The following is a 144,179-nucleotide window of genomic DNA, read 5'->3' as shown; positions in this document are numbered from 1 at the left end:
CCAAGTCACCCTGCATCCTCTTAGCATCCTCCTCACAGCTAACACCGCCGCCCAGCTTCGTGTCATCCGCAAACTTGGAGATGCTGCATTTAAATCCCTCATCTAAATCATTAATATATATTGTAAACAACTGGGGTCCCAGCACTGAGCCTTGTGGTATCCCACTAGTCACTGCCTGCCATTCTGAAAAGTTCCCGTTTACTCCCACTCTTTGCTTCCTGTCTGCCAACCAATTCTCTATCCACATCAATACCATACCCCCAATACCATGTGCTTTAAGTTTGCACACTAATCTCCTATATGGGACCTTGTCAAAAGCCTTTTGAAAATCTAAATATACCACATCCACTGGCTCTCCCCTATCCACTATACTAGTTACATCTTCAAAAAATTCTATAAGATTCGTCAGACATGATTTTCCTTTCACAAATCCATGCTGACTTTGTTCGATGATTTCACCTCTTTCCAAATGTGCTGTTATCACATCTTTGCTAACCAACTCCAGCATTTTCCCCACCACCGATGTCAGACTAACTGGTCTATAATTCCCTGGTTTCTCTCTCCCTCCTTTTTTAAAAAGTGGGGTTACATTAGCCACCCTCCAATCCTCAGGAACTAATCCAGAATCTAAGGAGTTTTGAAAAATTATCACTAATGCATCCACTATTTCTTGGGCTACTTCCTTAAGCACTCTGGGATGCAGACCATCTAGCCCTGGGGATTTATCTGCCTTTAATCCCTTCAATTTACCTAACACCACTTCCCTACTAACATGTATTTCCCTCAGTTCCTCCATCTCACTAGACCCTCGGTCCCTTACTATTTCCGGAAGATTATTTATGTCCTCCTTAGTGAAGACAGAACCAAAGTAGTTATTCAATTGGTCTGACAGGTTTTTGTTCCCTATGATCAATTCACCTGTTTCTGACTGTAAAGGACCGACATTTGTCTTGACCAATCTTTTTCTTTTCACGTATTTATAAAAGCTTTTACAGTCAGTTTTTATGTTCCCTGCCAGCTTTTTCTCATAATTAGGGAAAGGGAAAAGGGAAAAAAGATTAAGCCCTTTGTCCTCCTCTGCCGGTCTCTGAATTTCTCCCAGTCCTCAGGTGTGCCGCTTTTTTTTGCTAATTTATATGTTTCTTCTTTGGACTTGATACTATCCCTAATTTCCCTTGTCAGCCACGGGTGCACTACATTCCCTGGTTTATTCTTTTGCCAAACTGGGATGAACAATTGTTGTAGTTCATCCATGCGATCTTTAAATGCTTGTCATTGCATATCCACCATCAACCCTTTAAGTATCATTTGCCAGTCTATCTTAGCTAATTCACGTCTCATACCTTCAAAGTTACCCTTCTTTAAGTTCAGAACCTTTGTTTCTGAATTAACTATGTCACTCTCCATCTTAATGAAGAATTCCACCATATTATGGTCACTCTTACCCAAGGGGCCTGGCACGACAAGATTGCTAACTAACCCTTCCTCATTGCTCAATACCCAATCTAGAATGGCTTGCTCTCCAGTTGGTTCCTCAACATGTTATTTCAGAAAACCATCCCGCATACATTCCTAGAAATCCTCTTCCTCAGCACCCTTACCAATTTGGTACACCCAATCTATATGTAGATTGAAGTCACCCATTATAACTACTGTTCCTTTATTGCACGCATTTCTAATTTCCTGTTTAATGCCATCCCCAACCTCACTACTACTGTTAGGTGGCCTGTACACAACTCCCACCAGCGTTTTCTGCCCCTTAGTGTTATGCAGCTCTACCCATATCGATTCCACATCCTCCAGGCTAATGTCCTTCCTTTCTATTGCGTTAATCTCCTCTCTAACCAGCAATGCTATCCCACCTCCTTTTCTTTCCTGTCTATCCCTCCTCTATATTGCATATCCCTGGATGTTGAGCTCTCATCCTTGGTCACCCTGGAGCCATGTCTCTGTGATCCCAACTATATCATATTCATTAATAACTATCTGCACATTCAATTCATCCACCTTGTTATGAATGTTACTCGCATTGACACACAAAGCCTTCAGGCTTGTTTTTACAACACTCTTAGCCCTTATACAATTATGTTGAGAAGTGGCTCTTTTTGCTTATTACCCTGGATTTGCCTGCCTGCCACTTTTACTTTTCACCTTACTACTTTTTGCTTCTACCCTCATTTTACACCCCTGTCTCTCTGCACTTGTTCCCATCCCCCTGCCACATTAGTTTAAATCCTCCTGAACAGCAGTAGCAAACACTCCCCCTAGGACATTGGTTCCAGTCCAGCCCAGGTGCAGACCGTCCTGCTTGTACCAGTCCCACCTCCCCCAGAACTGGTTCCAATGCCCCAGAAATTTGAATCCCTCCCCCTTGCACCATTTTCCAAGCCACGTATTCATCTGAAACATCCTCCTATTTCTACTCTGACTAGCATGTGGCACTGGTAGTAATCCAGAGATTATTACCTTTGTGGTCCTACTTTTTAGTTTATCTCCTAACTCCCTAAATTCACCTTGTAGGACCTCATCCCATTTTTTACCTATATCGTTGGTACCTATGTGCACCACGACCACTGGCTGTTCACCCTCCCATTCCAGAACGTCCTGCAGCTGCTCAGAGACATCCTTGACCCTTGCACCAGGGAGGCAACATACCATCCTGGAGTCTCGTTTGCGGCCCTCAATTGTAGGACTCTGTAGAGGGTGAGGACAGCCCAGCGCATCTGTGGATGTGATCTTCCCACTATTCAGGACATTTACAGCAACAGGTGTGTAAAAATGGCCTGAAGGATCATTAGATACCCGAGTCAGGTATGGGGAGATTTATGCCTATGATGGAGCTGGCTGAGTCTATAACTCTCTACTGTATTTTAGGATCTTGTACATTGGAGCTTCCATACCAGGCAGTGATGCAACCAGTCAGAATGCTCTCCACTGTACAGCTGTAGTGACATAATGAATCTCCTTTTTTCTTGTTGCTATTTTGGGAGATTTTGAATCGGAGCAGCCTGCAGATAATGACCACTAAGCTGAAATGAATATTGTTGGACTCTTTTGATCTTGTGTTTTATATTCTGTTATTTTTACTCATTTTTTGTTGCCATTTGCCCAATTTTTTTTTAAGTGATTGGTGGGGTTCTTCTTTGAACAGATTCCATGGTCTTTGTTTTGTGGTTGTTTGTGGGGAAGATAAATCTCAGGGTTGTACACTGCATGCAAACTTTGATAAATGTACTTTAAATCCTCAAAGGAGAAATGGAAAGGAATAATGAGAAGAGGATGAATGGAGAAAAAGTGAGTCAGAAGAAAAGGATGAAGGGGAAGAAGGAGGGGGGAGGGGGAGGGGGAGGGGGAGAAGCCATATAAATGTCAAATAATTGCCCTATGCATTTATTTGCTGTTGGTTTCCTGAGTGCTCCTTCACAGTGTAAGTCAACAGCTGCAGAATGATGCTTGGAAGGCTACTAACTTTTTGGGTCACAGTATTTCTCTACTATCATAGAAACTGTAGAAAACATAGAAAACCTACAGCACAATACAGACCCTTTGGCCCACAAAGTTGTGCTGAACATGACCCTGCCTTAGAAGTTACACGGCTTACCTATAGCCCTCTGTTTTACTAAGCTCCATGTATCAATCTAAAAGTCTCTTAAAAAACCCTATCATTTCTGTCTCCACCACCGTTGCTAGCAGCCCATTCCACGCACTCACCACTCTCGGAGTAAAAAACTTACCCCTGGCATCTCCTCTGTACCTACTCGCCAGCACCTTAAACCTGTGCCCTCTTGTAGCAACCATTTCAGCCCTGGGAAAAAGCCCCTGACTATCCACACAATCAATGCCTCTCATCATCTTATACACCTCTATCAGGTCATCTCTCATCCTCCATCACTCCAAGGAGAAAAGGCCAAGTTCACTCAACCTATTCTCATAAGACATGGTCCCCAATCCAGGCAACATCTTTGTAAATCTCCTCTGCACCCTTTCTATGGCTTCCACATCCTTCATGTAGTGAGGCGACCAGAACTGAGCACAGTACTCCAAGTGGAGTCTGACCAGGGTCCTATATAGCTGCAACATTACCTCTCGGCTCCTAAATTCAATTCCATGATTGATGAAGGCCAATTCACCATACACCTTCTTAACCACAGAGTCAACTTGCGCAGCTGCTTTGAGTGTTCTATGGACTCGGACCCCAAGATCTCTCTGATCCTCCACGTTGCCAAGAGTCTTACCATTAATACTATATTCTGCCATCATCTTTGACCTACCAAAATGAACCACTTCACACTTACCTGGGTTGAACTCCATCTTCCAATTCTTAGCCCATTTTTGCATCCTATCAATATCCCGCTGTAACCTCTGACAGCCCTCCACGCTCTCCACAACACCTCCAACCACTGTGTCATCAACAAACTTACTAACCCATCCCTCCACTTCCTCATCCAGGTCATTTATAAAAATCTTGAAGAGTAAAGGTCCCAGAACAGATCCCTGAGGCATCGACCTCCATGCAGAATATGACCTGTCTACAACCACTCTTTGCCTTCTGTGGGCAAACCAATTCTGGATCCACAAAGCAATGTCCCCTTGGATCCCATGCCTCCTTACTTTTTCAATAAGCCTTTCATGGGGTACCTTATCAAATGCCTTGCTGAAATCCATATACACTACATCTACTGCTCTTCCTTCATCAATGTGTTCAGTCACATCCTCAAAAAATTCAATCAGGCTCATAAGGTACAATCTGCCCTTGACAAAGCCATGCTGAATACTCCTAATCATATTACACCTTCCCAAATGTACATATATTCTGCCTCTCAGGAACTTTTCCATCAACTTACCAACCACTGAGGTAAGACTCAGTGGTCTATAATTTCCTGGGCTATCTGTATTCTCTTTCTTGAATAAAGGAACAATATCCACAACCCTCCAATCCTCCAAAAGCTCCCATGTTCCCATTGGTGATGCAAAGATCATCACCAGAGGTTCAGCAATCTCCTCCCTTGCCTCCCACTGTAGCCTAGGGTACATCCTGTCTGGTCCTGGCAACTTATCCAACTTGATGATTTCCAAAAGCTCCAGCACATCCTCTTTCTTAATATCTGCTGCAAGTCATCACTACAATCACTAAGATCCTTCTCCATTGTAAATACTGAAGTATTCATTAAGTACCTCTGCTATTTCCTCCGGTTCCCTACACACTTTCCCACTATCACACTTGATAGGTCCTATTCTTTCACATCTTATCATCTTGCTCTTCACATACTTGTAGAATGCCTTGGAGTTTTCCTTCATCCTGCCCGCCAAGGCCTTCTCATGGCCCCTTCTGGCTCTTCTAATTTCCTTCTTAAGCTGCTTCCTAGTAGCCTTATAATCTTGTAGATCTCTGACAATACCTAGCTCTCTGAACCTTTTGAAGCTTTTCTTTTCTTCTTGACTAGATTTATTACAGCCTTTGTACACCACTCTTCCTGTACCCTACCATAACTTCCCTGAATCATTGAAACATACCTTTACAGAACTCCATACAAATATCCCCTGAACATTTGCCACATTTCTTCTGTACTTTTTCCTGAGAACATCTGTTTCCAATTTAAGCTTCCAATTTCCTGCCTGATAGCCTCCTAATTGCCCTTACTCCAATTAAACACTTTTCTAACTTGTCTGTTCCTATCTCTCTCCAATACTATTGTAAAGGAGATGGAATTATGATCATTATCTCCTAAATGCTCTCCCACTGAGAGATATGACACCTGACCAGGTCCATTTCCCAATACCAAATCATGTACAGTCTCTTCTCTTGTAGGCTTATCTATATAGTTTGTCAAGAAACCTTCCTGAACACACCTAACAAACTCCACCCCATCTAAACCCCTTGCTCTAGGGAGATGCCAATCAATATTTGGGAAATTAAAATCTCCCATCATGACAACTCTGTTATTATTACATCTTTCCAGGATCTGTTTCCCTATCTGCTCATCAATATCCCTGTTACTATTGTTGGCCTATGAAAAACACCCAGTAAAGTTATTGGCCCCTTCCTGTTCCTAATCTCCACCCACTGAGACACTGTAGACAATCCCTCCATGGCTTTCACCTTTTCTGCAGCCATGACACTAGCTCTGATCAACAGTGCCAAGCCCCCACCTCTTTTGCCTCCCTTCCTGTCCTTTCTGAAACATCTAAAACCCGACACTTAAAGTAACTATTCCTGTCCCTAAGCCATCCAAGTCTCTGTAATGGCCACCACATCATATCTCCAAGAATTGATCCACATTTTAAGCTCATTCGCTTTGTTCACAACACACCTTGTGTTAAAATAGACACATCTCAAACCTTCGATCTGAGCGCGTCCCTTCTCTATCACCTGCCTGTCCTCCCTCTTGCACCATCTACAAGCTTTCTCTATTTGTGAGCCAACCTCCTCTTCCCCAGTCTCTTCAGTTTGGTTCCCACCCCCCAACAATTCCAGTTTAAACTCTCCCCAGTAACCTTAGCAAACTTCCCTACCAGGATATTGGTCCCCTTGTGATTCAAGTGCAACCCGTCCTTTTGGTACAGGTCACACCTGCCCCAAAAGAGGTCCCAATGATCCAGAAATCTGAATCCCTGCCCCCTGCTCCAATCCCTCAGCCACACATTTATCCTCCACTTCATTCTATTCCTATTCTCACTGTCGCATGGCACAAGCAGTAATCCCAAGATTACTACCTTTGCCGTCCTGCTTCTCAACTTCCTTCCTAACTCGTGTAGTCTTTTTACAGGATCTCTTCCCTTTTCCTAACTATGTCATTGGTACCAATATGTACCACAACCTCTGGCTGTTCTCCTGCCCACTGCAGGATATCTTGGACACGATCTGAAACATCCCAGACCCTGGCACTTGGGAGGCAAACTGCCATCCGAGCTTCTTTCCTGCGTCCACAGAATCACCTGTCTGACTCCCTAACTTTAGAGTCGCCTATCCCTACTGCCTTCCCCTTCCCTACCCTACCCTTCTGAGCCACAGGCCCAGACTCTGTGCCAGAGGCATGGCCACTGCTGCTTCCCCCAGCAGTTGGTTATTTTGAACACCTTGCAGAGTCAGCCAGCATCTTAGCAGTTGCTTCTTTAAAACACTTTTCTTCTGAAACATTCCTTATTAAACAATTTTGCAGCACTATCCCAAGGTTAGTCACATGTAATAATCCAAATAAGGTGATAACATCAAATGTTTTAGCCATTGACTAAAATTACATATGACAAAAATATAACACCCATCCTTGAATAAAGGCAAATAGAAAAATAGACACATTTAGATAGTTGTATAGTCCTCAAGCATTTGGGTTGTGGACTGTCCCTCACAACGTGGTGGTAGGTCTCCAGAGGACTCTTGCTAAGCTGTGATGTTCTCGCTCTGCAGGACTAGTGTGAATTTGCTATCATCTTAAGATCTGATTCAGTCTCTTAAACTATGATGCCTGCTGCTCCTTCAATATGGGACATCCTTTTCTATCATAAAAATGTGTGACCTTGAAGGTGGAATGCATATACCATCTATAATGCTTGATGTTGGTCTCACGTTCAATTTATCCTCACTGTCCCCATCTTTCAGAAGCAGCAGGACTTCAACAAACAAAAATCACAAGAAAATACTGATGCTAGAAGAACTTGGCAAGCTGGCAGCATCTGTGGAAAGAGAAGCAAAATTATTGCCTCAGATTCACTGTCAAATTTCAGGGTTTTTTTTTCTGGCATTCCTGCTGTAATGAAAAAGCCTGGCCATTGTCTGTGATCTTCTAACTTTTCTGCAGTGCTTTTTGCAATTGCTTCTCGGCCAGGAGAACATTTCTGGTTCATCTGCTCACAAGTCTCTGTCCAGCAATTTTCATTGTTGTTTGGGTTAGATCATCATGGAAAGCTAGGAGGGTTAAGAAGGAGTGTGCTGAGATGAGTTAGCTGCCTTCTGTATTTCCTCAGTTATCTTCATTGTATTCTCTGCCTTTCTGTTACTACAAAGTGACACTGATTAAATTGCTAGTCATTTGGAAGACTCATAAAGTTTCCGACTGTAAACTTTGGCCCATTATCTGTAATGAGCATCTCTGACCCTTTTGATCCTTGAGCTTGCAGGTGACCATCACTGAAATGATATCTTCTATGTTTCCTCTCTTCGAGCAATTTCAAGTGTCTTCAAATATATTTTTTTCAAAGTGAAATGGATCTGACCCATTTTTTGTTCAGTATCTTTCTAGGACTTGATGCTGCCAGGATGGTACTGAGCTGTGGTCCCTATTGATATTGTGGCCCAGACTTAGCTGTATTATTTTTAAGTTATCAATGGTCTTGAGGACAGAGAGGGAAGTTAGAGGTCAAGTTAGGGTTTAGGGACAGTGATGTAGGGAAGTTAGAAGTCAGATTAAGTTTTAGGAACAGGAATGTGGAGGATTTAGAGATCAGGTCTCTGCTTTGTGTTCCATATTCTACGCTTTGGAGCGTAGAAGGTTGAGGGGGGACTTGATAGAGGTATTTAAAATTATGAGGGGGATAGACAGAGTTGACGTGGATAGGCTTTTTCCATTGAGAGTAGGGGAGATTCAAACAAGAGGACATGAGTTGAGAGTTAAGGGGCAAAAGTTTAGGGGTAACATGAGGGGGTACTTCTTTACTCAGAGAGTGGTAGCTGTGTGGAATGAGCTTCCAATAGAAGTGGTAGAGGCAGGTTTGATTTTGTCATTTAAAAAAAAATGGATAGTTATATGGACGGGAAAGGAATGGAGGGTTATGGGCTGAATGCAGGTAGGTGGGACTATGCGAGAGTAAGCATTCAGTACGGACTAGAAGGGCCAAGATGGCCTGTTTCCGTACTGTAATTGTTATATGGTTATATGACAACATGCGGATGGGTGACATAGGACATCTGCAGTACAGGCCTCCACTCTGTACTTGAAAGCCAAATGAGCAGGAGGCATTGATACAAAAGATTGGGGCCCAAAAGTCAATAGGTGTTCCAGAAGTCAAAGCCTGATGAATGAAGCCTGAAGACAGGAGGCTGGAGGCCTGTCCTGGAGTTAGAGGACTGTCCATGTGTTGGGGTGTGTGGGAGGGAGAAAAGAGGTCTGTTTTGCTGCTGTTGTTTTGGCGCTTGTTGTGTTTTGTGTTCTGCTAAACATTATGGGCATGCTATTTTGGTGCCAGAATGTGTGCCCCAGCAGATCCCTAGATTGTGTTAGTTATTAACACAAACATTTCACTATATGTTTCAATATGTGGGACAAATAAATCTGAATCTGCATCTGATCATAGGAGCCATGAATATTGTGTTGCGCATTTGTTATGTTTATTGTGGTAACTAGTCACATGAGTGGGGGTGCAGTAAAAGTGAATTGAGTAAGTTACATATTCATGCTTATTTTGTGACAGTTTGTAACTTGGGGCCGGTGGAGGTCATATCTTTGCTGATCACTGAGATAAAATTTAATATTGCTCAATAGTGCGTAATTGGATATTTGCCAATTGCAAATAAGGAACCGAAATAAGGAATTCCGCTCTTTAGAAACAATCATTTCATTAGAGCTGAAGGTGCATCATGAAAGTAAAACAACCTTGTGGTGGTTGCAAACTAGCAGCAATTGTTTTGATTTTGAATTAGTTTTTGCACTATGCTGATGATAATGAAGTACTTCCTTTGGTTTCTTTCTAGACTTCTATAATTCTCTCATTTCTTAGCTTGGTGCTTGTTCCCTTGTGGTATTTTTACTTGGCAGAGGTAACCACTCCCTCCCAGCTGAGAAGAGGAAACGCATTTTATCATGCCATTCACTAATCTTCTGTAGCAAGACTTCCAGTGCAGAAACCACTGTTTTGAAGAGTATCACGAGCTGCATTCACCTCCACTATAACTTTCACCACCTGCTGCTGCCTCTCTGTGTCTGCCTTTTAAGAGGTTCAGGTTGATTACCGATTATATAGGCTAAACATGGCCCTAGTCACTCATCAAGTTAGGTCACCCCCAGAAGTGATTAGTGCCGACACTGGCTGAATGCAGAAATCAATATAAAGAGCAGTCAGCACAGAATGTCTGGTTGAATGAACATGGCTTAACCATACATTGTGATTCCCAGACTGTCTCAGAAGTATCCAATGTAGTCCCGAAGAATGCATATGCAGTTAGTCACTGTAATGGAAATGAATAGTTCCACTAACAAGAGAGCAACCAGATTTGGGCAGCAACTCTAAGGAGTAGGGCAGCACAGTAGCATTGTGGGTAGTGCGACACTATCACAGCTCAGGGCGTTTCGTAGTTCAGAATTCAATTCCGGCGCTGTTCCGTAAGGAGTCTCTTTTGTCCTCCCTGTGGAATGCATGCATTGTCCCTGGGTGCTCCAGTTTCCTCCCACAGTCCAAAGATATACTAGATGGGTTAATTGGTCATTGTAAATGTCCCATGGTTAGATTAAGGTTAATTGGGTTTGAGGGGTTGCCGGAACAACGTGGCTCAAAGGGCCAGAATGGCCTACTCCACACTCTATCACTGAATTAATAAATAAATACTGACCAGACAATATCTGATGGTCAAAGCAAATCGTTAATGCCTTTTGTGATTTTTCTTTCCCAACACTCACTAGGAGAGGCATTGGCAGCATGACCTTCATTCTCAGGGTTAATGCAACTTGGTTTAATGACTAATATCAATGAGATGGAGTTCCAAGACAAGCTTAAAGGATTTAAAACATGGTATTCCCATGGTTGAATTGTATTTATCTGAGTGTTCTTAGACACACAGGGAGCATTTCTCCCTGTCCGCTTAATTTCTGCAGACAAATATAATTAAAAGATGGCAAGAAAATCAGGAGGGAGTTGATGGCCATAAGGAAAAGATTAGGTTACGGGAAGGTAAATGTGGAAACGGGCTGATGAGAATGTTCCAAAAGCCATCATAGATTTGATGGGCACAATATTCTCTTTCATTGTTATAAGGGCATAAGGGAGAAATACTAGGAATGTGACCAAATGCTTTAAACTTCTTAATTAGAAGTGAAACGATGTACAAGGCAAGGACATGTAGAATGACTGGGATGAAACCTGGATGTTGTGAATGAAACAAAGGGGGTGAAATATTATATAGATTAATGCAATATTGTCCCTTGCAAATTAAGATTGGAAATGTATAAATGGTTTGAAAGAACTACCGGTGAAATTGAAGGATATCTGTGTGAGGACGTTAGATCCAGCATCCATGATATTCTTTCATGGTACAGCGGCAGTCAAAAGCAGCTAACAGCAAGCTGTAAAATCCATTTTATTTCATGGCGGAGAATATCATGTTAACCTGCAGGATGTATGGGTCTGACTATACTGCATCTCGTTTTGAGTGTAAGTCATTAGAGACATTAAGGTTTCAGAGGCAGTGCAGAAAAAAAAACAAGGCTGACCCCTTCTGATCTTCAGCTTCACAGGGATATAAGAACATCTATGTAATGCCTTTAACATAGAAACAACATCCCCAGACAATGAATCCCTCTGGATAAGGTGGAATCCAAGGCAGAGAGGATATATTAAGAATGACCAAAGGGTTAGGTTCTGCAGAATGTTTTAAAGAACAGTGGGAGAGGCAGAGGGTTTGACATGGTCTTAACAGGAGATATTATGAAGCTCTGGGAGTTGCACATTACTACGATTTATAGAGTTTGGCAGACTAAAGTTCATTTAAAGGTGAAAGTGAAAATTTTAAATTGGAAACACTGAGGGACAGAATGTCAACACGAGTAAGTACAAGTAAGTAACGTAAGTAACACAGGACGCCATGGTAACGTACCAGTTAGCATGACACTATTACAGCTCAGTATATCAGATTCCGAGTTCAATTCCAGCATCCTCTGTAATAAAGTTTGTACGTTCTTTCTGTGTGTGCATGGGATTCCTTCAGGTGTTCAGTTTCCTCCCACAGTCCAAAGATGTGTTGGTTGGTAGGTTAGTTGGTCATTGTAAATCGTCCTGTGATTAGGCTGGGGTTAAATAGGTGGGTTGTTGGGTGGTGCTGTTCAGTGGGCTGACATGCCTGTTCCACACTCTAAGAAAATGGAAAAAATGTAAGGTCACAATTGAGATGTGGGTAAGGCATCTTGTGTGATGAAACTAGGGCATTGGGTTTGGCTGTAGTTTCCAGAGCATGTAGACCATGAGGTAAGTCTAATAAGACCAAAGCAATATTTGAGGATTTCAACCACAGATGGAAACAATTTTGTGTGGGGGATCAGCATGTGATCAGCTTGGACAATGAAGCTTTAAAGCATTCCCTCAGCTTGAGAGGTAGTGGTGTGCTGAATTCTAATCTAGTGTCAAAGCCCTGATGACTGTTGTGAGATATACATCTTAGCTTTATTCAAACTTTTCATTACAACGATCAAGTACAAGTGCTCACAGCTGGCACTGTATACCATTCATCACAATGAAGCCTACCTACTGCCTGTTACACTGCTGGTGTTTAAGGTAGCAATGAAGGTCCTCTATCTCTGGCAGTGTTCAGGGCTTCCATCATCATTTCAGTAGCTTGGTTTTAACTACTGTCAGTCGTGCAAGTTCTGGGTGGAGACTCAAGAATACCATTGCTGTCAGATGTAGAAGGAATCTTCATTGCTGTTTCCATAAGTTTTGTTTTACGAGTTAGTCCCAATCTGAACCCCTGAACCTGGAGGTGTCATAATGGGGGCATTGGGAATGGACCCAAATGCAAGACACAGAACTACCTGGAACAGGACTAGGTGTGAAAAGAAAACAAGGAAAGTGGGGAAGAAAGGGCGCTGGACGTGACACAGGCCCGGGACGAGACAAAGATTTCGGGCCTTTACTAGGACTTGACAAGGATAGGGAACCAGGACAGGGAACTGGGGAATAGAAGCCTGACCTTGGACTCCGAGCCAGAGACTGGACAAGGACCCAGAACCTGGGTCTTGACTTGGGCTCGGACCCCAGAACCAGGCGAGGACATGACGAGGTTACAGGACTGGATGAGAGTCTCCTGGACAGGTCAGGGGGAACCTCAGCACAGGACAAGGGAACCCAGCACCAGGCTGGGCAAGGTACTCCTGTGCTGGGCGAGGCACAAGCACGTGACGAGAACACAGAGCTAAGGGAGAGTTAGGAACATGGAACACCGAGCTGGGACCCCTCCTTGGGTACAGGACGTAAGGCCAGGACTCATAACACAGAACGTTGAACACAATGAGACTGTTCCCTACGCTAGGGAGCAGCAAAATGGCTGGATCTACCTAGCGAAGGCATGAACACAAACAGACAGTTCCAACAGGGCGAGGCTCCTGACACAAGGCAAGGCGAGGCTGGGCTCCAGGCAGAGGCGAGGCGAGGCGAGGCTGGGCTCCAGGCAGAGGCGAGGCGAGGCGAGGCTGGGCTCCAGGCAGAGGCGAGGCGAGGCGAGGCTGGGCTCCAGGCAGAGGCGAGGCGAGGCGAGGCTGGGCTCCAGGCAGAGGCGAGGCGAGGCGAGGCTGGGCTCCAGGCAGAGGCGAGGCGAGGCGAGGCTGGGCTCCAGGCAGAGGCGAGGCGAGGCGAGGCTGGGCTGGGCTCCAGGCAGAGGCGAGGCGAGGCGAGGCTGGGCTGGGCTCCAGGCAGAGGCGAGGCGAGGCGAGGCTGGGCTGGGCTCCAGGCAGAGGCGAGGCGAGGCGAGGCTGGGCTGGGCTCCAGGCAGAGGCGAGGCGAGGCGAGGCTGGGCTGGGCTCCAGGCAGAGGCGAGGCGAGGCGAGGCTGGGCTGGGCTCCAGGCAGAGGCGAGGCGAGGCGAGGCTGGGCTGGGCTCCAGGCAGAGGCGAGGCGAGGCGAGGCTGGGCTGGGCTCCAGGCAGAGGCGAGGCGAGGCGAGGCTGGGCTGGGCTCCAGACAGAGGCGAGGCGAGGCGAGGCTGGGCTGGGCTCCAGGCAGAGGCGAGGCGAGGCGAGGCTGGGCTGGGCTCCAGGCAGAGGCGAGGCGAGGCGAGGCTGGGCTGGGCTCCAGGCAGAGGCGAGGCGAGGCGAGGCTGGGCTGGGCTCCAGGCAGAGGCGAGGCGAGGCGAGGCTGGGCTGGGCTCCAGGCAGAGGCGAGGCGAGGCGAGGCTGGGCTGGGCTCCAGGCAGAGGCGAGGCGAGGCGAGGCTGGGCTGGGCTCCAGGCAGAGGCGAGGCGAGGCGGGGCTGGGCTCCAGGCAGAGGCGAGGCGAGGCGAGGCTGGGCTCCAGGCAGAGGCGAGGCGAGGCGAGGCGAGGCTGGGCTCCAGGCAGAGGCGAGGCGAGGCGAGGCGAGGCTGGGCTCCAGGCAGAGGCGAGGCGAGGCGAGGCTGGGCTCCAGACAGAGGTGAGGCGAGGCTCCAGGAGGAAGATGAAGGAAAGGGATATAGACAGGGGGTTAGGGCAAGAACAATCCAGCAGTCAGAGGCTGAATCCTGAAGTTATTTATGAAGCCAGCCTGAACAAGAATCAGCTGACTCAACAGAAACTGGGGAAACCTGGAAAACCTGGAATAAGCAACATAGACCGGACCGTGAACCGGAATGCGGATTTCACGGACCGGACCATGACAGGAGGACCGGTTGACCACTCTTAGACTGTCCACTACCCTTTAACCTGTTTGGCATGGGTGACCTTCCAAGAGCCAGGGCATAAAGCCCTGACTCCAGCCAACATAGCTCTCTGGGTTATCGAGGTATGCAAGCCTCCAAACCCTACAGAAAGATTGTGGTCCTCTTGGAGAATCACGATGATAGGTCTTTGTAAAGATTGTGATACTCATTCAGTTCTGGACTCAGAGCCTTTTATGAGGATGTTGATACCACATTCTTGTGGTGTCCCAAAAGTCAGTAGAGAATCAGATTGTGTTTCAAAACCCATCTTCCCTCCTATTCCTTCTGTTCTACTCCAATGGAAGTATTCTGACTCGTGAGGATTCTAAAAAATTTTGGCTAGCACTGTGTCAGTTCCCTATTATGAATTCTTAGCTATTGACACTGAGCTAACTTGATACAGTGGAACATGAGTTTGATTGCTCCTTGGATCAATGATTCTGTGTGATCCTCTCAAACGAGCATGTTATGTTTTGATAATTCAAAATTACTCAAATATTATTGAAATATTAAATAGACAACACTCCTTCCTGCTTAGCTATAAACTCCAATTTAATATAGAACGCATCTGAACTATATATGCTATATTATATAATACAACTGCTGTACAGACATCCATAGCATAGCAAATTTTAACTTGTCCAATTCAGAACTAAAGATTTAATCACTTTGGAGGATTCTACCATGTGGGATAGCACCTTGCTGACAAGCGGATCACTCTGCTTGACAGGTGAGGCTTGTAGCTGTGAAATAATCTCAGGTTCTGGGGCCTCTTCCATGGTGATTGTAGGAGTTGACTCTGGTACTGTAGGAAGGGGTTCTGACAGCTCTGGCCACCTTTCTTTTCTAACAATTGACTCAAATGGTCAATGCATCAACTCAAGATGATATCAGACACAAATTCCACCGTGTAGGAGAACGGTCCAGTTCTGTCAATCTTTCCCAAGACCAACTTTTGAACACCTCTGTTGTCAAAGTTGCTTGTTCGAGAGTGACATGTCAAACCTACTTGTTTGAGGAGCTTTCAATTTGTCTCAGCTGCTTGTCCTACATAATCCTTCTGAGATTGGGTTTGAGGAGATCCAAGTGTGAGCGTAACTGATGACCCAGGAGCAGCATAGCTAGTGAGTAATTGGTTATGGAATGTGCTGCATTTTGCAATATTCAAGGAGGAAATCAGCAAGATTCTACTTCAGTGTTAGTGTAGTATATTCTGCTGATGTTACTTGCAGCGTGCTCTTTAGACTTCACACAAACCTTTCTGCCAAACTATTTGTGGCTAGATGGTGCAAGACAGATATAATATGTCTTATTCCATTCATTTTTAGGAATGACTGAAACTGTTCCCCCACAAACTGTGGCCCATTGTCACTGGCTAATTGTTCTGGGACACCAGTCCTTGCAAAGAGACTTCTCAGTACATCAACACAGTGTGAGGCTGTAGTGGAAGCTATTGGGAATGCTTCTGGCTGTTCTGTAGCTGCATCCACTACAACCAAGAAATTAGTGCTCATGAATGGTCCGTCAAAGTCCACATGAATCCACTGCCAGAGTACTGCAGGCCATTCCCAAGGATAGAGAGACATAGCTTTTGGCATCTTCTGGATGTGTTGGCATCTCATGCAGTACATGGCAAGCTGCTTGATCTGCTGATTTATTCCATTCCACTAGAAAAAAACTTCAAACCAACACTTTTATTTTAACCACACGAGGATGACTGCTATGTAGTTTCTCCAAGACTTTGTTCTCAGCCTGTGTTGTGGTAGTTAATAGTGGAATTTGTTTGTCATTCAGTTAGCCAGTCCCAGCTGGGAGGAGTTCATCTACTGTACAAGCAGCATTATCAATAAAGTTCAGTTGAATATCCTGTGTTCTCTGCTCTGTCTCTTATAATGAACACAACGTGATGTCAGAGGTGGTTGATAGTCAATGAATTGGTGCTAGAGACCAAGAGAGATCCCCAACAAGAAAGAATTTATAGTAATGTAGCGGTGTGCTACACGCAGCACTAAAATAATGACACGGAGTCGGTAAACTGCAGTCAAAGATAAAGTTTATTCCAACTTCACAGCCTTGCTTTAAAGCCTCTCTCCCCCGCCGGATGCCTCGAGAGGCACGTACTATAACCCCCTCAGGCTTTCTCCCTTTGTTGCCGACCTAGCCTTTGTGCCTGCACACTGGCTAATTGTCAGCCGGTTCGAGTGTGCTAGTAATTGGGTCGCCACAGTAAGACTGTTCTTGTTCACACACACACACACACACACATATATATATATATATATGCAAAATATCCAGACACTTAACAACCCAAACTGCCTATGCTATTTGCTAATTGTATACACCATGAGGCTGACAAAGAGGAGAATGGAGCAAATACCTGCAGTACCTACATCTACATAAAGCCCTCGAGGCATCTGAGTTCTCTAAACCAGAGGTCTTTGAGAGATGGCTCAGATGCTCTGAGAGATTTAGAGTTGCAAGCAATCTCACTCAGGCTTCAGAAGAGCATCAGATAAGCACACTGATATACTGGCATGGGGGATAAAGCAGATGGCAACATGGACGGATTAGGACTGACAGATGCACAGAAAAAAAGATTGCAGAACAAGTTCAAAGAATATTTCACAGGAAAGCAAAAGGTGATATATGAGAGGTAACAAGGTGCAGGCAGGACTACAGAAAGAGGAGACAGTAGAGCTCAGCTCAATCAAAACAGACAAGCAAAACAACAGCAGGTAAAATGTCTAACTACAAGAGATGCAGCAAGTTTCCATTCCACGTCAAAGAACTCTTTCCAACAAAAGAAGTGAAATGCCAGCAATACAATAGACTTGCCCATTATAAAAACCAGTGTCACTCAAAATCAGTTCTTCAGGAGGTCAAAAAAGACCATGATTCAGAATAAGAGAGAACTTTCCTTGGAGACTTGGATTCAAATAGAGAAGGGTGGTATACTACGGCTCAGTTGCAAAATGAGGCAGAGATGTTCAAAGTGAACACTGGGGCAAATGTCATAGCCATCCCTGATTGGTCACAAAACTGCAAAGAAAGCAGGTAATACGCTAAACCTAACAAAAAAGTGCCCATGAAAGGAATGTTTACGATTTCTATCCATAAAAATGAGAAACAGTTAAAAGAAAATGTTTATGTTGTTCAGAATCTCTCCTCACCACTACTGGCATGACATGCCATCAAGAAGCTGAACCTCATTGCAAGACTGGATTCTCTAAACTATGTTCAGTGGCAGGAAAAGTAACCAGTGTTTTTCACAGCACTGGGGTACTGAAAGAAGGGTAGCTTATCCAAATGAGGCCAGGTGATGCTCTCCACTCCGACCACAGTGAAGCGTATATCAGTCCCATTGATTAACAAAGTCAAAGCTGAACTTCAGAGAATGGAGGGAATAACTTGAAAAATCCAACTCTGGATTCATAGCAAAGGCCATCATGCAATAGTTAGAAAAGACAGTGTGACAAATTATAGACCCTGAAATTTAGGTACATTGCATTGATGATATATTTGTCATAGTAAAACACAGCAAAACTGAAAGAACTTATAAACTAATCAATGATATGTTCAATGATACTAAGTTCACAATAGAAACAGAAACTGAGAGGAAACTACCATTCTTGGCATGCTTGTCAGTAGAAACACAGTCGCACATAAGCCAACGTTGAGCAGAGTACTTTGCAGACCAAAAGAACAAACCAAAATATTGGACAAGACCAATGTGGTCTAAAAAATCCAATAGGGGGACTGCAGCAAACAGATTAGCTTAACTGGGAGAAAACTACCCACAGGGATCCATAAAGATCAACTGGCTCTCAAGTGGCACAACCAACTCTCACTCATCTTTACACATGAAAATCAAGAGGGGCACAAATTCGACTGGGCATCACTGAAAGTCATGGTGCAAGCAAACACAGTGCATGCTCTAGAATTCCTAGAACCATGGTTTCCCTTTACTTCACAATTCTGTAAACAGACATGTAGATCTTGATCCTACTTATGTGCCAATGTGGGCAAAATCCCTGACTGCATCACACAGAGTTTACCACATGAACAGTCAGCGCCGAGACTTCCTCTTTATATCACAATTGAGATTCTGTAATGATGACCAATCAGCTGATTAATAAATATATTGTGGCGAGCATTTGGTCCATAATGACAGACGAGTAAGCCCTTTAACTCAACAACAGTTTTATTTTGATAGACACAAACAGACCAGGCACCATGACCCAGAAAGTGAATCCAACCAGTCTCACACCGATGGGGGAGGTGACCATCACACACCCCGGTTACAGTTAAGGTGACTCACAAATCCATGAGCAAATAATTATATAATCCAAGCTAAAATGTAACAATAACTGAAATGGAACTTCCCACCTTAATCCCATAAAAGCATTTGAACACAAGAACAATAAACAGAACTGGTCATTAGAAATGAGGGGCGGACTGTTGACCATGCCCCCACCCAGAACGTCACAATATAAAGGCCAAGTATTCAGAGAGCACCACAATTAATATTGCATGGTGAGGGAACATTTTCAAGTAAATTGCCAAGATCGGAGAACAACTCATCCCAACCAGAAGTGAGGCACTTGACATCAAACTAGAGTGAATGGATCTACTGACTGTGTGCGGACATAGTTCTTGTTCCCAAGCCAGATGTCACAGTGAGGATATGTGTTGATCTAACAAAATTGAATAATGCAATAAGGTGGGAGAAGTTCATTGCGTCCTCTGTTGAGCACACATTGAGTATGCAGGTTGGAGCAAGTGCTTCATCAAACTAGATGCAAACTCAGGGTTCTGGCAGATTTGTTTAGCTCCTGAGTCACAGAACCTCACAACCTTAATCACACCAAATGGACACTATGCCTCCAATAGATTCCCTATTAGCATCTTTACAGCCCCTGAACCCTTTAAGATGAGAATTAATCAAATTGTGGAGGAACTGGAAGTAATCTGCCTCATGGACGATCTGCTCATCTTCAGAGGCTCAAGTGAGGTATATGGCAGAAGAGTGGAAACTGCTTTGGAGAAAATGTAACTGGCTGTAATCACCAGGAACAAAAAGAAGTGTGAATTTACACAGTTGGGGGGGAAGTTCTTAGGCCACCAACTGTCCTCGGAGGGGTTCACCCAGCTTCAGACAAACCGGCAGGGGTTCAGAACATGGAACAGAATTATCAGAGATCTGGCATCTCCTTAGCATGGTAAACTGGCTGGGAAAGTTAATTCCAGATTTGGCAGTAAGCAACAAAGCCACTATGATACCTCATCACTCTGAAAAATGTTTGGACCTGGGATGCACCACAGGAGAAGTCATTCTCATCAACTAAAGCACAGCTTATCTTTCCTCCAACATTAGCATTCCTAATAATGCAACCAAGGACCCAGCAGATGTCTCTTCCTTTGGCCAAGGGGTAGAGCTCATGAAAAACTGCAGTGGTGTATGGAAACCAGTGGCATATGAATCAAAAACATTGACTCCTATTGAACAGTGTAATGCCCAAATTGAAAAGGAGATGCAGTCTCTCATGTGGTTTTGTGCACACTTCAGATGCTACTTGATAGGCACTAAATTTATACTTCAAACAGATCACAAGCCACCTGTCAGCCTCCTCAGCTCAAAACACCTGGATGACTTTCCTCCATGTCTGCAAAGATTCAGAATGAAGCTTATGTGATACTGTTAAGACTCATAGAAACATAGAAAACCTACAGCACAATACAGTCCCTTCAGCCCACAAAGCTGTGCTGAGCACACCCCTACCTTAGAACTACGTTGGCTTTACCCATAGCCCTCTATTTTTCTAAGCTCCATGTAGCCATCCAGGAGACTCTTAAAAGACCCTATCATATCCACCTCCACCACTGCTGCCGGCAGCCCATTCCATGCACTCACCACTCTCTGTGTAAAAAAACTTACCCCTGGAATCACTGTACCTACTTCCAGGCACCTTAAAGCTATGCCCTTTCATGCTAGCCATTTTATCCCTGGGGAAAAGCCTCTGATTATCCCCATGATCAATGCCTCTTATTATCTTGTACACCTCTATCAGGTCACCTCTCATCCTCTGTCGCTCCAAGGAGAAAAGGCTGAGTTAACTCAACCTGTTCTCATAAGGCATGCTCCCCATTCCTGGCAACATCCTTGTAAATCTCCTCTGCACCCTTTCTATGGTTTCCACGTCCTTCCTATAGTGAGGTGACCAGAACTGAGAACAGTTCTCCAAGTGGAGTCTGACCAGGGTCCTATATAGCTGTAACATTACCTCTCGGCTCTTAAACACAATCCCATGTTTGATAAAGGCCAATGCACTGTATGCCTTCTTAACTGCAGAGTCAACCTACATAGCAGCTTTGAGTGTCCTATGGACTCGGACCCCAAGATCCCTCTCATCCTCCACACTGCCAAGAGTCTTACCATTAATACTATATTCTGCTATCATATTTGACCTGCCAAAATGAACCACCTTACACTTATCTGGGTTGAACTCCATCTGCCACTTCTCAGCCCAGACTCTGAAAATATTCCCAGCAAATCTCCACATCACCTGACATCTGTCAAGGATGCCATACAAAAGTGAGTGCACAGAAGCTGACTCTGTCCTTATGGACGATACCAACATCTACTTAGCTCAGGTACACAAAAGCTTTTCTGCATCACAGAGTAAACTGGATGTAATTTGTGCTGAGTTGAAAAAGGACCAAATCTTCAGCAAGGTCATGCACAGATGGCTAGCTGTTCCAAAAGGAGATCATGGACTCTGACCTTACTGGCTTGAAAGAGACACACTCACCATTATTGGTGGTTTGCTGCTAAAAGGCTCCAGACTCATCATTTTTGCTTCTACGCATGCCAAAATCATCAGTCAAATCCACCAAGGGAACAATAGTATGGCAGCATGCACCACGATTGTTTGTGATCAGAACAGAACAAGGTGAAATTAGGTGGACAGGCATGTATTCATGCATCTTCAAAGTCCATGAAAGGTAGACTAAGAAATAAAGTGACCTGATCTTTATGATGAGGACCAATTACCTGAGGTGGACACATTTTTTCAAGAACCTCCATCTGCTCCAACAATTCCAGGAACCTATACCAGATCTGGTTGTTTATCTGTCCCACCATAGATATCTCCTGCATAGCCTAATAGCTTAGGGCAAGTGACTAAAGAGACAGAATAATCCTTTCACTTTGCTGGAGTGTTCGGGTAGTCTACCCTGAACTCCATTAGATTTAGTGTCTTTGAAAAAGAGTCCTAATATTGAAAACATTTCACAAAATGAGACTGTTCTTAAAGATGGAACTTGCAGTGAAAAGAAGGGGGAAAACAAAGAGAGTGGAAAAGCAAAGAGAAAGACAACTATAATGTTGGCAAATCTTTTTTATGTTTATGTAAGGAGCATACGTTAAAGTGAACTGAATCGCTCAATTTCAGTGACTATAATTTCAGTGCAGTTCTATGGACAAGAAGTACCTGTACATACCTAGTTTTTCATTTTTTCAGGAAGGGGGAGATTCTGTGGTAGTTGATAGTGTTATTCCTATGTCATTCAGTTAGCCAATCACACATGGGAGGAGTTCACGTACATAAATAGTAAAGTTCAGTTGAATATCCAGCAGCAGGCCTCCTGGTGTGCACTGTGCATTATCACTCATAATGAATACAACAGTTTTGATGGTACAACAGCTCTCAATTTGCTCATAAGGCAACCACCGTTAAGGGCAGGTTTATCTCAGTGGTGGTAAAAATGGGGGAACTGGAATGTCTGCTGTACATTCCAGCCATTTTGGGTGGCCAAATAGACCTGAGACAGTGCTGTTCGTGGATTAAAATTGGACACTAGTGGTTGATGATCAGTAAAGAAGGTAAACTCTCTTTCATACAAGTCCTGTTTGAATCATTTTACACCCCAAACCAGACTTAGGCCTCTCTGTCAATCTGTCTGTAATTCTTCTCTGCAATGGTAAGGGAACGTGATGTAAAGGCTATGGAACATTCACTTCTATCATGCAAAATGTGACATGACTGCATCTATACCATAAGGCGAAGCATCACAGGCAAGCCTTACTAGACGATGTGGATCATAATGTGTGAATAAAGTGTCTGATGTCACTACTTCCTTTGCCTTTTTGAAAGCTACTTCACACTACTTTGCCCATTGCCATTTCTTTCCGATCTGTGGTAGTGAGTTCCAGGGTGGAGCAGAGTAGCTAGGTTTGGAAGGAACCTGTTACAGTAATTGACAAATCGTAAGTAGGATCACTACTGTGACATGCCCTTTGGTCTTGGGCCATCTACCACTGTTTCAATTTTCTTTGCACACTTGTGTAATCCTTGCATGTCAATAGTGTTAACAGTAAGTGATGCCTGGCTTAAATAATTCACACTTGTTGCATTGTGCTCGGAGCCCCTGTTCTTCTAATCTTTTTAACACTGTCTTTGGAGATGCTCCTTGTCATCCATACTGGCAACAATGACCAGAGTGCCTGAGCAGCCTTGCAGATCCTGGTCTATAGCTTTCTGCCAGAGTGCAGGAACAGATACTACTCCAAGGATAAGCCTGTTGTAGCAATAAAGTCCATCCACTCCATAATGTACTGGTTAGGCACAGGAGTACATTCAGCCAGAGACTCATTCCACCGAGATGTAACACTGAGCATCATAGGAAGTCATTCCTACCTGTGGCCATCAAACTTTACAACTCCTCCCTCGGAGTGTCAGACACCCTGAGCCAATAGGCTGGTCCTGGACTTATTTCCACTTGGCATGATTAACTCATTATTATTTAATTAATTATGGTTTTATATTGCTATATTTCTACACTATTCTTGGTTGGTGTGGCTGTAACGAAACCTAATTTCCCTCGGGATCAATAAAGTATGTCTGTCTGTCTGTTTGTCTGTGAGTGTTTATGGTGAGAAACACTTTAGACTCTTCTCCCTGCAAGTAGTCCTCAGCTAAGTCCATTTTGCTGAAGTGTTTTCCTCCAGAAAGATTTGCAAAGACATCCTCTATCCTGAGCAGAGGTTATTGATCTACTTTCAGTACTGGGTTGAAGGAGAACTTAATATCACCACAGATCCTGACAAACCCACCCTTCTTGTCTATGGGACCACTGGCATTGTTCCTGGGGTCTACTCAACCTTCAAAAGAATTCCTTCAGCCTCCATGCAATCTAGCTCGGTGGCTACTATACCATAGATGGTATAAAGAACCAGGTGGGCTTTGTAAAACTTGGGTGTGGCATTTTCATTTGACAATATGAAAATAGGGAGATAGGGAGACAGATTCTGGAACAGTGCAATAATAACAGGGTTTTCGTGATGGGAGATCTTAAATTCCCCAATATTGATTGGCATCTCCCTAGAGCAAGGGGTTTAGATGGAGTAGAGTTTGTTAGGTGTGCTCAGAAAGGTATTCTGACACAATATGTAGATAAGCCTATAAAGGGTGAGGCTGTACTTGATCTGGTATTGGGAAATGAATCTGGTCAGGTTTCAAAGGTACATTTAATGTCAAAGAAATGTGTGCAATATACATCCTGAAATGCTTCTTCCTTGCAACCATCCATGAAAACAGAGGAGTGCTCCAAAGAATGAATGACAGTTAAATGTTAGAACCCCAAAGTCACCCCCAGCTCCCTTCCCTCCTGCATGCAAGCAGCAGCAAGCAACAATCCCCCCTCCCCCCACTGGCAAAAAAAGCATCAGCACCCGCCACCAAGCATTCAAGCGCAAGCGTTCACCCGGTATTCAACATACCGCAGGTTCTCACTCTCCCTAATAAGGGAGAAAGAAATGTTTCTGTTTCACAGCGAGACAGTAGACATAACAAACAACTCGCTGGTTTTCGATGTTGAAAGTTCGTTGCGTCACTTTTTCTGAGCTGTGTGCCCAACGATCTCAGGTGTCTGGGCATACAGGCAAAGATCTTCCAGCTTCCACAACACACCAGTCTGTTGGGACGCCGACCTTCAATTCACCCATCTCCAGAGCCCCAAGATCCTAGGCCTCCAAAGGCGAGCCGAACTCTTAGGCTGCGCCCCTGGCATGTCAGGTAATGATTAATTGTGAAACCCTGGAACGGGTCCCATTTCCACAAAGGACCAAAGTCAGCGTGTAATTCCAGGTCAGGGTCTTCAAAAGAACCCTGAAAGGGGAACATAGGTGTCAGGTCTCTCAGTGGAGAGCATTTTGGAGATAGTGATCACAATTCTATCTCCTTTAGCATCGCATGGGAGAGGGATAGGAGCAGGCAAGTTAGGAAAATGTTCAATTGGAATAAGGGGAAATATGAAGCTATCAGGCAGGAACTTGGAAGTATAAATTGGGAACAGATGTTCTCGGGAAATGTACGGAAGAAATGTGGCAAATGTTCAGGGGATATATGTGTGGAATTCTACTTAGGTATGTTCCAATGAGACAGGGAAGGGGTGGTAGGGTACAGGAACCATAGAGTAACAAAGACCATTGAAAATCTAGTCAAGAAAAAAAGAAAAGCTTACAAAAGGTTCAAAAAACTAGGTAATAATTGAGATCTATAAAATTATAAAGCTGGCAGGAAGGAGCTTAAGAATGAAATTAGGAGAGCCAGAAGGGGCCATGAGAAGGCCTTGGTGAGCAGGATTAAGGAAAACCTCAAGGCATTCTACAAGTATGTGAAGAGCAAGAGGATAAGATGTGTGAGAATAAGACCAATCGAGTGTGAAAGTGGAAAAGTGTGTATGGAACTGGAAGAAATAGAAGCGGTACTTATGGAATAATTTGCTTCAGTATTCACTACAGAAAAGGACCTTGGCAATTGTAGGGATGACTTAGATCAGACTGAAAAGCTTGAGTTATAGACATTAAGAATGAGGATGGGCTGGAGCTTTTGGAAAGCATCAAGTTGGATAAGTCATCGGGACTAGATGAGATGTACCCCAGGCTACTGTGGGAGGTGAGGGAGGTGTTTGATGAGTCTCTGGAAATTATCTTTGCATCATCAATGAGGACGGGAGAGGTTCTGGAAGATTGGAGAGTTGCAGATGTTGTTTCCTTATTCAAGAAAGGAAGTAGAGATAGCCCAAGAAATTATAGACCAGTGTGTCTTACTTAAGTGTTTGGTAAGTTGATGGAAAAGATCCTGAGAGGCAGGATTTATGATCATTTGGAGAGGCTAATATGATTAGGAATCGTCGGCATGGCTTTGTCAAAGGCAGGTCGTGCCTTACGAGCATGTTTGAATTTTTTAAGGATGTAACTAAACTTATTCATGAAGATAGAGTAGTAGATGTAGCATCTATGGATTTCAGCGAAGTATTTGATCAGGTACCCCATCCCAGGTTTATTGAGAAAGTAAAGAGGCATGTGATCAAAGGGAACCTTGTTTTGTGGATCCAGAATTGACTTGCTTACAGAAAGCAAACAGTGGTTGTAGATGGGTCATATTCTGCATGGAGGTCAGTGACCAGTGGTGTGCCACAGGGATCTGTTCAGGGACCCTTTCTCTTTCTCTACATAACCTGGATGAGGAAATGGAGGGATGGGTTAGTAAATTTGCTGATGACATGAAAGTTGGAGATGTTGTGGACAGTGTGGAGGTCTGATAGAGTTTACAGTGGGATATCGATAGGATGCAAAACTGGGCTGAGAAATGGCAGATGGAGTTCAACCCAGATAAGTACGCGGTGATGGAAGAATATTGTATTAATGGTAAGAATCTTGGCAGTGTGAAGAACAGAGGGATCTTGGGGTCCAAGTCCATAACACACTCAAAGCTGCTGCACAGATTGACTCTGTGGTTAATAAGGCATAGAGTCCATTGGCCTTCATCAACCGTGGGATTGAGAGGTAATGTTACAGCTATATAGGACACTGGTCAGACCCCACTTGGAGAACTGTTCTCAGTTCTGGTCACTTCACTACAGGAAGGATGTGGAAACTATAGAGAGGATGCAGAGGAGATTTATAGTGATGTTGTCTGCATTGGGGAGCATGCCTTACGAGAAAAGGTTGAGAGAACTTGGCCTTTTCTCCTCGGTGCGACGGAAGATGAGAGGTGACCTGATAGAGGTGCATAGGATGATGAGAGGCATTGATCATATGGATAGTCAGAGGCTTTTCCCAGGGCTGATATGGCTAACACGAGAGGGCACAGTTTTAAGGTTCTTGGAAATAGGTACAGAGGAGATGTCAGCGGTAAGTTTTTTATGCAGAGAGTGGTGAGTGTGTGGAATGGGCTGCCAGCAATGGTGATGGAGGTGGATACAATTGGTACATGGAGCTTAGAAAAATAGAGGGCTATAGGTAACCCTAGGCAATTTCTGAAGTAAGTATGCAAAACACACCGGAGGAACTCAACTTGTCGGGCAGCATCCGTGGAAATGAGCAGTCAATGTTTCAGGTTGAGACCTTTCATCAGGACTGAAGACGGAGGGGGCAGGGGCCCTATAAAGAAGGTGGGGGGGGAGGGTAGGAAGGAGAAGGCTGGTAGGTGCCAGGTGAAAAACTAATAAGAGGAAAGATCAAGGGGTGGGGCAGGGGAAGCAGGGAGGGGATAGGCAGGAAAGGTGAAAAAGGAATATAAGGGGAAAGCACTATGTGTAGTAGAAGAAGACAGAATCATGAGAGAGGTGATAGGCAGCTGGATGAGGAGGCAGCATGAAACTGGGATAGGGGAAGGGAGAGGGAGGGAATTACCGGAAGTTGGAATATTCAATATTCATGCCAAGGGGCTGGAGACTACCCAGATGGTATATGAGGTGTTGCTCCTCCAACCTGAGTTTGGCCTCATCATGGCAGTAGAGGAGGCCATGTATGGACATATCTGAATGGGAATGGGAAGCAGAGTTGAAATGGGTGGCAACCGGGAGATCCTGTCTGTTGTGACTGACGGAGTGGAGGTGCTCGACAAAGTGGTCCCCCAATCAGCTCAGCGTCGAGTCTCACCGATGTAGAGAAGGCCGCACTGGGAGCACGGGATGCAATAGATGATCTCAACAGATTCACAGGTGAAGTGTTGTCTCACCTGGAAGGACTGTTTTGGTCTCTGAATGGTGGTAAGAGAGGAGGTGTAGGGACAGGTGTAGCACTTACGCTTGCAGGGATAAGTGCCAGGTGGGAGATCTGTGGGGAGGGACATGTGGACCAAGCAGTCGCGGAGGGAACGATCTCTGCGGAAGGCAGAGAGGGGTAGAGAGGGAAGGATGTGCTTAGTGGTGGGGTCCTGTTGAAAGTGGCAGAAGTTGCTGAGGATAATATTCTGGATCCAGAGGCTGGTGGGAAGGTAGGTGAGGACAAGGGGAACACAGTCCCTGTTGTGGTGACGGGAGGATGGGGTGAGGGCCGAAGTGCGGGAAATGGAGGAGATGCGGGTGAGGGCATCATTGATGACGGCAGAAGGGAAACCATGATCTTTAAAGAAAGAGGATGTTTGAGATATCCTGGAACGGAAAGCCTCATCCTGGGAGCAGATGTGGCGGAGATGGAGGAACTGGGAATAGGGAATAGCATTTTTGCATTTGGTAGGGTGGGAAGAGGTATAGTCAAGGTAGTTATGAGATTCAGTGGATTTATAGAAGATGTCAGTGGACAGTCTGTCTGCTGAGATGGAGACTGAGAGATAGAGAAAGGCGAGAGAAGCGTTTGAGATGGACCGAGTGAATTTGAGGGCTGGGTGGAAGTTAGAGGCAAAGTCGATGAAATTGATGAGCTCAGCATGGGTGCAGGAAGCAGCAACAATGTAGCTGTCAATGTAGCAAAGAAAAAGTTGGGGAGCAGTACCAGTATAGATTTGGAGCATAGACTGTTCCACATAACCAACAAAGAGGCAGGCATAGCTGGGCACATGTGAGTGCCCATAGCTACACCCTTGGTCTGAAGAAAGTGGGAAGAGCCAAAAGAGAAGTTATTAAGTGTGTGTACCAGTTCTGCCAACCGGAGGAGTGATATGGTGTTGGGGAACTGGTGAGGTCTATTGTCAAGAAAGTAGCGGAGGGCTTTGAGGCCTTCTTGATGGGGAATGTAAGTGTATAAGGATTGGACATCCACAGTGAAAATGAAGTGGTCGGGATCGGGGAACGGGAAGTTATTGAAGAGGTGGAGGGCATGGGATGTATCCTGGATGTAGGTGGGGAGGAACTGAACTATGGGTGACAAAATGTTGGTCAAACTATGGGTGCATATTGCTTTGACCCCAGCATCTGCAGAGTATTTTGTGCTTTCTAAAGTAAGTACATGTTTGGCACTGCATTGTGGGCCGAAGGGCCTGTATGTTTCTGTAAGTTTCCTATGTTTCTATGCAATATTTTACCCTTGTTATGCTTACATTTTACAATGACATTTTTGAACACTGATCTGGCATCATTCAGTACCTTTTTAAATTTGCTTTCATGTGGCTTCAATGCACGGTATGTGACATGCAAATTGTGCAATCATCTTCAATCAATTTGTAGTTGTCTCAGCCAATCATGTCCCCACAATGCTGGTTCTTCTGTTTTTATGACAAACAAGTCCAATGTGGTTTGGTGCTTGGAAGAAAGAAATTTATGGCTGTCTTCCACTTGAAAAAATTACTTATAATTTAAGAGATAAATATGAAACATGTTTGAAAATGTGGCACCCTTATTTACAAAAGATAGGATTAAATATATAGGTGCTCCGAAGATGAAATAATTGGTTATTTGGGGAAAGAAATAAGTATATATACTAAAGTTATTACGAACTCCATGGAGCATGTGGGGATCCTCCAATATCCAAGCATTCTTTCTTTTTTTTTTCTTTCTTTCTTTCTTCTTTTTTTTTCTATAGGGATGTTAGGGGGGAGGGGTTAAGGGGAGGGGGGATGGGTAATATACATTTTTTTCATACACTTTTATTCTGTAATTACTTGAAAACACAATAAAAAATCTTTAAAAATAAAAGAATGTCTTTTCCATAGGAGTTATCTTTACTCCTGTATAAGTTCTTATTTGAATATCTACAGACTTGATTTTAGTGTCTTTGAAATGCCTCTCAAACTCATTTTGTGGAATGACAGAAACAGCTGAAATGTTGTTTGATTCCCATTTCAATTAATTTGCCTTTCACTTCTGGTGTAACCCATTTTGATTGAATATTGCTAGTTTTTACATTTTAAATCAAAAGGCTACTCAGTCCTGTGTCACTCTCTTTATTATCAGGATTGTTATCAACAACAAGCAGATTAGTGCTCTTTTTGAAACTGCAACTTAGTATTTTATCTTTTTCTCTTCTCTGTGCAGTCCACTTATTTTTGTCTGCCTTGCATGCTCTTTGTATATGTCCTCCTTTGTTGCATTTTCTACATATTTTGCCTTTGAATCTGTATTGGTCTCGCATATATGAGCACATGCCACAATGGCAAAATATTTTATCTGGCCAGGCAGTCCTCCGTCTAGACACACTGCAATTTTTTTTCATACTCATTTTCATTCCTGACTGCAGCTCCACTGCTTCTCTGCATTCTGTTTCCATTGATACAACAATTTCAATTGTAAGTTATTCTTCACTTTAAATCAAGCCAATAAAGCCGTTCTTTATTGCTTTCTTGTAATTTTCCTCAAACTAAATGATTTCTCAGTGCATCATTAAGTCCATCATCGAACTAACAATGCTCATAAAATCTCTTTAATTCAGCCGGATGCACTGAAATGGACTCCCCTTCCTTTTGATTCCACGTATGAAACCAGACGTATTCTGCAATCAACAATGGTTTTGGTTCTAAGTGTTCCTGCATTACTTTCACAATATCAGTAAAGTTCATTTCTGATAGTTTGGCTAGAGAGTTAAACTTCAAAACAATCTGTATTCCTTTAAACCCAACACACTCAGCTTAATTGGTATATGTTTCTTATTGGATATTTCATTTGCTTCATACTGTCAAATTATCTCAATGTACATGAGCCATTTACCCGTGGAGCAATGAAACGCTTCAATCTTTCTGATGCAGCCAGCCACTTCTTTCTTTTTATTACTATCTCCTGGTCCTCATTGTTTATGAACCCCATATTCTTCTATTTTCTGCCTTTTTTATAAAACTTAATTGTGTCTTCCCTTCCAAATAACACATTCGACACTGTGCTTTTAAAAACTCAAATGTATCACTGCATTTCAACTGTTTGGTAGCCTTTTTGGGTACATTTATGTTATGTTTTGTAACTTCAAAATATTAAACCAATTAAAAGGAAGATATGCGAGTCTGAAATGTGGGTCTAACTTCATGTTTACTTTAAATGAGATACTCACGTATCACATCGTAGTGTGATGACATATGCAGTTCATGTATTTATATAACAACCCAGAATGAATTATTGAAACAAACAAGAATGCTTAATCAACCAATGTATGTATATACAAGGTTACTCAAATATTTTTGAAATATCAACTACACAACAAAGGACATAATTTTCTTTCTGGGCCTAATATTCTTTTGACCAGGCATCTTTATTAAGCAGTTTGTTTTGGCCAGGGTCTCTGGTTAACTATGGCCATTAGAGCTAATGAGGCCCTGAATAAGACTTGAGAGGTTCTTAACAAGCCATATCATCTTACCTCATGAAAGTTTATTTACTCTAGCTTCATCCCTATGTGTTTTACTGTACATGGTCTGAATTGCCACTGATGGCTCTTTAGAACAATTTCTGATTCAGGAATCAATGATCAATCAATGTTAAGTAACTTATTTCTCCTTAGATTGAGACTATGCTTGTATTTTCGGAGAACTTCGCAGGCAATTAACTACCACTAAGCATGGCTTCCTCCAGATGTCTTTCAACATGTGGCACTGTCTTCTATTCCATGATGTTTTATTTAACTTTCTGAACAAGCATGATGGGAGTCAGGAAAAGTTGGAATTAATGAAACAGATGGAGATTGTAGAGAGGATGTCAGGCAATTGCCTTGGTCTTTTCAAAATTAGAACCATTCTGTTTATGGGGGATTATGCCAGGATTATGGGGGAAAATTAACTGACGTTGATTTGCTGGATATGGTAATTTTAGTAAAAATTAGCAGGTCAGGCAATGGCTGTCTAAAGAAAAGTAGGTAGCATTTCAGGTTTGGGACCCTTCCTGCTGAAAATCTGAAATATTGAACAGGAAATGCTAGAAACATTCAACAGGTCAGGCAGCATATATTAAAGCAAATTGGTAAATTGGTTTGTTACTGTCACATATACCGAGCTAAAAGGAAAAGCTTGTGTTCCATACTGTTCTGTACCATTTATACTGTTTAATTCATTACAACAGGGAATTAAGGTAGAACAGGGTAAGAAAATCACAGAATGCAGAATGAAGTGTTAAAGTTACTTGAAAAGTTTAGTGCAGGTAGACAATAGGGCACAATGTCATAACAAGGTAGACTATGAGGTCAAGAGTCTATCTTATCCTACTAGGGTATTACAATAAGATAATAGTATAATAGTCTTATAATAGTTGGGTAGTAGCTGGCCTTGAGCCTGGTGGTAAATGATGTGGTAGGTTCTACCCAATGAGAGGGCAGAGAAGAGAGAATGTCTGGGGTGGGTGAGCTCTTTGAGAAACCCAGCTGCTTTACTGAGGCAGCAAGAAGTGTAAATGGAGTCCATGGATGGGAGTTTGTTTTCTGTGATGTGCTGAATTGTGTCCACTCTCCCTGGGTTTTATTGCAGCATGGACCGAGCAGTTGCCATGGAGAATCCAGATAGCGTACTTTCTGTGGTGCATCAATAAAAAATGATGAGGGTTAAAAGAGGCAGACTGTGATGGATATTCACTTTCCAGGTCCCAAAAAGCTTAGTATTAACCTTAGTTGTCTGGTACAGCAGCATAACCTTTCAAAAGGGTCAAAGTTGTTTGTGACAAAGTTAATCATCTAACCAATAATTCTTGCTTTGCTCTTGTTGAAAGCAAGAATGAGTCTTCAGTTCTTAATGTAAAGTGGAAGCAGTAATCTGTCTGAAGTTAAAAGGACAACTTTGCAAACAGTGTTACAGAACATAGGCTGCTGGCTGACATTAGTGTAAGATGAGGGTGATGGTAGCTGGCTGCCAAGAGATGTGGTTTGCAAAATGAAGTGACCATGAAACTTCTTGTGTGCAGTAGCCAAACTCAAGGCAATAGGGATTTGTCACTTACCACATCAAACATAGTCTCAGGTATGATTGATCAATAGTTGGGATAGTTATGTATTCAGAGAGTCTGCCCTCACAGCATTAAATGTGATATCTGGGATTCTATCCCAGAAGCTTTGAGACCATCTGTGTGAATTGCTTTGTCACAGCAAAGGTGTCTGAGAAACATCAAATTCAACTAATAGTATAAATAGTAGAAAGCATTGGAGATGACAAGGAGAATGACAGAGATATGGCTTGACAGGAAGCAGAACTAGAATTCATTTCTCAGCCCTTGCTTTCTACGATGGACAACTTGTTCACCTGCAATCCATTGATATGCTCTTTTAGTTCATAACAATTTTACCTGTGTTTGGAAAACCTTTAGTAGTTTTAAATCTTTTGTAATTCAGAAATCTTTTAAAATTTAGAAATCATCTGTAAATGCCAAATGTGTGGTATGATCTATTTGTCTAAATTTAAATATGTGTCATTAAAAATAAAATAAACTTTGTTCAAGTTACTTTGTTAGATGGCAATATCTCCTCATGGTAAGTGGGGGCAACCATCACTCTAGCAATGGGTACTGGCAGCTAGACCTCACCACAGAGACTAGACAAGGCAGTAAGCTAGGTCTTGAAGAGTCGGTGAATACAGTATACATAGTGGGTGGATGCACTACATACTCTGTCTATCGTAGCCAAAGACACTTGGTGTGTATTGGATAAGGCTTAAAATCTTCTTTGAGTTTAGGGCTTTGTTGACAGTGAATCTAGAAGAACTTATGAGCATTCTTGGGTCAATGTGGCAGGAGCAGGGCAGGGGATTGCTGATATTTAAACATAAGAATCTGAAGCTCTGAGTTCTCTTGACATCAACTCCATTAATGTAAAGAGGATCATGTGCACTGCACTAACTTTCTGAGGTCACTGTCCACAAGAGAAATTGAGTTACCCTATCAAGTTTTCACTTTTGGATCTCATTAACATACCATTGAAGAGGAACTCATTGGGTTGGACAGCATCTATGGAGAGAAATGGACAGTCAACATTTTGGGCTTTACTCTTTATCAGGATTAGAAAGAAAGTAGGGAGATAGTGAATCTAGGGTGGGGGGGGGGTTCAAAGGCTAGTAGATGATACTGGCTATTTTCCCTATTTTTCCCAATCCTAATGAAGGCTCTTAACTTGAAAAGTTGACTGTCTATTTACCTTCATAGATGCCACCAGACCTGTTGAGTTTCTTCAACTTCCAGAGTTCCAGCATTTGCAGTCTCTTGTGGCTGCCTCTGAAAAACTTTCCCCGAGTTAGGTCGGTGGAATAATCTAGGGTGTGAAAATCTCAGCATCAGTAGTTTAAATATTAAGGTTCCAGGTGAGTCTACAAGGTGCAGAAAGGAGGAAAGTTCAAAGCAGGGTTGGTCTAAGCATTAATTTTCTTTAGTCTATAAAAATGACCAAGCTTCTTGGTAAGATGTGAATTTGCTCTACTGATGATTCACCTTTGGCTGAGGCAGAAACTAACTGTGCTTAGTATTCCCAGCAAATATTCTATTTATGTCTCCTTTAACCAGACCTTCATCGATCTTAGAACTTGCCACCTAGCATTATTCTTCAATCTATGATGAAAGACTTAATAATCTTCCAAGGTTTTCCATCACTGAAGAGCTAATGAAGAGTCTATAATTAATGTCCTTTTCATAAACTTCTCTTTAACAGGCAGAATGAAAACATGTATTTTCTTTGGTAAGTTTTATTCTGTGATTGCACCTAAGGTAATTGGTACTTTGTTTTGTTATTGGACCTTGGTTTGCATGCTTTTCATGTTGTAAAAGACTTCAAGTTCAAGTTCAAGTTTAATTATCATTAAATCATACATGAATACAGCCAAATGAAACAGCATTCCTCTGGGGCCAAGGTACAAAGTACTCTACCAGCAGCACACAGCAAATAGAGGGCTATGGGTAACCCTAGGTAATTTCTAAAGTAAGTACATGTTCGGAACAGTATTGTGGGCCAAAGGGCCTGTATTGTGCTGTAGGTTTTCTATGTTTCTATGTTTCTAAATAGCACATATAGTTACAATAGCAGAAAAACACAGTCATGAAAAAAATAGCCCAAATTGATGATTGGCATGGCCTATAGATTGATGGTGCATGGGATGTTGTCCAACTTGTTCTTTCATCAAGTGAACATTGGAGATCAACACTGACAGGAGAGGCCAGCCCCAAACTTAATACAGGTTCCAGTATGAACCTTTGTACTAGTCCGTACTGCTTTGGTGTCTCCTCTCCTGGGCAACTTCAACAGGAGACCCTATGGCATGAGGGCCTAGTCCATACCACAACAGAGGCAATGCAGCTCCCTGTGGTCAGTCTCGCCAATGTACCAGTGAACTGATCTGCTGTATTTTGCATTATCAATGTCCAACAGGGTCTTGGGATCACAAAAAAGATGTCCAAGATTTATCTCATTCGTTAGATCGCAACAAGTTCAGGCAACAATACAACAATGGTACTCAATGTCCACTACAGTGCTATCGAGCAGCTTGCTGATGTAGTATGCCTGCAAGACTTGATGCCCTTAATATCCTACAGTGTCTCGTGATCATAAAAAAAGACAAAAAGGGCGAACAATTAAGCTGTATATTTGAGCAATGTTATAAATATGCATATTATTTAATTAAGCTTTCTTTGTTGGTTACATAATGCATGACGGGTTATGTGTAAAAGTACGTGGATGACATACATCATCCCACCGCCCTGTTTGCGTCTTGTTTAAGGTAAAGAAGAAGTTAGACTCAGATTGCTGGCTCCCTTGTTTCCTTTCAATTAGCTTTAATGTTTTGGAGTTAAAAAAACTTAACAAATTACACCTTCTGATGGATCCAGTGCATTTAAGTGCACTGCCATCTACCTACAGGAATTAATTCCGTGCCTGAATGGCATAAACTAATGCATGAATCCCTTCACGTGCCACAGACACTTATATAAATAGAATATAGAGTCAGTTAAACCAGTGGACTGAATCAAGACTGAGTTTACTTAAGCCTGGGCTCCTAGTTTGTATCCCTTGTTTAATTGCATTTGCTTGGATCAATGCTGAGATACTCTTTACACTAAGTAGGAACCCAGCAAGGCATTGCCTGGCCTTTGTGACAGTGGGCAATTTAGTGCTGAGACCCTGTCTTACATCAGTCTTGACAGCCTTTGACAGGATGAAAGGCTGGAGTTGAGCTTCAGTCTGTCAAAGCCTGTCATCACATTGTAACAGATTTTCAATAACTTTACTATGAAAATTACCGGAAGCGTAACACATAATAATTAAAAAATGATTAAAATGTAATAATAAAATTGAAACCACACAAAAAGCTTAGGATAATTTAAAAATGGAAATAAAGTATGATTTTACTTAACATAATCTGGACCTCAAAATCTGTTGAAATAATGTGATCTCCTTCCCAATGCCAAGTCTGATTGACCTGGGGTTCAAAAATCCAGCCCCCACCATCCAACAATGTTATATCATCTCTGTATGTCAATACTATTAATTATTGACCATTCCTAATTACCTGCAAACACTTGACAGAACTTTGCCAAGTCTGGAGTCACAGGTAGGTTCAGATCAACTAGAATGGTAGATTCCCCCCTCTGATCCAGCAAATACCACCTTTATAACAGTCCAACAGCTTCATTATGTGATGCCCTGATTCACATGGTTCATATCTTTTCTCTGTTATGCTTTTCTGTTCTCTGTGTAGGCTGCTTGTTTGGGTTACTGTTGAAGAGAGAGGAGATATATGTGCCATCCAATGGGGGTGAACGGATTCAGGGGAGGTATCTCTGGTTTCAGAGACTAAGGTTGGGCTTGGGGCTTTTGAGAGGGGAGAAAGGGGGAAGACACCGGAGAGAGGAGGTCGGAGGAGTTGACCCAGAGTGGGGCCGGGATTCGATGAAGCCTGGGGAGATCGAAGGAGGATTGGCGAAGGGGTAACTGTGAGCTTCAACCTGTGCATGTTAGACTGTTTCATGTAAAATGGGCCCTTTTCTTTTTTTTTGCTTTTTCTTTACTGTCCCTTTAATCAAATTAAGAATTGTAAAGCTAAACCTTTTAATCGTATGCGGTGTACTGTCTGTTATTTCGTGGTACTTATTATTAACAGGGTAATGAATCATGCAGCATCCACGCAGACAGGGGGATTTGGGATGCTTGCACACTTAAGTGGGGCCGGAGGGTGTCTTCCCTAGACTTGCACAGCCGATGGAACCAGAGTGTTACAATTGTTACTATTACAAAGTCTGATATTCTTCTGTTTCATGTTTATTTAGTTATTTGAGTTTAATTGTTATCTTTGGATCTACTCTCTATAACTCTGGTAGTTAATTCAGTAACCTAATCAGTAGGCTGTGGGGGAAGCCCAACATGAGTGGGTTCTTCATTGTGATCCAGTGATGGGGTGGAATGACTTTGTCTCCTTGTAGGTTTGCAAAAGGCCAGTCCGTATATTCATTGGAGCAGCCGAAATTGCTGGCCGCACCTGGGTTTATTTAGTTCATAATTTGACAGGGCGTCACATTGATTTGAGAAGTATGTGGGAAGCAGATTTATGTCAACAGTTATTTTGTCAGGTTCTTATCCAGGTAGTGTAATGAATCTATGGTTTTAGACAAATGATTCCTGGTCATTCAAGCTGCTTTCACAAGTGTTATTTATTAATATACCTGTCAGATTGTTCTCTTCAGGTTTCTGTGATACTTGTGTTGACTTTGAAATATTTGCCTTAAACTCAGATTATTTTTAGCCTGCTTTGTTTACTATATCCTTCCATTCAGACAATTTTCATGGTGCTTTACATCAGGAAAGCGACTGGTATTGTCAGGGATGCTTGCCGCCCTAGCCATTCCCTTTTCCGCTTTCTACCTTCTAGGAGAAGAATCAAGAGTTTGAAAGCCTGGACATCTGTATTCAAGAGTAACTTCTTCCCCACTGCACTGAAACTTCTGAGCCAATTATTTCTTGCACGTTCCTTTTCCAGAGATGCTGCCAGATTCTTATACTCTTTAAATCATTCTCATATTGTAAAGGAACAGAGGAGAAAAATACAGTAGCATTGTTTATGTTAAGTAGGTGACTAGTGCTAAGGAGCGGCCTGAATTAAGACTGTAATTGGAGCAATCTCACTAAAGTTGAAGTAATAGTTTTCCAGCCGTGTCCATTGATGCAATACCCGACTTTGATAACTCTGTCACCTTTTGGCTGTAGCCTGTGCATTAGTCTGGAAACTATTTGGTTCTGATTCTATACAATCCATGAACCTAAAAATCTCAAAATTGTTACCAACTTTGACAATCTATGACAGGTAATACAAACAAAATACTGGAGGAACTCAGCCCATCTGAAGGGTCTCGGCCCAAAACGTCAACTATACTCTTTTCCATAGATGCTGATTTCCTCCAGTATTTTGTGTGTGTTGCTTGGACTTCAGGCATCTGCAGATGTTCTCTAATCTGTGAGAGGTTCCAGCTTTAAGAATTTGAAGGGCTAGTGCCAATTTAAGGAGTGTAGCTGTCTTTAAACAGTGCTTTAGACATATTATCTTCTGGCCTTGAGTACATGAGGTGTCAATGAACATTTTGCATAATTTTGATTATTTTCCTATTCACTTTTAATGAGTCATAGGGACCATTATTTTTAGTTCAGGCTTTGTGCTTAGTGTCAGCTTCATTCCAAAGTAAGGATGGAGTCTACTGCTCTTGTTTGACAAAACTGTTCCATAGCAGGTAATCTAACATTGTTCTAAACACACAATATTGCAAAATACCTTCTCAGTAAGTTATTGGTTTTCACGTTGGTGATCATAACTGTAACTTAGCTTAGATTTATCCTTTAAGCAACTTAAGTCAACGTTCAAAGTACATTTATTATCAAAGTATATATAACATATACAACCTTGAGGTTCAGCTTCTTGCAGGCAGTCACAACACAAAGAAACACACCACAAAAACACTCATACATCCAATGTGTGAAAAAGAAAGAACAAATAGCACAAACAATCCATGGGCATGAATCACAGAGACCCCAAAAGTAAGTCTACAGCCATGGTCCAGCAGCCCGGTGGCTGCGTGCAGGCCACAGCCTCAGAGCTAGGTTCAGCACTGAGCCAGGGGCCGCAGCTGCTTAATAGTTCAGTGCTGAAGCCAATAAAGCTTCTCAGTGTAATGATGTAGTGAGCTGAGCACTAGATAGCCCTCCATCCTTGACCTCAAAGCCTGAATCTTTTAAATCTGGCTTGGTGCTCAAATTGGGCAGAAAACTGTTCATTATCCACTCTCGGGCTGAACTCTGCTGTTTTGGTTCAGACTGGTTTCAAGTCCACTTCAGCAATGGCTACCACAATTGTACCTGCATTCTCAAGAGTCCAGTGCACTGAATATTTCAGGATACTTCAAAAATATCAGGTCGTACAGACAGTTGAAAAGCACATCTCCCAGCAGGAGATTACAGGTTGTGCATTGCAGTGATCCTACTCCTGATATACATATATCATAATAATATTATGAAGAATACATAAAATAATAAATAATATATGAGCAATATATTGTCATAGCATATATTTCTAAAAATGCCATAATTGTAGTTTCAGATCCATTTTAATCCCAAATAAGTGAAACATCTGTGTTTTCTCAAGCATTAACCATGTCTTAATTAAACTCATTAAACTTACATTATCATTCAATACGTAACCTTCAAGCCTCGATACCAAGTTCTTCATGCTGCTTAATTTAGCTTAAAATACTAAATTGGTTTATATTTTAAATATCCGTAGTCAGGCAGTCAGTTATCCAGTATTACTTCTGGACTTATTTATATCTCAGTTCTATTAAGATATCTGTTCTTATATATATTGAATCTTATGCTCTTATTTTTTGCAATTCTAATTTAAGCATTTCTTAATTACTTTCAACAAGTTCCGTTTCAAATCCTATTTAGTCAGAACACATCAATTTCAAGCAAGTCATAACTTCTCAAAAACGTTTCTAATCTCTGTGAATTGTTATTTGATATTCTTCCATATGATCTATTCAACCCAAGCAATTAATTTACAGCATTCTTTGTTGACCTATATTATCTAAAAATGCTTACGTCTTTACTTTCAAGGTTTAATAATGCAGATTCAAAATGACTTCTCTAGACGTAGGTATTAGCTCTCTAAATAATTTTTGCATATACCATTAATACCAGTCTATACTGTCTGTTCCTCCAGCTTATACAGAGAAAACAACATTTTAACCAATGATTTAAAGCAGTATTTGACATTAAGATTATAACTCTAGATAATCTTAATTTAATTTACTTCTGATTTATAATCATCAGCTTTCTTAATGGTTCATAGACCATGAACACAACTTCACTATTTTGATCATATTTTGCACTGTTTATTTATTTTTTGATACTTACTGGTAACCCATCGTAATTTTCAATTGCACTCTGCCGCTGCTCCAAAACAACAAATTTCATGATGTATGTCAGGGATATAAACTTAATTCTGATTCTTCTATTTTACACCATCATACATACGTGAATCATGTTGGTGTGTAACCAAGTGGTTAAGGTGTTGGTCTAGTGATCTGAAGGTCGCTAGTTCGAGCCTCAGCTGAGGTAGTGTGTTGTATCCTTGAGCAAGGCACTTAACCACACATTGCTCTGTGATGACATCAGTGCCAAGCTGTATCAGCCTAGTGCCCTTCCCTTGGACAACATTGGTGGCGTGGAGAGGGGAGACTTGCAGCATGGGCAACTGTTGGTCTTCCATACCACCTCGCCCAGGCCTCAGTCAACATCAAAGTCGATGGATAGCCGAAGAAGAAGAAGACAATAGCAACAGCATTCAAGCTACATACACATTTTAGCTAGTTATTGTAAAATAAAATAAGCGATTATATTTATATTGATAATTACACCCCCCCCCACCATTTTGTAGATCTCTTAATGGCAGATGCAATGAGACCTGTTGATTTGCATCTCGGATAACAAACTTAGCTGAATTGAATTGCATTGACTTAATTATTTACAACCTTCATATACATGAGGAATAAAAATCTTTATGTTACAACTCCATCTAACTGTACAATGTACAATTTATAGTAATTTATAATAAATATTGTGTACAACAGGACATAGAAATACAGCTGTATCAAAGTAAGTTAAGCAGTCTGTTGGCCTGGTGGAAAAAGCTGTCCTGGAGCCTGTTGATCCTGGATTTTATGCTATAGTACTATTTCTCAGACAGTAGCAGCTGGAACAGTTTGTGGTTGGGGTAACTCAGATCCCCAATGATCCATCGGCCCTTTTCACCCACCTGTCACTGTAAATGTCCTGAATAGTGGTAAGTTCACATCTATAAATGAGCTGGGCTGTCTGCACCACTCTCTGCAGAGTCCTTTAATTGGAAGTACAGTTCCTATACCAGGCAGTGATGCAGCCAATCAGGATGCTGTCAATTATACCCCTGTAGAAAGTTCTTAGGATTTGGTGCTCCATACCAAACTTCTTCAACCATCTCAGGTGAAAGAGTTGCTGTACAGACTATGTGAGATCCTCGGTGATGTTTATGCCGAGGAATTTAAAGCTGTTCACCCTCTCAGTCCCAGATCCATTGATGTCAAGAGGGGTTAGTCTGTCTCCATTCCTCCTGTAGACCACAACCAGCTCCTTTGTTTTTGCGCCATTGAGGGAGAAGTTGTTTTCTTGACACCACTGCGTCTGGGTGACTTCTACTCTGTAGGCTGCCTCATTATTATTTGAGATTAGGCCTATCAGTGTAGTGTAATCAACAAATTTAATTACATAAATTTCCACACAAATCTTGATTGATTCAATCTTACAACTTTATCCATCAACTTTATTGTATCATATGCAGGTATTCATGTAAATGGCCCTGGGTCAACAATTCCTTAATTTTATTTTCCATTTTGGACCAAAACCTATTATTTTTCTCACACCAAACAGGGGATCTTCCATTCGTCAAGCAATTGAACCTTCTCTCTGCCCCAGGAATGGGGTCTTTGTCATAGCTAGTCTCCTGCTATGCAATAGGGGTATAGAATCAGAATGGGGATGAAGGGGTGGAAGGGTCTAAAGTATTTCATCTACATTCTGGTGTCCTGTTCCAGCACTGTTGTCCCTGGATGATCTGATGACAGCCACCCAAGTATAATGTAGTTTTAGTCCTCTGTCAGCACTCACAGAGGATTGACTGACAGAGATCAGTGATCATCATGAAGGTCGTTAATGGAAACATTTTATCTGGTTCACAAAGGTGACTCAGGAATTGTCCACAAGCTTTCAGAATATTAATCAACCAGAAATGGTTGTTATTGTGTTTTGCTCATAAACAATTGATTTTCAATTGCCTAACATGAGCAAAAATTCATAGTGACATTGAATTTCCAAACTGGAACATTAACTCTTTTTCTGCATTCCATTGACATTGTCTTGATAGCTGTTTCTAACACACTTGTTTTTATTTTAGATTTTGATTGTTAGCAGTTTTGTTTTCATTTTGTTTTATACAGTATGTTGCGAAGATCACTTTAAAAAGCATATAATCACAAACATGTGGTTTACTGTATGCATTATTAATTCTGTTGATCACTTGTAAATATATCATGTTGAATAAGGGCATAATGAAGTATGCTTACCAAGCTTCCTTTCATTTTGAAATTTCTGTGTTATGAGAAACATGTTATTATTTCATTTTTTAAAATTAATATTGTTTATTTGTGTTCATGATCCAAGAGGCAGAAAGCAGTTGGATCATTTTGCTGCAGCGAGTGACTAAATTTATCCATTGTGCAATATTAAAAGTTTGGGATGTCCTAAGCAAACAGTTAAATGTTGCTCAGTACAAAATGCATGTTGCTAGAAAAATGCAAAGTGAATTGCGTCTGTTAATCAACTGCTTCAAAAGAATATGTCTTAATAATGTCTCTGAGGTATCTTTGAATTAGGTATATGCAATGGATTTTAAATACTATATTTCAATTTTAGTCATAGAGTCATAGAGCACTACAGAACAGAAACAGGCCCTTCAGCCCATTTAGTCCATGCTAGACTGTATTTATGCCTAATCCCAGTGGCAAGCACCTGGTTCATAGATGTCCATACCCTTCCCATCCATCGACTTATCCAAATTTCTCTTAAATATTGAAATCAAACCCACACCCATCATTTTTGCTGGTAGCTCATTCCACACTTTCAACACCCTCTGAGTGAAGAAGTTCACCCTTAGTTTCCCTCTAAATATTTTACCTTTCCCCTTTAACTTCTGATCTCTAGTTCTAGTCTCACCCGAACTTGGTGGAAAATTCCTGCTTGTATTCACTATATTTATACCCTCATAATTTTGTATTGTAAAGTCATTTATCAATGCATTGCACATTAGCAATCTGATTAAAATATAAAATTCTGCAAATAGTATATGGAGTTGGTAGCAATGGAGAAGAAAGTGGATTTAGTGTTTCAGACCTATAAGCTTCCTTAAGATCTTTTCCTGGTAATGCCATCTTTTCCCACTTTCACTTGATGTTTTTTGTACTAATCACCACCTTAATCCCCCACTTCAGCTCACCTCAATATGTACCACACCCTCTACTCTGTATTTGTGTGTCTATGATGATCCTTACTGCTTTACCTTCCTTATTGTATTTTCAATCAGCAAACACTCCAAAATATTCCTTCCTAATTAGGCTATTGACATTTTATGCATGTGATTTCTATATAAATATGATTTCCATGCAAATAATTAGTCGTAGTGTAAAGATATTGGCATGACTGGTTACCTGGATATAGGAAAGATGTCATTAGGCCAGAAGGTGGTGCAGAGACGAACCACAAGGGTGTCTCTATGTGTCTTGCTCATTCTGAGTGTCTGGTGCATGAGATTTACAGGGGTGCAGAGCAAATAATTCAATGATGTTCTTAAATGCTGCTTGAAATAATGCAGCAGCCTCACAGATCAGTGTTCATAGAGCACAGAAACAGGCCCTTTGGCCCATCTAGTCCATGCTGAGCCATTTAAACTGCCCACTCCCATTGACCTGCACTTGGACCATAGCCCTGCATACCCCTGCTATCCATTTACCTATACAAATTTCTCTAAAACATTGAAATTGAGGTTGCATGCACATCTACTCTGAGAGCTCGCGCCACACCTTCATGACCCTCTGAGTGAAAAGTTTCCCCTCATTTTCCCCTTGAACTTTTCACCATTTACCCTTAACTCAGTACCTCTAGTTGTAGTCCCACCCAATCTCAGTGCAAAAATCCTGTTTGGATTTACCCTATCTATACTCTTCATAATTTTGTATATCTCTGTCAAATCAGCTCTCAATCTTCTATGCTTCAAGGAATAAAGTCCTAACCTATTCAATTTTTCCATATAATTCAGGTCCTCCAGACTTAGAAACATCATTGTAAATTTTCTCTGTACTCTTCCAACTTTATTTACTTCTTTCCTGCAGGTAGGTAATCAAAACTGCAGACAGCACTACAAATTAGGCCTCAGCTATGTCTTATACAGCTTCAACATAACATCCCATCTCCAGTACTCAATACTTTGATTTATGAAAACCAATATGCCAAATACTTCCTCTATGACCCAGTCAAACTGTGATGCCGCTTTCAGTGAATTATGGGCCTGTATTCCCAGATCCCATTGTTCTACCACACTCCTCTGATGTATATTTAATATTTTAATAATATTTAAGAATATTTTGTGAAATATTGATTGATTAAGCTTTCTTGTTCATTTTAATTAATTATGGGTTATATGCAATGTTCCCTCTAAGGTGTGCACGTGTGCGTGTGCACACATCTTTTGCTACTAACGCAGAAAGGAATTTACACTGCAGTCAAAAGGTTGTCACTCTCCACCTTGTTAGCATGTTAAGTATATTTCACGATCGTCCACAACCACATTTCATTTTCCAGTTTCTGATGCGGACGGTGTTGACAAAGTGGAGTTTGTGATGATTTGCCTGCAGATTGTAGAACTGGCAAATTTGTACTGTTTTTATTGAAGTAACTATTCAGTGCACAATGTCGTCACTGGCAAAAAAAATGCACAGCACAAGATTTTTGTGTACAATGGTCATTACAAATTGGAAGGAACATTGGTTATATTTGAAAGTTTGTTAACTGCATATGACATCATGCAACCACATAAGTTCATGGCTCCTTTAAGTAAACTCGAACTAGACTGGACTCTTGCATCTTCTTTAGAATTAGCTTAGTGTTTTGAAGTTACAAAACATAAATCCACAGTGCCTACCATTCACTGAGTAAGACCTAGCCCATTGGTCTTACTGAAGAGCAACATCTCACACTAATCTGCATTAAATTCCATCTGCCATTGTTCTGTTGAAATACCTTCCTATAACTTACCTATTACTCATATCAGGCTTACCAGCCTACAGTCTCCTAGTTTATTTTTAGAGCCTTTCTTAAACAATGTAACAAACTGTCTATCCTCCAATCCTCTGGCATCTCACCCATCGCTAAGGATGATTTAAACATCTCTGCCAAAGCCCCAGAAATTTCTGCACTTGACTCCTGCAGAGTCTGAGGGAACTCTTTGTCAGGCCCTGGTGATTTAGCCACTCAAATTTGGTTCAAGACAGCAAACACCTCTTCCTCTGTAACCTCTATTGAGTCCGTGAAGTTGGTGTTGTTTTGCCTCACTTCTGTAGACTATGTTTGTCTCATGAGTAAATACATATACAAAATTGCATTTAAGAATGCCCCATCTCGTTTGACTCCACATGTGGATTCCCATTCTGATGTTCCACAGGACTGATTTTGTCCCTTGCAATCCTTTCACTCTTAACATATCTCTTGAATCTCTTAGGATTCTCCTTCATTTTGCCTGCTAGTGCAAACTCTTGCCTTTTTATTAGCTTTCCTGATTTCTTTCTTAAGTGTTCTCTTGCATTTCTTAAGCACTCATTTGTTCCTACCTGCCTGTAGTTGCTGTACACCTCCATTTGTTTCTTAACAGAGCATCATTATTTCTTGAAAACCAATGTTCCCTAAAACTGCTATCCTTGCCTTTTAATCTGACAGGCACATACAAGCTTTGTTCTCTCAAAATTTCATTGTTGAAGACCTCCCACTTACCAAGTACTCCTTTGCCAGAAAACAGCCTGTCCCAATCCACACTTGTCAGATCCTTTCTGATACCATCAACATAGGCATTTCTCCAAGTTAGAATCTCAACCACGCACCAGACCTATCTCTTTACATATTTATTTTGAAACTAATGGCATTGTTATCACTAGATGCAAAGTGTTCACCTTCACAAACTTCTATCACCTGCTCTGGTTCATTCCCTAATAGCAGATCAAATATCTGCAGATCAACTCCAGCTCATGAAAGACAGCACTAAGGAGATGGAGCTGGAGCTGGAATTGAATGAACTTTGGATAATCCGGGAGGCAGAGCAATTAATAGATATGACTTTTGAGCAGGTGGTTATACCCAGCCTGCAGAATTTGGAGAGTAGATGGGTGAACACAGAGAGAAGAAAGGGAGAAAGAAGTCAATGCAGAACCTCCGTGTGGCCATTTCCCTCAGCAACAGGTATACCCCTTCGGATACTGCTGAGGGGGATGACCAAACTGGCAAGGCAGCAGCAGCCAGTCCAATAACACTGTGATCAGCTCTGAGCCTCAAAAGGGTAGGGTGGTCAGGTGGAGCAATAGTCATAGGGGACTCAATAGTTAGAGGGACAGACAGGAGATTCTGCAGCAGCAAAAGAGATACCAGGATAGTGTGCTGCCTCCTGGGTGCTAAGGCCCAGGATGCCTCTGAGCGGTTGCAGAATATTCTTGAAGAGGGAGGGTGAGGAGCCAGAGGTCATGGTACATGTTGGTACTAATGACATAGGTAGGAGAGGGGTAGAGGTCCTGTGCAGTAAGTTTAGGGAGTTAGGAAGGAAACTGATGATCAGGACCTTCTAGCTGGTAATCTCTGGATTACTCCCACTACCACGAGCTAATGGACGTCAGAACAGGAAGCTAGCACAGATGGATGAGTGGCTGAGGAGATGGTGCAGGGGGCAGGATCTTGGATCATTGGAACCTTTTCTGGGGAAGGGCTGTCTTGCACCAGTGGGACAGTTTGTACCTGGACTGTAGGGGAACCATATCCTGGGAGGGAGGTTTGATAATGCTATTGGGGTGGGTTTAAACTGGATTTGCAGGGGGGAGGGAACTGAAGTGAAGAGACAGAGGATGGAGTGGTTGATGCACAAGTAGAGACAGCTTGTAGGGAGTTTGTAGGAAGGATACGCAAATGATAGAGCAAAGATGCACTCATCCAGATGGATTGAGATGTGTCTATTTTAATGCAAGGAGTATCATAAGCAAGGTGGATGAACTTAGAACATGGATCACCATGTGGAGCAATGACATTGTGGCCATTACAGACACTTGGATGTCTCAGGAGCAGGAACATCTGCTGAGTGTGCCAGGCTTTAGATCAGGGAGGGAGGTGAAAGAGGTGGGGGAGTGACTTTGCTAATCAGGGATAGTGTCACGGCTGCAGAAATGGAGGAAGTCATGAAGGGATTGTGTACTGAATCATTGTGGGTGGAAGTCAGAAACAGGAAGGGGGCAATAATCCTACTGGGTGTTTTTTATAGAGCCCCCATTAGTAACAGAGACATCGAGAATCATATAGTGTTAAGTTACAACACAGAAGGTATTGAACTGCCTCTGGCACCTTTGCTAGGCCATGGGTCCAGAAGTGTTCTAGATTTTCCCTCCCTTTTTTTATTGGTCATAATTCAGGAGGCTTCAGTGAGGAAAGGCTTAAGTGAGAAAAGACAAAAAAGCTGCAGGTAGAATTATTTTTCCTCCCCCCCCCCCCCCCCCAGTTTATTGTTTTTCCTTATTTATGATTGCTCAGTTAGGAATAGTAGAGATGCCAGGCAGGATAGTTGAATGCTCCTCTTACAGGATGTAGGAAGGCAGGGAGACCTCCAGTGCCTCTGATAACTACAACTGTGAGTCTTATAACAGTGGGGTGGAAGCTGTCATTGTGACTCGTGGTATGTGCTTTCAGGCTTTTTTGTCTTCTTTGCAAAGGAAGAGGGGAGACTGCGGCTTTTGATTATGCTGGCGGTTTCACTGAGGTGGTGAAGATTATAGGGAGTCCAAAGAGGGGAGCTCTGTTCACAACTCTGTGCAGTTTCTTGTAGTCATGTGCAGAGTAGTCACCATACAAAGTTGCTATGCATCCAAATAGGATGCTTTCTAAGGTGCATTGATTAAAGTTGCTAAGCGTTGACAGGAACGTATCAAATTTCTTTAGACTCCTCAGGAAGTAGAGAAGTTGGTGAGTTTTCTTGTTCATGGCATCTACATGGTTGGATCAGGGCAGGCTATTAGTGATGTTCTCTCTTCAGAACTTGAAACTCTCACCCCTCTCAAGCTCAACATCACTGATGTAGACAAGAGCATGTGCACCAACCCCATCTTCAATGACCGGCTCTTTAATTTTGCTGACAAGGTTGTTGTCTTGGTACCATCTAACTAAGCTCTCTATCACCTTCCTGCATGCGTTGGTGTTTGAGACATGGCTCACTATAGTGTTGTCATCTGCAAACGTGTAGGTGGAGTTGAGCAAAATCTGGCCACACAGTGATGAGTGTACAAGGAGTTGAGAAGAGGTCTATGAAGGTAATCTTCTGGAGAACCTGTATTTGGAATAGTCATGGCAGAGCTGTTGCTGCCCAATTTTACTGATTTCAATCTGTTAGTCAAGAATACTAATCTTGCTATGTCGAAAAGTATTCAGAACCAGAATCAGAATCAGGTTTATTATCACCAGCATGTGTCGTGAAATTTGTTAACTTAGCAGCAGCAGTTCAAAGCAATACATAATATAGAAGAAGAAAAAGTAAATAAATAAACAAACAAACAAATAAATAAATAAATCGATTACTGTATACATATATTGAATAGATTAAAAATCATGCAAAAACAGAAATAATATATATTACAAAAGTGAAGTAGTGCAAAAGTACAAAAGAGAAAAGTGAAGAGTTCAATGTCCATTTAGGAATCAAATGCCAGAGGCAAAAAAACTGTTCCTGAATCACTGAGTGTGTGCCTTCAGGCTTCTGTACCTCCTACCTGATGGTAACAGTGAGAAAAGGGCATGCCCTGGGTGGTAAACTATGTATATCTGTCTGGACATACCCCTCTGCTGACTGCTCCTGTGGCTTCTCCCAGAGACCCCTGTATAAAGGCGATTGGAGGCACTGCTCCTCCCTCAGTCTCCGAGATGCCGTGCTCCATTTTGCCTCTAATATAAGCCTATCGTTCACCTCCTGTCTCTGAGAGTTATTGATGGTGCATCACCCTGGGTACTGGGGCTCCTTAATAATGAACACCACCTTTCTGAGACACTCCTCTTTGAAGATGTCCTGGGTAGTTTGTAGGTTCATACCCATGATGGATCTGACTAAATTTACTACCCTCTGCAGCTTCTTTTGATCCTGTGTTGTAGCCACCACCGTCCCCCCCCCCCCCCCATACCAGACAGCCTGTCAGAATGTTCTCCATAGTACATATATAGAAGTTCTTGAGCGTTCTTGTTGACGTACCAAAACTCTTCAAACTGCTAATTAAGTATAGTTGCTGTCTTGCCTTCTTTATAGCTGCATTGATATGTTGGGACCAGGTTAGTTCCTTAGAGATTTTGACACCCAGGAACTTGAAACTGCTCAGTCTCTCCACTTCTGATCTCTCTATGAGGATTGGTATGTGTTCCTTCATCTTACCCTTCCTGAAGTCCACAATCAGCTCTTTTGTCTTACTGACGTTGAGTGCAAGGTTGCTGCTGAGGTTTAAGAAGAATTCCGGAGCCTACAATTTGGGTACTTGAAAGCACTTCCACCAAGGATAATCAAATCAAATAAAGGGATGATCAGCAATCTAGCACTGGAGACAGAAGGAATAAATGCTTGTGCAAGGACAACTATTCAGGCTCACAGACACTGGAAATTCTGATTCTGCAAATGCTGGAAATTTTGAGCAATACAAACAAAATGCTGGAGCAACTCAATGGGCCAGACAGCACCTTTAAGAGAACTTCTGAGTTGAAACAGTGGGTTTTAGCAAAGGTTCCTTGGGTGAAAGTGACATTAGTCAGGATAGTGAACTACAATAAGGGAATGTGACATCAATTCAGACAGAGACAGCAGAATTTTGTAAGGTTGTAGGTTTATTGGGCTGGAGCTGGAGGGATTACTCATTCTTTTGTAGTTCACATATTTAAGCATGGGATTGTGGACCTGATTCAGCTGAGACAGAGATGTAGATGTACCAATCTCATAAAGTTCACAGTTAACTCATGAATAAATCAAGAATGACAACTAAATACTTGCAAGAGACTTGACTATACTGAACTAACCACCATTGAAGCCTGCCTCTTTAGATATCTTTTCCCATTAATTTCAGGATTCACTCATGCTATCTACCAAAGTTATAGAGACATAGGGAAAAACAGCACACTTCTGGTACACTGGTCCTTGAGAAGGGTCTTCTCAGTACATCAACAGTGTGTGAGGCTGTAGTGGAGGCTATTGGGAACACTACTGGCCACTTTATGACTGCATCAACTACTACCATGGACTTTGTTCCTTTGAGTGGGGTAGCAAAATTCACATGGATCCTCTGCCGAGGCAAAAGCAGGTCATTCCTAGGGATGGAGAGGCATTGTTCTTGGCATCTTCTGGATGTGCTGGCATCCGAATAGTGTATGGCAAGCTGCTCAAACAGCTGATCTATATCAGGCCACCAGACACAGCTTCGAGCCAATGCTTTCACTTTGACCAAGCCTAGATGACCGGCATGTAGCTCCTCCAACACTTTAGCTCTCAGCTTGAACGGCACAACTCCTCTCAAACCCTACATAGAACAATCTCCATCAAGGGCAAGTTCATCCTGGCCCTGGTAAAAATGGTGAAACCCAGAGCGTCTGCTGCACATTCCAAACATTTTGGGTAGTCAGGTAGACCTGCAACAGTGTGAGGTCTTATCTGGTTTCCCTTTGAATCAAATCTGTCATAATAGGGATACCTTGAATTTGCATTTGGAAGAATACGTCAAGAGGAGTGTCCTCTTCTGTAAGTTTTTCAGGTACTTCCTTTTAGAAGGGTTAATGAGGCAATCCATCAGTATTTCCATCATTATTTGTCCTCTTGAATTTGAACTTATTATTGTGTCCTCCAAGAAACAGAGCCCATTTCTGCATTTGTGCTGCTGTTGTTAGTGGAACATCCTTCTGTGGATTGAAAATGGACACGAGTGGTTGATGATAAGTAATGGGAGTGAACTCTTTCCCATATAAATACTGTTTGAAATGTTTTACAACACAAACCAGATTCATGTCCTCTCTGTCAATCTGTGCATAATGTTTGTTCTGTAGCTGTAAGGGACAGTGATGCAAAACTATGGAGAGTTCACTTCTACCACTCATAACATGTGACATAACTGCACCTATACCATAAGGCAAGTTAGCACAGGTAAGTTTTACTGGATGATGTGGATCATTATATGTGAGGACAGTGTGCGACATCACCATTTCCACCTCACACTGCTTTGTCCATTGCAATTCTTCTCAATCTATAGAAATGAGTTCAAGGGGTGGAGGGACATTAGCCAGGTTTGACAGGAACCTGTTACAGTAACTGACAACTTAGTAAAAGAGTCACAACTGCAACATGTCCTTTAATGTGAAAGCATCCAACAGTGCTTGAATTCTCTAAACGCACTTATGTAATTCTTGCGCATCAGTGGCGTGACTACAGTAAATGATACTTGGTTTAAAGAATTCACACTTGTTGGTTATGCTTCGAGCCCATTTTTGTCCAATCTTTATAATACTGTTTTGTGGTTTTGGAGATTTTCTGTGTCATCCTTGCCAGTAACAATGATATCACCTAGGTAATGCTAAGTGCCTGTACTGCCTTGCAGCACCTGGTCTATAGTTTTCTGCCAGACTGCAAGTGCACATGCTACTCCAAATATAAGCCTATTATAGTGATAAAGCCCTTTGTAAGTTTTTATGGTTGTAAACACTTCAGATTCTTCTTCGATCTCCATCTGTAGGTACACCTCAGCTAAATCCACTTTGTTGAAGGGTTTTCCTCCAGAAAGGCTTGCAAAGATATTCTATCCTGGAAATAGGGTATTGATCTACTTTCATTACTGGGTTAATGGTGACCTTAGATTCAACAAAGATCCTGACAGATCCATTTTTCTTGGCTACTGGGAACACTGGGCTCCACTCAACTTTGGAAAAAGCTCTATCAGCCTCCATGTGATCTAGGTTATCGGCTACTTTACCATAGATGGTATAAGGAACTGGACGGGCTTTGTAAATCTTGGGTGTGGCATTTTCATTTAATGCTGTTTTATTGTTGATATGTTTCAGTTTTCCAATGCCCTTTTGAAAACTGCTGTAGCATCATCCAGTACCTTACTTAACACGCTTTCAATTGACTTTTTAAAACCGCAACTTTTCAGTTTAGCTTGACCCTGTGCAGTCCCTTTGTTTCTGTCTGTCCAACATGATCTTTGTAGGTGTTTGACTTTGTTGCATTTTCTGCAATTTTTTCCTTTAAACCTGCATTGGTTTGGGGTATATTACTCCCTGGCAGAATGGGATAAGAAATTGTTCAGCCAGGCTGGTTTCTGATTAGTTGCCCCAACTTTGTTGATGGTTACTTTCATTCCTGACTGCAACATAATTGTGTCTCCTCAATTTCCACCTCTCTTTTATAAGTGAGTTGTTCCTCAATTAGGAGCTGTTTTTGAACATTTTATTGTAAATTCCACAAACTAAACAATCTCTCAGACAATGCTCAGGCACTCACTTCACTTCAGCCACATGCAGTGTAATTGTTTTGATTCCACTTATGAATCAATCTGCAATCAGCAGTGTTTTTGGTCCTAAACATTCCTGCATTACTTTCACTATATCAGCAAAGCTCATTGTGGCCAGTTTGGTTGGAACAGTCAAACTTCTAAGCAAACTGAATGCCTTTATATGCAACACACCCAGCAAAACTGGCAATTGCTTTGAATTGAATATTTCATTTGCTTACAATATCCAGTTATCTCTTGTGCAATCAAATGTGTCTATCTTTCTGATAGCTAGCCATTTCTGATTTTTGAAAATTTATCATTATTATTATTACTCTGTACTCACTGCTTATGAACTCATGAATTTCATCTGTTTTCTGCCTTTTTTCAAACTTAACCGTTTCTCTCCTCATGCAAAGAATAAAACATGCTACGGTTAAATATGTATGTAGTCATCTCAGTTTCGTTTAAATTCTTACTTGTTGTGACAGTTAAGTTTTACAACTCTAAAGCAAAAATCTAATTGGAATAAAGAACAAAGAGCTGGGAATAACATGCACCTTGCTTTTACTTCTGGTGAGGCATGCACTTATGACATAGTGGCATAATGACATAGAACATTCACTTACTTTTAAATATAACTCATAATGGATTATGTAAACAGCAAGGAATTCTTAATTAAACAATATATTTAAATATTACTGAAATATTAAATACACAGCAATTGTGACCATATCCTCAGTTCTGTGGAGGAAGATTCTAGGTTGTTGAAACTTAGTCAAAAAACAGTTTGTACTCTTCATTTTATATGTCAATTGCCAAAGTTTAACAAATGGCTTGTCTCAAGTTTGCTCTAATTTGAATGGTTCACTCCTGAGCAACTCATGATTTATCCTTTGTTATCAGTTGACAGACAATTTAGTGTCTCCATTTCTTAGCTTAACTGATGATGGTAACAATCAGCCTGATGTGATTCAATCATTATTAAAGTTCTTCTCACATAACTGTCACGATTCTAGAATTCACAGTATTTCACTTTGGATAGAAATTATTCTTTTTGTAGCAATGATTAAAAAGATTCTTCCTTCAGTAAGATTATGGTGATCATGCAGAATGTGTGTAATAGTCAACATCATTATTAAGTAACCAGTAGTAAATAAGGACTTTAATTGTACTTGAACAGAAGCAGGGTAGGCTTGGGTAACTTTACCAAGGTGGAAATGAGGGTCAAAATGAAATCATGTCTGCAAACTGTCTGATTCAGTTTCAGGCAGAAACCAAGGAGAAGAATGGAGTAAACTGTTAGGAAACAAAATTTACCATAAGTACAGATGTTACATTTTTCCCAAAATTTATTGGAAGAAGTTTCTATTCATCCAATGCTCCATGTTGGTTAAACAATTTAACAAATTAGAAACAGAAATGAAGCCAACAAAATGAAGGTGCAATGGACCTGTTATAATCAGTATCTAAGTGATGATTTTCCTCAAAGAGTTTAATACAGACAAGGAATTGAAATTGGAGCTGGTAATAGAATTGGAATTAGTTTATTATTGTCACATGTCACATGTGTGGACAAGGGCACTCACAGGAACTTGTAGATCTCTACTTTGACACCATTGATGCAGGCAGGATCATGTTCATTGTCCCCTTCCTGAAGTTAATGACTACTTCTTTGGTTTCTCTGACAGTAGGGGAAAGGTTGTCATGAGACCATCCTACTAAGTTTTTATTCTCCTTCCAATACTCCGACTCATCATTATTTAAGGTATGTCTCACTACAGAGGTATCATCCGCAAACTTGTAGAAGGAGTTTGAGCAGAATCTGGCCACACAGTCATGAGTGCACAAGGAGTAGAGTCGGGTGTTGAGGACACAATTTCATGGAGCACACCTTATGGAGTAATCTTGTTGTCACAGATACCAAGATACAGTGAAAAAACTTGTCTTGCACACTTTTCATTGCATATCAAATCATTATAGAGTGCATTGAGCTAGAACAATGTAAAACAATAACATTGCAGAATGAAAGTGTAATAGCCACAGAAAAGTGCAATGCAATGAAGTGCAAGATTTTGAGGCCAATATTTCATCTTATTGTAGCAAAGAACCACTTAATAGTTTTATAACAGCATAGTAGAAGCCCTCCTTGAGCCTGGTGGTGCATGTTTTCAGAGTTTTATATCTTCTGCTGAATGGAAAAGGGGAGACAAGAGAATGTTTGGGGTGGATAGGGTCTTTGATACTGTTGGATGTTTTACTGAGGCAGTAAGAAGTATGGAGAAGAGTTCATAGCTGACTCCATGTTTCTATGATGTGTTTGAACTGCATCTACAACTTTCTGTAGTTTATTGCAGTCACATGCAAAGCAGTTGTCATACTAACCCATCATGCACACATGATGGGTGCTTTCTATGGTCCATTAATAAAAATTGGTAAGGTTCAACAGAGACATGCCAAATTCCTTTAGCTTCTGAGGAAGCAGGGGCTATGATGAGCGTATTTGGTCATGGTATCTATGTGGTAGGGTCAGGACAGGGTATTGGTGATGTTCACTCATGGAAGCTTGAAGCTCTCAATACTCTCAACCTCAGTACCGTTCATGTAGATAGGAGAAGTTCACTACCCCCTTACTGAACTCAATAACCAGCTCTCTTGATTTGCTGAGGGAAAACTGTTGTCATAACACCATCTTACTAAGCTCTCTATCTCCTTTCTTCACTCCAGCTCATCTGGAGATATGAGCTTGAGATATGGCTTGAGATATGGCTTGAGATATGGCTTGAGATATGGCCCACTGATTTGCTGAGGGAAAACTGTTGTCATAACACCATCTTACTAAGCTCTCTATCTCCTTTCTTCACTCCAGCTCATCTGGAGATATGAGCTTGAGATATGGCTTGAGATATGGCTTGAGATATGGCTTGAGATATGGCCCACTGAAGTAGTATGATCTGCAAACTTCTAGATGGAGTTCGAGCAGCATAAGGCCATGTAGTCAAGAGATTAGAGGGAGCAGAGTGAGAGCAGCTGAGAATGCAACCTTGTGGAGCACCAGTGTTTAGAATAATTGTGGCAGAGGCATTGTTGCCTGTCTTTACTGATTGCGGTCTGTTGGGCAAGAAATCAAAGATCCATTTGCAGAAAGAAGTATTGACTCCTAAGGTTATGAGCTTGGTAATGAGTTTGTTTGGAATTATAGTATTGAAGGTTACTGTTCATGTGCTCCACAGATGAGTGCATCCATCATAGAGCTTTTTCAGCAGTAGGCAAGTTTCAGAGGTCAATGGTGTCTGAAAGGCTGGAGTTAATGTGGGCTATAATGAGCCTTTTGAAGCACTTCATGATTGTAGAAATCAGAACCATTGGGCATTAGTCGTTAAAGTATGTTATGTTTCTTTTCTTAGGTACCACGATGATAAATGAACACAGGTAGAAGCAACAGACAGAAGCAGGGAAAGGGGGAAAAAAATGCCTGTTAATACTCTTGCCAACTGATCTGCACAGGATCAAAGAAATGGATAGGAACACCAGCTGGGCCAAATGCTGTTTGGGAAAACACGTTGCCAGGAATAATTTGCTGGGGAATCCAAGATTTGCTTCTCTTTTTCCTTGTGACATTGAAGAAGACTATTCAGATCATTAAGTTGTGCTATTTTCTACTATGTACCCACATAGTAGCTTGTTGTAAACTACTTTTTAATGTATTTCATTGTGCTGATTCATTTAGTAAGATTTATTTCATTGTTTAAACCTGAGCAGTTAGAGGCAATTGTATCACAAATCTCATCAATCCCACATTTCCATTCATTTCCTGTAACTTCCTATTTATTACATAATTCTTTAGTCAACTGCTTACTCTGGGTGATACTTACAGTCAATGGCCAACTTGTCAAGTAGCAGTTCTTTGCAATGTGGGTGGAAACAGGTACATCCAGGGAAAGCTCGTGTGGCCACAGACTCTAGAGGTTATTTACATTTTTTTTCAGTATGTGCTCTCAATGCAGAAGTGAGAACTAAGAAATAGAAATAGATTCGATTTGGTGCCTAACAGCAAAGAAGTTTTTGAAAGAGGATACTGTGCAGGGAGGTTGAGAAAGATGAGAAGTGCTATTTTATCTTAACTATCACACAGAATGTCAGTAATCATTTTGTAAGTGATTTTAATTGCTGGACTAGGGGCATAAATGTGAGAAAAGGGTTCTATTAAGGATTTTGAAAACATGGGAATTTGGGAAATTTCTTTTCCTCCCCAGTTACTCCACCAAGTTAATTTACCATTCTGTACACCTTTATAAGGTCACTAATTTGTTATGTCCTCTGATCTTCTATTTATCCATCTTTCCTGAAAAATAATTTAGTTTTGGATCCATATATGCTACATCTTAGAAGGTCTTGACTTCATTTCCCAGTGGAGATTTTTTATTTAGTTCCCCAGTGAAGACCTAACTAATTTTCCCCAGTGATCCTTAAATCTATAATTATCTCCAATGAAGGCCTGCTAATTAATTAATTTCTACAGAAATATTCAAATCCTTAATTATCTTTCCCTTGGCATTTTGATATTTAATTAATTTCCCCCCCAGTGAAGATCAAATGATTAATTAATTTTCCAATAGGAAAATTCTATCCTTAATTTATTTTCCCCAGTGAAATGCATATCTTTATTTCTTACAGTGAAGATTTGCCTTTTAATTAATTTTCCCCAGTGAAGCTTAAAGTTTTTAATTAACTTCCCCAGTGAAAATTGGATGCATCCAATTTAAGTAATATTTCATTGCTAATGTCAAGTTTCATTTATTTATTTTATGCTTTCCTGTATGAGATGTCAGTTTATTTATTATTCATGTTGATTTGTCCATTCTCTTTGCCCATTCTCAAATGGGTGATACTTTAGATTTATCTATGTTGTTCTGCACCTTTCCTTCTCCTTCCTTTCCACTCTTTTTGTAGTCAAGGTTGTACAGCATAGAAACAAACTTTGTGGCCCTTCATGCCCTTACCATCTATTGTACTTATCTACTCTAGCTCTACACTTATCTGCTCTGTTCCCATCCCAGGACTTCTTCATCAGTTGTCATTTCAGCCAGCTTCTGGATGATCTTCCATCACTCTCCTCCCACCCCTATGCCTCTATACATTCCTTACCCTGTATCTGTTGTCCCAAAGGTGTATCCATTTCATTCGACCTCCGTACAACTTTGAAATTGTCTTACCTGTTCAATTGCCAGTACCTCACAAATCTTGTCCCTTTGGCCTCTGGCAGACAACTAATTTTTGCTTAGTTTATTCAATAATAATTTGCTGCAGTCTAGTTGAATAGTACCACCTGTTTGAAGCATCCAATCCAGTTAATGGGAAAATCACATTAACACTTACACAGGAACTGTTTAAGATGGTGCTGTACAACTTGATTTGAACATACCAAATGAGATCACTTATCAGCTGTTTGGCTCTGACAGATGGAATCTATTTTCTATAGCTCAATAACAAGGTTTTCGCTTTATACGTTCAGAGAAAATAATAGTTATCTACTTTGCAGGAATAGGCAGGGGTCAGGCATTTCAGTTAATAAGGTCTGAAAATAGATTTTTTCATTATGGTTGAAGTAAGTTTGGTTTTATTCATATGTAAGAGTGCAAATCAATTTTGATTTCTGGATGGGAGGGAAGGGGTTACAACCCCTACACCATCTAAGATTTAAGCATTTAATACTCAAATCCCCTATGCCTCCGGCCTTTGTGTTTAAAAGTTAATGGGAAAAGCACACAGATAGACCATACGACCACAAGGCATAGGAGCTGACCTTGGCCTTTTGGTCCATAGAGTCTGCTCTGCCATTCTATTATGACTGATTTATTATCCCTCCCAACCCTATTCTCCTGCTTTCTCCCTTAATGATTGACTTCCTAACTAATCAATAACCTATCAAATTCTACTTTAAATATGCCCAGTGACTTGGCTTCCACAGCCATCCGTGGCAATGACCTTCACAGATTCACTTCTCATCTCGGTGGTAAAAGGGCATCCTTTTATTCTAAGCCTGTGGCCTCTGGTCCTAGGCTCCCCCACTATAGGAAACATCCTCTCCACATCCACTCTATTTAGGTATTCGAACATTTGATCGTTTCCGGGAGATTCAGCCTCATTCTTCTAAACTCCAGCAAGTACAGGCCCAGTACAGGTAGGTCCCGAGGTCCTCAGAGTAGAGTGAAAGTGAATTCAATACTGTTAATTCCTTTCAAAGATTGTTCTTTTGTAGCTAAGATAAATTATCAACACAAGAAGATAATGAAAAATAATTACATTGCAACATAAATGGAGGACTACTCCTAGCAGAGCAAGTAAAACAGAAATAATTAAATTTGCGAAGCATTTGTGTTCCCATTGTAACAATGAAAGATTTTGTTCATGTTGCCCAGTTTCCAATTTATTTAACAGTCAATTTTTCTGAAAAATAGAAGTCACTGAAAGGAATCTATATATATTCTACATTCCCATTAATGGTAATTTCAAAAACGTGCAATGGAATTAGCTGCTTCTATTGCTTTTAATTAAAGGAACAACCTACGTATTTTGTGCTGTAGGGAAAAGCAAGGCTTTGAAATTCATCTAGGGTTGAAAGTATTAATCATGCCATATGGTAATATCACTTTGATGTATACTGTCTCTGAAATTCATTCCAATCAGTTCAAAGAAATATTTCAAAACCATCATATTATGTAGTTGAAGAGCTGTGACCTGCAAGGCAGGAGATCCAGTGCTGGAAAGTCAGGGTTAGACACGACAATTCTTTATAGACAGTCAACACCACAATGGGCTAAATAGCATTTGTCTGTGGTGTAGATATTCTATGATTCTTTGATATCTGGACGAAGAGTACAATATTCCCATTCAACCTTGCATATGGCATGTCCATTTTCAAGGTACTTAACTCAAAGGCCAAAGAGAGATTTGCAAATATCAGAAACATCGAATATGTCAGCCAGGAGTTTTTGGAGAGGATCAGAAATAATGTTTCAGGATAGTGACAACTTTCATTTGATTTGAAAAAAATCACTGACCTGAAATGTTTTTTGTTCTCCACAGACTCTGGCTGATCTTTCTAAAATTTATGATATTTATTCATGAAAAGCTGTTGTGCTGTCTTATGTTCATGCTATATTCATATCTGGCAAACCCTCTATGTCTTTGTTCAGAATCAAAATCAGGTTTATTATCACCGGCATGTGATGTGAAATTTGTTAACTTAGCAGCAGCAGTTCAATGCAATACATACTCGAGCAGAGAGAGAAAAAATAATAATAATAAATAAAATAAAACTTGATAATAAATAAACAAGTCAATTACATATATTGAATAGATTTTTAAAAATGTGCAAAAACAGAAATACTGTATATTAAAAAAAGTGAGATAATGTCCAAAGCTTCAATGTCCATTTAGGAATCGGATGGCAGAGGGGAAGATGCTGTTCCTGAATCATTGAGTGTGTGCCTTCAGGCTCCTGTATCTCCTACCTGATGGTAAAAGTGAGAAAAGGGCATGCCCTGGGTGCTGGACAATCGGAGATGGTGTGTAGTTCTGTGGGTTATAGGAGACCCATGGCAACTGAAATACAACAGTAGGTTCCTAATTACTCAAGTATGTTTTGAATCAAGTTATAGCCATTGACATGAGTGTAGTGTACAGATCTATTTCTTTTAGTGCAATGACTCCACTTAGCACTAATCATTGACTGATAACTTACCCATGCACATTGATCTATTGCTCTCTCTGCAAAGTGAATATACAAGTTTACTTCACTTCTGAGTATGTGCCTTTATTTATGTGATATGCAGTTGTACAGTCATGACAAACTGGTGATGATTACAAACCTGAATGTCGGAATACCATCTAATACACCGGCAGTTATGAGAGGACAGAACTCGGAAGAAGGGAAGGAGACAGTGACAGGATAGAGTGGATCAGAATGGAGAAGGCAGTCACGGATGCTAGCACAGGGACGCATGAGTGACAGTGAGAAATGTACAACTAGAAAAGCTAGTGAAAACGCGACGTTAGCCTTTATCAGGAAAGTTGACAAATTTGATAGTGCTAATGAGGACTGGGATTCATATATCAAGAGGGCTGAACGGTATTGTAATGCTAATGATGCAGATGAAGAAAAGAAAGTCTCCACACTTCTTAGCTTAATGGGGGCTGGATTGGGGAGCATGCTTTATGAGAATAGGCTGAGTGAACTCGGCCTTTTTCCCTTGGAGCGACGGAGAAGGAGAGGTGACCTGATAGAGGTGTATAAGATGATGAGAGGCATTGATCATGTGGATAGTCAGGGGCTTTTTTGCAGGGCTGAAATGGCTGGCATGAGAAAGCACAGTTTTAAGTTGCTTGGAAGCAGGTACAGAGGAGATACCAGGGCTAAGATTTTTTACGCAGAGAGTGATGAGTGTGTGGAATGGACTGCCGGCAACAGTGGTGGAGACAGATATGATAGGGTCTATTAAGAGACTCCTGGACAGATATATGGAGCTCAGAAAAATAGAGGGCTATGGGTAACCCTAGGTAATTTTTCAGGTAAGGACATGTTCAGCACAGGTTTGTGGGCCAAAGGGCCTGTATTGTGCTGTAGGTTTTCTATGTTTCAATGTTCTATATTCCTATGTTTTAAATGATGAAAGCATTTAAAAATACATTGCAGAACTACACAAACTTTCCCAAAACTGTGACTTTGGAGATGGGCTTTCTGATGCATTAAGGGACAGGCTTGTATGTGGCACACATAGTCAAACACTCAAAAGGGGCTACTATCAGAATGAGACCTAACCTTAGAATGGGTATTTACCCCTGAAGTATCAATAAAGACAGCAGCAGAGGATGCATCAGAACTAGAGAAAGAGAGTTTAGAATGTCAAACACAAAAACTGTCCCTGAATGGTGCAAAAAAGTCAAAAGTGTTGTTGATGTGGCAAATCCTCCCATAATGCAAATGACTCTTGGTTTAATATAAAAGTTTACAGAAAGTGTCATCGATAAGGCCACATACAGAGAGTGTGTAAGTGAGACAACCGATGAGAAAGAACATACCCAGTGAAAAATTTCAAACACAAAACTAAACATATGCATAAAGTGACTGAAAGTGAACCTGAATCAGACAAAACAGAATCTGACAAAGGTGAGCTGTCATCCGTAGAAATGTATAGCATTACTGAAGCAGATTGCAAAATCATATGGATCACAACAGATGTGTTTGGGATCAAAGTGGAAATGGTGCTGGATACAGGGTCAGCTTTGTCCGTAATTTCAGAGGCTGACTACAACAGATTGTTTTCCAAGCTTCCATTAAAAAAGAGCTCAGTAGTGCTAAAGAACTACACAGGAGAAGAAGTTTCTCCCAAAGGCAAACTGAAAGTGAATGTAATGTACAGAGGCAAGGAACAGCAGTTAGAACTTTATGTCTGGAAAATTGGAGGGCCAGCACTTTTTGGATGTGAATGGTTGGGAAAACTCCAACTAGACTGACACATAGTCAAAGCTCCCAATATGTCATCAACAGGCAACTGCAGCCCAAATGGTTGCACTAACCAGAGATTATCATAGCTGAATAATGCTGATGAGAAGGTGTTTAAGAAGGGGACTGGTAAACTCAAAGTCACGAAGGCCAGAATTGAACTGGATGAGGCAGTAACGTCAAGATTCCATAAAAGGTGTCAAGAGCCTTACTCGCTATGTCCTAAAGTGGATGCTGAACTTTAGAACATGGAGGCATCTAGCATTCTCTCCAAGGAACCCTTCAGCCGAAACATCGACTGTACTTTTTTCCATAGATGCTGCCTGGCCTGCTAAGTTCCTCCAGCATTTTGTGTATGTTACTGTGAAAGCATATTTATTTGAACATGGTCTGTTACAAGGAAATCGAATGCTTTCTTAAATATACAGTTTTATGTTACACTAATCAAAAGGGAAGTGTAATGTATGGATCTATTTTAGTGCAATGACCCCCCTTAGCACTAATTATTGACTGATAGCTTACTCATGCATGTTGATTTGTAGCTTTTTCTGCAAAATGACTATAGAAGTTAACCTCTCCTCCATGTGCATGCCTTTTTTTAGTGTAGTTGTACAGACACAACAATGAGAATAAATAATCATATATATCATTTATAGTGAAGGACAAGGCCTCATACCTGCATTAGGGACAGAATTGAAAAAAAAAGCTCAGCTCTTCACAGAATATTGCCCATCCTTTAGTCTTGTCTTACAATTTGAATGAAGAATTGGAATGGTCATCTACCATTTATCTATGTCCTTTGATGGACACTGGTTGACTTTGCTCCATCAGCATTTCACTGTCATTAATTTTTGTATTGTAGAAATTTATTTTAACTTGTCCTTTGCAGATTTGCATTATCTGTTACAGAAGCATAAACACTCATTTATTTCTTCTATTTACCTTTTGAGAAAATATTATTCTCACTTATTTGAGTGATTTTAAAAGACATTTCCTTCACTTCACCTTTTATTCCAGATTAATGGTATTTGCTGAAAGTGCTCGTTCAATCAAAGTGTTTTCTCTCTCTATAAATTTTCAATAACTGTGCTCCTCGGTGGAGAATTATTTAGCACTATGTGGGCATGCTTTTCCCGGACTATACTCTGTAGGTTTGAGATCAGCTATCTTGTAAACAGATCTTGCAAGTTTCAGTTCAAATTTCACTCCCTTCATTGACTGGGCTATGGATAAGTCACTCCAAGCAATATCTGTTGCTCAGACATTTCTATAACTTATTCAGTTATTCAGTCAAGGTTTGGTTCCCCATCATTTGCAATTCAAAATTTTTTCAAGCCTTTCTTCCTTGCTGCCACAGTTTATTAAAAAGAAATAAGTTGCATTTATACAAGACCTTTGCAAAGTACTTTGCAAGTTTTTCAGGCCATTCCAAAGCACTTCACTGTCAATGAAGTACATCCACTTTTGCACACAGTGAGGTTGCACATGTCAGGTCACAGGGGTACAAGATGAGGCAGAGGTATGACTATTGATCTGAAGATTATATCCTTCCAGATAAGATGGCAGATGTGGATACACTCTTACGTTTTTTATTTCCTCTCTGTAGTACCAGCCTTGTATAGGATCATAAATACTGAAACTCTGTCTTGCATAAAACATATTAAAAATATTTCCATTATCAAAATATGTTTACTGGTTTGTGAGATACTATGAAAGTTATTTGGACAGTTACCTGCAGAACATATTGTAGATAATGCAGACATTGCCCTGTGACAACCTTCTGCACAATCTGTAACACCACCAACCTTCATGTCATTTGCAAACATACTAAAACACCCTTCGAGTTCCTCATCCAAGTTATTTTTAGAAGTCACAAATTGCAGGGACCCCAGAACAGATCCCATTAGTCATCGACCTCCAGGCAGAATACATTCCATAATATATGTATGAAGAGTGGAAAATTTGACAGCTGGGTTTTTTGATGTAAGTGAGTTGGAAGAAGGTTTTTTAAGGAACAGACACAGGTGGTGATGGAACAATACAGGTGAAGAGGGCTGTGATGGGTGTCAAATGCACGTAACTGATTAGTGGTGGCCTTCTGTGTGACTGACACAATGACTGCAGCAAGGCAACATTTCATGGAAAAGTCAAAGAGGATGGCAAGTATGTGGTAAGTAAATTAAATGGAGGTAAACCTGAGGGAGAATAGAAAGGCAACTAAGAATATAATAACCTGAATTGAAGGTTGAAACTGCTACAAGTAGGAAGTTACCTGAGGTATAACTGGAGAAGAATGTATGTCCCATCAAGAATTCTTTGTGGTCTTTGGATGAATGATAGAAAACAAAACACGTAATTGTAAGAGTGGCATAAAGTGAGATTACCAAGGGAGGAGAGGGCTGCACAGAAACAGCAATAGATCAGGCTGTGATATAGTGAGACAAATCGTATATTTTATACGACTGCCTACAGCAGAGGATAGAGGGAAAGGCCATGTGAGCAGTATTAATGGAAGCACAGGATGAAACAATAAATAATTGCTGTTTTGAAAGTGACAACAGTATGTTGCTCACTGAATCCATTGGTAAATACCACACAAAGGATGCCGTTAGATTTATCCAAGAGTATTTGAGTTCATAAAGAACAGTAGGAGTATAAATGTCAATTGGAGTCAATGGGTTGTAATCGATTTGGGAGGAATGTGGACCTAGGGAGAAAAATGGAAAATAGATTGACTACTGGCTGTAGATTGTCAGGAGGAATGAAAACAAATTGAGAAAGGAGATATAAAAGAGAGAAATGAAATGATGGGCTTGAGTAGCAGTCTGGATATGAATGGACAGCATGGACATCTTCATTGGCAAATGTTCAGGGGATAGTTGAGTGGCGTTCTGCCATATTTGGTTGGCTGGTGGCGCAATGACATCAGTGGCGGGCTCCAGAACGGAGGTTCCCAGGTTCGAATCCAGTCGAATCCAGTTCCTGAGTACGCTTTCCTTCGGTGCCAGGTTTAGTGTTGAGCTTGCAACTTGACCTCATAAAATAAAGAAAAATAAAGAAATGTCTGTGTGAGGAGTGGTGTGCCACACAATCTTTTGTTCAGCGCCTTGTAAGGCAAGAAAATGCCCGACGCTGGCCTCTCAGGCCTGAGTCGACATCATCATCAGTATCATCATTCTGCATAGGTACATTCCAATGAGACAGGGAAAGGATGGTAGGGTCCAGGAACCGTGGTGTACAAAGGCTGTTGTAAATCTAGTCAAGAAGAAAAGAAAAACTTACGAAAAGTTCAAAACTCTAGGTAATGATAGAGATCTAGAAGATTATAAGGCTAGCAGAAATGACTTAAAAATGAAATTAGGAGAGCTAGAAGGGGTCATGAGAAGGCCTTGGCAGACAGGATTAAGGAAAACTTCAAGGCATTCTACAAATATGTGAAGAGAATGGGAATAAGACGTGAGAGAATAGGACAAATCAAGAGTTACAGTGGAAAATTATATATGGAACCAGAGGAGATACTTTGCTTTGCTTCAGCATTCACTACAGAAAAGGATCTTGGCGACTGGAGAGATGACTTACAGCGGATGAAAAAACTTGAGCTTATAGACATTAAGAAAGAAGATTTGCTGAAGCTTTTGGAAAGCATCAAGTTGGTTAAGTCTCTGGGACCAGATGAGATATACCCCAGGCTACTGTGGGAGGTGAGGGAGGAGATTGTTGAGCTTCTGGCGATGATCTTTACATCATCAATGAGGATGGGAAAGGTTCCAGAGGATTGGAGGGTTGCCGATGTTGTTCCTTTATTCAAGAAAGGGAGTAGAGATAGCCCAGGAAATTATACACCAGTGAGTCTTACTTCAGTGGTTGGTAAGTTGATGGAAAAGATTATGAGAAGGAGGAATTTATGAACATTTGGAGAGGCATAATATGATTAAGAATAGTCAGCATGGCTTTGTCAAAGGCAGGTTATGCCTTACAAGCCTGTTTGAATTTTTTGAATATGTGCTTGATGAAGGTGGAGCAGTAGATGTAGTGTATGTGGATTTCAGCAAGGCATTTGATAAGGTACCCCATGCAAAGTTTATTGAGAAAGTAAGGAGGCATGGGATCCAAGTGGACCTTGCTTTGTGGATCCAGAATTGGCTTACCCACAGAAGGCAAAGTGTGGTTGTAGATGGGTCATATTCTGCATGGAGGTCCGTGACCAATGATGACCCTCAGGGATCTGTTCTGGGACCCTTTATCTTAGTGATTTTTATAAATGACCTGGATGAGGAAGTGGAGGGATGGGTTAGTAAATTTGATGATTATACAAAGGTTGGGGGTGTTGTGGACAGTGTGGAGGGCTGTCAGAGGTTACAGCGGGACATTGATAGGATGCAAAACTGGGCTGAGAAGTGGCAGATGGAGTTCAATCCAGGTAAGTGTGAAATGGTTCATTTTGGTAGGTAAAGCATGATGGCAGATCACTTTTGGCAGTGTGAAGGATCAGAGAGGGTCTGTGTCCATAGGACACTCAAAGCTGCTGCACAATTTGACTCTGTGGTTAAGAAGGCAGATGGTGTATTGGCCTTCATCAACCGTGGGATTGAGTTTAAGAGCAGAGAGGTAATGTTGCAGCTATATAGGACCCTAGTCAGATCCCACTTGGAGTAGTGTGCTCAGTTCTGGTCACCTCAGTATAGGAAAGATGTAGAAACTATAGAAAGTGTGCAGAGGGGTCTTACAAGGATGTTGCCTGGATTGGGAAGCATGCTTTATGAGAATAGGTTGAGTGAACTTAGCCTTTTCTCCTTGGAGAAACAAAGAATGAGAGGTGACCTGATAGAGAGGTATAAGATGATGAAAGGCATTGATCATGTGGATAGTCAGAGGCTTTTTCCAAGGGCTGAAATGGCTAACAGGAGAGGGCACAGTTTTAAGGTGCTTGGAAGTAGGTACATAGGAGGTGTCTAGCATAAGTTTTTTACGCAGAGAGTGGTGAGTGCGTGGAATGGACTGCCGGCAATGGTGGTGGAGGCAGATACGATAGAGTCTTTTAAGAGTCTCCTGAATAGGTACATGGAGCTTAGAAAAATAGAGGGCTATGGGTAACCCTAGGTAATTTCTAAAGTTTCAGTGAAAATAGAAGATGGTTGTTGAACAACTGTGAAAATGTAGACAGACAATGTAGACTAAGAGTAGGCAGAAACTAGAGGAGAGTTGTTTGACGAGATCCAGTGTAATAGTGGTGTAGTAGTGGGGAGGGGGTGAAATAAAATTAGTCCTTTTGGAAAAAATAGCAGAAATTACCCATTAACAGTCATTTCAGTTTCAAAATATGTGCAAGATTTGAGTTGTTTGAAAGACAGGGAACCAGAAAGAAAACTCTGATAAAAAAAAATGTTACCATGGCAATGAAGATCAAGAATTTATGCAGAGTAGGTCCTCTGGCAGAAATAAAATGTGGTACTCTAGGATTTTACCGTAATGTGCTGGAGAACAATAATAATCCTGCCAAGGATCAATCTCCAGCCCAAGGTGATAGGCCACATACAAGCACTCTGTTGGAGAAAGACCTGATAGTTCATCAAAGTTACTTTATAATTTAAGTAATTGAGCACCAGTAAGCAACACAGCAGCTAAAGTTTTTGTTTTTTGTTTGGTATTGAGGCTAATACTTGTTGTGCAGGGAATTCAAGGAAGGTGGACACAAATCTGAAAGATAGGTTCGTTGTCTAGTGGCAGAGTAACTGAACAGACGTAGTCAAAGGATTGGCAGTGGTCTCACACACACACACACACCTTGGATCATCTTTACCCTAACTTTCTCTACCAACCTACATTCCAGGTCTTTGTGGAAAGCCTTGTTTGAGTATGTGTATATCACAGCTATCAACTTGCTTTCAATAGTTTTCTTCCCAAGCTCCTCAGAAATTCAATTGGATCGTAAATCCTATCACTAAGAATGTTTTTCCAGTAGTTTCCCTGCTAGGTTGATCAGTTTCCAGTTTCCCTGCTTATCTACCTTTCTCAAAAATAGGAACTGTATTAGCAACACTCCAGACTTCACTCAGCAATAAAGTTAATGCCATCACCACCACTCTATCAGCAATCTTCTTCCTAGCTTCCCATTACATCCTGGGATAGTTTGCATCAAACTACGGAGATTTGTCCACCTAAATGCATGTCAATATCTGACACACTTCCTCCTTCCTGGCCATCCAGACCGTCAGCACATACCTTCCCAACACTCCTTGCTCTCCTTCTCCTTGGTGAACACTTAGATACATCAGCAATTAAAGACACTAGCTGTCTGTGGGAAGATGAATCTCTTGGGTTGTAGACTGCATATGTACTTTGATAATAAATGAATCTTTATATCATTGAAACTTTTCCCAGATCAAACGCTCAAATTTCCTTTGAAATAAGGTTACATAATCTTACAGTAACTTTTCTTAACTTTACAGTGACATGCTGACTCTAAATTCTTAGTATTTTCCTTTTATAGACCTCCAAGTTAGCAGATGTTTTTCATTCTGTCAACTGCTACAAGTTACATTCATCAGGTCTTGTCTTATGTTTTTGAATTCAGCTCTCCTTCAAACTGACCTCAAATCTATGTCCAACTTTATCCTCTGATATGGCTACTAAATTTTGATTACTGTTTGTAGTTTGCGGAGGGTTTCTCTACATACATTCCACAACTTGTTCATTCACATTCCTTCAAACAAGGGTCAGTACAGATCCCTCCCTAAAAAGACTCTCTACATGCTGCTTTAAAAACTCTCCCTGGTTCATTTTATCAAATTCACACCATCTAGGCCCCTTACACTAAAACAATCCCAGCCAATATTGTCATAGTTAAAATCACTCACTACTCCAACCTCATTTCTTTTTACCTCCTCTTGCTATTTGTCTATTTATTTCTTCATTCCAATTCCACTGACTATTTGAAGACCTAATATATAATCCAATCAGAGTTCTCACTTCTTTCTTCTATCTGAGTTCTACACATTTATCTTAATTTGGCAATCCTTCAAGGAGAAAGGAGCTCCTGAGTACTAATCTAATGCTCTTCCTGATCAGCCACACAATACCTCCTCCCCTTTTGGAAAACCGTCTCCCACCATGCCTGAAAATGCTATACCATGGAAAATTGACCATTCCATCCTTCCCTTAGCCATGTCTCCCTCATTATTCCATGTGCTGGTGCATGCTCTCAGCTCAAATGTATTACCTCAGAATCAGAATCAGAATTAGAATCACATTTATTATCACATATGCCAGCTAATTTTTTCCCACTAACAGTACCATGCAAAACATAAAAACTAACATAAGTAAAAAAATAAATAAATCATGTAAAAGATGAATAATGAGTTAGTGTACATGGTTGCCACCTTGTTAGGAGATTCAGAAATCTGATGGCGGAGGGGAAGAAGTTCTTAAACTATTGAATGTGGGTCTTCAGACTATACCTCCTCCCCGATAGTAGTAATGCAAAAGGGCATGTTGTGGACGGTGATGGTCTTTGATGATGGATGCTGCCTTCTTGAGGCATTGCCCATTGAAAATGTCCTTGATGGCAGAGAGGGTTGTGAGGGTTGTGCCTTTGTTGGAGCTAGTTGAGTACAAAACCCTCTGCAGACTCTTCTGATCCTGTGCATTGGAGGGTCTAATTAGAATCCTCTCTACCGTACATCTGCAGGTATTTGCAAGAGTCTTTGGAGACATAATACATTTCTTCAAACTTTTTCAAGATTTCATGCATTCAGATAAAAGCTGTTAAGACTTTCGCACCCTCCAGTGCTCCCTTGCCCTTTTGTGGCTCGCCTGTTTGCTTCTCTAACTCTTTCTGTGTACTGCCACTTTGGTTCTCACCCTCCGCTTCACTAGCTAAACCATCCTGAGCAGCAGTGGCAAACCTCTCTAGTCCCTTCCAGTTCAGATGAAACCTATGTCTCTTTTACAGGTTGTTGCTGACTCAGAAATGATTCGAGGTATCGAAATATCTGACATTCTGCACCCTGCACCAGCTCCTAAGCACCACATTCAGCTGTTCTACCTTTTTTAAACTCACTACCTTGTGGTACTATTTTGTTAGCACCAACATGGACCATGACTTCTGGCTGCCTCAGTCCTGCCCTTTCAAGAATGTGGTGCACCCACTCACCAATATCATTGACCCTTGCACCAGGGAGGCCATGCATCATCCTGGAGTCATGCTCATGGCTACAGAAACAGCTGCCAGCTCCCTGGTACACTGAGTCTCCTATCATTGCCGCTTGCCAAGACTTTAACATTCCTTCTGTATAACAGAGCCACTTGTGGTGTCACTGGAACTGACTGCTGTTGTTGCTTTCTCCTGAGAGGCTTTCCCTCTAACATGATCCAAAGCAGTAGACTTGTCAGAGAAGAAGATAGCCACGGGGGCTCCTCCACCACCTGGCAGCTCCAGCTGGCTGTCACTGATCTGTCTGGTTGAACCCACAATGTAACACCTCCCAAAACTCCTCCCTTAACATTTTCTTCCTCCTGTTAGCTCCTCGGTGAGTCCAGCTGCTGCTCCTACCGATACATACTATCTGACAGGAGTAGCAACTGGACATGCTTCATGTAAGTGTAGATAGTAGGAGCACCTGACTTCCCCCGATCTCCCACATTTCACAGGAGGATTACTCCACTCCCCAACAGTTATTTCAACTTCCTAACTAAATATCGGGTTAACAAAAAAGGAGGAAAGGTTCTTGACTTTACTGTGCCCGGTTACTGGTCAGTCTTGCTTGTCCAAGCCTCTGCACTTAGACCTCAGGCTCAGCACTTTAATCCCTCTTAAAATGGCTGTTCCCAGGCAGGCACTCTGCCTGTTTTCCAGTCTCTCAAGGTGAGTCAGTCTCAAATTAACAAGCTCCCTACCTTGTCTGCATAGCCTTTTTCACTTAGTTGTGTATTTAAATTCAGCAACTGTGATGGGATTGGAACTCAAGGACATTAATTCAGTAACTTAACCATTATGCTATTGTGCCCTGAGCAGTGAATTAAGAGTTTTGCAGAACCAAATAGTCCACTGTGTGTTTCTTCTGTTACCTGCTTCTATTTCAGATTTCCAGTACTTAAGAGTCTTAAGCTTCTTAGTGTTGAATCTGAATGTTTAGTTCATTCTGTCAACTCATATCTCAGCACGTTACTGGAAAAAGATATCTGATCATCCATATTACTGAAGAGAATGCCCTCCTAAATCAAAAGAGCAGGGCAATAAGATTTTATGCCATTGTGAAAATACACAGCAAGCATTCATTTATTAACCCCAGAGCTCCTTGCCTCATTCATATGATCGTTTAGTAACTCAGTGGTATAGCTGCTTTCCACAGCCTGGAAAGCAATACATTAATACCTCACATCTGCTAGGCTTCTTTTCTAAACACTAGTGTGCATTTCCTTTGGAGTTCCCAGTAAATACTACCTGGGAGACATCCCAAAGCAGGAGTAAATATTCTTTGGCACTAGGAGTATGAGCTTGTGGAGACACTGTTGGCTGAAGCATGTCACATAAAATAGAGCAAATAGATGTTTGAACGAGAAGCATAAGACAAATTTCTGTTCTCTTGAGTCTTGAGAAGGGAGCTGTCGCAAGATCACTGGCATTTCCTAATATATTCAGAGAGTTTGTAAAATATTGCAAAGGTTTTCAGTGAATGCATAGCAGCTTGTTGCTGGGGGAAGTGGAGATGTACAGACTTGTAGCATGTGACAACTTCACGACCAACTTTGGCACTTTGGACAGAAACTCAACACTTTGTATGAAAATAAGGCTCAAAACCAGCTTAAAAGAATTTCAACACTGGAATCAACAGATTTATCTGAAAGGCTAAAATATCACTGAGGCCAATGGTAATGCTAATTGAGTGACCTGAGGGGGGACTGGAGAGCAGAAAGCTAATTTTACTCAATAGGTCACATTGCTCCTTATAGACAGTCAAAATTACGAACATTGAGAAGGAAACTGGTCTCTACAGCAGCCATGGGCAGGGCCAAGGAATGTATAATCACAAAGTCAAGAACCAGGAGGATGTACCCAAAATATATACTGTACATGTGTGGGTAAAAGCATAATGACAGTGGAATGTGTGAGAGTGTATGGCCCAGGGAGTGTGGTATGGTACCTTGGAACTACTGGGACTATCAGTAATGAGGAGAAATATTGTTTATTTAAGGGGGAGGTGGGCAGCGACTGGGAGGGAGGTGAGAGTAATTGAGGAATGATAATGTCAGTAGTTCAGAGAGCTAATAAGCATCTGAGGGGTATTCAGGGTTGGATAATCCAGGGAGGGATGATCCATTTTTCCTGAAAATGCTGAATGAAGCCCGGAGTAGAGCCCAGCAGGAAGTATTAGATTTGGCAATAGCAGCAGGGTCAACCAATCCCGTGATGGTATCATGGGCCAGAGAGATAGACCAGAGGAGGGGGAAGAGAAGTCATAAAGTGGTCGTAGTGGATGTAGCTGCTGTGAAGACAGAGAAGATTTGTTTTGTCTGCCAAAAACCAGGGCACCTAGCACGGAACTGTTGGACTGGACATTACATGGTAGAGGAGATGTTACGCTACAGCTGTGCCCTATTGGGCCAGAGCTAGAGGTAGTGTTCTAAAAAAGGAGGAAGGAGTAAAAAATCACTCTCTATAATGGGTGATTTGACTGCTGATCAGATTATAGAGCTAGTGAGGTCAGAATCCAGATCATAGAAATTTCTACTGGTAGCCTCCATTGCCAGTACTGGTGAAGCATGAATGGACATAAATGGTTTATCAGGGAGCTAGTGTTATGCTTTGTAATTCCAAAACATAAAGCTAATAGCAAGAAATAGATGGGAAATCAGAAGTCTAAGTTCATTTTTACTTTAAGTGAGGTGTATATGTATAATGCAATGGCACAATGACATATGCATTTGTATACTTTTACATATAACCTACATGCATTATCCAAACAACAAAGAATGCTTAATCAAACAATATTACTCAAAATATTACTGATACTTCTCCTTGCTTAGCTTTAAACTCCAACTCAATATAGGATGCATCTCAACTATATACACAGTACCTTATATCATACAACTAACATACTGACATCCACAGCATAGTAAATTTTAAATTGTACCATTCAGGCCCAAGTAATTAGTCTCTTGATGCACCATCAATAACTCACGCTGAGACTTAGGAAGTGAGATATCGGCTTTTATTGACTGAAGAACAACACTACATCCTGGGAAAATGAGGGAGAGCAGCAGGCCACAGTCGCCTTTATACAGGGGTCTGTGGGAGGAGCCACAGGGGCAGTCAGCAGGGTCTTGGGAGGAGCCACAGGAGCAGTCAGACAGGTATATCTAGTTCACCACATTCACCCCCCCTTTGTTTAAAAAAATTCCCAAGCATATTTACAGGTTAAGTCGATCAGGTGGTCGAATCGTTCGCTGCGATCTACGTAGCTCCGGCTGCAATTGCACAGGAGCCGGAGGTGATGACGGCACAGGTGCCGGAGGTGGTGTGTGCTCCGGAGGCGGAGAGTGGGTTAATTCGGTCCCAACAGGAGGTGTCAGGGATCCCTCGCGTGTGAGCGAGGTCCCTGGAACAGACGCATACGGAGTCTGTGTGGGGCACGGTGCGCGCGGAGTCACCTCGGGTACAGGGTGCATAGTTACCGTGGAGTGCTCGGGGTAGTGGTCTGCTGCTCCGGCGGGCGCCAGGTCGCGGACAGAGACCGTGTCCTCCCGCCCATCAGGCAAGACCACGTAGGCATACTGGGGATTAGCATGCAGGAGGTGAACCTTCTCGACCAGTGGTGAGTACTTATTACTCCTCGCATGTTTACGCAGCAGCACTGGCCCCGGGGACGTCAGACAAACTGGCAGGGTGGTCCCAGTGACAGACTTCCTGGGAAAAGAGAATAAGCGTTCGTGAGGGGTGGCATTAGTGGACGTACACAACAGGGAGCAGATAGAGTGGAGTGCCTCAGGGAGGACCTCCTGCCATCGGGAGACCAGCAACCCTTGTGACTTAAGGGCTAAAAGTATGGCCTTCCACACTGTGGCATTCTCCCTCTCCACCTGGCCATTCCGTCGGGGATTATAACTCGTGGTGCGACTAGTAGCTATGCCCCTAGCAAGCAGGAACCGGCGCAACTCGTCACTCATAAAGGAGGACCCTCTATCACTGTGGACATAGCAGGGATATCCGAACAGAGTGAAGAGCTGGCGCAGGACTTTTATGACCGACGTGGTAGTAGTGTCGGGGCAGGGAACGGCAAAGGGGAATCGCAAGTACTCGTCAATAATACTGAGAAAGTAGACATTGCGGTCGGTGGAGGGAAGGGGGCCCTTAAAGTCAATACTCAGTCGCTCAAAAGGGCGGGTGGCCTTGACAAGCTGCGCAGTGTCAGGACGGTAGAAGTGCGGTTTGCACTCAGCGCAGATCTGGCAGTCCCTGGTTATCGTCCTGATGTCCTCCAGGGAGTACGGCAGGTTCCGGGCTTTAATGAAATGATAAAACCGGGTGACCCCCGGGTGGCAAAGTTGGGCATGAAGGGCATACAGCTGGTCGAGCTGGGCACTAGCACACGGTCCCTGGGATAGGGCATCAGACGGTTCATTGAGCCTGCCAGGCCGGTACAGGATATCGTAAGTATAGGTGGAGAGTTCTATTCTCCATCGCAAAATTTTATCATTTTTGATTTTGCCCCGCTGTTGGCTGCTGAACATGAACGCAACCGAGCGCTGGTCGGTCAGCAAGGTGAACCTTCTGCCGGCGAGATAGTGCCTCCAGTGCCGAATAGCTTCCACTATGGCTTGGGCTTCTTTCTCCACCGTGGAGTGCCAAAGTTCAGAGCCTTGAAGGGTACGAGAAAAAAACGCCACTGGCCTGCCTTCCTGATTGAGGGTAGCAGCCAGCGCGACGTCAGAGGCGTCACTCTCTACTTGGAAGGGAATGGTCTCGTCTACCGCATGCATCGTTGCTTTGGCAATGTCCCCTTTAATGCAGCTGAAGGCCGCGCGGGCCTCGGCAGAGAGGGGAAAGGTGGTAGACTTGACCAGGGGGCGGGCCTTGTCTGCGTAATGGGGAACCCATTGGGCGTAATAGGAAAAAAAACCCAGGCACCGCCGGAGGGCCTTGAGAGTAGTGGGAAGAGGGAGTTCTAACAGGGGGCGCATACGGTCGGGGTCAGGGCCAATGACCCCGTTCTCCACGACATACCCAAGGATAGCGAGTCGTGTGGTTCTGAACACACACTTGTCCTTGTTATAAGTGAGGTTCAAAGCATTGGCCACCTGGAAAAAACGTTGGAGGTTGGCGTCATGGTCCGACCAGTCGCGACCACAGATGGTGATGTTATCTAGATAGGGAAATGTGGCCGTCAGTTTGTACTGGTCCACCATCCGGTCCATCTCCCTCTGGAAGACTGAGACCCCATTTGTGACACCAAATGGGACGCGCAGAAAGTGATAGAGCCTGCCACCCGCCTCGAAGGCGGTGTAGGGGCGGTCCTCTGGGCGGATGGGGAGCTGGTGATAAGCGGATTTCAGATCAATTGTCGAGTACACCTTGTACTGAGCTATCTGGTTGACCATATCCGCGATGCGGGGTAGGGGGTACGCGTCAAGCTGCGTGAATCTATTGATGGTCTGGCTGTAGTCCACAACCATCCTATTTTTCTGCCCAGTCCGAACAACGACCACCTGGGACCGCCATGGGCTTGTGCTTGGCTCAATGATCCCCTCCCTGAGCAGCCGCTGCACCTCTGAATGAATAAAGGCCCTGTCCCCCGCACTGTACCTCCTACTTTTAGTTGCCACAGGTTTACAGTCAGGGGTCAGGTTGGTGAACAGCGATGGGGGAGGGATCTTGAGGGTGGAGAGGTTGCAAATAGTGTCAGCAGCACAGCTATCGGCATGGTGCTGGGCGGGATGTGGGGTTCGGGGTGTATGTGCGTGTGGTAACGGAGTATATGGCGAAGTCCCACCAAACTGAGGATTCCTGACAGTGAGTGGTGGGTGGGGCCCGTCATATGCCATAGTCACACTTTCGAGATGGCTCTGGAAGTCCAGCCCCAATAGCACAGGTGCGCACAGCCGAGGCATGACCAGGAACGCAAAGTTCTGATATTCTGTGCCCTGCACCACCAATGTCGCTACACAACCCACCCGGATGTCTGTGGAATGCGACCCTGAAGCCAAGGTGATCTTCTGACGTACCGGCCGTGTCACGAGTCCGCAGCGTTTCACTGTGGCCGGGTCAATAAAACTCTCAGTGCTGCCCGTGTCAAACAGGCAGCTAGTCCTGTGCCCCTCCACCAGGATGTCCATCATCGACCTTGCGAGCTGGTGCGGAGCGCTTTGATCGAGGGTCACGGAAGCCAGTGTTGAACGGGGCGTGTCGGGGGCGGGGCCTGGTGACGCCGGCAAAGTTGGCCGCTCACATCCGGGCATGCAAGATGGCGAGGCGGGGCGGGGCCTGGTGACGCCGGCAAAGATGGTTGTCCACATCCGGTCATGCAAAATGGCGGCCCCCAGGTCTCAGACGCAGCGCTGCTCGACCCCGGGCGCGGTTTAGACTTACATACTTTGGCGAAATGGCCCTTCTTCCCACAGCTGGAACAAGTCGCTTCGCGCGCCGGGCAGCTGTTTCTGGCATGTTTCAGAAGCCCACAAAAGTAACAGAGTTTCATACCTGGCGAATTCGTGGGGTTTGAGATACCGCGACTGGCAGCGGCGTTGGCGAATTCGCTCGGAACCGGGGAATCGCGCGGCTGGACCTCTTCGGCGTACAGCTGCGCAGCCTCTATCGAATCGGCCGTCTCTATCGCGGAGCGTAAGGTAAGATCAGCTTTTTCCAGCAGCCGCTGGCGGATACACACTGACCGGACCCCAGTCACAAAAGCGTCTCGGACCAAGAGTTCCTTATGCTGTTCTGCTGTGAGCGCTTGGCAGTCACAAGCCCGCGCGAGTGCCTGTAGTTCACGGAGAAATTCAGCAGTCGATTCCGTAGGCCGCTGTTTTCGTGTTGCCAAGCGGTGCCGTGCATAAACTGGATTTACTGGCCGCAGGTACTGTCTTCGGAGGGCGGCAAGCGCCTCCTCATAGGTGGATATGTCCCTGATGAACGAATAAACTTTTGGGGCGACCCTCGAGAAGAGAAGTTTGTGCCGAACAGCCGAGTCGGTGGCACGAACCTCCTCTAAGTACGATTGGAAGCACACCAGCCAGTGTTCAAAGGCAAGAGCTGCTCCAGGGTCTTGGGGGTCCAAGTCTGGGCGTTCTGGGCGTAAAGCGGTTTCCATGTTGTAACTTTCAGTCAATAAAATTGATGCACCATCAATAACTCACACCGAGACTTAGGAAGTGAGATATCGGCTTTTATTGACTGAAGAACAACACTACATCCTGGGAAAATGAGGGAGAGCAGCAGGCCACAGTCGCCTTTATACAGGGGTCTGTGGGAGGAGCCACAGGGGCAGTCAGCAGGGTCTTGGGAGGAGCCACAGGAGCAGTCAGACAGGTATATCTAGTTCACCACATCTCTGTGGAGTCTTTCTTATTCCTGTGGGATAATATGTCTTTCCTGACAAGGGAGGTCACCTGCTTGACATGTGAGACATGTGTCTGTGAAACAATCTCAGGTTCTGGGGCCCCTTCTGTGGTGGTTGTAGGAGTTGATTCTAGGACTGCAGGAAGTGGTTCTGACAGCTTTGGACACCATTCTTCTCTAGCAATTCACTCAGCTTTCCCCAACTGATAGATGTGTCATCTGCAGATGATATTTGGACAGAAGACTTCAGATGCATTCTCCACCGTGCAGGAGATCAGTTCAGTTCTGTCCATAATCTTATTGAGCACCAGTGTTTGATTACCTGTGTAGTCCCTCACCAGGACTGCTTGTCCAGGAGTAAAACATCCAACTTCTATACTTGAGGAGCCTTTATTTTATCTCAGTTATTAGACAACATCCATCAATGGTAAGTTCATCCTGGCACCAGTAAAATTTGGGGAACTGGGATTTCTGCTGCACATTTCAGCCATTTTGGGTGGCCAGGTAGACCTGAGACAGTGTGGGGTCTTTTCTGCTTTCCCTTTGGATTATCCCTACTGTAACAGGAAGATATCTGGTTTGCGTTAGAGAGAATACATCGGGAGGAGTATCCCCTTCAGTAAGTTCTTCAGCTATTTTACTTTCCAAAATCAATCCATCAGTGTTTCCATGATTAGTTGTCACTTGAATTTGATCTTGTAATTGTGTCCTTCAGGAAACGGAGCCCATCTCTGCAGTCAAGTGGTTGCTGTTAGTGGAACATTACTCTCTAGATGGACTTTGTTGGTTGTGATCAGAAATGAGGGTAAACTCTCACCCATTCAAACACTGGCTGAAATGTCTTACAGCCCAGACCAGACTCAAGGCCTCTCTGTCATTCAGTGCGTATTTTTCTTTGTAGTGGTAGGGGAAATTGATGCAAAGGCTGTGGGACTTCCATCACTCATAATTTGTGACATGACTGTACCTATACCATAAATCGAGGTGTCACAGGCAAGCTTCGCTGGATCATAGTGTATGAGTACACTGTCTGATGTCACTATTTCCTTTGTCTTTGGTTAGCCACTCCACACTGCTTTTTCCATTGCCATTTCTTCCCAGTCTGTAGTAATGAGTTCAAGGAGTTGAGCAGAATAGCCATGTTTGGCAGGAACTTGTTATAGTAATTGACAAATCCTAAAAAGGACTGCAACTGTGACAGATCCTTTGGCCTCGGGGCATCTGCCTCTGTTTGAATTTTCTCTGCAGACTTGTCTAATGTTTGTGCGTCAATAGTCTAACACAGTAAGTGATGCTTGGTTTAAAAAAATCAAACTTGTTGCATCTTGCTATGAGCCCATAATATTCTAATCCTTTTAACACGGTCTTGAGATTTTGGCGATGTTCTTTGTCATCCAGATAACATTGACTACATGAGCAGCCTCACAGCATGCAGTCCATAACTTTCTGCCAGAATGCAAGTGCAGATGCTAGTTCAAAAATAAGCCTGTTATAACAATAAAGCCTCTGTGAGTGATTGTGGTGAGAAACACTTTGGATTCTTCTTCCATCTCCATCTGTAGATAGGCTTCAGCTAGACCCATTTTGTTGAAGTGTTTTCCTCCAAAAAGGCTTGCAACAATATTCTCTTTTCTGGACAGAGGTATTGATCTGCTTGTAGTACTGGATTGATGGTGACTTTAAAAACACCACAGATCCTGACACACCCATGCCTCTTGGCTACTGGAGCCATTGGCATTGCCTATGGGCTCCACTCAATCTTGGAAAGAACCCCTTCATCCCCCATGTGATCTAGCTCACTGGCTGCTTTTTCATGGATCGCATAAGTAACCAAACCAGCTTTGTAAATCTTGGGTGTGGCATTTTCATTTCACACTATTTTCCCCTTGATATGTTTGAGTTTGCCAATGCCATCTTTCAACGCTGCTGTTGCATCACCCAATACCTTTCTTAGTTTGCTTTCAGTTGGCTCTCTTGCGGGGGTGAAAACATGAAAATTTAGATGGACCTTCAATCAAATTGTAGTTGTATCAGTCAATCATGACTCCACAATGTTTGTGCTCCTGTTTTTACCACATACAAGCCCAATGTAACTTGTTGGCCACTGTATTTCACTGTTATAAATGCCATTCCCACAGGAGTTATCTTTTCCCCAGTACATATTCTTAGTTGGATATCTGCAGGCTTCAGTTCAGTATCTTTGAAATGCTGTTCAAGTTCATTTTGTGGAATGACTGAAACAGGCAAACATATGTCCAGTTTAATTTGAATTAATATGCTTCTGTTGTAAACCACATGCTTGCCTATTGTTAGTTTTCACATTGTAAATCTCAAGGCTATGTAGTTCTATGATCACTCTCATCATTATCAGATTTTTCATCAACAGCATACATGTTTGTTTTCTGCAAGTTTCATTATTAAATCTGCATTGTCCTAATGAATGTAAGCCCCTGTCACAGTGGTGATAAAATTTGTTTGGCCAGGCACTTATCTGTTTAGACTTTGCAATTTTGTTCATTCCTGGCTGCAATGCAATTGCATGTCTTTCTGCTGTTTTCACTTCAATGTAATACAACATATTTAAATGCCAGTTGTGCTTCAGTTAGGAGTTGCTTTGAATGCTTTCTTGTAAGATTTGACAAATGAAACAAACTCTCAGTGCATCATTAAGCCCTTTGAAGAACTAACAATACTTAGGCAACTTTTTCAATCAGCCATCTATGCGGAATTGGACACCCCTTCCTTTTGATCCTGCTTATGAAACTTAAAGTGTTCTGCAATTAGCAATGTTTTTGATGTTAAATGTTTCTGCATTATTTTCATGATATCAGCAAAGATCACTTCAGATAGTTTAATTGGAACAGTTAGACTTCTAAGCAAACTGTCTGCCTTTAAATCCAATGCACTCAGCAAAATTCCACGTGTTTGTCATTGTATATTCCATTTACTTTGTAATATCTCTCTATCTGCTGTAAACACAATCCAGTTATCTGTTGTGTAATTAAGCGCATCAGTCTTTCCGATGTAGTTAGTTATTTCTGTTCTTATTTTATGATTGCTATACGCTGGTACTCACTGCTTAAGAACCTGTGAATTCTTTCATGTTCTTCCTTTACTTGACTCGATCGCCTTTGTCTCCTTTTCTGCAGAGACATGTGGTGTACTGCTTTTCTTTTGCTCAACAGTTTGGCACATTTTTTTAAACTTGAGCAACTCAGTGCACTTTAACAGGTAGATAGTCCCCTTGGTTGCATTTTGAAAATACCTCGTTGCCACTGTTATACTTTGTAACTCTGAAATGTAAAGCTAATTATAAGAAAAAGGCAGGAGCTCAAGAGAAGCAAGTATCACATGACAGTGGAATGACATATGTCATTTATGTACTTTTGCCTATAACCCACAATGCATTATATAAACAACAAAGAATGCTTAAACAGACAATATATTACTCAAATATTACTGAAATATTAAATATACAACACTTCAGCTAAGTGATATTTTAGTGGACAAAGGGTGTTCAGTACTAATAACTGATCTACCCTTGCCTACAACTGGAGAGCAATTTACATTACCATACAAGTCTGGAGAGGTCCAAGTATAATTTTAAGAAAGCCATCTCACATGTGATTTCCAGACTAAACACTCCAATTTGCCTACCGGCACAACAGGTCCACAGCGGAAACCATTTCATTGTCTCTTCACTTAACCCTAGAAATTCTGGACAGCAAAAATGCACACATCAGGATGCCCTTTATCAACTACAACTCAATATCCAATACTGGCATCCCCTCAAAACTAATCACTAAGCTTCAAGACCTTGGCCTCAGTCCGTCCTCGAGCAATTGTGTCCTCGATATCTTCAGTTACAGATCCTAGTTCAGAATGGCAACAATGTCTCCATCAGCAGTGTGTGCTTAGTCCCCTGCACTACTCACTCTACACTTTTGTCTATGTGGTTAAACACAGCTCCAATGCTATACTTAAGTTTGATGATGGCACCATTGTCATTGGCTGACTTAAGGTTGGTGATAAATCAGCATATAGGATGAAGATTGAAATCTTGGCTGTGGTATCACAACAACACCCTTTTACTCAGCAAAACCAAGAAGCTGATTATAAACTTCATGAAGAGGAAACCAGAGTTCCATGAACCAGTCCTCATTGCAGAATCAGAGGTGGAGAGGATCAGCAACTTTAAATTCCTCAATGTTATCATTTCTCAGGACCTGTCCTGGGCCTAACACGTAAGTGCAATAATGAGAAAAAACCACAGCAGTGCCTTTACTTCCTTAGGAGTTTGCAAGATTCAGCATGACATCTAAAACTTTGTTAAATCTCTATAGATGGGTAGTGGAGTGTCTATTGACTGGCCCCATTGCAATCTGGTATGGAAACACCAATGCCCTTGACCGGAAAATCCTACAAAATGTACCGGATTCATCCCAGCCCATCATGGGTAAAGCCCTCCCTACCATTAAGACCATCTACCATTCCTGCTGCCTATGGACTCACTTTCAAGAACTCCTCATCTCATGTAATTAATATTTATTGCTTATTTATTTATTATGATTTCTTTTTTTTATTTTGTATTTGCACAGTTTGCTATCTCCTGTACACTGGTTGCCCGCTCTGTTGGGCATGGGCTTCCACTGATTTTATTATGGTTATTGGATTTGCTGAGTAGACCTTTAAGACAGTGAATCTCAGGGTTGTATATCATGACATATGTACCTTGATAATAAATTTCCTGTGAACTGTGAACATTGCCAGTGCAAGGGGTAAAACTATGAGTGCAGAGAGAGAAGTGAGCCGCAGATACTTGAGATTGAGGAAATGCAGCTTCCTGCAGATTTTGTGGTGTCTCCAATGAATGAGGGAATTCTCCTTGGGATAGACACATTATAAGGCAGGAAAGGGAGAAATCACATGCACAGGACAGGGGCAGCAACACTGTGTGATCCCCAGAGCAGACAATATGGCCCACTGAAAGACAGCAGACTAAGCAGGGACAGGAGATGGACGCTGTATGTGAATCATGTCAGGAGATCAAACACAGTCAAGAACCATTTGTAGCAGTCCAGCTGCCTGTAGGCATCAAACACACACCAGAAAGGAGAGAGAAAGGTGAGGAAAGGGAATGGGTGTGCAGATTATGTGACAAAGAGAGAAAAGAAGCATGAGTTGACAGGAATTGAATGTGTAGAGAAATAAACTATTAGAGTCAATTTAGTAAGAATGTATTGAAAATTGTAGAACCATTGTATCCAGATTAACATGATGCAGCATAGAGCAAAACAACAGCAACATATTGCTGATCAGAGAGAGCCAGAGGGGAAGAAGAAAATCCTCCCACAGTTGGGTAACCAAGTCATGGTCATGAAGCTGTCCGAAAAGGCAGGGCTCACTCGGAGGTGGCTAGGACCACAGATGATGGTTTTTGTCAAATGACACCTTTGTCTGTGTGCAGACCAGGCGAGGCAGCCAGGTTAAACAGCATGACTCACCTTCCTGTCACCCTCACAGTCAGAATAAGGGATCATTTCTACGCAGTAACCATGTTATTACAGGCAATTTAAGTGATGAGCACCAGCCTGTTGCTTCACATCTGAGCACTCCTGATGAAGCGGGTCTGCAGATAAAAGAGAATGGGAAAGTGAATGCAGACACAGAGAGATCATGTCAGCAAACCATGAACAGCATATTACAGTGTAACGGTAACTGTGTGATGAAAACTGGTTCTGGGAGGTAGATGACTGGTTATATATATAAAAATAGAAAGGTACTGGAAAAATAGATGGGAAGGAATCTGAGATATGGCACACTTCAAGTTCCACAACTTGGATGGCAAGGCAGATTGAGAAAGAGAATTGCACAATGTGTCTGAAGATAACCACCCCAGCCTGAATGGGAGTGAACACATATGAGCTGGGCTCTTTCAGTGGTTGGGCTAGCAATGGACAGAACACTACAGGAAGGTGTGCCACCAAGGTGAAGTTCTTGCAGCCATTCAAATAAAGACCGCCCCAAACCCTCTTGCACATCAACCAAATGGACTAAGAGACTGCTTATCGGATTATTCTGACAATCACCTGTCATGGCATGGAATGTGAACTGTTGCCTATGAACCTGAAACAAAGTTATCTTGCTGATACCTCTTGGCCACAGATCGTTTCAGTTATTAGAGACTGACGTGGCGAAGATAAGGATATGATAACTGCAATGGGCCAATAAGGAAGAAGATTACAAGCACATGAATGACAAAAAACAGTTAGTATTAAGAGGACAGAGGTGTCCAAGAAGAAAATGTGATCAAATTTCTGGAATGTTTGGCATCTCTGCTTACTCTGTAGATAGCCAATTAGGGATGACAGTTGGTGTAGATGTAGGTATACATTGGGATATGATAGGTTAGTAGTTGGGGAAGTGATCTGAAATGAAGGGCATTTTTGTTGCTCCACTTAATCAGATCCTCCCTAAAGTTTGTCCTTCCTGAGACATATTTACATCCGGGGCTAAGAGGGAGTGTTATGAATACAGCAGATGTTAATTCAAACAAGAACCAGTCTTCAGTTCTTAATGTGATTTATAAATTGCAAGCAATAATTTGTAGTAAAACTGGCCCACAGACTAAGAGATTGCATATGCATCAGCCAAACATCAAAACAATGGGGACATGTACATTGCCCTGCATCAACTATGGGTTTAAGGAATTTGTACCATTGTAAATATAAATAAGTTCAGAAAGCTTGCAATTAGTTTGTCCCAGCAAAGTTACTTGAACATTCAGAGGAGTTTCCCAATGTAGATATATAATTCAATGGAAACATTCTCAACCCAAAATATATTGAAGTAAATGATGTTATTGTGACAATTGAAACTGCATTGAATCATCTTTGATCTTAACAGTATAAAACTGTGATGTAGGAGTGTCTCCTCAGAGATACCTGCTTGTTGTGATGGATAGAGTCTTCTATATCATCAGCTTTAGTGTCTCTCTGGTGACTTTGTTCACAGTCACAACAAGAAGAACCACATTACTACCATGTAATGAGAAAAATGAGCCCACATTCAAAATAGGCTTTTCCACACTATTTATCATTGTCCTATGACTAACACATCTATCACAGGGTTTAACCTTCGGATGTTACACAACCTTTATGAAGGTCCTTGGGTCCCCAGAACATGGGTAGTAGTTGGTCTGACTTTTGAATGGATAAACATTCAGATCCTGACATTCTGGAGGACTCTGAAAAGACAAACTCACTTTCTTAAATGTGGTTTCCTTTTTCAAGACAGAGTATTTGACTGTATACACACGGACGTACACTTCTATATACTATTCGCATCAGTTTGCAGATGACTAAAAGGAGTGAAATCAGTTCTTGGTGCAACAGAAGCTCTTGGAGACGATAGTGCAGAGTCATGTCAGCATCCAGGGATACTGCAAAGTGGCTTTGGAAATGCAGGTGCTGGGGAAGGATCCATCTTTTTCCATGTATGTGGGGTCAGGTCTATGACAAGTTCCTCTAATGAACCATTTTTGGCAGTCTGTTACTGAAAAGATTCAGTGCCTAACTGAGGGTGTAGTTCTGCTTTAAATAGACCTTGAGTGGCTCAATAGAGATTACATAGAAAATATAGGGGCATTGCCTGATTCCTGGACATATTAAAATAGAGACCGGAATTTTAATCTGTCATGGCTCAAGCTGCTGATTGATTGACTCACTATCCAACAACTGCCTGAGGTAAAAATGAGTCCATAGTTCTGTACTTGAAGTGCAAGTTCTGTTTGGTTACCTTGGGCTGAATTAGCAGGGGGTCATCGCCATTCTCCTGTTGGAATTCAGCTGACTTAAAGTTGTTTTCTAGAGACACATACTGTAGCTCTCCTTATTGCAGATAGGTAAACTATCAGATTTAAACTGTGATGGAGAAAGATACAACTCTGAAAGCGCAGGAGACTTTGGTTCCATTTCCATGGCCAACTTGTCCGACCCCACTCACACCTTATTCATATTCACTGCAGAATGCTGATCTTTCAGAATAATATTAACTGGCCATGAAAGGCCCATTAGAAGCACTTGGCAAAGCATAGTTTGACATCAGCATAAAACATTAGTTAAAACAACTCTGCTTTCAGATATTATTAAAAGCACTTCTTACTGTCAAATGCTGTACAGTATGAGCAGTTCCTCTCAAAAAATTGATTTCTTCTTAGTCAACTTTGCTGTAGCAATTGAATTTTGAGCTTAATTGTATTTTGTTCTTAACCCCATCAATAATGCACAAGTCCATTGGAAACATAGTTTAGACTTCCTGCTAATCCAATAATCCAATTCCAGCAATGTTAATATATATCAGCTGACTAGTCACTGATAGTCACAGATACCAAATGTTCTGTAAGATTGCCAAGATTAAATAACATGGTATTTAATTTATTGCTTTGTTTTCCTTATTAAAACATAATTTAGCATGTGTAAATCCCTTCAATGTAACAAGAAAATATGTCTTTGGGGAAAAAATTCAAGATCATTCATTTTATTTATTTGAAAGGACCCTGAAGCAAATCCAGGCCAACACTAAACCTGACTACGTGGAGCTCAGAAAGCTTGCAATAGAGATCAGAAGTGAGGAATAATCTATCTCTCAATTAACATCTTCTCAAATTGTGCCCAATTTGACAACGATACATGGCAGGTTATGGGAGTATTACGCAAACTATGGACTAAGTTAACCTTTATGAAGCGTGAAAGAGATGTTCTACATTTGACATCAAGAGAGACAAATCAGCTCCTTGGAATAAAAACACAAACACGAGGAAATCTGCAGATGCTGGAAATTCAAACAACACACACAAAATCCCGGTGGAACGCAGCAGGCCAGGAAGCATCTATAGGAAGAAGCACTGTCGACGTTTCAGGCCGAGACCCTTCGTCAGGACTAACTGAAAGAAAAGATAGTAAGAGATTTGAAAGTAGGAGAGGGAGGGGGAAATCCAAAATGATAGGAGAAGACAGGAGGGGGTGGGGTGAAGCTAAGAGCTGGGAAGGTAATTGACAAAAGGGATACAGAGCTGGAGAAGGGAAAGGATCATGGGACGGGAGGCCTAGGGAGAAAGAAAGGGGGAGGGGAGCACCAGAGGGAGATGGAGAACAGGCAAAGAGTGATGGACAGAGAGAAAAAAAAGGGGGGAAATAAATAAATCAGGGATGGGGTAAGAAGGGGAGGTGGGGCATTAACAGAAGTTAGAGAAATTAATGTTCAAGCCATCAGGTTGGAAGCTACCCAGATGGAATATAAGGTGTTGTTCCACCTACGCTCTGTCTGCCAGAGAAAGCAGGGTCTCCCAGTGGCCACACATTTTAATTCCACATCCCATTCCCATTCTGATATGTCTATCCATGGCCTCCTCTACTGTCAAGATGAAGCCACACTCAGGTTGGAGGAACACTCATCATATTCCGTCTGGGTTGCCTCCAACCTGATGGCATGAACATTGATTTCTCTAACTTCTGTTAATGCCCCTCCTCCCCTTCTTACCCTATCCCTGACTTATTTATTTTCCCCCTCTCCCCTTTTGTTTCTTTCTCTGCCCATCACTCTTTGCCTGTTCTCCATCTCCCTCTGGTGCTCTCCTCCCCCTTTCTTTCTCCCTAGGCCTCCCGTCCCATGATCCTTTCCCTTCCCCAGCTCTGTATCCCTTTTGTCAATCACCTTTCCAGCTCTTAGCTTCATCCCACCCCCTCCGGTCATCTCTTATCATTTCGGATTTCCCCCTCCCCCTCCTACTTTCAAATCTCTTACTATCTTTCCTTTCAGTTAGTCCTGACAAAGGGTCTCGGCCCGAAACGTCGACAGTGCTTCTTCCTATAGATGCTGCATGGTCTGCTGCGTTCCACCAACATTTTATGTGTGTTCCTTGGAATAAACTTCAGGCACTGAGAAGGTTTTTTTTAAATCAAAAGAAAAAGACAGTAGCCGGGAGATACACGTCCACTAGTTCTACAGTACTTTCCTTTTCTTCAGTGAGGTGCTCCCATATGACATGTTTGCTAGTGACCTATGCATTCAAGAATCTCTTACATATAACCTGTAATGGATTACATAAACTAGCAAAGAATGCTTCATCAACATATTTATATATATAAACAATATATTTAAAATGTTACAGATATTACTGAAATATTAAATACACAACAGTGTGTTTCAAAAATATGCTGTAAGCATGTTGTGTAATGTCTCAGAAAATAATTGAAGTCCATTACTGTGCCTTTAGACATCTGACATTCTATGCAGATTTAGCTTGGTTTTGTCAGGAAGAAAGCACAGTTGCTGACTTTAGGCAGAGTAACGTAGATGGGTGAGATATAAAGTATTTCCAACCACTCAGTTAAGTACATTCTGGAGTGACTTTTGGAGCACGGTAATTCCAGACACGGGACAGAAGGTCGTTGGCACAACATACAACTTCCAACATAATTCCAGCTGCTATAGTGGAGTGTACAGATTGGAATTCATTCCAGCCCTGTAAATACAATCTTTCTCTACCCTGTATAGTACATTCTAGCTGCCTAATGTCCTTGAATTCAAGATGCTGGTCAATGGGATAGAGTTCAGTAGATTCAAACATGGATTTGCATTTTTCCCAGTATTCAAGCTCACCTTCCTGTACACTAAATTCAAGAAAGTCTTTGGTCATGCAATTTAGCAAAACTGGTGACAAAATAACTTGAGCCAGTTTTAACCAAATCTGGAAAAGGCTCAGGATGGTGTACTTTGCAGCTTTCCTCCTGTTACTTTGCTTCTCTAAATCTTATGAATTTCTTTTCCCTTTTCTGACATGTATCAGTCTCACTCTCAATCAGCTGGACTGGATTTATGACAAAGGTTGGTTAAATGCCTTTTGCCATCAACAATACAAACTTTGTCCCTGCTTTATAATCTATGGCCTTAGTACCAGAGTGTGAAGAATTACCTTTTGTCTTATGCATTTCACTTAGTAGTTATAAATGTGAATGTTAACAGAATGGAATGGAAGTAAACCTGTAAAAAGGAATGCTAAATGAAAATTTCCATTTTAATTGACACCGCAGTCAGTATCATTAATTATGAGTGCTATCTTTAACCACGAGTTTTAGGTGAATTAGCAGCAATACACATTAAGCCTTTATCTACTGATAATTTCCTACTGTAAAATTAATGCATCACTTTGACGTTGATGAAGTAGGCAATTTTGTCACTAAATATCTTAAATGTTGCAACAAAAGACTGCACGAAAGGATCTCATTAAGCAGTCCATTTAAATATTATAAATATTCCATTCAACATATACTTCATAGGTTCAAAAGAGAGCACAGAGTTCTGAGTCACTCCACAGTGGCATGTTTCCCTCAGATTATCTAAGCATGTAGGACTGAATTTATACAGCATTTCATATTTTCCGAATATTAAGAAAGCATTTATTTATTCCTCCATGGGTTCAAGTTGTAACTCTGACAGTCCAAAACTATATGCTTTACTGAAAACAATGGACTTCTGAAAATCTGAAACAAAATATACTGGAAATATTTAACTGGTCATGTGGCATCAGTATTAATATTAAAGTTCAAAGTTCAAAGCAAATTTATGATCGAAGTACATGTATAGGTTACTATATGCTACCTTAAGATTCATTTTCTTGCAGGTATTTACCGAAGAATAAAGAAATACATTAGAATTTAGGAAAAGCTATTCATAAACTAAAGGCTTATTAAATGAGGGAGAAATGGTCCTGGTGCCCTGTGTATTGACAGCATGTAAAAAGCAGTCTGCATTAAGGTTAGTACAACATTTGTTTACTAAGAAGTTCCGTTCTTCCTTTGAAATCTTTCCTTTCTTCAAATCAAATCAGATGCATTCCTTGCTAGGATATTTAGAGCTACACATAAGAAATATAACAAATATAGGAACAGGGGTGGGTCACTCGCCACCATAAGCCTGTCTCACTATTCAGTGTGATTATGATTGATCTGCCCTAACCTGATTTCCTGTTCCCCAAGCCCTCAATTCCCTGATCTTATGAAAATGCATCTATATCCTCATTAAATCCACCAAGTGATGCAGTCTCCACAATCCAGAGGGGCAAAGAATTCCAGATATTATCCACTTTCCGTGAAAAGATTACTTCCTGTGCTGACAATCACCATAGCAATTTGCCCTTCAATTCATGGTGGGATACTTAAATTGTGGACATCTTCAAAACAATAGATACTGTTCTCTTATTGGACAGACACATATTGACTTTTTCTGCTTACTTAGATGTATCATTTCACTGCCACTAAATGCTGCATCTAAAGGGCCCAGGCTAAACCTAATGAAATTTTCTGATCTGAGGAATTGATATTCAATGAGAGGCACAACTGTGAATCGACCATAGGTCCCTTGACTGGGAACACAATGTGGTTCCAGCAGAGATACTACAATATGTAAATGTATTTATGGAAAAAATGAGCTTAATTTTTAAGGTCTTACATACAACATTCACTCATTCCTGTCATAACCTAAAGCCTAAAGCACTAATTAATTTTAATTCAAAATTACAATTAAAATATATAGTAGTTCCATATTTTCTGTTTAAAAATATTACTTCAGTTATTAAAATAGACTACATTTTAACAACTTCTTTAATAGTTAAAAAATTGCTTTTGTGTATTAGCTAATTTGACGTACACAATCAAATGATGTCTTTCAATAATTGAAAGAATATTAACAGTCCTTTAGGATAAGAATCAGAATTAGAGCTCAGACTTAGAACCTTTAGTGAAATTGTTAATATAATCTATGTCACTTTAACTTGTTTTTCTTCTTAGTTATTAGTTACGACTCTCTTAGTGATATTCTTGTCTTTCAGTTAGGTTCTGGCATCAACTCACCCTCAGAGACTTGAGCAGCACAGTAGATTGATGTTCCTGTGGAGCTCTGAGGAAATGCCATATTTTCAAAGTTGCTTTTCTTCAGACATGATTGCAGCCCTGCCTACTCTCCCTACAGATGGAAAACATCTCCAGGCCCTCTTCAAAGATGCGAACAAAAACCAATAAAAATCCTTGCTGATATCAGTAATCTAATATAAAAGCAGAGATGGCTGAAAACAGTTTTTGGATTAGGTGACATCTGTGAAATTATAAAAACTGAGGTAGTATTACAGGTCAAAGTCTCATTGTTGGCGGAATATTGTTGCTATTTTCTGTTTTTGTTTCAAAGCAGAGAATATGTTTCTCAACGGTCTGGAAAAAAGATATATTATCCAGTACCCGTTATTGTCATTTGTCAGGTTTCTAAGATTCAGCAGGGAAACTGGACCTTAACTCTACTGAACCAATGTTGACCATCAACAATCCACTTACATTAATTCATTTTCTTTTATTCTCCACACAATCTCATCAATTTCATCAGATTCTGCCACTGCTCCACACACTAGGGACAATTTATAAAATACAATTTACCTATCAATCTGTACATCTTTGAGCTGTGGAGGAAACTGAAGCATCCAGAGGAAGCCTTCACAGTCACAAGAAGAATATGCAAGTTCCTCACAGACAGAATGCAAAGTCAAGATGAACTCCAGTTTATTATAATAGTGAAAACATTTCAAAACTACTTCTTGGCCTTAGAGGGCTTTAGGAAGTTCCAAAATGAATGTGAAAGCTACGATATAAATACACTTTCTTGTAAGAGGTAGACTAGTTAATTCAAAATTAAACTCCTTTTTGATTTTCTGTGAGCAACAAAATTTATTTAAGTTAATTTGTCTTCTGGCATCTTGCAGCTGTTACCAGTCATTTGTTGGAAGGGTGGTTCAGGGATTCATTTGTTGTTCAGACAAAATGTGAGAATGAGGAAGAAATGTGATCTAAGTGACTTTGACCATGGAATGATTGTTGGTGTCAAATACTGTGATTTTATAATCTCAGAAAGATTGATCTCCTGAGATTTTTACGCACGACAGTCTCTAGAGTTTACAGAGAATGGTGCGAAAAGCAAAAAAACAAAGATCCTGTGAGCAGCAGTTCTGTGGACAAAAATGCCTTGTAATGAATGAAGTCAGAGGAGAATGGCCAGACTGGTTCATGCAGACAGGAAGGGGACAGTAACTCAAATAACTACACATTACAACAGTGGTGTGCAGAAGAGCATCTCTGAATGCACAACATGTCAAACCTTGAAGCAAATAGGCTACAGCAATAGAGGACCTCCTGAACGTTATAAAGTGGTCACTGACAATTTTCCAATCCAGAAACATAAAAAACATGAAGAGAAATCCAAAATATAAGAAGTAAATGGCTTAATGTTTGTAACATTGGCAGTACTAAAGACTTAGAAAATTTATAAAGAAAAATTTATTTTAAAGCAAAAACAATCCATGGATCATTAAGAACAAAATCAAAAAACTGAAGCTTGTTGAGAGACTACATTAGTCAATTGTCAATATATGCTTATTTAGCTATTTCTAGTTAGTTACAAGCAAAGCAGAATTATACATCAGTAGAATAGGTAATATAAGACTCAAGAAGTTTCAAGGCAGAGATGTGTTTGCATATAAGATTAAACCTGTTCCAGAAGCATTTGCAGAATATTATTCCCAGACACTGACACCATTTTAGACTTGAGATCCATACTTATTTATAGACTGGATTCAAATATCTGCCTTACTGCTTAACTCAATCCGAGGTGAAGAATTCAGAGTCAGGGCTCTGCATAATTGAGTTACAATTAGCATTAAAAGTAATGCATAGAGGTCAAATGACATTTAATAATTAAAACAAGGATACAATGTTTGATGCTTTAACTATGATTGTAATTGGTGTTTTATTCAACTGTTCTCAGGAAAGCAAGCCCACAGAAATTTGAAGTTCACTACTTGTGGTGAACTAGATATACCTGTCTGACTGCTCCTGTGGCTCCTCCCACAGACCCCTGTATAAAGGCGACTGTGGCTCCTCCCACAGACCCCTGTATAAAGGCGACTGTGGTCTGCTGCTCTCCCTCATTTTCCCAGGATGTAGTGTTGTTCTTCAGTCAATAAAAGCCGATATCTCACTTCCTAAGTCTCAGCGTGAGTTATTGATGGTGCATCACTACTCCTCCAGAATTTGCCTGGCTATACCTGAAGAAAGCACTCCAAGTCTGAGAGAAACCTTCATGCACTCTGCATGGCAGATTTCATTGCCTGATCATTACACCCAGCTAAACAAGATGCTGATCCCTGGAAGCACACTTTCCAAACACGGGAAACATTTCCTGTTCAGTATCTCCCCCTACTGGTGGCTCCATCATCATCATCATGGCTTGGCTTCGTGTACGATGATTTAGGAAGGGGGCTGCCCACGTCTGCTGCAGGCTCGCTGGTGGCTGACGAGGCCAATACGGGACAGGCAGACCCAGCCACAGTGGCTGAAAGGGTTATCAGGGAGGATGGTTGTAGACGTGAGTGTGTCCTTCGGCCTGCGCAATGGTTTTTTTAGTTGGAGTGCAGTGTGCATGCTACTGGCCCCACCCTTTACAACCGGGGTTCATCTGCCATAGCCTAACAAGCTGAGACGGTGACAGCGAGGTCCTCGGGTTGTAGGAGTTACATCGGAGTGTCCTTCTCCTAGGTGGATGGCCTGATAAGGCTGACAAGCCCCACCTGCCCAGCTTTGGAGTCAGAGTGGTCCGGCTGGCTACCAACAAAGGCTAATGAGCCCAGCCTACCCATCCTGTTATATGACCAGACACTCAGTCGTGCCATGACGTAGCAAGCTCAGTGGAAACGGAAAGCACTGATAAGAAGGTGTTACTATGGACGCAGCTTGGTGGCTCCAAGCTGAATGTGAAATCACCACCTAAGAATTCACCCTGCCTTCCAGAGTAAAGTCCCTGCCTGGTCTCTGATTGAGTGTCCAACAGCCTCTGCGACAAGTCAAATCTATCTGCAGGAAACATTAAGCTGGTCCAGCACTACACAATCCAGTCTGATCTAAGCCTGAAATATAAAGTCATTTTTGCCAGGTTTGGATCAGCTAGCTGAGCTTTTCACTTTTTAATGCTTATAATGATACAGAAAGAACCAATAAACCAATGTTAACCACCAACAATCCACTTACATTAATTTATATAGCTCATGGGCTCGCTGATATTCCCAGCAGTACAATACTTAGTCTACTTTCCTTTCTCCTGATTTCCCTGTATCCCTGTAACTTACTTCTACATCCCCATCACTGTCTCATTTTTTTTTAGCTGCTGATGTTTTCTAACAATTAGTTTACTGGAAACATTTGGTATGTGGAAGGAAACCAGTGTTCTCGGGGGAGACACACATGTCCATGGAGAGAAGAAATTTCCCCATAGGCAGTACCCGAGGTCAGGATCAAACCAGGTTCCTGAAGCCAAGGGGCAGCAGCACTGTTCTGCCAGTTTGAAGTGTCTTCTTTCTGTAAATGACTACTGTGCAATTACTGTGAGCCTTGTGTATCCAAAATTACCCGTTTTTATGTAAGTCTTTGCATATCCTAGAGATGCAGCAATTAGTGCAATCAGAACTTCAATAATATCAACTGGTTCACCCTCACTGGGCAAATCATATCATGTGACAACATTAATTAATATACACTCCATACCACTTTATTAGGTATATAAAGTGGCCACTGATTGTATGTCCATGGTCTTCTGCTGCTGTCGCCCATCCATTCAAGGTTGATATGTACCGGTAATTCGTTTAAAGATGCTATTCTGCACTCCACTGTTGTAACGTGTCATTATCTGTGTAAGTGTCACCTTGAACCAGTCTGGTCATCCCTCCTCTGATCCCTTTCATTAACAAGTTGTTGTCCCCACAGAACTGCTGCCCACTGGATACTTCTTGTTTCTCACGCCATTCTCTGTAAAGAGGCCATTGTGTGTGAAAATTCCAGGAGATCAGCAGTTTTTGACAGCACTCAAATCACACTTTCTGGCACCAACAATCATTCCAAGGTTAAAGATTTGACTTAGATCTCATTTCTTTCCCATTCTGATGTTTGGTCTGAACAACAACTAACAGGTATACAGAAGCACCTAATGAAGGAAGTGTATCCTTTCTAACACTATATATATATATATATATATATATATGTATATGTATATATATATATGTAAAATGAAGTGTCCTCAAGCCACATAAACTTTCTTTCATCTCCCAGCATGAGGCTTTTGAAGTAATGAATGTTAAATAACCCATGAAAGAATAGATGTGGAAATACTAACTCTCTGTTCTCTTCAGAGTTGATTACATCAAAGGAAATTGCAGTGCAAAGAAAACAAATGGTGAATTGTTTTTCCTTGGTATATTGATTATGTGGGCTTTTATAGGTAATTGTTCTTGTAATTCTTTGTGAACTCAGTGATTAATGTTGTGGATCATCTTGCACTTCCATCATTACAAACAGAACCTGCTGGCTTAAAACTGGGGACAAAATGACTATATTACTGTATTGTGGAGCCAATTTTGCAGGCATTAAGAAATTAAGCATTGTGAAAAGGGAATGGCATTTTTATAGGTAATGGGGTAGAAAGAAGAATGGTCGAAACAACCATGGGAGTCATAGGTTTATAAAAGATATCAGGAGACAGTTTGTTTCTAGAGATGGAGACAGAGAGATCAAGGAAGGGAAGAGAGGTGTCAAAAATGGATGAAGTGAATTTAAGGGCAGGGTGGAAGTTCAGAGGCAAATTTGATGAAATTGACAAGCTCAGCATGACACAGTCCTGATCGTTTATTCCCCAGTTTCCTTTAATTTCCTTTGATTGTGCCATGGCTCCGACTGTAATTTCCCAATTGCTTCTAATTTTCTTTGATGACAACACACCTGGTTTCCATCAGGACCTGCAGTATAAGAACCCCAGCATTACAAACCCTAATTGCCAGATCTTTTTCCTGTGTGATAACTAATGTTTCCTGACCGCTTAGAACTGTTTGTTCTAAGTTTAGCTCCAGTTTCAAGGTTTACCTATGAGACTCCGTCTCTCTGAGTCAAGGCTCCGTGTCAAGTCTCTGAGTCAAGGCTCCATTTCAAGGCTCCATATCAGGGCTCCATGTCAAGATCCCACCTGTTTGCTGTTCGGCGTTTGCACCCGTGAAGCATCCTAACATAGTCTCCGTGCCTGTGTCCTGCACTTGGGTTCGCCTCATTCACCAGTTTCCCTTGCAACACAGCGAGGTTACATAAAGCAGCAGCAACATAATTGTCACTGCAGTGGAGCAGAGTTGGGGAGCACCACCACGGAGGTTTGGAACATGGACTGTCCCACGTAGACAATGAAAAAGGCAGGCATATCTGGGGACTATGTGGGTGACTATAGCTACACCTTGAGTTTGGAAAAAGTGGGAGGAACCAAAAGAGAAACTGCTTAATGTGAGGACCAGCTCTGCCAGACAGAGGAGGGTGATGGTGGAAGGGAACTGAGTGGGTCTGTTCTCGTGTTGCAGGAACAGCACCCATATTCCTCCTGGGTAGTCTCCAAACTGATGGCACGAATATCGATTGCTCTAACTTCCAGTCATTTTTACTATTCCCCCTTCTCTCTTCTTCAATTCCCCACTATGGCTCCCCTCTTGCCTCTTCTTTTCTCTTCACCTGCCCCAGTGCTTCTCCTCCTTCCCTTTTCCCCAAAATCGTATTTCCTCTATCAGATTCCTTCTTCTCCAGACTTTTGTCATTTTTTACCTATCATCTCCACTTCCCCCACTCCTCTTCACATATTGTCTTTCAGCTTGTACTTCTTTCCTTTCCCTCAACTTCTTATTCTGGCTTCTTCCCCCTTCCTTTCTAGTCCTGATGAAGATTCTCAACCTGAAACATCAGCTGTTTATTCATTTCCATAGATGCTGCCTGACTTGCTGAGATCCTTCAGCATTTTGTATGTGTTGCTCTGGATTTCCAGGATCTGCAGAATCTCTTGTGTTTAAATATGGACCTCTGACCAGCTGAGACAATCAAATCAGCTACTGCCTATTACTTGTAGGCCTCTTGGCAAACACATTGGGCTGAATCCTGATGGCTGTGGCACAGGTTTCAAAACACATGCTGAAAGTTTGTGTTGATAACAGCTGGGGGCAGTGAGAAAGCTGAATTTTCCATTTTGCTCCATTGTTGAACTCAAAGTAGAATATGTTAACTGCCAAAAACATATTGAAACTATAAACCATGAATTAAATAATGAAATGCAGATACAAGAAAGATTACAGATGGAGCAACACACAAATGCTAGAGGAACTCAGCAGGTTAAGCATCACTGACGGAGGAAAGTGAACAGTTTTAGGCCAATGTCCTTCATCAGCACTAGAATAAAAGAGGGCAGACACCCAAATAAAAGAGTGGGGGAGGGGCAGAAGCGCAAGGTAGCAAGAGATAGATAAAACCATGCAAGTGAAGAGAAGATAGGTGGGTGGGGGAGGATGGTGGGAATGATGTAAGAAGCTGGAAGGTGATAGGTGGAAGAGGTAAATGGCTAAACAAGATGGAATCTGATAGGAGATGACAGAGCACCATAGAATAAAGGAAAGAGGGTGGGGAAGCAGAAGGAGGAAGGTGGAGGTGATGGGCAGGTCATGGAATGGGGTTGGAGATGGGGTGAGAGCTGAAGAGGAGGAGAAAGAGAAAGAGACGCGGTAATAAAATAATGGAAATAATGGAGAGAAAAGGGAAAGGGGATGGTGGTAGATGAAAGGGAATAGTTTCTTGAAGTTAGAGAAATTGATGTTGATACTGCCAGCAGATTGGAGACAACTAACCAGGTTTCATCCTAATTTCCCAAACAGAGAGGATAGAGTCATGAGGTGGTTTGGAGAAGTGGATTCTCCAGAATAATATTGGAGATTCCCAGCAAGATTAAGATTCACCATATCTTCACAGAGCAGAGAGAACATGCACTGGCTTCTATGCTCAACATGTCACAGAATGATAATGTTTGCCTGAAACTTGGGAGTAGTGGAATGCCAGAGATTCTCTTAGGAACTATTACTCAGAGTAGGCATGGATTAGCTCACTATCTTAATGTAACTTTTTGTCAAATTTGAGTTTGGTTCCACTGTAGCCTACAGGGCTTGCCCTACAACGTGAACAATGTGAAGAGTAAAAATGAACTCACTGTTTGTTTGAATGTTTGTCAAAATATAGAATTTTTTATTTTGGTCTGTGTCAGGAATGTTGACATTTAACCATTTATTGCTTTAATTATATCAAAACTAAACTTACAAGAGTTCAAGTTAATCCTACACAGGTACAGGATTACTTTAGTCTTTATAAGTTTGTTTCTTTCTTTGATTTGTTAATAGGTTAAAGATGTTGAACTCCATCATGGATGGTCCCAAGCCCTGCTGCGAAAGGAGGAAGGTTTGGCGTGCTCTAGCAACCCCATTCCATAAGAACACAGAACTACAGAAACACCAACAGTGACTCCAAAGACTTCATCCCTGAGTGAGAAAGGATTTTTATCAGGAGGTGAAATACGGATCCAGATGGAGGAGATTGGTGAGCTGCTTTCGATGGCCTATGCTCCAGTGAAGGTGATGGGCTCATGTAAGTAAATGAATAAAAATGTTGCCACGCCCCTAATTAACCCTAAGCAGTGCGGCTTGTTGGGCCACTTAAAAGGCCAATTAAAAATTGACTGCACTGGTGGGGCTGGTATTGTAAAGTATGGATGACAGATTTCATTCCTTGGAGGATAATCTTGGAAAGAGTTTTTAAATAGACTGTTCAGTTCATGATCACCACAGCTGACATCAACTTTTTATAATTTTACACTCATACCATACACCTGTACCCTAGAGCAACCTTTCTCAACCTTTTTGCCCCAGAGAAACTCTGAAGGTAATTTTCAGGTTTCAGGGAACCCCTGCATAACAGTTATTTTATCTGCAGCTCACAGTACATCAGTGTGAACAGTAAGTTGTAGATATAATAATCCAAAAATAATTGTCAGTGCTCTTTAGAGTAGAGAATGATTTTTTAGCCAACCTTTCTGGGGAAAAAAACAGGTAGTTAAGCTTAGCTTGCTTTTCAAGAAATTAATTTTTCTTTCCCTTTCATAAATTTTAAAAACTCATAAGGCAAACATAACAAACGCACACAGATTTCATCTTCAACTGAAATTAGTCCATTTCTGTCCTTGCCCTTGATGATTGTTAATCAAGAAAAAGCTTGATCACGCATATAAGAAGTAGAAATCTGCAGCAAAATGTTCATTGTTTTCCTATGAATGACAGCATACTCTTCTTTCACAGAAATCCAGAACTTGTCCAGGACACATCAATAAATCTTATCTTGTATGCACAATCAGACTGCAGCTCACAACGTTCTTCCTCTTCTCTCAAAGTCAGGTCTTGTGCTCAGCAGAAGATTCAGAGAAAGAGTCCCTCACCCAGTCATACACTTGAGTGGATAGGGAGAAAAATACTATTCAATTGTGTTCTATCAGACCATAAGATATAGAAGCAGAAGTAGGCCATTCGGCTCATCGAGTCTGCTCTGCCATTCAATCATGGGCTGATCCAGTTTTTCCAGTCATCCCCACTTCCCTGCTTTCACCCCATACCTTTAATGCCTTAGCTAATCAAGAACCCATCTATTTCTGCCTTAAATACACCCAATGACTTGGCCTCCACAGCCGTTCATTGCTCACAGGCAAGAAATTCCACAGATTTACCACCCTCTGACTAAAGTAATTTCTTCACATTTCAATTCTAAAAGGACATTCTTTAATTCTGAAATCATGCCCCTTTTCCTAGAATCCCCTACCATGGTAAATAATTTTGCCATATCTAATCTGTTCAGGCCCCTTAACATTTAGTATGTTTCTATGAGATCCCCCTCATTCTCCTGAACTCCGGGGTATACAGTCCAAGAGCTGCCAGACGTTCCTCATACAGTAACCCTTTCATTCCTGGAAACATTCTTGTGAATTTTCTCTTTCCAATGTCAGTATGTCCTTTCTAAAATAAAGAACCCAAAACTGCACACAATACTCCAAGGGTGGTCTCACGAGTGCCTTATAGAGCCTCAACATCACATCCCTGATCTTATATTCTATACCTCTAGAAATGAATGCTAACATTGCATTTGCCTTCTTCACAACTGACTCAATCTGGGGGTTAACCTTCAGGGTATCTTGCACAAGGATTCCCAAGTCCCTTTGTACCTCTTTATTTTGAATTCTCTCCCCATCTAAATAATAGTCTGCCCATTTATTTCTTCCACCAAAGTGCATGAACATACACTTTTCAACATTGTATTTCATTTGCCACTTCTTTGCCCATTCCCCTAAACTATCTAAATCTCTCTGCAGGCTCTCTGTTTTCTCAACAATACCTGCTCCTCCACCTATCTTTGTATCATCGGCAAATTTAGCAACAAATCCATTAATACTGTAGACCAAATTATTGGCGTGCATCTTAAAAAGCAGTGGTCCCAACACAGACCCCTTTGGAAATCCGCTGGTAACATGCAGCCAGCCAGAATAGGATCCCTTTATTCCCATTCCAACAACTTCCCTACCACTGATGTCAGACTAACAGGTCTAAAGTTTCCTTTCTGCTGCCTCCCACCCTTCTTAAATAGCAGAGTAACATTTGCAATTTTCCAGTCACCGGATAAAATGCCAGAATCTATTGATTCTTTAAAGATCATTGTCAATGCCTCCATAATCTCTCTAGCTACTTTCTTCAGAACCCAAGGGTGCATTCCATCAGGTCCAGGAGATTTATCTACCCTCAGACCATTAAGCTTCCTGAGTACCTTTTTGGTCGTAATTTTCACTGTACATACTTCACTTCTCTGACTCTCTTGAATGTCCGGTATAATGCAGACATTTTCCACTGTGAAGACTGATGCAAAATATGCATTCAGTTCCTCTGCCACCTCTGCATCTCTCATTACAATATCTCCAGCATCATGTTGTATTAGTCCTATATCTACCCTCGACTCTCTTTTACCCTTTAAATACTTAAAAAGCTTTTAGTATCTGCTTTGAGATTAGTCACCAGCTTCCTCTCATAATTCATCTTTTCCTTCTGAATGACCTTAGTTTCTTTCTGCAAGTTTTTAAAAGCTTCGCAATCCTCTATCTTCTCACTAGTTCTGCCTTCCTTGTATGCCCTTTCTTTCGTTTTACTTCACTTGTCAGCCAGAGTAGTATCCTTCATTCCTTTGCAAATTTCTTTTTATTTGGAATATATCTGTCTTGCACTTCCCTCATTTTTCACAGAAACTCCAGCTATCTACTGTCTTTCCTGCAAATGTCCCTATCCAGTCAACTTTGGCCAGTTCCCCTCTCATGCTATTGTAATTTCCTTTATTCCACTGAAATACCGACACATCGGATTTTATTTTTTCCCTCTCAAATTTAAATGTGAACTGGATCATATTGTGATCACTGTTCCCTAAGAGTTTCTTAACCTTAAGCTCTCTTATCATTTCTGAATCATTGTACAACAACCAATCCAGCACAGCCGATCCCCTAGTGGGCTCAACAACAAGCTGTTCTAAAAAGCCATCCCTTAGACATTCTACAAATTCTCTCTCTTGAGGTCCAGTACTGGCCTGGTTTTCCCAATCCATTTTTATGTTAAAATGCCCAATGATTATCATGACATTGCCTTTCTGACACACCTTTTCTATCTCCTGCTGTAGTTTCTGCAGCCATTCTTCATCTTCAAAGCACTCTGCAAAATCTGTCCTACTATTTTCATGAAAGTACTCCTGCAATTCACCTTTTGGCTCAAACACCTTGTAGCAGGAGATCAGCATGCCATTTGTCCAGATTTTCACAAACTTTTTTTTAACATTCTTAAGTGTTCTAGTCTTTGTTTAATAAATTTAACCATTTTGCAGCATCATCCAGAACCCTATTTATTTCATCTCCAAGAGTTTTTGACATCAGCACCTGTCTGTGAAGAAAGGAACGTCAGAATTTTCTTTTTCTACAAGAGAGCCAAAGCCTCTCATGGAGCCAACCATTGGTGGGACACATCAGTACAGTTCCTCCAAGACAGACCTTTTGTTTCCCGATATGAAAACAAAACATTAAATATACCTTGGCTTTTGTTTGATTCAGGCAGCTTTTTGCAACAGAAAAACTTTTCTTGAATTTCACCATCTTTTACAAATCTTACAAGTGCTACAGCATGACATTTACGGGTGAAATCTGTTGACTCATCAACTTGGATAGAGAAGCTGTTGTTTTTCAGTTTATTGCTCTTCAGCATCATGTGACATGTCATCAATACATCGACTTATCATGCTTTTTGAGAGTGAAACCTTTTCAATTCCTCGTACTGCATCTTGTCCTACCATTTTGCCCACTAAAATTTTATGTGCTAGCTTTATTAGGATCTCATCAGCTGTGTGACTTTTACTTTCCTGGGTAATAATTTCTGCTGAGTTGCGGTGCATAACAATTCCGTCTTTAGAATAAAAATTTCCTCTGCAATTTTCTACTACACAGGTAAGGTTTGTTCACTCCCATAAGTCAGTCAACAGTGCGTAAGGGGAAATTGGGGGAGGTAATTCGGGAGGGAGAGGCTGACGTCACAGCCCAAGTTGGGAGAGTCTATTCACACCATGCTCCTCATCAGCCTACCGTTCTCCCCTCCGTGCAATACAGCGCTCACGAATTCTCCACAGTCTCCCCTATCTTGCATCAAAAACTGAAAGTGGACTCAACCAAATAAACACGGTTCTAATATGCACTGCCATACTGGTCTGGGAGACTTCTAACGTGATTGCTTCTGGGTTGCTCAGTCACTGCCCACCACTGCACGTGCTAGCATCATGCATTGCGCGAAGTTCAAAAACTATGGTTTGCTTTAATCACGATCTCTTCTGGAACCCCTAGCGACCTCCATAGAACCCAAGATTTCCCCATGGAACCCATGTTGAGAAACCTTGCCCTATATCAATAGATTAGGTCTCATTATATTCTCCAATCATTTAACAATTGTGGAATTGTCTCCATTGATGATACTCTGTCTAGCCCAAGCCATCTGACTGGATAATATTCATGTCAATGAAGCCTGGTGACCTAATATTTGTAAATATTTGAGACTAATGTTATGCACATAATTTGCATGTGTTCTATTTCTGGAAAATCAGCTTGCTTTATTTGAAATCTATGGATGCAGTTTCTGTTAGACTTTCTGTTCATTCTGCACTTTAGGCTCCATTTTCTGAGGTAGTTCTGATTAAAAGATGAAGTGGAAAGCAATGAATTGTTTTTGTCAATGAAATTAAAATTTCTCTAAAGATGCCCAAATAATAATTGATTGTACTACTTACTGGCCTGATGACACACAGCTCACAAAGAGTAAAATCAAATTTGATTCATTAAGCTGAGTTTTCACAATGCAATTAATGAGAGTGAACCAAAAACAACCCTAAGTATAAACAAATGAAGCTCTGGAAAAAAAATGCCCGGGAACAAGTTGATCCAATTGTCTGTGTTATAAATTGATTAGTAAGAGTGGTGACTCTTGCAATAGACAATTAGTGAATCAATCTCATAATACCATCGAGTGTGAGACTTCAAAATAAAGAAAGATTAGCAGTTATGGTGTGTCTTTTACCTTTTAAAAGGTGTCCGAATTGCTTTAAAGCCTAGGAAGTGCTTTTGTTGTGACTTGTTGTAATGCAGGAAACACAGCAATCAAATTATTTTCACCAATAACACCAAATCAGTAACATGATAGTGACAAGGTATTCTATATGTATGATATCTATAGACATATAAGTATAGAACAAGACACTAAAGATAACCCTTTCCTCTTCAAAGTAACCCTATGAATTCTTGTCTGCCCAGTAAGCAAGTCCTTGTAGCCATGGTTTTTCAGCATCTGGCAAGTGGCACATCCAACAATGTAGTCTTCCCTCAATAATGCTGGAGAATCAGCTGAGATTTCTGTGTCCTTAGCCTCTTGAGTGAAGCAACAACCTCAGGCTCACAGATGATATTACTCCCCATTTGCACTTCATTATGTTTCTGCCATATCTGGTATCTCCCAAAGGACCTAACAGCCTTCATCCACATGTCTACACATATCTAGTGTGATTTATTTTTATTATAAGTCAAAGAACAGTAAGAAAGTCCCGCACAGTATCTTGACCAATAATTTTAACCATCACAAACTCTGGTTATTACTGCTTTGATATTTGTGACACCTTGTCATTGCAGCGGAAAAGCTAAAACATCAGGTACATTTACTCTCAGCTTGTGTAATGAAAGAGTTGTTAAAAAGATGCAAAATTTTTTAATCTTAATCCTTGAGCAAAAAAAAACTATTATTAGATTTCCCCGAGGAGACTACTAATGGTTTCAGAAGCCTTATTTACAGATTTTTAAAAAGGTATATAAGGATTCTATCTCAGCCACTTACTCCATTGTCACTGAGGTGACAGAAGTGAAAGGATAATATTTGAACCCACAGTACCTCAGAATTATATCATGAGTTTTATTTTACTATTATTTCATAAGTTTTAGTACCATAATCGCTGAAGTATATTTGTACTGTTTTAAATTTCCATTAAGTTATGGGACCGTATTGATTCACTACCTTGAACAATATTAGTTAAAACAAAACCATACTAACATACTGCTGTGTCTGTGCACAACTACAAATCAATTAAATAAAAGCACACATGTGGGAGATGGTTTTAATTGGTGTATTTGCAGTGAGAGAGAGAGAGAGAAAGAGAGAGCAATGCACATACATAGAAAACAGTGCATGTGCAGACAACAGATCACTACATAGTGCCTGGGAGTTGTCATTGCTCTAAAAGGAACAGATCCATACATTATCCTTCCTCTCCCTTTATATTAATGCAGTATAAATCTGTATATGTACAAAACATTCCATTTCCCCATCGTAAACCAATACTGTAAATAGACATGCTTTCACAATATCAGTCTATAACTAACTTCACAGTTTTAAAAGTTCAGTCTTTCTGGGGTGATGCTCTGCTTCTTTCAGGATGACGCCTCTGGACCAGTGGAGTGGCATTAAACTTGGCAGAAGCCTTGTCAAGGATAATGTTCTCGATACACCTCTGGATCAGTGGAGTGGCATCAGATTCGGTAGGTGTCTTATCTAAGAAAATGGTCCAGGTTTCCGCTGTCACGTTGCTGACAGCGACATCATCACTGAGAGAAAGGCCCGGTGACTGTAATGTTTCTGCCGTGTTGGATGCAGTCGACTCAGGTGTGTTCTACAGTTGAGCATCAGCATCTGGTCCACATGACGTCTCATGTATGATCTCCAACACCCACTGTGTACATCAGTAGTCCAGTTCTTGTAGCTATCCAACCGGTTGTCCTCTTGTCATCTCAGTAATCACGTGCTAGGACTTACTGTCTAATCTTGAAGCTCCTTCCTACTTCACTTGGCAACTGGTTGAACTGTTTATTCTGTACTTCCCTCCGTAGATCTGGTTTCAGGAGGTCTATGTGAAACCTCAGATTCCTGTTCCTGAATGGCATTGCAAGTGCTTGATTTGTCATCACATGAGCGGAGTTCTGATACACAAAAAGGAATTTGCCCATCTTGGGTTGTAGAGGAATGTCTTCCTTGTCCATCGCTTTAATGGATTTCTTGAAGGTTTGGATAAACCTTTCAGCTAACCTATTCATTGCTGGAAGGTGTGAAGCTGACTTGAAATATCTGATGCCGTTTTTCTTCATGAACAGCTGGAATTCTTCTGTTCTGTATTGTGGTCCGTTGTCACTCACAATTTGTTCTGGTAAGCTGTTTTTGGCAGATAGCCCTCAGGGCCGAGACAGTCTTTGCTGAGGTGGAAGACTTCATTGCTGTAATCTCTAGCCAATTTGAATGAGGAACCACCGCAATCAGAAACATGGAGTCCATGAATGGCCGAGTGAACTCAATATGCATTCTTTGCCATGATGAAGGCGGCCACTCCCATGGTTCTAACGGTGCCTGTGTGGTGCATTTTGAACTTTTTAGCATCCCAAACAGCTTTTGGCCAAATCTTCAATCTGTTTACCTATTGCCGGCCACCAAACTTAACTCTTGACTCTACCCAGGTGTTCTTCATGCAGATTCTCTAACACTCTAGTGCGCAGTTTAGAGGGAACCACGACATGAGATCCACACACCAGTGTTCTTTGACAGACCGACAGTTGGTCTCATCTCGTTGAGAACTCTGGAAATGTAGGGTTGAAATGAACAGTAAACACAAAGTACACTGCAGATGCTGTGGCCATTTGGCCATCCTTGTGTACAATGTCCTGAGTATGTTACTCAAAAAGGGCTTCTTTGGTTTGTTACGAGTAGGAATGCTTCTTTGTCTGTTAAGTGTTTCTCTCGCCGTTGTTTCGCTTTAGAATGGCTGATATGGTAATTGTATTCATTTGTTAATCAATGGGGAATGTTATTGTGTTTTGTGAGGCTGGGAACTTGGGGGAGGGGTTGCGCGGGCTTGGGGTGTGAAGGCAGTCCCGGGAGGCAGAGCCGAGGAAGGTGGACGTGCGCTCGGAAGACCACCGGGGAGTCCGAGGTGGAAGACGTTGAAGTCGGAGGCAAGCGACGAGGGGTCGACTCGTTCTATGGCTGAGCTCCAACGAGTGCACTACCATGACTGAACTTTGATAAGTTGGCGCCTTTTGTTTTTTTCCTTGTATATATATATTGTATTGCCTAATACTCTTTTAATGTTAGTAAACTCTTTAAAGTGTATTTCATAACGGTATTTGTTGTGGGTTTGATACTGTCGGCGGGAGCGAGGCATAAACTCGATTCTCACAGCACCTGCGTGTACGGGAGGCGGGGTTGGTGTGTGGCTGGATCTCCTTTTCCCCTAGACATATACCAGCCTTTTGGGTAAGTGTTACATTTGCATGGTGATTTCATAGAGTTTGATAATGTCAGGTCATTCCCTGTTTCCCTTTGTATTTCAGAATTTGTTAGTAGCAACTGGTCCACCAATGATGCGGTGTGGAATTCTTCTGCTGGGTCACAGTATGAAGACTTTTCTTCTTTAGAAACATAGAAACATAGAAAAACCTACAGCTCAATACAGGCCCTTTGGCCCACAATGCTGTGCTGAACATGTACTTACTTTAGAAATAACCTAGAGTTACCTATAACGTTCTATTTTTCTAAGGTCCATGTACCTATCCAGAAGACTCTTAAAAGACCCTATCATATCTGCCACCACCACTGTCGCCGGCAGCCTATTCCACGTACTCACTACTCTCTGTGTAAAAAACTTACCGCTGACATTTCATTTGTACCTACTTCCAAGCATCTTAAAACAGTGCCCTCCTGTGTTAGCCATTTCGGCTCTGGGGAAAAGCCTCTGACTATCCACACCATCGATGCCTCTCATCATCTTATACACCTCTATCAGGTCACTGCTTATCCTCCACCGCACCAAGGAGAATAGGCCAAGTTCACTCAACCTTTTCTCATAAGGCATGCTCCCCAATTGAAGCAACATCCTTGTAAATCTCCTTTGCACACTTTCTATAGTTTCCACATTCTTCCTGCAGTGAGGTGACTAAAACTGAGCACAGTACTCCAAGTGGGGTCTGACCAAGGTCCTATATACCTGTAACATTACCTCTCGGCTCTTAAACTCAGTTCCATGGTTGATAAAGGCCAATGAACCGTATGCCTTCTTAACCACAGAGTCAACCTGTGCAGCATCTTTGAGTGTTCTGTGGACTCAGACCCCAAGATCCCTCTGATCCTCCACACTTCAAGAGTCTTACCATTAATACTATATTCTGCCATCATATTTGACTGACCAAAATGAACCACCTCACACATATCTGGGTTGAACTCCATCTGCTACTTCTCAGCTGAGTTTTGCATCCTATCGATGTCCTGCTGTAATATCTGACAGCCCTCTACACTATCCACAACACCTCCAACCTTTGTGTCATCAGCAAATATACTGACCCATTCCTCCACTTCCTCATTCAGGTCATTTATAAGAATCACAAAGAGAAGGGGTCCCAGAACACCACTGGTCACCGACCTCCATGCAGAATGTGACCCGTCTACAACCGCTCTTTGCCTTCTGTGAGCAAGCCAATTCTGGATCCACAAAGCAAGGTCCCCTTGGATCCCATGCCTCCTTACTTTCTCAATAAACTTTGCACGGAGTACCTTATCAAATGCTTTGCCGAAATCCATATACACTACATCTACTGCTATACCTTCATCAATGTGTTTAGTCACATCCTTCATAAAATCAATTAGGATCGCAAGGCATGACCTGTCTTTGACAAAGACATGCTGACTATTCCTAATCATAGTATGCCTCTCAAAATGTTCATAAATCCTGCCTCTCAGGATCTTTCCATCAACTTACCAACCACTGAAGTAAGACTCACTGATCTATAATTTCCTGAGCTAACTCTACTCTCTTTCTTGAATAAGGGAACAATAGCTGCAACCCTCCAACTGTCCGGAACCTCTCCTGTCCCCATTGATGATGCAAAGATCATCGCCAGAGGCTCAGCAATCTCTTCCCTCACCTCCCACAGTAGCCTGGGGTACATCTTACCCAGTCTGGAGACTTGTCCAATTTGATGCTTTCCAAAAGCTCCAGCAAATCCTCTTTCTTGATGTACAATCAAGCTGGATGAACTCAGCAGGTCAGGCAGCATCCGTTGAAATGAGCAGTCAACGTTTCGTGCTGAGAACCTTCGTCAGTCCTGAGTTCATCTAGATTGTTTGTACATCTTGATTTGACCACAGCATCTGCAGTATACTTTGTGTTTAAATCCTCTTTCTTAATGTTTATATGCTCAACCTTTTCAGTCCACTGCACGTCATCCTTACAATCACCAAGATCGTTTTCTGTAGTGAATACTGAAGCAAAATATTCATTAAATATTGCTGCTATCTCCTCCGGTTCCATACACACTTTTCCACTGTCACACTTGATTGGTCCTATTCTCTCACGTCTTATCCTCTTGCTCATCTCATACTTGTAAAATGCCTTAGGGTTCTCCTTAATCCTGCTCACCAAGGCTTTCTCATGGCCTCTTCTGGCTCTCCTAATTTCATTCCTAAGTTCCTTCCTGCTAGCCTTATAATCTTCTAGATCTCTATCATTACCTAGTTTTTTCAACCTTTCGTAAGCTTTTCTTTTATTCTGGCTAAATTTTCAACAGGCTTTGTATACCCTGGTTCCAGTACCCTACCGTCCTTTCTGTCTTACTGAAACGTACCTTTGCAGAATACCACACAAATATCCCTTGAACATTTGCCACGTTTCTGCTGTACAGTTCCCTGAGAACATCTGTTCCCAATTTATGCTTCCAAGTTCCTGCTGATAACTTCATATCTCCCCTTATTCCAATTAAGCATTTTACTAACTTGTCAGTTCCTATCCCTCTCCAATGCTATAGTAAAGGAGATAGAATTGTGGTCACTCTCTCCAAAATGCTCTCCCACTGAGAGACCTGACAGTTGACCAGGTTCATTTCCCAATACAAGATCAAGCACAGCCTCTTATCTTGTAGGTTTATCTACATATTGTGTCAGGAAACCTTCCTGAACATACCTAAAACTCCACCCCATCTGAACCCCTTGCTCTAGGGAGATGCCAAACAATATTTGGGAAATTAAAATCTCCCACCACAACAGCCCTGTTATTATCACACCTTTCCAGAATCTATCTCCCTATCTGCTCCTCGATGACCCTGTTACTATTGGGAGGTCTATAAAAAACACCCAGTAGAGTTATTGACCCTTTTCTGTTTCTAACTTCCACCCACAGAAACTCAGTAGACAATCCCTCCATGACATAACTCCTTTTCTGCAGCTGTGACACAATCTTTGATTGGCAATGGATTGCCCCACCTCTTTTGCCACCCTCCCTGTCCTTTCTGAAACATCTAAAGTCTGCAACTCTAAGTAACCATTCCTACCCCTGAGTCATCCAGATCTCTTTAATGGCCACAACATCAGCTCCAAGTACTGATCCATGCTCTAAGCTCATCTGCTTTGTTCATATTTCTTGCATTAAAATAGACACATCTCAAACCATCGGTCTGAGCACATCTCTTCTGCATCATCTGCCTATCCGCCCTCTCACACTGTCTCCAAGCTTACTCTATTTGTGAGTCAACAGCACCTTCCTCCATCTCTTCAGTTCTGTTCCCACCTCCCAGCAATTCTAGTTTAAACTCTCCCCAATAGTATTAGCAAACCTCCCTGCCCTGATATTGGTCTCCCTGAGATTCAAGTGCAAACCATCCTTTTTGTACAAGTCACACCTGCACCAAAAGAGGTCCAAATGATCCAGAAATCTGAATCCCTGTCCCCTGCTCCAATCCCTCATCCATGTATTTGTCCTCCACCTCACTCTATTCCTATACTCACTGTTGTGTGGCATAGGCAGTAATCCCAAGATTACTACCTTTGAGGTCCTGCTTTTCAACTTCCTTCCTAACTCCCTGTAGTCAGTTTTCAGGATCTCCTTCTCTTTCCTACCTGTGTCATTGGTACCAATATGTACCACAATCTCTGGCTGTTCACCTTCCCACTTCTGGATATCGTGGACACGATCAGAAACATCTCAGACCTTGGCACCTGGGAGGCAAACAACCATCGGTATTTATTTCCTGCATCCACAGAATTGCCTGTCTGACCCCCTGACTATAGAGTCCTCTATCACTGCTGCCATCCTCTTCCTTTCCATACCCTTCTGAGCCACAGGGCCAGACTTTGTGCCAGAGGCGCAACCACTGTTGCTTCCTCCAGGAAGGCCATCCCCCCCCCCCCAACAGTACTCAAACAGGGGTACTTATTGTTAAGGGGTCAGCCACAGGGCTACTCTCTAGTAACTGACCCTTGCCCTTCCCTCTCCTGACTGTTACCCACTTATCTGTCTCCCAAGGCCACAGTGTGACTACTTGCCAATAGCTCCTCATTATCAACTCCTTGCTCTCCCTGACCAGATGAAGATCATCGAGCTGCAGCTCCAGTTCCCTAATGTGGTCCCTAAGGAGCTGCACCTGGTGCAGATGTGGCCTTCTGGGAGGCTGGGAGTCTCCTGGACTACCTACATCTGATACCTAGTACAGAACACTGGCATCATAATCATACTTCCTGTTTCTATTCTATACAATTAGTGTAACTCACCTTGACACATTATCGCCGAAGCCCTGTTGAGCCAAAGCCCTCCTACTCTGTTTACCTCTACTCCGTTGCCTGTTCCTCTGACACCCACTCTATAAAGCTATCTCCATTTTAAACTCTTCCTGCAGTCTAACTCATGATGTTCACGCGCATACGCAGTCGTTCCTCGATCAAACCGCCAAAGGAAAAATGACACACACAAAATGCTGGTGGAATGCAGCAGGCCAGGCAGCATCTATAGGAAGAAGTACAGTTGACGTTTTGGGCGAAGGGTCTCGGCCCGAAACGTCAACTGTACTTCTTCCTATAGATGCTGGCTGGCCTGCTGCATTCCACCAGCATTTTGTGTGTGTTGCTTGAATTTCCAGCATCTGCAGATTTCCTCATGTTTGCGAAAGGAAGTATAATCTGTTTTTCTACTCTTCCTGTCGGTCTGATTCGCTGACGTCCACACACCTGCAGAGCCATTCCTCGATGCCAATATTGCAACATGCTTCAAGCTATTAGCATTGCTGTGTAGTTTGGTACCCTTCAATTGTAAGTGATAAGAGTGGGCTCCTAGGAACAGTGCCCAAACTTGTAACCGGGTAGCAGTCATCACTGGAATTTCCTTCTTGGGATTGAAGATCGACACAAGGGGTTGGTGACCTGTCACTAAGTGTAAATCTTTGCCTCTACAGGAGGTGGTGGAACATGTTTATTCCCCATTATAGAGCAAGGGCCTGTCGGTCAATCTGTGCGTAGTTGCATTCTGCGCTCATCAGTGATTTTGAAGAAAACACTTTCGGGTGTTCAGATCCATCTTTCACAATGTGTGACAAACGGCTCTAATGCCATAAGCGGACGCATCACACAACAGTCTGATGGGCATGGATAGGTCATAATGGGTGAGCAATTCATCAGATGTTATTAGTCTCTGTTCCCTTAAAAGCTCTTTCACATCTTTCTGACCATTGCCACTTGCTCCTGTCTGTAACAGTGCATTCAATGGATGCAGCACTGTAGCAATGTTTGGGAGAAAACTGTGGTAGTAGTTTACAAGCCTAAGTGTGACCTGAGTTGTGACACAGTCTCCAGATTGATTGCCTGTAACACTGCCTCAATGTTCTTGTATCTTATGTAAGCCATGCTTGTCAATGGAATGTCCAGGATATGAGATTTTGTTCTTGAAAAACTCAAATTTCTCTCTCGTTGCACACAGACCATACTCATGCAGCTTTGTAAGCACTTCAGCAAGGTTCTGGAGGTCCTCTTCATCATTCTTGCCACTGATGATGATGTCATCAAGGTAATAACATGTCCCTGGGAGACCTTAGAACCCTTGGTCTATTGCTCTTTGCTGGAGCTGATGCGAATCCAAAGAGGAGATGATTGTACTGGAGCAGTACCTTGCATGTGTTGATTGTGAGAGCTCCTTGCTTGCTGCTCCTCAATCTCCATTTGCAGACAGGCTTGTGACAAGTCAATCTTTGAAAACCTCTTCCAAAGATGCAAAACTGTCTTCAATTTGTGATAGGGGATACGGTACAGTACACAGCACAAGGTTGATGCTCAACTTGAAATTTCCACATTTGCCAATGGCTTCAGCCTTCCCTTTTTGATCACCTGGATAACAGGCGTGGCCCAATCCTTCTACTCAACCTTAGAGAGAATTCCAAGCCTCCAAGCTCTGTAATTCAGCATCCATTTTAGTACATAATGCATAAGGCACTCGATGTGTTCTGTGGAATCTTGGTGTTGCGGTTTCATCCAGTTCAATTCTGGCCTTCATGCCTTTGAGTTTACCGATTCCCTTCTCAAACACTTTCTCATTAGCATTAAGCAGCTGTGCCAGTCCCTGGTTAGTGCTACCATTTGGACTGGCGTTGCCTGTTGCTGCAATGCTAAGAACTTCGATTGTATGGCAGTCTAGTTGGAATTTTCTCTACCATTCATGTCCGAAAAGTGTTGACCCTCCACGTTTCAGTACATAAAGCTCTAACTGCAATGCTTGGTCTCCACAGGTCACATTTATTTTCAGTTTACATTTGGGAGACATTTTTTTGCTCATTTAAGTCTTTAGCATCACCGAGGTCTTCTCTAATGGTATCTTAGGAAACATTCTGTTGTCAGTCTCTAGAATTGTGGACAAAGCTGACCCTGTATCCAGCTCCATGTTCAGTTTTACACCAGACACATCTATTGTGAGTGAGATGATTTTGTGATCTGCTTCAATTATACTCTACAGTTCCAGGGATGACAATTCACCTTTTCTGTCTCTATGTTATTTAATTCTGTTTTACATTTAGTAACTTCATGCATTTGCTTAGTTTTGTGTTTGAGACTTTTCACTCAGCTGAGCTTTTTGTCTCTTTATGTTACATTGTCTGTGACTTTTTCTTTCAACCAAGTCATTTGCATCATGGGAAGATTTGCCTCGTTGCTAACATTCACATTTCACATTCTAACCTCCTTTTCTGTAGTTCTGTTGCATCCTTTGCTGCAGTCTCTAATGATATTGTATTGGTCAATTCCTGTTCTAAACTTAGGTTTCTTTCAGATATTAGCATCTTTTAACTGCTTTGACTATGCATGTCACATACAAGCCTGACCAGTAATGCATCAAAAAGTCTACCTCTAAAGTCACAGTACTGGGAAAGTTTGCACAATTCTGCAATGTGTTCAGAAATGCTTTCATCTTTTGACTGGTTCCTTTTATAAAATCTAGATCTCTCAACTATTACTAGGGATTTAGGGTGCAGGTGAAAATTTCATCGGACATCTTGCTTGCTGGCTTTTCAGGGGTTAATAAGTTGCGTAAGAGACTTTACATCTTTGCACCATTAAGCAAAGAAGCATAGGGGCTTTCTTTTGCTTCCTCACAATGTTCATGTTACTGTACAGTTCCATCCTCTTGATATACGAATCTCAACCTTCATTAGCGCCATCAAATTTGTCAACTTTCCCACGTTATTTTCACTTTCAATTCAGTGTGCCTTTCTCTGTTAATCAGCCGTTTCTTCAGCATTCCATACTGTTTACCTCTCGCTGTTTGATCCTGAAACTGTTGGTGCGGTACCTAATAGTTCCTGACATTCGGGTTCATACTTGTCGCCAATTTGTTGTGTCTATGCACAGCTACATATCATTAAATGAAAGCATGGCTCACAGGAAATGGCTTTAACTGGTGTACTCATATTGCAGCAAGAGAGAGAGAACAATCTGCATGCGCAGACAAAAGATCAATACAAAGTGCTAAGGTGGGGGGTCAATGCTCTAAAAGAAATACATCCATACATTACAGATTCTGAAAGCAAAGTCCTGCACAACGTTGTTAAAGAGTTTCTATCCTTAATCCTGTTACTTTGATCTTCCACTGTTTTATTTGTTAATAAAGCAGCCTTTCCTTGGGGAACAAGGAAATGGCAGATAAGTTGAACAAGTACTTTGGATCTGTCTTCACTAAGGAAGACACAAACAATCTCCCAGATGTAATAGTAGTCAAAGGAACTAGGGTAAAGGATGAACTGAAGGAAATTTATATTAGGCAAGAAATGGTGTTGGATAGACTGTTGAGTCTGAAGTCCCCGGGACCTGATGGTCTGCATCCCAGGGTACTTAAAGAGGTGGCTCTATAAATCGTGGATGCATTGGTAATCATTTTCCAATGGTAGGTATTTCTGGGAATGGTGCAGGATCAGTTCATTCCAAAGAGGAAGAAAGATCCTAAGGGGAGTAAGGGGGGGCCTGTGGCTGACGAGGGAAGTAAAGGGCAGTATAAAAATAAAAGAGAAGTATAACATAGCAAAGATGAGCGGGAAACCGGAGGACTGGGAAGCTTTTAAAGAGCAAAAGAAGATAACAAAAAAGGCAATACGCCAAGAAAAAATGAGATACGAAGGTAAACTAGCCAAGAATATAAAGGAGGATAGTAAAAGCTAGAGGGAGAGAGAAAACAGGGAATAATAGACCGGTTAGCCTGACGTCAGTAGTGGGAAAGATGCTGGAGTCAATTATAAAAGAGGAAATTACAACACATTTGGATAGCAGTAGAAGGATCAGTCTGAGTCAGCATGGATTTATGAAGGGAAAATCATGCTTGACTAATCTTCTGGAGTTTTTTGAGGATGTAACTATGAAAATGGACAAGGGAGAGCCAGTGGATGTAGTGTGCCTGGACTTACAGAAAGCTTTTGATAAAGTCCCACATAGGAGATTAGTGGGCAAAATTAGGGCACATGGTATTGGGGGCAGAGTACTGACATGGATTGAAAATTGGCTGGCTGACAGGAAACGAAGAGTAGTGATTAACGGGTCCCTTTCAGAATGGCAGGCTGTGACCAGTGGGGTACCGCAAGGTTCGGTGCTGGGACCGCAGCTATTTACAATATACATTAATGATTTAGATGAAGGGATTAAAAGTAACATCAGCAAATTTGCTGATGACACAAAGCTGGGTGGCAGTGTGAAATGTCAGGAGAATGTTATGAGAATGCAGGGTGACTTGGACAGGTTGGGTGAGTGGGCAAATGTATGGCAGATGCAGTTTAATGTGGATAAATGTGAGGTTATCCACTTTGGTGGCAAGAAAAGGAAGGCAGATTACTATCTAAATGGAGTCAAGTTAGGAAAAGGGGAAGCACAACGAGATCTAGGTGTTCTTGTACATCAGTCAATGAAAGCAAGCATGCAGGTACAGCAGGCAGTGAAGAAAGCTAATGGCATGCTGGCCTTTATAACAAGAGGAATTGAGTATAGGAGTAAAGAGGTCCTTCTGCAGCTGTACAGGACCCTGGTGAGACCACACCTGGAGTATTGTGTGCAGTTTTGGTCTCCAAGTTTGAAGAAGGACATTCTTGCTATTGAGGGAGTGCAGCGTAGGTTCACAAGGTTAATTCCCGGAATGGCGGGACTGTCATATGTTGAAATTGGAGTGACTAGGCTTGTATACACTGGAATTTAGAAGGATGAGAGGAGATCTGATTGAGATATATAAGATTATAAAGGGATTGGACACACTGGAGGCAGGAAGCATGTTCCCGCTGATGGGTGACTCCAGAACTAAAGGCCACAGTTTAAGAATAAGGGGTAGGCCATTTAGAACTGAGATGTGGCAAAACTTTTTCACCCAGAGAGTGGTGGATATGTGGAATGCTCTCAGTGGAGGCCAAATCTCTGGATGCATTCAAGAGAGAGTTAGATAGAGCTCTTATAGATAGCGGGGTCAAGGGATATGGGGAGAGGGCAGGAATGGGGTACTGATTGTGTATGATCAGCCATGATCACAGTGAACGGTGGTGCTGGCTAGAAGGGCCAAATGGCCTACTCCTGCACCTATTCTCTATTGTCTATTGTCTATAGCTAAAATCTCTGACCCTTTTATGGATGTTGATCCCTGGCCTTTGCTCATCCCTGGAGCATCTGGACAATAAAGAAACATATGTATGACTAATGTTTATTGCTACAGTTCTGACTTCAATGCAGTTATTCCAAGCTAACTTATCACCAAACTCCAGGCCCTGTGAGTCAGTGACTCCCTATGCAACTGGAGCATAGACTTCCTGAACAACAGACCACAATCAGTATGCACAGGAAGCAACACCTGGACTATGATCATCCTAAGAACTGATGCTCCACAATGTTGAGTCCTCACCCCCTTACTCTACTGCCTGTACACTCAGGACTGGGTGGCCAGAGCCTGCTCTTACTCCATTTACAAGTTTGTGGATGATAGTGGGCCACTTCTCAAATAATGATTGTCAGAGTACAGGAAGGAGACAGTGAGCAACACACAGAAAATGCTGAAGAAACTCAGCAATCAGGCAGCATCTATGGAGGGATATAAACAATCAATGTATCAAGGTGAGACCTTTCATTGGGACTGGAAGGGAAAAGGGTCAGAGGCCAGAATAAGGTGCTGGGGGATGGAGAAGGAGCACCAGTTGGCAGGTGATAAGTGAAACCAGGTGAGAGGAAAAGTGAAATGACAAGCTGGGAGTTGGTAGGTGGAAGATGTAAAATAATGAAGAAGAAAGAATCCAATAGGAGATGACAGTGGACCAGAGGAAGGTGATGGGCAGGTGAGAGGGTAAACAGAAATGGGAATGGAAAAAAGAGAGGGGGAAAGGGAGTAATTAGCAGGTTAGAAAAAACATTTTTTCTAGCATCAGGTTGGAGGCTGCACAGATGGACTATGAGATGTTGCTCCTTCAACCTGCATTTGACCTGAATCACAGTACAGGAGGCCATGGAGAGACAAGTCACAATTGGAATGGAAAGACAAATTGAAATGGGTGGCCATCACAAAATCCCGTTTTTCTGGCAGACTGTGTGCAGTTGCTCGACAAGGTAGTCACCCAATCTCTGTTGGGTCTAAATGATGTGGAGGAGACTCCAGTTGGAGAATCAGCTACAATAGATAGCTCTGACAGACTTGCAGGAAAAGTGTTGTCTCAGCTGCTAGGACTGTTTGGGACCCTGCATTGTGGTCAGGAAGGTGATGCAGGGGATGGAGTAGCACTTGGCATGCTTGCAGAGATAATCAGAATCAGAATCAGGTTTATTATCACCGTCATGTGTCGTCAAATTTATTAATTTAGCAGTAGCAGTTCAATGCTATACATAATATAGAAGAAAAAATTAAGTAAATCAATTATAGTATGCATATACTAAATAGATTAAAATTGTGCAAAAACAGAAATAATATATATTAAAAAAGTGAGGTAGGGTTCACAGATTCAATATCCATTTAGTAATCAGATGGTAGAGGGGAAGAACCTGTTTCTGAATTATTGAGTGTGTGCCTTCAGGCTTCCACTCTCCTACCTGATAGTAACAGTGAGAAAAGGGCATGCCTTGGGTGCTGGGGGTCCTTAATAATGGACGCTGCCTTTCTGAGACACCACTCCTTGAATATGTCCTGGGTACTTTGTAAGCTCGTACCCAAGATGGATCTGACTAAATTTACAATCCTCGGCAGCTTCTTTCAGTCCTGTGCAATAGCCCTCCGCCTGCAACCCCCGCCCCCCCCCCCCCCCCCCCCCCACCATACCAGACAGTGATGCAACCTGTCAGAATGCTCTCCACGGTACATCTATAGAAGTCTGTGAGTGTTTTTTCTGACATACCAAATCTCTTCAAACTCCTAATAAAGTATAGCCACTTTCTTGCCTCTTTATAACTGTATTGATATGTTGGGACCAGGTTAGGTTCTCAGAAATCTTGACAACCAGGAACTTGAAGCTGCCCACTCTCTCTAATTATGATCCCTCTATGCAGATTGGTATGTGTTCCTTTGTGTTGCCCTTCCTGAAGTCCACAATCAGCTCTTTCATCTTAATGATGCTAAGTGCAAGGTTGTTGCTATGACACCACTCTACTAGTTGACATATCATGCTCCTGTACACCCTCTTGTCTCAATCTGAGTTTCTACTAACAATGGTTGTATCATCAGCAAATTTATAGATGGTATTTGAGCTATGCCTAGCCACACAGTCATGAGTATAGACAGAGTAGAGCAGTGGGCTAAGCACACACCCCTGAGGTGCACCAGTGTTGATTAGCTATGAGGAGGAGATATTATCACCAATCTGCACATATTGTGGTCTTCTGGTTAGGAAGTCAAAGATCCAATTGCAGAGGGAAGTGCAGAGACCCAAGTTCTGTAACTTCTCAAAGTTAAGTGTCAGGAGGGAGATGAGTAGGGAGGAACAAGAGGACAAAGCAGAAATGATTCCTATGGAAAGCAGAAGGATGGGGAAGATTTTAGGGAGATAGAGAGGTTTGGACATGATGTCATAATAACAACCTTTTTTTCAATAAACAAAAGAGCTGGTCATTGACTTCAGAAAGGGGGACTCCTATTTACATCAAGGTGTTGACATTGGGAGGGTTGTGATCTTCAAGTTTTTTAGGCGTGAATATAACCAATAGCCTGTCCTGGTCGAAACACATTGATTTCACAGCCAAGAAAACTCACCAACTGATTAGCGCAAGAAGTTGAAGATGTTTAGCATGTACCTGTCGACCCTTACCAATTTTTATCAATTTTAGAAAGCTTTATCAAAAACACTGTAATGGGATCTTCAGGCAAACAAACCCAGGCTTGAAGTAAATTTGACACTCAAAATATAAAGTAACAACATGTATTTATTTGAAGTACATGACAGAGGAATAACAAATGACTTGGAGCATACTTATTCGAGTGGACTGGAGTACACACAATGTTAGTTCACTCAGAGCCCAAATTCAGGATTCAGCAATGAACGCTAGTCATCACTAACTTAAATAGAGCTCAGGAATCATGTGTGTATTAAAATAAAATCTCAATAAACCAGCAGTCAATGAACTGTGTATACTTCTTGACCATGAACAAAATGAGGAGGTGGAGGAGACTTGGAATCAAGAGCCAAGGGACTTTAAAGTACAGATTTAAGGGAGGAAACATGAAAGGTAGAATGGATACACAGAGTCCACAATAATTGTAGTTGGTATGACATCTGATTCATTCTCCATAGAACTTATAAATGATCAATGTACCTAGGAGCCAGTTTCGGAGATTCCACCTGCATAGGAGGATCTTGAGTGGAAAAAGAAACTCACTGGACCAGAGAGAACAAAGGTCTTGGTGGCCTTCAACAATTAGTCTGATGCTGCTGCTACTGGGAGTTGGCTATTAAATTGATCTCACCTTTGACCATGTCTGTCTGCATCTTTTAACAATCCTATTGGCTGCAGGGACACCCACCTTGGACTCCTGCTCCAGGAATAGAGGAAGACTGTAGCTTATATATTCAAAGTGTGGCATCCCAATGGAGGAGTATACAAGATTATTACGTGCAAACTCTGCCCAAGTAAGATGGTCACTCCATTTAGTTGGGTATCCTGAAACCAAATTTCACAAGGATCTTTTCAAATTCTGATTCTGTCTGTCCATCGGTTTGCAGATGGAACCCATAGGATAGGATAACCACTACCCTGATGAGTTGACAAAAATCCTTCCACAATTTAGACGTGAATTGTGGACCATGGTCCGAGATGATAACCCAGGGATAGCCATATATCCAGAAGATATTTCATAACATAAGATCAACTGTCTCTGAAGCCCTGGAAAGTTTGGGAGAGGGTCAAAGTGGCATGCCTTTTAGGATCATTCCACTACAACCATAATATCATTATTCCCACAGAATGAAGGAAGACCAGTGATAAAGTTCATCGAAATATGAGACCAGGGACGAGTAGGAATAGGTAAACATTGTAAGAGACCTTGGGGTAGTGATTTAGATTCCTTATTTTCAGCATATATTTCACATGCCAAAACATAGTCCTTGATGTTTTTGGTTATGCCTGATCACCAGAATCACCTCTTAATGAACTTTATTGTTGCAAAATTCCCAGGTGCCCAGTGTCTGAGGCATAACCTCCACTACAAAAGGTAGGTCTGGATTGGGGGAACAAGTACAGGTATTGTGGTAAATCTGTTTCTAATGTTGGCGGAAAGCGGCTTCTGCCTCTGGAGTCCAATGGAAAGGCCCTGCAGATCTTTTAGTGAGGTGGTAAGTGGACCTGTGGTAGAACTGAAGTTGCAAATGAAGTGACAATAGAAATTGGCAAATCCTAAAAACCTTTGGAGCTGTTTAACCAATGTAGGTTGAAGCCAATTCTGTACCACTTAGGTCTTCTCAGGGTCCATGTGTAAATCTCCATTAAAACTGACAAATCCAAGAAAAAATACTTTAGGGATGTGGAACTCACTCTTCTCAAGTTTAATAAAACAGGTGATTCTCCAATAGATGTTGAAGAACACTCCATACATATTGAACGTGTTCCTGAAGCAAATGAGAAAAAAAAGGATGTCACCCAAATAAACAACAAATAAACAATAAATAAACAAAGTGAGTAACCATTTTTCAGAGCATGGTGCTAATAAAATTTTGAAAGACCACTGGAGTATTTACTAAGCCGAATGGCATCACCAGACATTCATAATGTACAGTGGAAGCGGTGAAGGTCATCTTCCATTCATCTCCCTCTCAAATCTGGATAAGATCGTAGGCAGTCCAGAGATCAAGTTTCATGAACAGTGGTGCTCCTTGTAGTAGTTTGAACATCATATTCATAAGATGGAGCGGATACTAGTTCTTTAAAGTAAACTTATTTAGACACCTGTAATCAATATATGGTCTCAGTCTGTCATCCTTTTTGGATATAAAACAGAATCCTGCTCTAGCAGGAAAAGTGGATGATCAAATACACCCTGATGCCAAAGCCTCCTTAATATACTCCATCATGGCTGGTCTCTCGACAGTGGATAAGGAACAAAGCCTTTCCCAGGAAGGACAAATACCTGGTAGCACGTCAATAGTGCAATCATAGTTTCTATGTGGATGAAGTGTTGTGACTCTCTTCTTGCTAAGTACCTCCAGCAAGTCTGAATATTCTGCAGGCACTCTGGGCAACTCATTTGACTTAGGAGTCCAGTTCTGAGGAGTCAAAAGGCAACTTAGGACTTACAACTGATGACTCACCGTAATAACAGTAGACATCTTGGAAACTCAGGCTTGGGCTGGCCTCTTGGGACATCTGGTTAGCCTTTCAGGATCTCTGACTAGTCTTTCAGAACTGTTTGAAAGACAGCATCATAGAAAAGTACAGCACAATAACACGCCCTTTAGCCCATCTAGTCTGTGCTGAGCCATTTACACTGTATACTCCCATTGGTCTGTACTGGGACCATAGCCCTCCATATACTTACCATCCATGTATTTATTCATACTTCTCAAATGTTGAAATTGAGCTCACATTCACCACTTATGCTAGCAGCACATTTCACACTCTCATGACCCTCTGAGTGAAGAAGTTTTCTATCATGTTCTCTTTAAACTTTTCTAATTTTCACACTTAATCTATGACTTCTACTTGTTTTCCTATCCAACTTCAGTGAAAAAAACTGCCTGCATTTATCCTATCTATAACCCTCATAATTTTGAATACTTCTATAAAATATTTTCTCAATCTTCTACATTCCAAGCAGTAAAGTCCTAGCCTATTCAACCTTTCCTTATAATTCAGGTCCTCCAGTCCTAGCAACATCCTTGTAAATTTTCTCTGTGCTCTTTCAACTTTATTTACATCTTTCCTCTAGGTAGGCGACCAAAACTGCACAGAGTACTCCAAATTAGGCCTCACTAATGTTTCATACAACTTAAACATAACATCCCTTCTCCTGTATCCAGTATAATGATTTATGAAGGCTAATATGCCAAAAGCTTTATATACGGCTCTATCAACCTGTGACACTGTTTTCAAAGAATTATGGACCTATATTTCCAAATCCCTTTGTTCTACCACACGCCTCAGTGCCCTATCGTTCAGTATGTAAGACCTATCCTGGTTGGATCCACAGAAGTGCAACACCTTCAACATCTTACACTTGTCTGCATTAAATTCTATCTGCCATTTTTCACCCCATTTTTCCAGCTGCAAGCCATGATAGCCTTCTTTGATGTCCACTACACCACCAAGCTTGTGTCATCTGCAAATTTGCTGATCCAATTTACCACATCATCATCGTGATCATTTATATAGATGACAAATAAAAATGGAGCCAGCTCTGATCCCTGCAGCACTCCACGAGTCACAATCTTCCACTCAGAGGCGACCATCTACTACCACTCTCTGGCTTCACCCACAAAGCCAGTGTCTAATCAAATTTATCACCTGAAGTTGACTGCTGAGCAACTGAACCTTCTTGACCAACCTCCCATGCCTGGCCTTGCCAAATGCCTTGTAGACAACACCCACTGCTTTGCCTTCATTACCTTTCCTAGTAACTTTCCCCAAAAAATCTAGTAGAATGGTTAGATACGATTTACCATGCGCAAAGCCATGCTGACTATCCTTAATTAGTCAATGTCTATACTCATATATCTGGTCTCTTAGAACACCTTCCAATATCTTACCTACTATTGATGTCAGGCTCACTGGTCTATAATATCCTGGTTTATTTTCCGAGCCTTTCTTAAACAATGGAGTATCATTGGTTATCCTACATTCTTCAGGATTATGGGAAAGTAACCATAGTGAACCAACGATTGGGGAAGTACCTAGAAAGTGAATAAGGTGAAATTGAGCATATCAATTGTTAACTTGAGAGGAATGGAAAGATAAGAAATTTATCCAGGTTGCACCAGTCTCCCATCCAGGACCATAGCAAAGAGTGGCTGGTTGAAACATAATTTAGACACTGTGATTTCATGGCTACGCCAAGATCTAAAGAATTCCCTGCTGAGCTGGAGTTTACTAATGTCCCAAGGGAATGGTGATGCCCCCCCCCCCCAAGACAAAGGGAAGGTAACAACACTTCTGAGTTCATCAAACTAGGAGAGAGATAAAAGACCATCATAGTTCTCCTGTCACTGGACGGTCCTGGGAGTTCCCTGACAACCTGGGCCAAGAGACTTGAAAATTCCCAGACTCACTGCAGTATAAGCAGCTCCTCTGCTTCACTTGTCTCTGTTTCTTTGCTGGGGAGAACGGGTTGTTTCTAGTTGCTTGAGGTCCTCTGGAGAAGACTTCAAGGATGTGGGTTGAGACTTGGATTGTGGAACCGGAGAAGGCAACTCACCATGCCTTTCCCTTCCTCTCTTGAACCTGTGAATATCAATTCTAATAGCCATATCCAAAAGCTCCTTCAAATCCTCTATTGGGTCCTTGGTCATTAGAACATCCTTGAGTTGGTTATTTAAATTTCATTAAAAGCCTTCAATTTCCAACAGCTGTCTGCTTCCAAGGTCCAGAACTTGACTGAATAGTTGGCAACAGATCGAGCTCCCTGACACAAATGGAGGGGTCAGTTGGCTGCTTCTGATGGACCCCAGCAGTGTGAAAGAATATCCTCCACATAGTTCTTAAAATCCAATTAATATCAACACACATGGGAGAATCTTTCTTCCATAAGGCTGTAGCCCATGAAAGGTCCTGTCTGAAAAAGGGAAATTACGTAAGCTACATTACACCTGTCTGAGGGTAACTTAGCAGGCAGTAAGTCAAATGCTGGAGAACACTGACTTCAGAAATCACAGCAAGACTCAGGTCTCCATTGTACTGCTACAGGGCTGGCAGATTCATGGACCCCTCATAGTAGTTCTGGGCAAACATAACAGAATACATAGGCGAATGCTCGGAATCAACGTCCATCCCTGGAAAATGTAAATCTTGTCTACCAGTGTCAGAGCCTTTCTGCAAAGATGCTGGTATCTCTTGCAATAAATGTTTATGCTGTCCAACTGTCTCTTCTTGGCAGGTCAATGCCGTACATAATTGATCAAACTTCACTGGATCCATGATGGTTGAGTTCCACTGAAAGCAAACAAACCCAGGCACAGAGTAAATTCGACACTCGAAGGTAGAAAGTAATGATGAGGATTTATTTGAAGAACGTAATAGAGGAATAGCAAATAACTCGGAGCGTACATACTCAAGAGGGCTGGCATACACAGAACGTTAGTTCATTCAGAACCCAAATTCAGAACTCAGCAACAAACGCTAGTCATGATGAATTTAAATAGTGCATATAGCGCGGGAACCCCACGCATATCAAAATCAAAATTCAAAACGATGCACAAGGAACCCGCATTCAAAAGACAAGTGGCACTAAAACACAAGGAAAAAAATGACTAAACCAGTCTCTTAACAAGTTCTAGTTAAAACAAATCAATGCATGGTAGCATAATGGTTAGCACAACAATTTACAGTACCAGCGATCCGAGTTCAATTCCTGCCGTTGCCTGTAAGGAGTCTGCATGTTCTCCACGTGACAACGTGGGTTTCCTCCATGTGCTCCGGTTTCCTCCCCCAGTTCAAAGTCACAACAGTTGGTAGGTTAATTGGCCATTGTAAATCGTCCCATGATTAAGCTAGGGTTAAATTGGAGGTTGCTCGGTGGCGGGGCTCAGGGGGCCAGAAAGGCCTACTCCGTGTTGTATTTCAATAAATAAACAAATAAGTGATGTTTAGGTGTGTCGGAGTTCAAAGGCTTGATGCTCTCTGATGCCCTGTGCTGGTCTGAAGAGTTCATGACAGAAAGAATTCTATCTATTTAGGACCTTCCAGCCCTTTGAGCTGCAGCACCTAGCAACCCTCAATTTAACCCGGAGGGCACAGTCTCAAAATAGAAAGATGTCCCTTTGGAACAGAGATGAGGAGGCATTTCCTGAGCTGGAGAGGAGTGAATCTGTGGAATTCATTGTCATAGATAGTTGCGGAGGCCAAGCCATATTTAAAGCAGAGGCTATTAGGTGCTTAATTAGTCAGGAAATCAAAGGTTTTGGGGAGAAGGCAAGAGAATGAGGTTGAGAGAGAAAATAAATCACCCATGACCAGATGGCAGAGAGGCCCAATGTACCAAATGGCCTAATTTTGCTCTTATGTCTTATGGCTTTATAGTCTAAAATGATTGAATGTGCTACATATCTTCTATTTGAATCTTCTTGTTTTTTTTTCAGTCTCTGAATGTCTGCTAACAAAAAAGGCAGAGAAATTTGGAAAATAGAATAATTATTGCAAGTAAATGAAACAGCAGAAAGAGGTTCTTCAGCTATGGTTTTTACAGTGATGAAGTGTATGGACTTTGAATTCAGTTCCAGCATATTGTTTTGTTATACTTTAGACTGGAATCAAAAATATTGAAGGAGGTTGTTGATTACAAAATGGATAAGTGAAGCTGTCATCTTCGTATTAGTATTAGTTTATTATTGTCATATATACATACCAAGTTACAGTAAATAATTGTCCTGCATATGGTTCATACAATTAAAATCATTGAACTAGAATAAGGTAAAACAATATTAACACAGAATAAAGTGTACAAGCTACCAAAAAAGTGCAAACAAACAATAAATATGGGACATTGGAAAAAAAGTTGAATTTCCCCATGGGGATGAATAAAGTATCTATCTATCTATCTATCTATCTATCTATCTATCTATCTATCTATCTATCTATCTATCTATCTATCTCTATCTATCTAAAGTCCAAAACATTCATTGGGTGGATTGGATTGTGAGGCCAAGAGTCCATCTTAGTCTACAAAAGGTTTATTTAGTCTACATAAGAGTCTGACAACAGTGGGATAGAAGCTGTCTTGAGCATGGTGGTATGAGCTTTCAGGGCTTTATTATCTTATGTCTGATTGGAGAGGGGAGAAGCGAGGATGATTGGGGAAGGTGGAGACTTGTTTAAGCTGGCAGGTTTATGGAGGCTTTTATTTCAAGTTGTTGCTGTGACACCATTCAACCAGCTAATCTATCTCACTTCTGTATGCTTCATCTGAAATTCTTCCAAAATAATTCTGTCATCAGCAAATTTATAGGTGATCTTTGAACTGTGCCTAGCTACACAATTATGGTCGAGAGAGTAGAGCAGTGGGCTAAGTACACATCTTAAAGTGCGCCAATGTTATTTGTCAGTGAGGAGGTGATCTTATTTCCAATCTGCACAACTTATGGTCTCCTGATGAGGAAGTCAAGGATCCAGTTACAGACGCCCAGGTTTTGGAGTTTCTTGGTTAGAACCAAGGATATGATTGTGTTTAATGCTGAGCTGTAGTTAATAAACAGTAACCCGATGTAGGTAATACTATTGTTAAGGTGATCTAAGACCGAGTGGAGAGCTAGTGAGATTGCATCTGCTGTAAACCAATTGTGGTCTTTTGGCAATCTCAATTTTAAGCACAATTCCATTGTTTTTCTTCTCTGTTAAAATAATTGTCCATTGTTATTTACTAAATTTGCATTTATTAGAACCTTCAGATTTAGAATCATATTTATTAATCAAACATATAGAGAAAAATACAGTGAAATGTATCATTTGTGTTAATGAGAAACACATTTGAGGATGTGCTGGGGCAGCCTGTGAGTGTCGCCACATAGATTGACATCAACAAAGCATGTCCACAATGCTCAGCAGAATAACACAGAACACAACAAGAAACAAAATGGCAACAGCAAAATAAGCCCTATTGCTCCCTCCACTCCACCCACACACATGGGCCATCATCCAACTTCAGGACAGCCCTCTAGTCTCCAGCCTATGCCATCTGGTTTTCACTTCCGGACTTCTGATTGACCTTCTGTCTTTGGTCTTCAGTATCAATTCCCAAACTAACCAATAATGGGTTCCAGAATTCAAGGCTCAAACTCTGGCTTCGTCGACTCAATGGCCTCACGTCTCCTGCTTGCATGAACATCCAAACACGGAACCTACCGAGCTTGGACAACCCAACATCCATGGGTGCCCCTCATCACTCATCCATGCCACTGTAGAACACTGTAGTCCATGTGAATGTAGAGCAGAAACTACACTTTAGATGTCCTTCACACTTTGTGTACAGAAAACAACAAAGCTTGCCATTTGACTGTCTACATTCTTACTAATTTCTTTTTCCCCTTGTTTAGTATTTACGGTTATAGTTATGATATAAAAATATTAGGAAGTAATGGAGGTGCATGGGGCAGAGTATTCTATACCATTGTGCAATATACATTCATAAAGATTGATATCATTGTTAGAAACAGCAATAGTGTACAGGGATCTCTCATTTATATATTTCTAAACAGAAATTTGAGGTGAAATGATGAGCACTGTTCACAAAACTATGTAATTCTAATAATTACATTTGGTTAAACATTTGAAAATGTTTGAAATGAAGGAACATGTTAAAATGACACTTGACTTGACAGGTAACATTAATAAAATATGACTTTGCTTGGAGATGTATTTTGCTAACAGATGTAAATAAATGTGCAATAACACTTAAAGTGAAATAAAATCTAGAAAGTGAAGTATTTGGCTGCTAGTCATGCCATGATTGCAATAAAGATGAAAATACTTCATTGATTCTCAGGATTGTGAATATTATTGAAGTTTTCCCCCTAAAAATGCAGTTGTAAATACTTTTCAATTCATATTTTTTATGAGGTGTCATGAAAGCCACCATGATTTTACTCAATTCTTTGAAAGACAGAAAAACAGAGTTTGTATTTATGTATTGTTCTTTGTAACCTCAGGATATCTCCATAAGTGTTACTAATCTATCAACTGTTGTAATTTATGATATATGGCAAGGTCTTATGAAATATGAAATTGACAAACCATATTGTTTTATTAATAAATTTGCTAAGGGATAAATATAGGCTCAGTCATCTGAAAGAGTTACTTTCCTCTTTTCTAAATTAATCACTTGGGATCATTTATGAATACTTGAGAGGTGGTCAGATTTGGGTTGAAGAAATCAGGTTAGATCTGTGTCCAGGTCTCTGGAGAGGATCTTGAAACCATATCCTCTTTACCGACAGGGGATGGTATCTAACCGATCTGCACAAATAACCATTAACAATATCTTTTATTTGACCTTAAAAAACAAAATCTAGGTGCATGATATCTACTTGTCTCTATTGTAAGTAGCTACCTATGATTCGTACATTGTGATAATTAACCGTGTTTGGTATTGTGAGGTAATGAGGTATGGAAGACTATACAGTATGGACTTGGACAACCTACTATGTTTTACATCTTGTCACAATAAACCTACAACACAAGACAACACATACACAATGCCTGAGGAATTCAGCAGGCCAGACAGCGTCTATGGAAAAGAGTAAACAGTTGCCAGTTTGGGCTGAGATCTTTCATCAGGATTGGAAAGAGAGAGGAAAAGTCAGAATAAGTAGTTGGGGGGAGAGGAGGAAGAAGTACAGGTGGTAGGTGATAGGTGAAACCCAGAGTGGGGAAGGGGATGAAGTAAAGAAATGGGAAGTTGATTGGTGCAATTCCCCATTCCTGTTTCCCTCACTCAACTTATCTCCTTACTTGCCCATCACCTTCCTTTGGTGCTCCTTCTCCTTCCCTTTCTTCCATGGTCTTTTATCCTCCCCTATCATATTCCCCCTTCTCCAACCCTTCCCAGATCTTTACTTCACCATCCCCCCACTTTTACCTGTCACCTACCACCTTCTAATTCTTCCTGGCCTTTCCCAACTTCTCCTCTTTCTTTCCAATTCTGATGAAGAGTCTTGGCCTGAAACATTGACGGTTTACTCTTCTCCATGGATGCTGCCTGGCCTGCTGAGTTCTTTAGCATTTGTATATGTTGATTTGGATTTCCAACATCCACAGATTTTCTTATGTTTGTGAGCCTACAAAACAATCTCACTTAACTACAGTGCAGGTGGAGTAGATCACCAAATTAATTCTGTTTCTTCTGAGAAAAATAATAACACGTCCACAAATTTCATTTGTGCACTTCTGACTTGCACAGAAGAAGACTTTCAGAAAATTTGTAGGGTCTGATTTCAGTGGGAGCTGTTTTACTGCCACAGATTCTTGCAACTAGATTCACCTTCATATTTTAAATGAACCTTACCACTGCCATCCTCCTTTTCCAAGGAGAATTATAAGCTTATGTTACTAACTCATGGGTTTTCTCTCCCCACCATTGTCCTAATCACATTCATAATCTCCTCCACCAATTCAGGATCCAACCTACCCAAAACCACTTGGACCTTTTGTCCCACATTTTCCTCAGTTGGGTTCATTGTCTCCAACAATTGCCCAATCGTAGGAATTCAGAAGAGAAGTTGTAGCTACTGTGAGACACTAAGGAGATTGAGAGTTTCCTGGGTGAAGTTTTCCAGCGAGGGATTATAAGCACAAGTGGGTGTCTATCTAGAAGGGCAGGAGGCAGTGGAGGTGCAGTCACTCTCTACCTCTATCTAAACCTACGTATAACTCTCTATGCTTTTCCTATCTAAGTTACCATTTCAAATTCTACTTAGGCATTGTTATTCTATCTCCCTCTAGTACCTCCTCAAGCAGCATATTCCATCTAACCACCACCTTCTGTGTGAAAAAGTAACCCTCAGATCTCTTTAAATTTCTTCCTTCTCACTATAAAACTATGTTCCCCGATTTTAACCCTTGGAAAAAAGACCCTGAATATTGGCCCTATCTAAGACCCTCATACCGTCATAATCCTGTTTAATGTCTCTCTGTCGATGTTAAGTTGCACTTGAAGATCTGTGTACGGTTCTGGTTCATAATACTTCTACTCCTAACTTGCACCTTAAGGTCTCTTTGTACAAAAAGATTTCAAAGTTCTCTGCCACTTACTGTGTATGTCCTGCTAGCACTTTGCCTCCTAAAATACAGTCCTTGATTAACACACTGATCTAATCCTGAGTGCAATATTTTAGAGAAAAAAAATGTAGTATGTTTAAACAGAGTGATAAAAATGATTTGGAATGTTTGATTCTGTGTATAGACTGCAACTGAAAAGGTTGAAATAAAAGTATGAATGATATAGTCAAAGTAGATAGAAGATTTTGTCATTAGCAAGAACGAGAGGGTATAGAAGGTAGCTGGTTGGGAAAAAAATACTTGAAATAAAATGAGGAAAACACATTTTACACAGAAAGTGGTTAGTTGACTACTAGAGTTAGGGATAGAGGTGGATTAATTCATGATATTCCTAAGAGAGCTGCATATAAAATGGAAAGGAATAATTTTCAGGGATATGGGGGTGAGTGCAGTAGGATAGTTTTATCTGGATGTTAGTTGCACTAAGCTGGCGTTGACTTGATGGTCCAAATGGCTGACTATATTTTTCTACTAAGTTCCTATGTGTGTTTATTCTATTGATCTCACCCTTTGACATTCTTCTTAGGCATTCCCTTAGTATTAAGGTTGAATTACTTATGCTCAAGTGTTTTTGGTTTAGAACTGACTGAGAAGGCCAACATGGGGTGGATGGTCTACAAGATAGTGAGCTCTTTCTTCTGTATACTTTGTTGTGCACTCCGCACCTTGGACATAAGTTCTCAGTGCCATCCTCAATAGTCCTCACTTTGAGCAATCATGAACCATGAACCAAGGAATTTGAGGGGTCATTAGGATGTTTGACATTTCTCAAGGAAGCTTTTAGAATATCTTTGAATCTTTTCCTTTCTGAGAGGTAACCAGTTTGAGTTATGTGTTATTGCTAGTCTGATGTCCTGGGAAAGAATACAGACATAAGATTGTTTACCCTCCCACTGGATTTGGAGCATTTTGTGGAAACAACTTTGGTGATATCTTTCAAATGCCATCAGATATTCCAAGTCTCAGAAGTGTTTATATGCCACAGACCCTTGTAAGACAAACGTTGCTTCAGGTTCGAGATTTTTATCTTTAAATACCATCCCTTCAGTAGGCCAAATGCTGTGTTGAGGCACTGAAAACAAGATGTTCACTCTCAAGAATGTACTATGACCATGCTTCCTATGAAACATTTTGGGCCCTTGGGTGTTCACAATGCACCCAAAATGTAGGCTGCACGGAATGTGATTTCCAAACTTGTGTCATTCCCTTGGTCACTTAAGTCAGTGATCTTATGCTATGGGGAATCAGCTATTTCTTCTTAACCTGTTGCTTGTTGCCATAGAATTTTGTTTGCTAAACAAAGAAGAAGTCAAAGATTACAGACATGTAATGAGAAATTTCCATGATTCTCATGCAACTGGTAGATTATCTGATATCAATTCTCTAAAATAAATTCCATTTCAGAATTTTCATTTTTATAGTAAAGATCTGAATGAGAATTGAAAATATTCTCAACTACTCAACTGTTTCCAAGCATGCATCTGTTCCTTCCTAAATGATTTTGATCTGCAATTTTGTACATGGTCAATAGCTAGTATTTACATCAGCCTTTCAATAAGCACGAGTATTGTTTAATTTTGTCTAAGCCAAACAATCCACAAAGCTTTTCCCTTCTAGTTTTGATAATGAGTTCTCACTAAGGATTATATTTTCCAGAAAACAAAATCCTATTGGTGTGGAATGCATGCGTCATTTTAGGGTCACCAATTCCACTATAAAATTCCACTAAACCTTATTGAATTTATTGAATTTTTTGAAGTAGTTACGAGGAATGTTGACGAGGGTAAGGCAGTGGATGTAGTCTATATGGACTTCAGCAAGGCCTTTGACAAAGTTCCACATGGAAGGTTAGTTAAGAAGGTTCAGTCGTTAGGTATTAATGCTGGAGTAATAAAATGGATTCAACAGTGGCTAGATGGGAGATGCCAGAGAGTAGTGGTGGATAATTGTTTATCGGGATGGAGGCTGGTGACTAGCGGGGTGCCTCAGGGATCTGTTTTGGGCCCAATGTTGTTTGTAATATACATAAATGATCTGGATGATGGGGTGGTAAATTGGATTAGTAAGTATGCTGATGATACTAAGGTAGGAGGTGTTGTGGATAATGAGGTGAGTTTTCAAAGCTTGCAGGGAGATTTATGCCGGTTAGAAGAATGGGCTGAACGTTGGCAGATGGAGTTTAATGCTGAGAAGTGTGAGGTTCTACATTTTGGCAGGAATAATCCAAATAGAACATACAGGGTAAATGGTAGGGCATTGAGGAATGCAGTGGAACAGAGAGATCTAGGAATAACAGTGCATAGTTCCCTGAAGGTGGAGTCTCATGTAGATAGGGTGGTGAAGAAGGCTTTTGGAACGCTGGCCTTTATAAATCAGAGCATTGAGTACAGAAGTTGGGATGTAATGTTAAAATTGTACAAGGCATTGGTAAGGCCAAATTTGGAATATTGTGTACAGTTCTGGTCACCGAATTATAGGAAAGATATCAATAAATTAGAGAGAGTGCAGAGACGATTTACTAGGATGTTACCTGGGTTTCAGCACTTAAGTTACAGAGAAAGGTTGAACAAGTTAGGTCTCTATTCATTGGAGCGTAGAAGGTTGAGGGGGGATTTGATCGAGGTATTTAAAATGTTGAGAGGGATAGATAGAGTTGACGTGAATAGGCTGTTTCCATTGAGAGTAGGGGAGATTCAAACGAGAGGACATGATTTGAGAGTTAGGGGGCAAAAGTTTAAGGGAAACACGAGGGGGTATTTCTTTACTCAGAGAGTGATAGCTGTGTGGAATGAGCTTCCTGTAGAAGTAGTAGAGGCCAGTTCAGTTGTGTCATTTAAGGTAAAATTGGATAGGTATATGGATAGGAAAGGAGTGGAGGGTTATGGGCTGAGTGCGGGTAGGTGGGACTAGGTGAGATTAAGAGTTCGGCACGGACTAGGAGGGCCGGAATGGCCTGTTTCCGTGCTGTGATTGTTATATGGTTAAAATTCAAAATAATAACTGAAGAAATGCAAAATAATAAATGCTGTCAAAATTGGCCCTGCGTTACATACCAAAATTCTATTACCATTTTACATTCCTCATTTGCTAAATCTAGAATCCACTAGATGGAAGACAGTTGCACATTGCATTTTGTGTACAGTATATGCCATGTGTTTAGAGTAATATTTCAGATTAATGATTAACACAAAAAACATTGCAACATTAATAAAATTTTAACCAAATGTTGCCTGCATATCCATAATAATAGGCTTAGGCTGCCAATTATTTAATTGAATGTGCTTTCTCAGCCAAGATCTCCTCTATGAACATCAGGAAGTAAATAAGGATTATTAATGAAAGGATGGGCTACATATGTCAGATTTGAGTTTAATCCTGATTCCCATAATCGTATTTCTATTTGCTTATATTTATGCAGCCATCAAAGCAATCAGTAATTCTTCATTTTAATTTCAGCTAATGTTATGCAGACTTCTGTGTTAATTAAATAAACAAAGTATTAGAAATTGTTTTAGCTTTGTGCAAAAATCAGGCAGATTTAGTATCCTGGAAACATGGTAGTACCCTGAAGGTGGAAGACCCACGATGAATCGTCTTTTTCCCACCTCACTATTGTCATCAATATTTCTCCGTGGTCTTCTAGTAGCATCCATCTGAAAACAAAATTGGATGTGATGGGAGAATGACCAAAATGGTCATTATTCCAGCACTACCATAACATTCTAGGATATCTGTTGCAGTACACAAAATGCAGTGCAACATCTCCACTTACTCAGAAGTTTCTGCAGATTCACCATGTCATTAAAACTGTAACATGCTTCTATGGATGTACAGTGGAGAGTACACTGATTGGTTGCATCACAGCCTGGTATGAAAATACCAAAGCCCAAGAATGGAAAAGCCCACAAAAGTAGTGGATACAGCCCAGTATATCACTGGAAAAGCTCACCCACCATTGAGCAAATCTAGAAGGAACACTTCCACAAGAAAGCAGCATCCATCATCAAGGACCTCAACTATCCAGATTATGCTCTCTTCTACAGAAGCCTTACGTCGCACAGCAGTAGGTTCAGAAACAGTTATTACCCTCAGCCTTAAGTGCCCTGAACCTGCATGGATAATTTCACTCACCGCAACACTGAACTGATTCCAAACCTATGGACTCATGTTCAAGGACTCTACAACTCATGTTCTCAGCATTATTTATTTATTTATCTATCTATCTATCATCTATCTATCTATCTATCTATCTATCTATCTATCTATCTATCTATCATCTATCTATTTATTATTATTATTATTATATGTTTTTATATTTTTACAATTTATCTTCTTTTGTACATTGGTTGTGTGAAAGTTTTTGTGTGTATTTTATCATTAATTCTATTGTGTTTTGTTGTTTTACTATGATAGGCCACAAAAATATGAATCTCGGGGTAGGATATGATGAAATATACATACTTTGATAATTGGTTTAATTTGAACTTTGTAATTTGAAAAACAAATTCTAAGCACAAGTATTTGTCCAAACAAATTACATTTGAATGAATTGTTCAGATATTATGTTTTTGGTAGCTTGGGCATTACCAGTTTTGGAAAATGTTTTAAATAATCAGGAAAAGGCAGGCTATTTACAAAGAGAACAACAAATGCGGGAATCTATTTGAAACAATTCAAACCCCAATTCTGTAATGAATTATTCTTGAATCAATATTACTTGTGTAACCCTCAGGCTCGCCCAGCTCTTGTTTGTCTAGGGGAATCAGCCTTCAGCCCCACCAAACAGGGTAATCACGTTTGTGTGGATGCTATGTACCCCCAGCTACAAGCCCACAATGCAAAATATCAGACCGTACACCCTATGCAATTAAATGATGAAATTTATGAATCTTAATCTGAGTATAGGGTTAGTAATGAAAATAAAATAAAGTCAAGTCAAAGTCACATTGGAGCTCACTCAGTAGTCATTCTTCCACCATCGGTCTCCTCCGAGTGTCATCGACCTTTGGACCCTCAGATCCCAGTCCACTCCATCTGGGGGTCTACCAGCTCTCACCACACACGTCCTCCCTCTGCCTCTCTCCTCAACAAAAGACCATGAAAACAACATCCTTCCAGATACACAAGACAAAACAACAATCTCCAGTTGGCTGACATGAACACTACAGTCCTGTTATCTCCAGCCATGAACTAAACATTGCTGCTACAGAGAAAACATTACCTCAGCAGTGAACATTACAGAGAAGCCATTACATTAGCTTTAGCAGTGAAACATTACAAATATGCCATTACACTTGCAATTGCTCAAAACTCAGGAGAATATAGGTCCATGTCATTCATGAGAAATTAACTAATTTTCTTTGAATATAAATGTAATTGTTTTTGGGGTTAGCACGTATAGCAAATAACTTCAGCCACCAATCTTCAGATCTGAATATGAACAGTAGGTTAAATGTAACATGCAACTCTAAACCATGTGTTCCTAAGAACTGTGAACCACAGTTAATTGAAAGTCCAGACAATGCTGATTTAAATTTATTATTGGAGGGTCTGTAGTGTGAATGCGAAGAGGGAGATGTAAAGGTTGCATGTAGTTCAAAGGAAGCATTGTGGACACATTGTAAACATGGAAGTGTACTAGATTGTCCACTGATCTTAAGCATATAAAATGTCAAGTAGTGTTGGGTCAAGCAGACCTACTTCCTGTGAAAGGGTCTCCATATGATTCCTGCTGTGTCTCATTTTCTTGAATAAAGAGACTGCTTTATACCTACTAGTACTTCTGTCTGGTGGCTTCGTTCATGTGATAACATTTAGGAGCTCATCCAGGATGCTTTTCTGACCCATTGTGTGGTCAGTGATCTCAGCTGTCTAAGTGGGTGAGTACATTAATATTAATACTCACACTTGGACCTGTTTAAGGTGGCTCTGAGATAGCTAGGCATTACGAACATAGCGGAGAGCTGAACTGGTAGATATAAAAGTGTGTGTGTGTGTGTGTGTGTGTGTGTGTGTGTGTGTGTGTGTGTGTGTGTGTGTGTGTGTGTGTGTGTGTGTGTGTGTGTGTGTGTGTGTGTGTGTGTGTGTGTGTGTGTGTGTGTGTGTGTGTAAGAGACTAAACATTTTTCTTAGCGTTTTACATTCAGTGTTATAAAAGGTAGATGCATGAAAAGTGATATAGAATGAGCTGTAGCTCCTTGGAAATCCAATCCAATAGTTCATGACAATTAGAAAACCACTTATGGATGGTTCAGAAGCATTAATTCTTTTAAGCAAGACAGTGTTCACTTGAGTTTAGAATTCAGAATATATTTGCCGAATCTGAACAGAAAATTTACTTTTCATAATCTGATGGAGCAAAGCTAAATCTTGTTCAGCTGGAAATATCCCCATGTTTTAACATTTAAAAATATTTACTCCTTACACAGACGGAAAGCAGGCAGGAAAAATAGGAATTACAATGGAAGTAATCACTCAACTACAAAAATGGAAGTATTCAATTTGCCAGCATGGCTTCTTACTATATTTTTTGAAACAGTTCTACCACAAGTCAAATTAAAATCACAAGAAATAAAAGAAAACATGAGTTGAATATCTATATAATATCTTTGAACTTTCAGATATATGACTTTCTTGTCAAGGAAAGCAGACCTAGTTGAAAGTCCAATACCTTGCTTAGGAAGACTGACAATCATAATTGGAGATGGTTCTTTGACTTCCTGCCAGGCACATTCTATTCTGCCTTGTGGCTAATGCCTGATGTACATCATACTCAGGCACCATTAGTTTTACTCTACTGAAAGAGCTCTCATCTTTGCATTAGTGAACTGCAATATCCAGATCCAAACAGGAATTATGGCTGCCATTACTGTTGCCTTAGATGAGAAGGTAAATTAAAGCACTTTCCAATTTATTCAATTGAATATATAAGATAATTTTTTTTAAAAAAGCAGAGCATTTCTTCATTGTGTTGGACAACATTTTCTCTCTGAACAGCAACATCAAAATGATTGGCTGGTTATTTGTATTCTATTACATTCTCTTTGCCAACTGTTTAATCTTGTACATGTTCCTTGAGAATAAAAACTGTGGAGGTGAAATAAAAACAGAAACTGCTGGAAAATCGCAGCAGAGCAGGATGCATCTATACCAAGAAAATGTTAGTATTTCTGTTCTGTTCATCAGAAGTGAAGTCTTTATTTCCAGTGCAGAAAGCAAAACTTCCATTGAAGTTTTAAAATCATTAATTAATCTCTCTTCAAATTCATACATATGTCTGTTTAGTGTGCAAATATTAGTATGGTTAAAACAGAAAGCATCTGAATATTGATTTAGTTCTCTTGGCACATATTTTTCAAATAGCATTAAGAATCATTGCCTAGTAAGTGGTTGACAGCTGTAAAATCGCGTTAAATTGTCATCTTGCAGTACACCTTGTTGAGGGGTGTGCCACAGATTGTACTATACAGTGCCAATGCTCCTGAAGATAGCTCCTGGCAGGACATTTTGGGATAATATTTTCCTGTATGGTTCGGGGTCAAAACTATAATCATGATTGTTTAATCAGGCTTTTTTTCAACATTGACTTTATTCTGGGGTCACTACATTACACAAAGAATCTATGGACTATTCCCAGAAGAGTGAATTTCACTTTTAAGGCATATGGTGTTAAATAATATTCAAAAGTACCAAAGATGCCTGGTTATAACTACCCAGATGAGATGAGAAGGCTTTTGAAATTATAATCCTGAGTGATAATCTGATGCCATCAACTAAACAATCAAGGAGTCTGAATGGATAAACATAGGGAGAGTGTTTCTGGTAGGGTTTGATGAGAAAGAATAAGAGGACTTTGAGTGAGACTTAAACACTAACATGGGCTCAATGTTCTGGTGCACGGTTTGTATATTTTATGTAATTCCCTTGGTTTTGGTCTGCCTACCTCATCCAATAAGTAGAAGAGGTTTGTATCTTCAGTAGAAATCTCGTAAAACTTTGCACAACAAAACAGCACAGGAACACCACATATGAAACTGAGAAAAAAAAGCATTGTCTCCAAGGGCATACTACTTGAGAAAGTAATTATAAATCTTTACACTAAATTCACTCCAAATACATCACAAGAAGATCCATTGGTTGCAACCTTCTAGGCTTCAGTCTTATTTCGAAGAGTTTAACGATAGATATTGAGATGGTATTATGTTTGCTGACCACAAAGTACTAAACACAAATGTAGACCTTAAACCCTATTGGATATAAATAGTCACGAGTACTCTCACTAAAGGGAGATTATATTGTAACCAATCTTCAAACATTAGTTTACTTCCCTGTTCATTCTCCATCATGAGCTTAACTGCCAATACCCACTATTCAAGCAGTGGTTCCCCTCTCCCTACCAAGGAGAGGATACTTCCAGCTAACAAAGTAGCTTAAAACACTGTTCATTTATTTACAGTGATAGATGTTTAAATCCACACAACTCTCTTAATACACATTTAAAACTTGCAGAGGATTTCTATTTTAAACACTTCCCAATTCGTACAGAGGATCTCCAGCTTGTCTTGAATCATTAAATCATTATCTTCAATCTTGAAACATTATCAAACATTTCCAAATTACAAACCATTTCTATAACACAAATCATTTCCAAATCCGAAAGACTTAAGCATTTCTTAAACACAAAGGATAAAGCATAAATCAAAAAGAGCAATGGATTTCCAAGACTCAGATATAATTCCTATAAACTAAAAAGACATACCAAAGATGCAGAGAGACTGAAGCTGGAGGAATGGATTATAGTTCATTCATGTTCCTGAATGCTACTTTACTCATTCCTGATAAGCCTGAACTGTTGTCTGTATTCATACCTTTTCAGCCACTTGAGTGACTTCACAAGCATGTGATATTTCCTCAGAACACACACAAAATGCTGGAGGAACTCAACAAGCCAGGCAGCGTCCATGGAAAAGAGTAAACAGTCAATATTTCAGGACGAGACCCCTTCATCAAGACACTTTTCCACAGATTCTGCCTTGCCTGCTGAGTTCCTCCAGAAAATTGTATGTGTTGTTTCAATATTCCAACATCTGCACATTTTCTCTTGTTTGTAATATTTCTTCAGTTATCTTTTTAACACCAACAGTTTAAAAACATCTTTTGGAGACATTGATCTTAGCTAGCTACCATTAATGCTGCATAGCTAGCTTCTTTGAGTGCATAAGCATTTCAAACTATAAACATATCAGTTATTAATATGCTAAATGATATTATCCATCTGTTCTATGAGCTTCCTTGAACTAATCAATTTAAGAGACAGCTTGTCTGTTTGAAACAACTCAAATTAAACAGCCCATTGTCTTATACTCTACCCTTGAGCAATAATAAAGCAGGTGCAGTGACTCTTTACAGACAGATCATCTTCAAAATACATAGCTTATTTGCAAAGCTGTTCTACAAAGAGTGCTTTTCATTCACATTTTTTAAGAACTGAAGACACTTCCATTTATGATCAGAAGTTAAACAAACTGTTGAAAGTTTACTTACAACTGTTTCACTTTACATGATGATGTGTTTAGGAAGCAATGTTAAGCAAAAAAAAATCAAGAAGTGAATGTCTAACACAATAGAAACAGATATATTATCCTTCATAAAGTAGTCATCAGTACTGACGGGACTTGTCAATTCATAATTTCATAATAATTTTTCATAGTGTCACCAGGTGTAGCCTCAGATTTCTAGAGGTGCTGGGAAGAGTTTTTTTTTGTATTCTGTGACATATATAGAAATATGTAATGTAGGATAATTAGTTCATTACGTGTGTTTGTGCAGGCTTGCTGTCCAATTTAACAATGTTAGTGTGAATTTCTGTCACTGCTGCAGACCCATAACTTACTGGTCTTGACTCTGTAATTATATGTGTATATAATAAAGAACTTCAGTTCCCAGCATGCAATACGGGGCAGTTCAGCAGGAAACTGGAAAGGTGTTGGTGAACTGGGAAAACACGCTTAAGTGCAGAGCTGGAAGCCATAATTGTTAACAAATGTACTAGCATCTGAAAGCCCACATAAGATTTGTGTTTTTATCAAGAAAAAACATAACATGGTGTCAGAAGTCAGCGTAAGGTCTGAATATGAAGTATAACTGAATACTGCAAGTTGTTAAGAAAGAGACACTATGCTGCGATGTAGAAATGTTGCCAGCACACTGAGAGCACACTGCCTTGAAGAAATTGAGGTGAAAGCCTAAAAATCCCCTCAATGGATAAAGTAAGTCCTCCCACAGCAATGCTGTTTACCAGCAACCTAACTGATACATGGAAATTCTTCAATCAGTGATTCACTATATATATGCCAGTAAGTAGAGCTGGAGGCGCTGAGGGAAAATTGAAAGCATTTATTTTTCTACACATAATTGTCAAAGATGCTTTGTACATCTACAATACCTTTCATATTGATGCAAAGAGAATTTGAATTAGACACCCTGATGACAATATTTGAGGAGTATTTTGACTCATGTAAAACATCACATTTGAAAGATATAAATTCTTTTCCTGTGAATAGAAACAAGGTGTCAGCTTTGACCAAAACTTAGCTGACCTTCACACACCGAGTAAATCCTGAATTTGGAGATTTGAGAGACTCACTAGTCAGAGACAAAATAGTTTGTGGAATCCCAGATATGGACTCAGAGATAGATGGCTCCATGAAAAAGATTTAATGCTAGAAAAGGCTGTGAGTATTTGTGGAGCAGTGGAGACCACATGAGCACAAGCTAAGGAGCTGCATAGAGCAGAAACAACAGAGCATGCCGTGAAAACAGAGGGACAGAGCACAAGGCATTTCCCAAACCAACAGCAAAACAAAGAGGTAAGCTCAAACAGCAAATGCAACAAAGGTGGAGGTAGGCACATCCCAAAGACGTGTCCTGCTCAGGGAAAGTCCTGCAATAGTTATAGGAAGAAGAATCATTTTACGAAGAGATCAAAACTGGGGCTACCATGAGGAAGGTGCACACTTCTGGTGAGGAAATTGTGAAAGTTTCTGTAGATTCTCGGCAGACTGCTGGTGCTGGTAAGACCAGTGACTGTGAATGAGACAGTAATTCCATTCAAGCTGGACACCAGATCCCAGGTGTTGTCCATCAATGATTACAAGGCTCTCAAAGTAAAGAGCAAGATTTACCCAGTGAAGTTTAAAGTGACTGGCTATTTTGGACAGAATGTTCCAGTAAAATGAGGCTGTATAGTGACCTTCAGGCACAAGGGACAGCACCTAAAGGCACAGCTGCCAAATACTGAAAAGCGAAGATAGCCAGTACACGGTCTGACTGCATACGAAAGGCTTAACAGTTTTCACCATGGCTTCACAGACCAAAGATGATCAGGCAACATTCAAGAGTGAATACACAGATGTCTTTGAGGTGCTCGAATGCTTACTTGATGTAACTCGAGAAACTTGTAACATAATCCTTCAGAGCCACAGAGAGGTTATGCAAGGACAAGAACTTTACCTTCTTTAGACATCCATACCAAGCTACACTGCCATGACATTCAGGATGCTAGTGCTAAACAAAGAGAACATGAAGAAGAAGTCACCAGTCTTGCTTCCACGTCATGCAGCTTTGGGTCAAAATCTGTCTCTCAAATACTTCCAGTTAGAGAATAGAAATCAGAAACATCCTGTCCAAAGTTGAAGAGGGAAAATAAAAAGGAAGCTGGGGAGACCACACAGAACCAAAGGTCAGAAAGCAGCAACCATTCAACACAATTCAACAGGAAGAGTTGTTATCTATGATACACAGCCAACAGAAGGAGCTCTGCAAATTGAGACAGATTCAGTTGGAACCTGTGCAAAGACTCACTGATCACCTGGATGTAGTTCAGGGCTCCATTGCCAGGCACATGGAGTGAATTATGGTCACACAGCAGGAACCAAAACAGATGAGCAGGTAGGATCTTGGCAGAAAGATATGAGAGAAATGAACACCAAGGTCAAAATTCTCAAATGGACACTGGTATTAATGTAACAAGTGAAATCAAGACATCTGTAACCAAAAGGGATCGTTAAGGCACCACAGAGATGGATTGAGAGTGGCTGAGAGAATGGGGTGCTGTATTTGCTCATTACAATTGAAGTTAATGTAAGTATCTGTGTTGGAAAGCATTATTGCTTCTTGCAGTTTTATAAGTACATAGTATTGCGCTTTTTTTTGCTTTAAAGGGGAAGATCTGTTGTATATATGTACACAATAAAGAACTTTAGTTCCTAGTTTGCAATGCAGGTGATTCTGCTGGAAATGGAAGGACATTGGTGAACCGGAAGCATGCGCTAAAGTGTTAATCTAGAAGCAATGACTGTTAATAAATCTGCTAACATTTGAAAACCCATGTATAGTTTGTCTTTTATCAAGAATAAACATAGCACTGACTGTTAATAATAATTCCATTAGTTACTGACTCATGCTGATGAAATGATTTCAGTAATATATTAGCTATGGGTTAGTATCTGATCATCGGTGTCTGTGCACTCATTGGGATTAATTGTTTGTTTTTTTTGCTGTATCTCACTCAGACTTGATACTCATCAGCTAAATTAATTTTACTGTTTGGACAGATTAGGAATATGGGCAAAGAAGAGGCAGATTGAATATAGTGCCGGGAAGTGTATGGCCTTGCACATTGGTTGAAGAAATAAAGACATAAATGATTTTCTAAATGGGGAGTGAATTAAGAAATTGGAGCTGCAAGGGGACTTAGAAGTCCTAATGCAGGATTCACCAGGAATTAGGTTGCAGATTGAGTTGTTACTAAATAAGGCAAGTTCAATGATAGAAATAATGTCAAGATGTCTAGAATATAAAAGCAACAATGTAATGTTGAGGCCTCATAGGACGTTGGTCTGACCACTTTTGGTGTATTATAAGCAGTTTTGGGCCCCGTAATGAAGAAAGGATGTGCTGGCTTTGGAGGGGATTCAGAAAAGTATATGCGATTGATTCCAGGAATGAAATAGTTAACAAATGAGGAGCATTAGATAGATCTGGGCCTGTACTCACTGGAGCTTAAGAGAATGAGGGAACATTTCATTGAAACTTACTGAATATTGAAAGGCCAAGATCAAGTAGACGTGTAGAGAGTATTTCTATTAGTGGGAGAATTTAGGACCAAAGGCAGCGAATAGAAGAATGCGCTTTAGAACAGAGACAAGGTGAAATTTGGTGAATCTGTATAATTCATTACCACACATGGTGGTGAATGCCTAATGTTTGGGTATACTTAAAGCTGAGGTAGGTTCTTAATTAGTAAGGCTGTCAAAGGGAAGAAGGCAGGAGAGTGAGGTTGAGAGGGACAATAAATTAACCAAGATTGAATGATGGAGCAGACTCAATGGGCCAAGTGGCCTAATATTTCTCCTAAGTCTTATGTTCTAATGATCTTTGAAATATTTCTGTAATTTACAAAGATAAAACAGAGCACTAATTGGAACATGTTTTGGATCATGGGTTCATAGATTTGTGAAGAGATTTGAAGGAGACCTGATATTTTTTTAGGTTTCAGACATACTTAAGATGGTTATCATAGAAAATATACTGAATTAACCAAAGGTATATTTTCTGTTGTATATTAGGAATAGCCAACTAATCCAAAATTGAATACTGTTCATCCTTCAAACCACAACACAGAGCTGAAAAATCAGAAATAATAATTCCAAAGCTCATTTTGTTGTGTTTTTAAGACAACAGTTGTTAGAAATTATTCTGTTTTTGACACTTCCTAATCTTCTAGGGCCACTTTTTAATTGTTTCTTCCTTGGTATCATCTTTGTCATTTAAGCTTTCCTTTTCCCCTTTCATTGCAATTCTCCTTTCTTCCCCTGTCTCTGTCATTCCATAAAACCTTGTGAATCTCTAATCATTCTGAACTCCAGTCAAAGAGCATCAACCTGCAGAAGTTAACTATGCTTCTCTCTCCGTGAATGCAACTTATTTCACAAGTTCTAGCATTTAGCATCTTGATTTAAAAGAAAACTTTTTAATAGCAAAATGGTTAGTTTTGGAAATCATAATTCTTCAGGTTTCAATCAATGTATGGAGAACCATTCTTGTGGCTTACTAGTATCACTGTACATCAGGAAATGTTCACTCCAATGAATTATATGT

This window comes from Hemitrygon akajei, chromosome 3 (genome assembly GCF_048418815.1).
Source record: "Hemitrygon akajei chromosome 3, sHemAka1.3, whole genome shotgun sequence".
NCBI lineage: Eukaryota > Metazoa > Chordata > Chondrichthyes > Myliobatiformes > Dasyatidae > Hemitrygon > Hemitrygon akajei.
Note: the sequence above shows the minus strand (reverse complement) of the source record.